Source organism: Bombina bombina, chromosome 2 (assembly GCF_027579735.1).
Source record: "Bombina bombina isolate aBomBom1 chromosome 2, aBomBom1.pri, whole genome shotgun sequence".
Taxonomy (NCBI): Eukaryota; Metazoa; Chordata; class Amphibia; order Anura; family Bombinatoridae; genus Bombina; species Bombina bombina.
In genome coordinates, this window is record NC_069500.1 from 341,857,982 (window position 1) to 342,002,160 (window position 144,179).

The 144,179-nt window shown below is 39.4% G+C and overlaps 2 protein-coding genes across 3 annotated transcripts in view; one reads left to right on the plus strand and one right to left on the minus strand.

Moving 5' to 3' along the window:
* TRAFD1 (TRAF-type zinc finger domain containing 1) overlaps positions 1-1,005 on the minus strand; it is a 216,276-nt gene extending 215,271 nt beyond the window's left edge. For both annotated transcript variants that reach the window (XM_053701701.1, XM_053701700.1), the window contains exon 1: positions 907-1,005. The gene's annotated coding sequence lies outside the window, so the exon portion shown is untranslated. The remainder of the gene's footprint in view (positions 1-906) is intronic.
* Positions 1,006-7,099: 6,094 nt separating this feature from the next.
* Positions 7,100-115,298, plus strand: NAA25 (N-alpha-acetyltransferase 25, NatB auxiliary subunit). The gene is made up of 24 exons (XM_053701702.1): positions 7,100-7,194; positions 10,600-10,685; positions 11,256-11,394; positions 13,072-13,190; positions 23,632-23,706; positions 24,010-24,117; positions 27,971-28,049; positions 28,227-28,338; positions 33,464-33,553; positions 33,670-33,839; positions 34,606-34,718; positions 34,840-35,047; positions 35,271-35,357; positions 35,444-35,624; positions 47,590-47,689; positions 54,483-54,634; positions 63,080-63,205; positions 80,389-80,632; positions 82,079-82,202; positions 82,792-82,857; positions 82,944-83,041; positions 84,590-84,697; positions 95,165-95,311; positions 113,796-115,298. Exons 1-24 carry the CDS (start codon positions 7,137-7,139, stop codon positions 113,916-113,918), a joined length of 2,913 nt encoding a protein of 970 aa, XP_053557677.1. The 5' UTR covers positions 7,100-7,136; the 3' UTR covers positions 113,919-115,298.
* Positions 115,299-144,179: the final 28,881 nt, after the last annotated feature.

Below are 144,179 nucleotides of genomic sequence, written 5' to 3' on the forward strand. Positions count from 1 at the left end.
ATACTTCTGGCCAAATAGCAACTAGCTCCTTTGCAGGTGTTAAATGTGTAATGACAATAAAAAGTTTATTTAAAAATAAAATGCTCAAACAACAAAGTATTTTCTTTTTACACTAAAATATCAATTTAACCTACTGGAATCACATTATCTGTACTTTGTATTTATTTACGATTGCATAGCAACTAAAATAATAAATATTGTCCCTAATCACACTGGAACGATAATGTGCCTTGTTACATAAATACATTGTTAGTCAGTCTCTCTTGGTGTCTCATGACTCTATAGTGACTGAATAATTTTATTTTATTTTAAATGGGGGGGGGGGGCAACAACAGTGAAAATAGAAAATATGACTGGAAGATCTGACATTTATATAAAACGAGGCACAAAGAAGCAAAATAACAGAGACGAGTGATTAGAAAAACATTCCAATGATAGATTAGATACGAGAAATATTGCAAAGAAAAAATGATAATCAGGCACCATGATTAGATCAACAGTACGGTCATCCCTTAGTTAAACTTTAGTTATCTGTATCTTTGACGGTATTCTGTATACTTCAGTTACACCACACTAAAGTGTCAAGACTATGTTCAACAGTGGTATAGCCCAACCATAATCCTGCTGTTCATAGAAACCTGAGCTATTCAATATGTAGAGACCTGAAGATAAAATGTTATCGTGACATACAAGTACGATCGGTTATATCACTTAACCTCTGTACTACAAATGTCTGATACCCAGTCTAAGGTTCGATACTGATGATCCCTTATATCATGGTACCCCGAAATAAACCCATGATGTCCCGGAGAGGCAAATCAACTCTACCATTCAAGTACATATATGTTGAAAACAGCTCCTTCGTTTACGACACTTATATTTATGTTTTATTATTTTCTAACTTACCCAGTCTCTTCTCTCTACAACCGTCTGTTACCGAACTAGCAACAACTGAAACCACACAGAAGGCAGACGGCTACTTCCTTGTACCGACCGAACCCAAACATTACTATTGGTCAAATATGCTGCCTATCAAAACAAAGCCTTCCTTGTCGCTACCAGTTACTGATTGGTTATTACTACGTAAGCACCCGCCTATTTTTTGTTAACTCTGCAGCTGCCGAAAACAAATTGTAAAAGGTTGAATGACACCTGTTAAAACATTATCAATAAATAAATAAGTAAACAATGTTTTTATGGTTCAACTCAAATAATACTATTTCAGCAAAGTTTGCTTAATAAAAAAAAGAGTAGTAATAATGGTTGAATGGTGTTTATTATAAAAGGGACATAAACGTGCAAAAAGCAAATTTTTGTGTTAGACTATTTTATTATTGCTCTATTGCTTGCATACAACTATGTGTTAAACACCTGCTCCTGGGCATACCTAGGTAGGCTTTTCAACAAACTATGTCAAGAGAACCAAGTAAATTTGATAATATAAGTAAACTGAAAAGTCTCTTAAATGTTCATGCTTTGTCTGAACCATGAAAAATAGGTCCTGTGTTGCGCTTGCTGATTGCTGGCTAAATGTAGCCACCAATGAGCAAGTACTATCCAGGGTGATGAACCTAAAATGGGCTCCTAAGCTTTACATTCCTGCTTTTCAAATAAAGATAGCAAGAAACAAAGAAAATTTGATAATAGGAGTAAATTAGAAAGTTGCTTAAAATTGCATGCTTTATCTAAATCATGAAAGAAAGAAAAAATGGGTTTAGTGTCCCTTTAATAAGCCTGCTGAAACAGTTGTGTGTAACTGAGAAACGTGTTGTTTGTATGATTGGGATTTTAAATAGCTGTTTTAATATTTTTTTATGGATATAAACTAAAGACCTGATTTTACTTTGCTCATCACAGGATTGTTATTACGGGTGGAGCAGCTTGCCCGGATGTTTCATTCATGCCTGGATACTGTGAGTAGGGTTGCCACCCGTCCCTTAAAATACAGAACACTTATAAGTTACACATGCTGCAGGGTGTGCAGGGAGGAATATGAATAGTGCTGTCCAGAAACACAATACATGTTCCTCCCTGCACACCCTGAAGCATGTGTAACTCATAAGTGTCCAGGAAAACATGGCTGAGGTGGCAACCCTAACTGTGAGGTACGGGCCTGCCATGAGAGCACCTGGGGGTGCACTACACTCATGCTATTGTATCTTTTGATTTCTCCATTGTTATTAAGGTTTCACACTATGCAGCTCCCTGATTTATTTTTATAATTTCAGAACTGGGTGTTCTGATGTGGGAATACAGTTCACATGAGCTTAAGGGACATCGGTCTGATATGGGTATATAACTACCAGGGGATGCAAGCAGTGGGGTCTGCTCATGTCCCACCTATCACTTTACTCCCCATCACCTGCTGGTAGTCCACTAGGCCATGAACTCCAGACTCTTTCACATAGACTATGAAAAAATAGAAAATATATATATTTACTGGAACATATTCCAAAATCCGGAATTCCAAAATCCAAACTTATTCTAAAATTCAAAGTTTTTCTTTAATATTTTTTTTTAAATACGCTTTTCAAAAATTACTATTTTCCCTACTTGTAAGTCACAAAAATATTTAAAAAATATATAAAACTACCTTAAGCTGCATGTATAAGCTGTATTATGACATTTAAATATTGCCTAAATGACATAAGATATTGTTGTTTACACTTGGTCCCATCCCCTCCCCCAACTGTCCCATTTTAAAGATGCAAGTATTCCAAAATCCAAACCTTTTCTGGTCCCAAACAGTTTGGATAAAGGGTTTTCTACCTGGATATGTGTGTAAATATATATATATATATATATATATATATATATATATATATATATATATATATATATATATATATATATATATATATATATATATATATATATATATATATATATATATATATATATATAGTCACGTTGATTGGAGTAGCCGTGTTAGTCCAGAGATTTAGATATCAAAAAAATAAGAGTATTGCATTGAGCAATGATACTTTTTTATTGGACTAACTATACATTTATAAGTTGACAAGCTTTCGGAAGAATTCCTTCCTTTCTCAAGTCAGTATTGCTTCAGATTTGAGAAAGGAATTCTTCCAAAAGCTTGTCAACTTATAAATGTATAGTTAGTGCAATGAAAAAGTACCATTGCTCAATGCAATATTCTTGTTATTTTGATATATTCTCACATTAAGAAATTATGTTGTACCATTGAGTGAGCTGTTTTTTATTTATTTAAACAATTTAATGTCCCTCCAAAATGGGACATTTGGTAATAATGATAAAAAAAGGTTTTCAGCACCTATCAAGATATTTCGTTTTGTAAAAAGGAGCATTGACCAACCTTTATATATAAAACTGTTCTCTACAGAAATACATTACAGTTGTACTGCAAATAGGCCTAATTTTATAACTGAAATTTAGCTGATCATGTTTAGCAGCCTCCAAATTATTAATATTTTGGTACAAAGTGACATATTTTATCAGTTAAAGGGATACTACACCCACATTTTTCTTTCATGATTCATATAGAGCATGCAGTTTTAAGCGACTTTCTAATTTACTCCTATTATCAATTTTTCTTCCTTCTCTTGCTATCTTTATTTGAAAAAGAAAGAATGCAAGGTTATGAGCCAGACAATTTTTGGTTCAGCACCTGTGTACAGCTTGCTGATTGGTTTGCTACATTTATCCACCAATCAGCAAGCGCTACCCAAGTAGTGAATCAAAATGGGCTGGCTCTTAAGCTTATATTTCTGCTTTTTCAAATAAAGATAACATGAGAACAAAGAAAAAATGATAATAGGAGTAAATTAGAAAGTTGCTTAAAATTGCATGCTGTATCTGACTCATGAAAGAAAAAAATGGGTTTAGTATCCCTTTAAGAAAGAAACAATTAGATTATTTGATATTAACACAGAGACGTGTTTTAAGGTGAAATTTCAAGAAGTCTTACATTACAGTCAACTCAAAATGTTTTATTGTTTATAAAGATAGACAATCCCTTTTATTAACCATTCCCCAGTTTTGCACAGCCAACATGGTTATATTATTACACTTTTTACCTCTATGACAGCCCCCTGATCACATGACTTTTTATTTATTATCTATTGACTTGCATTTTAGCTGTGTTGTGCAGAACTCATGGGCATGAGCACAATGTTATCTATATGGCCCACATGAACAAGCAGTATCATGTTGTGAAAAGCAAATAAAATAACATGTGACTAAAGGAATAGTCTAGCCAAAATTAATATGTCATGATTCAGATAGAGCAGGCAATTTTAAGCAACTTTCTAATTTACTCCTATTATCAATTTTTCTAAGTTCTCTTGGAATCTCTATTTGAAAAAGGAAGAATGGAAGCATAGGAGGCCCATTTTTGGGTAGTGCTTTCTGATTGGTGTCTAAATGTAGCTACCAATCAGCAAGTGCTACTCAGGTGCTGAACCAAAAATGGACCGGCTCCCAAGCTTACATTAAAATAAAGATACCAAGAGAACAAAGACAAATTGATAATAGGAGTAAATTAGAAAGTTGCTTAAAATTGCATGCTCTATCTAAATCTTGAAAGTTTAATTTTGACTTGACTAGTAGTTTAAGAGGCTGTCTATAATGGCTTAGAAACAGGCAGAAATTTAGAGGTTTAAATGTTATAAAGTATATTAATTTAACAATGTTGGTTGTGCAAATCTGGAATGGGTAGTAAAGCATTATCTAAACTTTTAAACAATAACAATTTTAGTGTTGATTGTCCCTTTAATTTTGCAAACAAAATTGAAATAATTAAAAATGTAAATGTTCTATTCATTGATAACACATAGTAACAAGGGCAAGAAGAGAAAATCTTTAAAGGGGTATTCTAATATAAAAATATTAATGGTTTACTTTGTGACATCATTTAGTTGTTAAGTTATACCAGGCACACTAATGTGTCTGCAAAAGGGATATGGCAGATGAACCAATCAGGAGAAGGCTATGTATGTAAATTCCAGTCACCAGGCCATATCCTTACCTTGAGCTGAACCAGAATTTTCTGGGAGTATGAGAGTATGCAGCTGTACTTAAAAGCACTGTTAAAGAGACACTGCACTGCATTTCTGTGTTTCTAGTAACTTGTTATAATACATCCAGAGTATTGCATGTAATGGATACTGCTTCTTTAATTGTTTATTTTTGCAATTTAAATAGTTGGGTGTGCTCACTTATTTTAGTCTATTTTAATGGATATATGCAATTTTAAATATAAAATAAGAACGATATCCTGGACATTTAATATTCTGTATCTTTCGACATCATCAGAAACATTTTTCTTATGTTTATTAGAAAGTCTATTCAGCTAAATTGACAAATTTCCGTACATAATTTTAGCTATTTCTTATGTGTTGTTACACCATATCCACCAGGCTTAGTGCTGTGGGAGTGGGACAACCCCTGTTAGGTGCTCTGACATACTAGAGTTCAGGCCAGACACACTGGGTGAAAATAACCATATTAAACAAAGCTAATAATTCATATTATTCTGAAGAGTTACAAGAGAAATACACCCGCAGTTTTTTTTATATAACGTAATGACTTATTTTTTAATAATATAAAGGAATGTATACAACATAGAAAATTAACCTTTTAACGCCATTATGATGATCTATTCAGTCCTTTCTGCGCTGGGCTTTGGTGCCCTTAAAACTAGGGTGACCATATTGCCGCTTTAAAAAGAGACACATATGAAAAATACATAAGTCAGGGGTGTTTTCAGGGCTGTTTAACCTTTTAATGCAGTTATGCAGTTCTATTCCGTCATAACACTGAGCTTTAGTGCTGTTCTGATGAAATAGAACAAAAATGAAAAAAATAAGGATGAAGCTCTCCAAAATGCCCAATTTTTCAACGCTTTATTGGAATAAGTGCAGAGACCACATGATTAAGGGGCATAGCTCCCCGAAACGTTGTGGCTGTTTGACTCTGCACTTATTCCAACAAAGCATTGAAAAATTGGGCATTTTGGAGAGCTTCATCCTTATTTTTTTCATTATTGTTGGAGAGTTTGGTAGTGACTCCTTGAAGCTCTATCCGCTGGTTTTGTTGCTGGATAAATTTGACATTGTGATCTGATGAAATAGAACGTCATAACCGTTGGCTGTCGTAAACCCAACGCCGCTTCCATGATGTGATCTCGGTCTGGAGGGCATGCCCTAGCGTCACAGAGAGGCCCCCTTAACCCGATCCCATCATTGAAATCTCGTGATTGCATGCAATTTGTTTACATCTGAACAACGTTCCAAATTAACCCGGTCATCAAAGGGTTAAAGAAATCTTTTGTATAAGAACCCTGACATATTTTTCATATGTGTCCCTTCTTAAAGCGGCAATATGGTCAGCCTACTTAGGATGGAATAGAACGTCCTAACTGTTTGGTTGTCCTGTAGCCAATTGCGCTTCCAGGATGCAAGCGCGGTCTGGAGGGCGTGCCTAACGTCATAGGGATGCCCCCCTGACCAGATCCCATTATTGAAATCTCAAAATCGCAGGATTTCAATTTGTTTACATCTGAACTTTTTTCCCGATATAAACAAATTAAGCTTGACATCAAAGGGTTAATGTATTTTAGGTGAACTAATAACAATAATAATAATAATAAAAACAACAGCAAAATGTATGCACACTTGAATTAAAGGGACAGTATACACCAATTTTCATATATCTGTTTGTAATAGACACTACTATAAAGAATAATATGCACAGATAATGAATTAAAATTCCAGTATAAAACCGTTTAAAAACTTACTTAGAAGCTCCCAGTTTAGCACTTTTAAAAAGGTTAGCTGTTAGCTGGTTAGGAGTCTGAAAATCAGCAATGTTATTTAAAAAATATATACTGTACATTTAAAAAAAAAAAAAATAAAGAAAAAACAACAACTTTATAGGTTATATAAATAGATCATCTATCTACAAAACATTTATGCAAATAAAAACCGAGTGTATAATGTCCCTTTAATGGCAGCTCCTGACTAAGGCTAAAAGTGTCAGGATAATAATAAAACTCCCTTGTCCTTGGGTGACAGCTTTATTGCTCAGCTGTGCTATCCCTTTAACGCCGCTGTCCGTTTCCTCTCGCGCATGCGCAATCAGCTTCTGCGCTTGTCATCATGGCGGCGCGGGGACATGTGCAGGATCCTAACGACAGGCGACTTAGACCCATCTACGGTGAGTTACCTGTGACTGACAGGCTAAGGAGACAGACGTCTCGGGTGCTCGGTGCATAGCAGGGAGTGCAGGTGTGGTGGGCTGGAGGAAGCGACTTCCAGGGATGTGGTTGTGAAATAGGCCGCGGTGCCAGCCTGAGCTAAGTGTGATGAAATGCTCGGATGAATGGCTTTTAGAGCAGGTGACGGAAAGTGCTGCTCGGGAGCCAGCGAGACCGGCTGATATGTCGTAGGCGGAAGTGTCTGCTATACGGCGTGTAACAGTATTGCCAGTCTGTGCATCCCACAATACTTTGATTCATTCTTTACACTGCTTCGTTTCATTTACCATAGAAAATCCGGCATTACTAAGCACGAGTAACTAATACAGTAACTGTCGTGATTGTACGTGACACCTGTCACTCATTTTTAGTACTTACAATTAATGGTTTGACTCACATTAACATAACCACAGCTAGGAGGTGTTGTTAGACCGGTGTTAAAATATTAACAGCATAGTATAAATTTACGCACACACACCTATACCAGATTAGCCAACTCTAAAAATGTCCATAGTGTGCAATATTTTCTGATCGTAGGATATCACACAATAGTCAGTCTCTTTATTTTTCCTTTGCATTATTTGCACTTTTATAAATTGTCAGGGGATTATCATCACAAACAGGGCTACTTTCTCTAATATAGATTGAGAAATATGCAACAAGTTTGCATTTGTCATATCAAACACATTGTGATACTGTCACATTAAAACACTAAAATGTTAAATAGCAACATCTACAAAAGCTAGATGTAAAACAAAAAAACAAAAACCAGATTCGTCATAGATGATTCCTATATTTCTAAAATGAAAGAACTTGAAAATGTCAAAAATATCTATCATCTCGCTCTCTTGCTGAGTACATAAGGTTATCTAACCAGTTTTCCACACAACCTTATTTTGATAAACTCTCTATTTTATTGTCTGATTTATATCTGTCTCTAATTATTATTCTCAGCAGAAGACAGATAAATAGAAAACTATTTCAAACATGGTGGTGCCTTTGCACTTATATCTTCAATAGTTAAATGAGATCTTAAAATTGCATGCTCTATTTTAGGTTCAGCACCTGGGCAGTGCTTGCTGATTGGTGGCTATATATATAGATGTGTGTGCTTCTTTTAGTTTACCATAAAAAATACGGCATTACTAAGTATGAGTAACTATTACAGTAGGTGTGTGTGTATGTACTGTATGTATTATACATACACACTCACCCACCCCTGGCTGTTTTTAAGCTAACATTAGTAATTATTAAAATTACATTGGAAAGTTTTTTTTTTAATTTTTTAAAACTTCTCTATCTGAATCCTGAAAGAAAAAAGTGTTTTATGTCCCATACTAGAACCAGCGCTTATTAAATGTAAAGAGATAAGGGGGAATCAGCAGGGGATTAGATACATAATCATAGAGGTAAGAAGTATATTAATATAACAGTGTTGGTTCTATAAACCTGGGAAATGGGTTATTAAGGGATTGTCTATATTTTTAAGTAATAACAATTGTCAAGTAAACTGTTCCTTTAAAGTGCCAGTACGAAGAGTGGTTGCTACAGGCCTTGTGACAGAGACTCCAGTAAAGAATATGACATTAAAGGGACATTCCAGCCAACATTGGATATGGATGCATTTCAGCTTTGAATAGAAGCATTTCTCTAATATACATGTATTAGCAAAAATGCTTCTTATAAACGTTATAGCTGTTTCAAAGGTATATTCAAGTATACACCATGTACCAGAAGTTTAAACACAGCAGTTAAAATACAGACAGAGAGAGCAATTCATTTTTCTACTGAGGAATGTCCCTTTAAAAGGGGATGATACTGTTCACATGCATATTCTATAATCGCCCATGTTAAAGGAATATTCCAGCTAAAATTGGAATCCACATGGGTGCATTTCAGTTTTGAATAGAAGCATTTTTGACGATACATGTAAATTGCAAATATGTTTCTATTCAAAGATTTGATTAATCTGCGCATTTACATTTTTACCGGAATACCCCTTTAACTTGGCAACCCAGTTTTTTCACTTTAGTATTCTTGCTCTGACCCATTCCTTTTTCCATTGTATGTGCAGTGTTTTCTGGCAACTTTACAATTAGTCATCCAGCTGAGGTGGGGTTCCTTTGTCAGCCTGTAAAGGATTGACAGTGCACCTGTCCTATACAGGGTGACCCACTCAAAACAGTGAATACTATGTTTCACTTCCAATTCTAGCTTAGATTTAAAGGGACGTGTAAGTCAAAATTGAACTTTCATGGATCAGAGACTTTTCGATTTACTTCTATTCTCAAATTTACTGCACTTGGTAGTATCCTTTGTTGAAAGCATACCTAGGTAGACTCAGGAACAACAATAGACTACTTGGAGCTAGCTGGTAATTGGAGGCTGCGGAATTTGGCGGTGCTATACAAATAAATGATAATACTAATATACCTCTTGCTATTGGCTTACCAAATTTGTTCCTAGCTATCAGTAGTGCATTTTTGATCTTTGTTTAATCCAACAACAGGATAATATAAAACACAAACACTTCCGATCATTTTATGTATGCACTTTTTATTTCCTTTGAAAGTGAGTGTGGATCTAGTTATCCTAGTATGTTTACAATCGTGTGAGCTTAGGTGATGGAAAGCCCTCTTTTTGCTTTTCTAAATTTTTCAATAAACCGAAGACTATTTTTTTAAAAGGGCATTAATCACCTCTGTTTTTTGTTTACAAATTGTGCTTGTCCCATGTTTCTAGAGGGGCCATAAAGCAAATTTTGTAACATAAGTTTTTAAAATGCCGAAATTGAATAAACCAACTATTTAATTGGCAGCACTTGTAGGTGAAAGAATTTGCTTTCTGGCCTCCTAGGGAGATTTGGAAAAGCACAAAAACAAGTGATGTACATTCTATTTGTTAGCAAATTAATGCAGAATGTGGCCGCAGCTAGCGGCTTTCAGCTATTTTATGAGCTTGATTTCTTCTTGTGAAAGCACAATACAATAAGATCTGAATTTGCACATATCTGATATTAGATGTTGTTGGTGCAGCAAAAATAATTTGTTTGGCATCAGATAAATTACCAAGCTTGATTTACTAGCTAACTTATATATTAAGTATATTTCCCCACTGCTCTAAACATCCATATTAGATTACGCTTAAAAGAACATTCAATTTTGCTGCTAAATCAGTTTGAATTACATTTTGGAAGTGGTATTTATTCAACAAATATTTACACTGATCATTGATTGTCATAGTGGATCAGGTCTAAATCTGTATTTCAATGTGTGAATGAGTAAACACTTAATCCATATGCAGTGATGCGCTTGCACATTACTTTTGTTATTTAATTTTAATTCCACTGTATCATTTTCTTGTAGATTTTCTGGACAATGGAAACAACAAGATGGCAATCCAACAGGCTGAAAAGCTGCTTAAAAAACACAAAGATTTGCACTGTGCCAAGGTGACTTTTTTTTTTTTTTTTCTTCATGGACTGTTTCTTTGGCTTGTATGCATGTCGCATTTTTTTTAACCTGTTGTATATGTTTAAACCCAACTCCTGTAACAATGTCATACATCTTAGTTTTCTCTACGGACAATTTTGCCAGGTGGGTGGCATTAGGAAGTAGACAGTTGGAGCCGTGTAAATTTACATTTTAGCTGGGTGGTCAATAAAATTAGCCATGCTGTGTGCCCATTAAATAGGTCCAGGGGAGAAAACTGCATCTTCATAGACTTATATTTTATAAATCTTAATGAATTTGTTTGTATGCACACTGATATCTACTCCTAAAGCCTTTGTTTTTGCCCCCCCTATAAAACATAGGAATAAATACCACAGGTATAAGCCAAAGGTTAATTTCGTAGAACGTTTTAAGTGTAGCTGCAAAACTTGACAGGGAAACAGTGCATGGTATTGGGAGTTTGCCTCCTCTTTCATCAGCCATTCAGGTCTGTTTTTCTCCCCAGGGTCCAAAATGAGAACCATTGCATCACATGTAGCTTTACTTGGCATCTGTTCTTTGTATTTTAGGTGCTTAAGGCTATTGGTTTACAAAGAACTGGGAAGCAGGATGAAGCATTTGCACTGGCACAGGAGGTAGCAGCTCTAGAGCCCACTGATGATAACTCTTTACAGGCCCTAACCATTCTTTTCAGGGAAATGCACAGACGTAAGTACTTGTAGGTGTTTTTTTTTTTCTGTTTTAAAACTGTTATATAATTGAATTTGCTTTTGTAGAAGATATTTTACTGACCGAATCCTACTGATTCATGCATTCTATCAGGGATTCACAAATCCTTTGAACCAAGGAGTCATGTCTCCTAGAATTGTATTTCTAGCTTTGCGCAGTTAGTGGTAGAATGTCCTAGAGTTTGTGCTTAAGGTTGGTGAAGAGCCTTCGGGTTTGTGTGTGAGAATGGGACAGCGTCTGGAAGTGTTTATAAGGGTGGTCTGGAAGTGTTTGCATAATGGTGGCATAGTGCAGTGGTGAGCAACTTATTTTGTGGGTTTGTAAAAGAATGATACAAAAACATTTTAAATAAAACTGAATGATATGGAAATATTATTTTATTTTAGTAAAATTGTGCTTTTTAAAAAAAATAAATAAATAAAAAAAAAATTGAAAGACCCCATCACACTAATTTACAGCAAGTCACTCTTTGTCCTTAGACAGATCCTAGGAGTAACCCTTGTTTCTAGCAGTAGTGGGGGGTACCACAGTGTGAGCAACCCCCATTTCCCAACCAGCATACGTGGCGCACTGATGGTCAGCGTTACACATCTTGCCAATATGATTGCTGACTGACAAGGTGGGGAGTTCTCTAGAGTCTCAGGTAACATCATTGTTCTTGTGCCCCCCCACAAGCGTTAGAGACCAGGGTGATCCCCAGAGTCCATCCTGGGACAGGGTTAGTACTAGGCATGTGCAATTTACAGTTTAATTAGCTGCCAAATGCGGAAGAAGGTAGCCACTTGCTGCATTCGGTTCTTTTCAGAGCCCGATTTCTTCTAGTGAAAGTGCAACACACTAAGTTCTGTGCAAATCCAGGCAAGTGACTGCCTTCTTCCTCATTTGGCAGCTAACGAAACAGAAGAATGCACATGCATAGTGCCCTGTGGGGCGATTTGCTGTAAAGAAGGGAAGGAGAGACCGAGATTATTTTACATTTTTATAAATTCTGCATTAAATAATAAAAAATTTTTTTTAAATAAAAACATTTTTTTTTAATAAAACTGAAGGGCATCGGACAATTGTCCCATCCTTTCACTAACCCCAGACAAAGGTGACCAATCACTTTTTCCTCCACTTTGGGGAGAGGTGATTAGCTGTATTGTAACATGCCCAGTTACAATGTGCTGTAAGGCTCCATAGGTTATTACACTTTACATATTTTTCTCTGCCTCTCCCATAATTAAAAAGTAAACCAGTCTTTTTAATCAAATCCTAAATGTCTGTGGCAAATGTTAGTTTAGGGTTGTTACACACAGTGTTTGTGAACCACTAATGTAAAATGAGCAATTTTTTTTTAAAAGGGGTCAATCACAATCCTTGAGAAAATGTTGTTTTTTTTCTGCCTATTATTCCATTAAAGTCTTTTGGGATTTGCCAGATAAATCATTTGATAACGGATACCTGCCATTAGTGTGTCCTGGTTTCATGGATATTTGTGTTTAATTCATAGATTACTTTGGTATTAACTTATTTTTGACTTTTGTATAAGAAGGAATGTTTGTGAATCTGACCTGAAGTTGATAGAAATACATTTTTAGTAGCGGCTACGATCCTCAAACTATACCTTATTTCCCGTCTCTGAATCCTTAATTTTCTATACGATTTTGTTTCTAGCGGAATTAGTCACTAAACTGTATGAAGCTGCTGTGAGAAAGGTCCCTACTAGTGAGGAGTACCATTCCCACCTTTTCATGGCATATGCCAGAGTAGGAGAGTACAAGAAAATGCAGCAGGTAAGGACACCATTTTCACAGTGCTACTTAAAGGGATATTAAAAACAACATACAAAATGATTGAGGAAGATAAATGTAATATACCTTTTGAAGAGTGTGCTTGTCCCACTTGTTTCAGAGAGGCTGAACTGTCTACATCTTAGTTAAAGGGACATAACTGTAAGAAATAAACATCCATAGTGCTCATGCACCCTTTACAATCCACATATTCATTATATCTTAAGTAGAGCACAGGTGAAATAATCATCTGAAGGGTGAGAGCAGGTTAGTAACCATGGTTACTGATTGGCTGATTATTTACCTGTTCTCTAGTTAAGCTATAATGAATATGTGGCCTGTTAAGGGTCCTGAGGAATGGAGTTGAGAGGCACTGAGCTAGAGCATGCAGTTTTAAGAGTTTTCACTATATCTGTTATCAAATGTACTTTGTTCTCTTGGTATTGTTTGTTAAAAAGCACGTCTAGTTAGGGTCAGGAGCAGCAAAGCACTAATAGGAACTAGCTGCTGATTGGTGGCTACATACATATGATTTTTGTCATTGGCTCACTTGATGTGATCATTTAGCACCCAGCAGTGCATTGCTGCTCTGGAGTTGACTTTAGTTGTTTAAACCCTTTGCAGCGGTAAAGCATTTTATTATTGCAATATTGCTTGCATACGACACATTATAGCATTTTATTTTTGCACTTTTATGTCCTATTAAGTTTGAGATCTATCTAAGCCTACAACCTTCAACACTGAGGCTAAAAATGTATTAACCAGCAACTAAAGTCAAAATTATAGTTTCACGATTTATATAAATCACATAATTTAAAAAATAATTTCCAATATACTTCCATTATAAAAATGTGCACATTCTTTTTATATGCTCCTTCTGAGCATGTGCAAAGTATATACGTATATGCATTTTATGATTGGCTGATGGCTGTCGCATGAAACAGGTGTAGGGAAAATTTGGATTAGTTTTGAAATTTGCCAGAAAATATTCTACTTCTCATTTCAAACTCAAGTAAGTGCTATTATGTTGTCTTTTAATTGTGCATTTGTCAGTTATTCAATTCCACTGTAGTGGTTCTTTAAATAGAGATGAAACCCACATTTTTTCTTTCATGATTCAGATAGAGCATTCAGTTTTAAACATCTTTCTAATTTTTTTTTTTTTTTAAATTAATTTTTATTGAGGAATTGGCATACACAACATGTTATACTAGTGAAGGTCACATACAATTACAGTAGAGTAGTTAAGGCAAATATCTTAAGAATAGAAGTAAAAAAAATACATATAATTGCCTGAAGTAATGTGATCTACATAATGATCCTCTTTTTCTATATTTGTCAAAGAATATTAGATGTACTTTTGTGAAATGTGTATAATGAGGTGTAGAAGAACAGCAGGCAAAAGCTGCTAATGTTTAAAGTTCGGGTTGGGGCGGGACATTTGTGGTGAATATAGATTATGGGAGCCGAGGCGACAGAATAAGCTATAACCTGAGCTAAGGTGTAAGGAAGACCTCATCCTACGATCGTTATAATTAGTTAAGCTAAATGTGCCCGATTAGTGGTTGAGGGGAAGAGAATGTGTTCTGACCAATATTTGAAAAACTTATTGAACTTTAGTAACTAAACTATGGGTAAATAAAAATATGTAACACTTAATGAAATACTGTAGCTTTTAGTTATATGAGGCACTGATCAGCAATAGTCTGCTATATTATGCCATCTTATGTCCCTGTTTGAGGGGACTAGATGAGATCAGGATATAAACTACTTTCGTGGCCGCTAACTTAGTGTAATCTAGCGGTATATGTTGGGGCTATCTAGCTAAGTTATCTATTCAGGATATGCAGATAGAGCCGATAATCATTGTCACTGGTTGCTATTGTATTTTCATTTCACTCCACCTACTGAGGAAGAGCGAGGGGCACATGTCTCCATATGTAAGCAGGAGGAAGCAAATTATTAAGCGTGCAATAGAGTAAATTGTACTTTTCTTGATAATATACACAACCATCTCAAATACAGGAACAAAGAGACAAGTATTAGGTACTTTTTTGCTAGTCAGAATACAGTTGTGACAAACCTCAAAAAGTGAAGAGCAAAGAGGATGAATTCTAGCTATACAGTATATTTATAAAGAAACTACTAATGCTAGGCATATGACTATATAATCCAGTAGCCCCGAGAGATACTGCCATGAGTCCCTCTACATTTAGGCATTTGTGAACCTCGTGGGATCGTGATTGTGACCGAGGTACTTAGCCAACTCCTTTCTTAAGTTTGTATCGCACTCCGGTCTTGTAGAAATGACCATTCAGGAGACTGTCATAATCAATATGAACATCGCATCTCCTCTGTAAGTCTGGGGTAGTAAGACTCACTAATGAACTGCCAGGACACATCTCATTGGAGCCGCGGTACAACCCTCTGTCTGTTGCTCCTCAAAGACTTGACAACCGCCCCGGCAGATATGTCGTTTTTTTGTTCGAGTAGGCAGGATGGGTACTTGATGTATAGAGTTCCATTCAGTTTTTGGGGTAGACATTCCGCTGTTCTCAGGCAAGTTTATGTCTGTCGTAGTTGAAGAATCATATATAGTCATCTGGTCAATTTGGAGGGTATCGCATAGGAATCTCTCAGCAATTTGGGGATCAGTTGCTGGTCCGATGTGGGTATGATCCAGAGGTATCAGAGCACTCTAACAGTCGAGCCACTGGTACATTGTGCTGCTTCTGAGTCGCCTACGCTATATCATTGCTCGCAGTAGTAGCAAGGTCAGGAGCAAATGCAGCCTCTATCTCCTTGATAAGGCTCCTTAAGTGATCTGCCAATTGAGTGCTCAAGCCTTTAAACAGCATATCAATTCTAGTCTCCATGTTCAGAGTCCCAAAGAAAAAAAAATACCAATCCGCTGGAAACAGATTTAGTGACTCTATTGAAGGCAGAAAATTAGCGGTTTGCCGGTCTTATTCAATCTGTTAGCTTCCACGTGGGCCAAAAATGGCGCTCTCAAAAGTTCTAGTTGGCAAGAAAGGTTTTAAGACCGTGAAGTGTTGTCTGTCTATTGTCTCACTCTTTATATTTAGATGTTTAGGTCGTCTGGGCTTCCAAATTTTCAATAGTGATAGAATATTTGGGCTTGAACGGTCGCCAAGCTTGTTTTTAATAGATAGTATAGCCGGAGCTGTTATGATGTGCGACCGTTCATCTCCAAAGTTAGCTCCGTCCCCCATCTTTCTAATTTTATTGTATTATGAAGTGTTGTTTGTTCTCTTGGTATATTTTGGTTATAAGCAGGGATGTAAGCTCAGTACCGTGCATGTGTCTGAACCACTATCTGGCAGCAGTTTTGCAAGAATGTTTTCCATTTGTAAGAACACTAGATGGCAGCACTTTTTTTTTGCCATGTAGTTCTCCAGACACCGAACTAGGTATCTCTTCAACAAAGAATACCATGGGAGCAAAGCAAAGTTAATAGGAAACTTTTTAAAACTGTATGCTCTGTCTGAATAACAAAATCCATTTTTTGTTTTTTTTGGGTTTCATATCCCTTCAAGTAAAATACACATGATTTGCACCTTTTACTGCCCTAAAATTGGGGCACAAATTAGATCTCATATTTATGAAAAGAGATTTCTCCAAAAAATTAATTGATAGGCTAGTAAGATCACATGTAAAACCTCACAATTTGTGCATAGATTGTATGGAATTTCCTATGCCTCCATTGACTTCAATAGAAATCCTGATTAGTTTGACTAGACATTAGGAGATCCATGCACAACACAGGTTTTCAGTCAGTTAAAATATGTATTTATTTAATTTCATGGTGTGTATGTTTTTTGCCAAAAAAGGGTCAACTATAATTTGTAAATATTTAAAATGTATTTTTTTCCCCTTTTTGTATGGATCTGAATTAAAGGGACAGTCAACACCAGCATTTTTTGTTGTTTTAAAAGATAGATAATTCCTTAACCCCTTGAGTGCTAACGACGGCTCTGAGTCGTTGCAGAGTTTCCCACTCTGGTGCTAACGACTGCTCAGAGCCGACGCTAGCACTCTCCCACCTTAAGGGAGATCTAGGGGCTCCCACCAGCTCCTATCTCGGCGATCAGGCCTGCATAGGGACAGGCATCGCCTGGGCTTCACGTCACGCAGCTTTATTTATAATTCACAATGTTGAGTATAGGAGCAGGGGGTATGCTGCTCAGAAGCCTGTATCTCATCTAACCTTTCCAACAGTGTAAGTCTTGGGGATCTGAAGAAAAAAAATAAAAAAAAATCATTAAAACAGCTTAGCACCCAGGTGGGAAAGTGCTTAGCACTTAAAGGGTTAATGACCAATTCCCAGTTTTGCATAACCAACACAGTTATCATTATACACATTTTACCTCTGTAATTACCTAGGCAGTCTGCTTAGGCCTCAGCAGACTGCCCCCTTATTTCAGTTCTTTTGACAGACTTGCATTTTAGCCAATCAGAGCTGACTCCACGGTAAATTCACGTGCATGAGGTCAATGTTTTCTATATGAAAACGCATGAACTAATAATTCAACTAAGAATACCAAGAGAACAAAGCAAAAATGGTGATAAAAGGAAATTGGAAAGTTGTTTAAAATTACATGCCCTATTTGATTCATGAAAGTTTTTTTGGACTTGACTGCCCCTTTAAATTAAGATTGGATCAAAAAGGGGCAATAGAAACAATATTCACACCATTGATAAATTTTACTTTGTAAGTAGGTTAGCTCAGAGAGCATAAGGTTATTCACACCTGTCCCTAATTGGCTACTGCAGTAGAAACTTGGAACCTTGTTTTACCAGCCTTTTCAAGAGGTATATCCCTGAACTATTCTTGGTTTGTAAAACCTTGTAAATCGTGCTTCCAAAATGATAGTAAAACCCTTATTTCCTTCTTAGTTGATGAGAATCCATAGCTTTATAACATGCGGGCTATATTCCAGCCTTATCAGGAGAAGGTTAAGAACATCACAGACCTTTTGTCCTTCCCACTCCCTCTCCAGTTTTATTCTTGGCCTCCACAACAAGAGAGGTTGAAAATTTCAAAGGTGCTCTACTATCAAGAGTTTATTATTTTTCCATATGATTTGTGGGCTCAGACCTGACTTAGGACCCAGTACCCCTAGGAAACTTCACTCCAAGAAGATTAAAAATAGACTCGGAGTGAAAAAGGGGTAAGGATTACCTCTGTTATGTGCTTTCTATTACACTAGTGGGTAATCTAACAGCCATAACTGCCCTCTGGCTTTGTGGGGACCTGTCCCTAGCCTCCACCTGAGGGGTTACAGGTATATCTGCAGAATCCTCTGCAGTATATTTACTTGCACTGGATGAATTCAGATAAGTGCAATGGGGCATGCATACAGTATATGTACCAAATCTGCAAATGTAAACATTTTGCAGACACGTTTTGTATTGTATTTATATAGTTTTTTTGTATTACCAGTACAAATGTTTCCACCTAAGCGTATTTTTTTTTTTTCCTTTCTATAATTTTCCTGTTAAACAACAGAGATACTGTTTTGATAGAACAGGGTACTTTTATGTACATTTTCTAATCCATGCACTTTTATGTATGCTTTGTTGTCTGGTTACTTCTGACCTCATTAATATAATGTACTTTATCTAATCACATTATTGTAAATAGTATATAGTCCGTTTTTGACAGACCATGCTAATTTGAATTTATCTCATACTAAATTGTTTGTTCAGCTGCATGCAAACATGGATCTATGAAAATATTTTAGTTCTTGCATCAACACACATTGCTAGTCTCCATACACAGTATCTATGTCAAGCTAAGTATTAACATACCTAGTTTCACAAATAAGGAATCTAGAGTTTGATTTAGACCTGTGGATCCTGTTTTCATAGAAATATTGATGGCAGATAAGAGCCACAGGCCCAGCAAGTCTGCCCGATATCACCTAACAGTATAAACTTATCTAGTTCATAGGATAGCCTTATGCTTGTCCCAGGCATTTTTAAAGTCTCCCACAGTATTTCATTACTACCTCCTTGAGGAAGTTTATTCCATAACTCAATCACTCTTTCTGTAAAGAAGTGCTTCCTAAAATTACTCCTGAATCTGCTACCCTTCAGCTTGAGATCATGACCTCTTGTTCTTGAATTTTCCATTTTATGTAAAATACCCACAGCCTCAGTTTTACTAAACCCTTTAATGTACTTGAAAGTTGCTATCATATCACCTCTTTCCCTTCTCTCCTCTAAGCTATACATATTTAGGTCATTGAGCCTATCCTGGTGAGGTGTGTGTGTGTGTGTGTGTGTGTGTGTGTTTTTTTGTTTTGTTTTTTTACCATGTACTAATTTGGTAGCCCTCCTTTGCATAGATTCAAGTTTGTTAATATCCTTCTGAAGATATGGCCTCAAGAACTGCACAAAATACTCAAGATGAGGTCTAACTAATGATTTATAAAGTGGCATAAGAACCTTACTATTTCTGCAGCAAATACCTCTACATTCAAGTGTTCTGCTAGCCTTACTCGCTGCAATACTAATTTGTTTACTAAATTTTAAATCATCTGAAATAATAATTCCCAAGTCCTGTTCGTCATCTGTAACAGTCAGTAAAGTGTCATTGAGTCTGTAATTAACATTTGGATTTTTCTTCCCTAAATGCATTATTTTACACTTTGCTGTGTTAAACTTTAGATCCCAGTCGTTTGTCCAATCCTCCAATTGTTATATATCACTTCTCATTTTGGGCCCGTGTTTCTGGCATGTCTTCAGACTCGCTAGAAACAGCAGTTATGAAGCAGCAGTCTAAAGACCGCTGCTCCATAACCCTGTCCGCCTGCTCTGATGAGGTGGACAGAGATTGTCACAATTCATCCCGATTGGGTTGATTGACACCCCCCTGCTGGCAGGCCGATTGGCCGCGAGTCTGCAGGGGGCGGTGTTTTACCCGCAGCTCACAAGAGCTGCTGGTGCAATGCTAAATACGGAGAGCATATTGCTCTCCGCATTCAGCGATGTCTGTCGGACCTGATCCGCACTGTCGGATCAAGTCCGACAGACATTTGATAAATAGGCCTCTTTGTCTCTACAGTTCTCTATTATATGTGTGTTTTAACATATTTTTAATTATACAGAAGGTGTCTAATGCAAGTTATTCCTCAGCCCTCCTGTGCTTCAAGGAGAAAGCAGAGTTTTTTCAGGCAGCTTTTACAGTGTCTTACCAGGTTCCTATTTTCCTTCATGCTCTATAGCATTTATGCTTCCATTTTGTTTTCCTTTGTTTTCATTACTCACATCAGCACTCGCCTGGGCTGGCGCAGCATCTGGAGGTCTCATGCAATGAGTTTGGTTCCCTATGGAGGAGAGGTTACACCTTAACGTTCTGCAACTCCAAGTGTTTCTTACAGCTCTTCAGGCCATGGTCCATTCTCAGTCAAGTCCCATCTCCATTTCTGATCAGACATCTTTACAGCGGTTGCTTAAAGTGATTGTAAACTTTAATGAATTAAAGCCCAGTATCAAAAAAAATAATCTTAAAACAGGGGTACTTTAATTCATTAAAGTTTACAAAGATGCTTATTTTTTTTAAATGCTTACCATTGCGTTATGGTAAACTTAAAACTGGTTTCCACGCGCATCTCCTGCTTTCTATAGCAGATCAATGATGAATCCGGTTTCCTCCAATCGTTGCATGCCCCTTTGGGATCCAGCTCGTAGGGCATGCAAAGATTGGAGGAAGCCACATTTGTCATCCATATGCTAAAGAAAGCAGGTGATGCGGGTGGAGGATCGACGTTATGGATAACGCAATGGTAAGTATTTTTAAAAAAGCATCTTTGTAAATTTTGAGTTAAGTGCCTCTATTTTAAAGATTATTTTTTGATACATTAAAAACAGTGTAAAACAAGCTTGTTTCATACTGTTTTTAATGTGCTCTTGAGAGAGGCTATGTAATAGCTGAATTGCGTTGTGATTTCTTTAAATAAATCCTTGAAGCTGTACCTTATCTATGTCCTGCTGATGATTCAACAATAAATGCACATTTTTACTTGAATCCTGTGAGTATATTCTAATGGCGCTGCCAACTTTGTTGAAGTTACTGCACTATTGTAGACCTTTATTTTGGAGGTGAGAATGGTTGGAAGATCTTGTCCAGCAGAGGACATGGACAGCTTTTATCCCCTGAGTGACACAGCGCTGCCAATCTTGCTACAAATTTTTTTATCATAACATCTGGAAAGCTTACTTTCTTTGTTCTTCTGGAGTTTTTTTTTTTTTTCTTGGAAAGCCTTTAAAATTCCTATAATACTTAATTCAGGATGGACTAGATAAGGGCCTATCAGCTAGTTTTCTAAAGGGTCAGATATCAATTAACTGTTTTGTTTCACTAAAAGTTGGCTAAGTTGCCAGATGTTCACATTTATGTTCTGGTGAGAATGTGTCCTGTTAGACCAATTTCTCCTCCTTGGAACTTAAATTTAGTTATCTCTGCTCTCCTTTTGAACCTATGCATATTTAAGACTGTAAGCTGCTGTTCTGGAAGGTTCTTTTCTTCCTGTTGACCAAATATGATTTTCTTCCGAAGGTGGTATCCTCAGAAAATATTAATCCGGAAATAGTTGTTCCTCCTTATCCAAAAGAAAGATTACTTTACAACCTAGATGTTGTCAGAGCTTTAAAGTTCTATATTCGGGCTACTAAAGAGATTAGACAAACTTCCAGTTTATTTGTCCACTACTCTTGTCCTTGAAAGGGTCAGAAAGCTATGTCTGTGGCCCTGGCATCCTATCTTAAGCAGATTATTTGTAAGACTTAATTGGATGCGGTTAATCTGCCACCGAAAAGACTAACTGCTCACTACAACACTGGTTTTCAAACCTGTCCTCAGGCCTCCCCTTCACACTTTTTCCAAATTTTATCATTTTGACATTTATGCTTCTTCTGATGTTGCTTTTGGCAGGAAAGTCCTTCAGGCCTCAGAGTCCGGCAAATAGGAACTGCCTTTTCTTTCCTACCCATTCTTAACATGGACTCTCAGCTTTGGTATTGTATCCCACATGTTATGAAGCTATGGACTCTCATCAGCTAAGAAGGAAAAGAGAAATTAAACTTGCTGAATAATTTTATTTCTTTTGGACCGATGAGAGTCCGTAGCCCCCGTTCTATTTTTGTATATGGACGACAGTTCTCTTTTGCACCTTGTAACCCTGCTTTCTGTCTCTCCTCTGCTTGACTATACGTAAATGGGAGAGGAGGAGGAGAAGGGGCTAAAGCTCTGTGAGGGTTCTTGACCTTCTCCTGATAGACTGGAATATATCCCACATGTTATGAAGCTGTGGACTCTCATGAGCCCGAAGGAAATAAATTTATCGGTAAGTATAAATTCTGTTTTTGCTGTGCAGCGCTTAATTGCTGATATCTACCATGATCTTAATGTTCCGTAATAGAAATAAAGAATACTTTGCCATTTTACTTTTGAAGAAAACATACCCATTGCTTCTGCAACCTGAAGTATATAATTAATAGCAATTGATAGTAATTTTTTTATTTTGTCTCTCAAAATGTAGAAAAAAAAATCTTTTAAAGAATTTTGTTTGAAATTTAAAAATATCTGTTGCTCAAAAACATTTTTTTTTATAAAGATAAATGTCATTAACCAACATATCAACATAGATCATAAAATATAACAAATGATTACACAGATCAAAGATCAGTGAAGTGAATGTGGAAATCCGTAAAAGTGGTTAATTTGAATATGTCAAATGTCAATAAAGCTATGTTTAGGATTTGGTTAGCACTTTCGTTTTGTATGATTTACTATATACTTTGTATCTTTTGAATCTAAATCTTCATTCCCACACGTTTCCTCTCAACTTGTCCCTTCAGGTTTTGTGTGTGTGTGTTTTTTTTTTTTTGTTTTTTTTTTGTGTGTGTGCACGTCTACACTTCCTCTCTTTTCAACCCCTTCTCTACATTCCCCTGCTGCACTTAGATATGTTGATGGTAGATGGTACTACAACCATAAATTGGTGTTGTATAGCATCCCCCGAAACCATTGCTGGAAATAATATTTTTGCCTCATGTAACCAGAGTTTCACTTCTCTGAAAAAAACCCATACTTTGTGTTTTCACCATAAAAGTATTTTAAGGATAGGTAGAATATAGTACAGATGTGTCCTGCATGTATGTTTGTTTTTTATTTTTATTTTTTTAAATCTATTCAAGATTGATAAATGATATAGTATCACCTCATTTTGAAGTAGTTGTTGCCTTAAGAAATTCTGTCTGTGTTAATGTTTTTCCTACGATATTGCTGGAGACATAACATAGATCATACAACATGCTTTCAAAAAATAAACTTTTTAATGTATTTTCTTTTGTGAGCTAAAGTTAACTTCATCAGATTAATGCTAAAGTTTAAATGTTACTATTTCTTGCTTTGTAGGCGGGAATGGCACTTTATAAAATTGTCCCCAAAAATCCCTATTATTTCTGGTCTGTAATGAGCCTGATAATGCAGGTAAGGAGAAAGCAACATAAGACAGTTGTGTTTACTGAGAAAAGTAAATTATGAGTGTGTTATTACAAAAATAAATATTTAATTCTGGTTTAACAAAATTAAATAAATAAAAAAACTAAAACAACCAAAAAAAAATTGTATGCTGAGAATGTGTTGTGTTTTTATTAGACTAGTTTGTCATATTGGTCTATATTTATGGGATTCTGAACACTGATTTACTATTAAATAACAAAATGACTAATGTAGGTTTGAAGTGGGAACCCATAACCATAAAATACATTTTGAATTTCATGTACCCTTTAGTCTATTTCAGCACATGATGAGAATCTTTCAAAAACAATGTTTTTACCACTGGCTGAAAGGATGGTTGCGAAAATGGTAAAAGAGGACAAGATTGAAGCTGAAGCTGAGGTAATCATTTGCTTCAAAATAGATTATTCAATTACTTGTACATTAAGGTACTAGGAGTTTTTGTGTTTATATTTGTGACACGTCTCACTGCTAGCTGTTAGAAATTCTGGGTCATCTTTGTGATTTTCTCCCCAATCATTTTAATCAGAAGAAAATATATAATAAGATTTGCTAGTTCTCGACTACCACATTGCTTTTCACTTTGGATGATGGCTCTTGGTGGTTGTGCATTATAATCGGTTTATAGTGTGGGCTTGTTCCTTTTCTAGCTGATGATTTTTTTCTGATGCCAGCCTTTTATGACTGGATATACTAGCTCGCTTCAAAAAGTCCAGACACTTTCCAATTTTGTTCATATTACAAGACAGTGTTTATTACCTTTATGGGATATTTTCACATCCAGACACTGATGTTGTTGCCTAGTCAGACAGTGGCACAACCATTACATATATAAACCATCAACGCAGCTCTGGTGAGAAACATTTTACTGAGTTTAAGATGTCAAAAGTTCAAAAAATATAGTTTTACCCAGGGCTATGGTAGTCTTTTGGTGCAATTAATGATTTAAAAAAAAAAATCTGATTTTTTTTTTTTTTTTTTTTTTTTTTTTTTTAAATAAAATGCTTTTTGAGGAAAAATCTTTCTAAAGATAGTTTCTATTTAAGATGCATTATAATCTAAAGGTTATTCATCCTGAAATATAGATTCCTCATGCTCCCCCAGAGATTTCTGTAAGATTATTTTGGGCAATTTTTCTATCTTGAAGATATCCTATATTTTTGGTTTTGTAGTTCTCAAAACTGTAAATTTGTGTGTGCAGAAATAACATGCCCCTTCTTTACAGCAAAATTTTTATAAAATGAACATACAGAGTTGATAAATAGGCCTTAAAGGGACTTAATCATGAAAAAAACCTTTGGGTTTTAGATAGAGCATACAATTTTCAGATTTACTTCTATTATCATATTTGCTTCATTCTCTTGGCATCCTTTGTTGAAGGAGAGCAATGCTCTACTGGGTGAGACAGTGACAAGCAGCTATATCACAGTAGTGCATTGCTTCTGAGCTTACTTATGCAGGCTTTTCAACAATGGATACCAAGACAACAAAGAAAATTAAAAAATTTAAGTAAATCAGAAAATGTGTTCAAAAATTGAAAGTTTTAATTTTGATTTTATTGTCCCTTTAATGCCATTGCTCCCATGCAAATCTGTTTCAAGAAGTTCCATGAATAGAAGATTGTTTGGAGTGGAATAAATCTGCCCAAGGACCTAAGTGGGAGTAGGGAGGGCAAGCATTATCAATTAAATGTTATTTTAGTTAAATAAAACTATTTCAATTGATATTATTAAAGTAATTCTATGTTTTTCTCCTTCCATTAAAGTACAGGTGAAAAGTTGATCAAATATGAATAATTAACCAATTAAACTGGAGATAGTTCACCTCCAAATAATTTCATTCCATCTAGTGATATATAACCAAATCAGTAATGGTCTGAAATAAATGGAAAATGTATTATTCTAAAAATGAAAATCATGATTTAAATGTATTTACTTTGGCTATTGTACCGCACCAAGTATATATACGACCTAGCTTCAGGAAGCTCTAGCACTCCCAGCTGTTAAGTTACAGCCGAAAGCTGGAGCTCCTGAAGCTTCAGGCATCTGCCGCATATGGAGCCGGAGTGCGATCGGTGCTCCGCGCAGCTGTAATTAGCGGCCTTCTGATTTAGGGCAGATGCCTGATCGTTACAGATGGTGACACTGTGTGTGTCACTGTCTGTAACGATCTTCTTCTGGTGTGGGTGGGAGGCGGGTAGCAGGTGGGCGGTCCAGCAGGGGAGGTGGGAGGGCCCTACGCTGCAGTAAAAAATTAAAGGGACAGGGAGGGATGGGGCAGCTACGCTACAGAAAAGGGGATCTGTGGGTGTGGAAACCCCCCTAACTAAAGATTGCGGGAGGGGAGGACACTACGCTACAGAAATATTAAATAAAAAAATAAAATTAAAAAATATATATTTATTAAAAATAGAGCAGTTTATAGGTACTGGCACTAGTTCCTAAGATGTCACCTAACAGTTAGAGGGAGGAGGTTTAAAGAGCTGTTGGGGGGTATATAGGGATCCTACACTACAGAAAATATAATAATAACAAATATTTTTATAACAAAAATAAAAAAAGCCTTATTTTCATACTGGCAGACTGTCTGCCAGTACCTATGATGGGGCTTACTAGTGTGTGTGTGGGTGTGGGGGGGATTAAGAGAGCTGTTTGGGAGGGATCTACACTAAAACAAAGCTGCCTAATTAACCCCTTCACTGCCGGGAATAATAGAAGTGTGGTGCGCAGCTGCAATTAGCGGCCTTCTTATTACCAAAAAGCAATGTCAAAGCCATATACGTCTACTATTTCTGAACAAAGGGGATCCCAGAGAAACTTTTACAAACATTTGTGCCATGATTGCGCAAGCAGTATGTAAATAATTTCAGTGAGAAACCTAAAGTTTGTGAAAAAAAGTTCCTTTTTTCTTTTTATTTGATTGCATTTGCTGGTTAAATGGTGGCATGAAATATACCAAAATGGGCCTAGATCAATACCTTAGGTTGTCTACTTAAAAAAAAAACCAACATAGTTTTGACAGGTAAATTAAAAAAAACAAGGCTCTGTTTCTGTTTAAATGAGTGATAGCAAAAATGAATAAAATTTCTCTGGTATTTTGGGCTGAAAGTTCCGGTAGTGAAGGGATTAAATCACTCTTACTGACTAGTGATTTAAATAATGATTTAAATCAATTTGATTTAAATGAACAGTCTTGTCAAAATTGTACTTTATGATACATATAGGGCATATAATTTTAAACTACTCTCCAGTTTACTTTATAATCATTAAATAAATAAAAAAATTAAATTAAAAAAAAAAATATATTTTTTAAAAATAGAGCAGTTTATAGGTACTGGCAGACAGCTGCCAGTTCCGAAGATGGCACCTAACAGAGGGGGGAGGTTTAGAGAGCTGTTGGGGGTATATAGGGATCCTACACTTTAGAAAATATAATATAATTATTTTAATATAATATAATAAAAAATAAAAAAAAAGCCTTATTTTCATACTGGCAGACTGTCTGCCAGTACCTAAGATGGGGGTTACCAGTGTGTGTGTCAATTTGATTTAAACGAACAGTCTTGTCAAAATTAAACTTCATGATACAGATAGGACAAATAATTTTAAACCACTCTCCAATTTACTTTATAATCAACTTTTTTTGTTCTCTTGGTATTCTTAGTTGAAAGCTAAACCTAGGTAGGCTAGGCTCATATGCTAATTTCTAAGCCCTTGAAAGCCGCCTCTTATCTGAATGCATTTGATAGCTTTTCTCAACTAGAGAGCGTTAGTTCATCTGTGCCATATAGATAACATTGTGCTCACGCTCGTGGAGTTACTTAAGAGAAGGCACTGATTGGCTAAAATGCAAGTCTGTCAAAAGAACTGAAATAAGAGGGCAGTCTGCAGAGGCTTAGATAAAAGGTAATCACAGAGGTAAAAAGTATATTAATATAACAGTGCTGGTTATGGAAACCTGGGGAATGGGTAATAAAGGGATTATCTTTTTAAACAATAAAATTTCTGGAGTAGACTGTCCCTTTAAATCAAATCCACCCTTGTAGTTATCCATCCATGTTCACCAATCATGAATTTACTAGGTACTTCTTGCAAGTACCTAGTGAGCTTCATGTTTTGTGCCTTTATCTGTCCCTTGGGGTTTATCTTGCACCCTGACATTTATGCCTTTATAATCTCTTAAAGAAAAGTGAACATTTTTTCTAAACTCAATTTACATGTGATCTTGCTTGTAGGTGGAATTATATTACATGATTCTGGAGCGTTTGGGTAAATACGAGGAGGCCTTGGAGGTCATAAGAGGCAAATTAGGAGGTAAAAGAATATTGCTAATGAAAACAAATCTGATTATAATCAATAGAGAGGAAAACGGATTATGCTAAAGTGTATTTAAATATTTCCACACAAATATTTTTTCTAAATATATGAAGTTTAGATGTGCAGTTGTAATAACTCAACTAATTACATTTTAAATTTTGTGTTTTTACTCAGAGAAGTTGACCAGTGAGCTGCAGAGTCGTGAAAATAAATGTATGGCCATGTACAAGAAGTTAAGCAAATGGCCAGAATGCAACGCTCTTTCCAAAAGGCTGCTACTGCAGAAGTGAGTCTGTGCTTCACATGCACTGAGCCTGTGCTTATTTGAATGATTAAATATTTAGGGCTGGCAGAGCTAAATGTGTACTGTTGCTTCTTCCCTTCTAGACCTAAGATGTTCTGCAATAGTTTATTACTCCATAAAGCTTAGAATGTAAAAGAACCATGTGAACAAGGGCGCCTCCTAGTGTAACACTGATGATATGTGAGATTGGTATATACTTCTCAAAACATACAAGCGTGGCAGCACCCAATTGTGCTTAGTGGGGCGTACTGGGAACTCTGTGTCCCAGCTCACTGATCCAAAGAGCAGGGGAAATCCTCTTGACTGCTCCTATTGCTGTGAGCTGGATATTTAAAGCTCAGACTTCCAAAAATCTCAAAAAATAAGATTTTATTTTACAAATTCGTTTTAAAAAACAAAAGAGCACAAGCTGTACCCTAGCGTGTGGGGAAAAAAGAGGGGCGCCTCATGTGCGGGATCATCCAACATATGTATAAACTCAACACAATATGAGCCAAATGGATACTCACATGTTAATAAAGAAACCTAATGTGCAGGTAGATGCAGGCTGTAGATTGATAGGGTGTAACAGCTGACCCACAGCTGGAAGTTCTTGTGTGCTGTAGTAAATATGAAGCATAGACAACAAGCACTACATGTGCAAATCAATCAGAGTATAACCATATGTAATTAGTGCCAAATGGGTACTCACATGCTGACCAAGCACACCAATGTGCTGGTAGAGGCAGGCTGACAGATTTATACAAGGTGTGTCAGCTCACCCCACTAAGGTTCTCCCAATGGTCCAGATTCAGGTGCAGGAAAATGCTAGTGATTGTACTCCAGTATGTAGTCAGTAAACACAAGCAGGTAAGGTGTTTCCACTCAACTTGAATTTTTTAAAAATTGTATTTATTATTTTTTTTAAAAAACAAGTACAAAAAGTGGAATAGGGGTATCCAAATATCCCCCTATCAATGCAACGCGTTTGTCGGCGCTATACGGCAGTTTCCTCAGGCATAATATTCACCTCACCAATAAACCTGCTTTTTTATAGCTCCTACCTAACACAAATGAACCAAGTCCTCCCTTTTAGGGGGCGTGTTCTCTAATTAATTTGATACACCTGCACACTCAAAGTCTACCTGTATAAACATCCAAAGTTGTCCATACTGCATCAAACCATATATACATATATTAGGCAGCAATCATAGAGAACAATGTATACCCCATAACATCAAAAATAAACAAACATTTCATTTAATTTTACATCTAATCAGCTTCTTCATTAACAATTTTAACAATAAAACACGGAAGTGTACAATGCTCAGTGTAGAAACAATCCAGAGTGTGTGCAGACAACCGGACCCATATCTATAATATTCGGTCCTTATAAAAGGAGAATCGATGGGTGTTAAATGACAACTCAACAAATAAATAAAGGTAGGATTTGTGTAGACAAACATAAGCCAGTTAAGAGAACTTAAAAAGGACTGAAAATAACAATAAACTATATATATATATATATATATATATATATATATATATATATATATATATATATATATATATATATATATATAAATAAAAAATAGATGGAATGTTTTGTTTGTACACACACACAGGGATAATGTTATACATTTTGAGCTATATCTCACATAGAGATCAGACAAAGACTTATAAAGAGGGAGGACCCCATTATTTATTGAAAGATAGGATGGAAATATTTGTGAAACAGAAATGGGTGCTAATTTAATCTCTTAAATAGTTAATGAAGAAGCTGATGAGATGTAAAATTAAATGTTTATTTTTGATGTTATGGGGTATACATTGTTCTCTATGATTGCTGCCTAATATATGTATATATGGTTTAATGCAGTATGGACAACTTTGGATGTTTATACAGGTAGACTTTGAGTGTGCAGGTGTATCAAATTAATTAGAGAACACGCCCCCTAAAAGGGAGGACTTGGTTCATTTGTGTTAGGTAGGAGCTATAAAAAGCAGGTTTATTGGTGAGGTGAATATTATGCCTGAGGAAATGGCCGTATAGCACAGAGAAACGTGTTGCATTGATAGGGGAATATTTGAATACCCCTATTCCACTTTTTGTACTTGGGTTTTTTTTTTTGTTTTTTTTTAATAAATACAACCTTACCTGCTTGTGTTTACTGACTACCTACTGGAGTACAATCACTAGCATTTTCCTGCACCTGAATCTGGACCATTGGGAGAACCTTAGTGGGGTGAGCTAACACACCTTGTATAAATCTGTCAGCCTGCCTCTACCAGCACATTGGTGTGCTTGGTCAGCATGCAAGTACCCATTTGGCACTAATTACATATGGTTATACTCTGATTGATTTGCACATGTAGTGCTTGTTGTCTATGCTTCATATATTTACTGCAGCACACAAGAACTTCCAACTGTGGGTGAGCTGTTACACCCTATCAATCTACAGCCTGCATCTACCAGCTCATTAGGGTACTTTATTTACATGTGAGTATCCATTTGGCTCATATTGTGTTGAGTTTATACATATGTTGGATGATCCTGTACATGAGGCGCCCCTCTGTTTTTTTTCACACTCTGCAGTTTACCCTGATCAGTCAGTGAGGAGTAGGCAGCCAACATTTGATAATCCAATTTGAGTAGAATTTTGTGATACCAAAGAAGTGCATCCTATGTACTTTGGGACTTTTTTTGATTTCTTGAAATTTGTATGTATGCCTAACATAGTTATTTGTATATTGTATATGGTACACTATTAACCACTAATATCTCTATCTTCTCATAAGTGCCCCCTTAAATTTCATTATATCACAACATGTACCCTATGTATATTAAACAGTAGTGCAACGCGTTTCTCAGCTCTCCTGGCTGTTTCCTCAGGCTTTGTTTGTTTGTTTCAGGTTTTGTGTATTTTTTGTTTTTGTTTTTTGTTTAATTATTAATAGTATTTTAATTTATTATAATTTTTATAGATTGTTGATTTTTACTATATTATCTTTATCACTTCACTTTGTGCAGGAGACAATTGAGTCTCATAATCAAACCAGGTGATTAGTTAAAAGCGCCCCCTAGAGTTGTAGCATTTTTGTTGTTGTCAACAGTTGAGTAACTTAAAGGGACATTAAACACTTTGAGATGGTAATATAAAATTATAAATTGTGTATATATAAAACAACTCTGCAATATACTTTCATTATTTATTTTGTCCTCTTTGCCTGTAATTCCATTCTGAAATTGTGAGCTTTTCAGTTCCTGTTAGAAATGGAAGTGCAGAACACTGTTAAATCCAGCACAACCATTGGCTGCACACTCTAGTGACCTTTTTATAACTGTCCCTAATTGGCCACAGCAGAGAAGGTAACACAAGTTACAACATGGCAGCTCCCAGTGTTTTATAGACACTAAAACTTTACACTTATTTTGTCACTTTTTAAACAACTAATGAAACTTTAAAAAATACATCTACGTGTTACTCATGGACTAATCTTTTCTTTGAATGCATCATTCTATCTAGCATGTATTTAGTGTTTAATGTCCCTTTAATATATGCCTGTAGGTAGCACATTTATACTTCAAATCATTTTTAAAACACTCTTATTTTGTTATTATATTCAGTTTATTTTATTTAAATAATAAATAAGAGGGATTTAACTCCACCTAAATCAGGGTACAACTTAGATTCAGCTCAAACCCTTGTAAAATTTGCAGTTAATAGAATGGTTGTAATCACAATCTGCCAAATCTTAGTCTTTACTTTCTGTGGTTTTGAATTGGACACGTGAGAGTGCTGCTGTTTGATATAACTGAATTGTGTGAGATCAGTTTGTACTACAACAAATTACAATTATTTAAAATATGTAATGTGACCCATTTCAGGTATTCTCTCACTGTTCTATTTCCAAAAAAAAAACTGTTGCCCTCCTTGTCCTAAACTCTTTTCAGTATATTGGGTCTACTAAAATTAAAAAAGCAGCTTACTCTGGTAGGCTGAGAAAACCTTGTCATTTGATTCCCAACCGAATAACTGAAATATCCAGACATAGAAATTAGTGAATATTTTTAGGTTTAGAATTGAAGCCCTTTGAAGCTAATATAGCTGCTTTTGGAAGGCACTTAGGGCTAGATTTATCAAAGGCTAGGTGAACTCTGTATGTTCTTCGCCTGTAACTGTGCCCCAGCTCGCCTCCGGAGAGGCGCATGTGTGCCTAAATTTATTAAAAAAATAGACTTAACTTTGTGCAGGCGAGCTGGGGCGTAATAATGATAAATTGCGCCTGTCGGAAAAAGCATTTACTCCCTATTTGTCACAGTACATCCCTATAAATACTTGCGCCGCCAAACGTTTTTTAGGTAACTATTTAGCTAATATTTATATTATATAATGTTTCTGTGCTGTTTGTGCCATATGTTGACACAAAAATAAAATATATCAATATATTGATACATATATATAAAACTTTTGGTACCATATGCGCCTGTGGAAGCGCAAATTACTGGGAATAACATTATCTTCTTTGCGCTGAACTTTTGAAAAATTAGTTAAAACAGTAAAGTACTGCATCACAAGATGTAAAAGCATGTATTAAAATGGTGTTCGACTCAGTCTGTATGGCGAAATATACAACACGCAATTACAGCCGGAATTATCGGCGCAAAGCAATGATGAATAAGCAACTGGGCGTATTTGTTAAATTACGCCTATTACTAATGTATATTGGTGCACTCTGGAGCGCGCCTGTGCGCCTAGGCGAATGCAAGTGGAGTGCGAAGAAGTTTCTTTTAGATTTGCGCAATTATAGGCGCAGAGTGCTTTGATAAATATGAGGATCCGTTTGTATGCGTTATTTTGGACGATATTACAGGAGAATGGCTTTGATAAATCTAGCCCTTAGTGGCAATCGGTCTGAATCTTCTAGATGTTCAATAATAAACACACAGAGATGTAAGAATCTGGATATCTAGAATGGAACATTGTGCTAACGGCCCTTAGGATGTACAGCCAAGTTCTAAAGGTTAAAGTTAATTTGATGCTGTTGCTTTAACTTCATGTCAGCAATTGAAGTAGAGCTATTAGTTTGCTTTACCTTGTTGACTGTTTATTTCCCTTTGCTGTAGCTCAGATGATTGGCAGTTTTATCTCTCCTACTTTGACTCAGTATTTCACCTTATTGATGAGTCTTGGACTTCACCAGCAGAAGGGCAGATGTAAGTAACAAAGTGTTATATGGAGTGGTTTGTGTAATTGTTTGTGTTTAAATACAGAACAAGCCTCTAATGCTTTCCTATTTGTTTAATTAACTCTTGAATATCCTTCCTTTCAGGTCCCTAGAGGGAGACTTGGACTACACTGTAGAGCAGACAGTGAGATTTATTGAAGAGCAGGTAACTGGTGCATCTAAAAGCTCTCGACTGCTTCGTGGGCCATATCTGGCCAAACTAGAACTAATTCAGCGACTAAGACAGCGAGGTTGTAATGATGAGCACAAGCTGGGTAAGTGAGAGCAGCCTTAGGGGACTTGGTATCTGCTGCTATATAGTGGTTGATTATAAAGAAAATAAGGTCAAATTCCTAGTACATAGGAGTAGAGTATTTTCTTGACATGCTGTTTCCTAGTGCCAATTTTATTTTCATATAATGTGGATTTTGTCTGAAATACTATGTTAGTGTAGCAATAATCTGACAAGACTGGTAATGGGTGCAAGAGCTAAACTACAGCTACTTCATGGCAGTGTTGTATATTCTGACCAAGTGAGAATTTCTAACGAGAGATTTGTGATTGATGCAGATTGATAGTGATTAAAGGGGGACATGAGACAATTTTTCTTTCTTTCTGGTACATTTTAACATTTTAAACAAATTTACTTCTATTATCAAATTTGCTTACTTTTCTTGGTATCCTTTGTTGAAAGAGCAGCAATGCACTACTGGGAGCAAGCTGAACACATTAGGTCAGCCAATGATGAGGCATATATGTGCAGCCACCAATCGGCTGCTAGCTCCGAACTGTACATTGCTGCTTCTGTGCCTACCTAGATATGCTTTCTAACAAATGATACCAAGAAAATTAACCAAATTAGATAATATAAGTAAATTGGAAAGTTGCTAAAAATTGTATGCTCTTGTCTGAATCATTAAATGTTTATTTTGACTTTGACTATCCCTTTAGACATGAGGTGTTTTGCACCCTGTATTTTATCATATAATGGTTTGAATCTTGGTGTACTTTATTCCTGAGACTGTCTGCTAATGATTACAGGTGAACCAGAAGATCTGATGTTCCAGTACTTTATTAAATTTGGTGATAAGCCATGCTGCTTCACTGATCTTAAAGTCTTTGTGGACCTCCTTTTTCCCAGCCAATACACCAGTGTAAGTTTCTTAGAATGTAGATGTCCCCTCCTAGTTCTGGGGTCTGTTATGCTTTCTAATATGACTAAAATTACCCGTGGCATTGTCTGCCATCACTACAGATAGATTCTTTGTTCTTCAGTTTATAAACAGATTACTTGGGTCATTACCTTTGACTCCTCCAGAAGATAGTGAATTTGCTCTGCCAGCTGACATCAAGGCTCTGCAGAGGCATTTGTGTGTGGTGCAGCTGACCAGGCTGCTTGGCCTTTACCATAAGATGGACAAGTCCCAGAAGCAGAGCGCGGTGCGGGAGATGACTATGAGATACAGACATGGGTTACGGTTTGGTGAGAACTTAAAATAATCTTTTGCTTGTAGTAAAATATGAGAGGCTCAGTCCTTCTCTGTTATGAACTTTTTAACATCTGTTATTTTTTTGTGTGTGTTTTGGTTCGGTTTTAAATTATTATTTTCTTTCAGCTTTTTATTAAAAGAAGCAATTGATTATTATAACCTAAACCGGTTCCAAATTGACACTCTCTGAATAATCTGACTATTTTTTTCTTACAGGAAAGTCCTGCTTGAAAACAGAATTGCAGTTCTCTGACTACTACTGTCTTATAGGAGCTCACATGCTTCTGGATTTGTGGGACAATGGCAAGTGCATAATTCAATTATATTGTAGTTATTCTCCACTAAATACATTTTGATTTGTTACTTTTATAACTTTTTTTATTCTTCAGGGGAGGAATGGGCTGTATGGCATTGTCTGACTTTGTTAGAAGAAGGATTAAGTAATAGCACATCTAATGCCCAGTTTAAACTGCTGCTTATTCGCATTTACTGTGTGCTTGGAGCATTTGAACCTGCCATGGAACTTTATTCCAGCCTAGATGCTAAACATATCCAACACGACACAATTGGGTGAGTTGTAAAACCTCTTATTTTACAGTGTACAATGATTCTGCTTGACTCTAAGTGCGCATATTAATACCAAATCGCACATTCTCTCATGCTTTTAAAATTGACAGCGCTCTTGGGGGACAAAGTTCTTTCTTTCCTATGACATGGAGAGTCCACAACGTCATTCCAATTACTAGTGGGATATTTAACTCCTGGCCAGCTGGAGGAGGCAAAGAGCACCCCAGCAAAGCTGTTAAGTGTAACTTCCCTTACCCATAATCCCCAGTCGTTCTCTTGCCTCTGTCAATGGAGGTTGTGCGAAGTCGGTGTCTGAAGATAATAATTATGGGTACTTTTCCTGCAAGCAAGGATTGGTGTCTAGCTGTGTCCATGTTAATCTTTTGAGTAAAAGTAGTGGTGGGTTTTAGCAGTTAGAAGGCGGCGAGGAAGTATTTGCTTTACTTCTAACATTTTTCTACCCCTTTGTAGAAAGCCAGGGTTGGTTACTCTGTTCTTTCTTTTACTACAGGTTCCTGGCATGGAGTACCGTTCACACCTAAGTAGCTGTTACCTGCCCTGCAGCGGGATCCACAGGTAAGTGCATTTTTGTTCTAGGTTCGGAAGGATAACATTTTAGAGGTAAAACCTCTAGTGGATCTAATTTGGGACATAGATTATCTAAGTTGTCTTAGATACTTTTTTGGGGCAGATTTGCAGGCACATTGTATGTTTACTTTAGGCATGTAGAGAGACTAAAGGGTTAATATTAAGCTGTGTGCTTAAGACTTAATTTTATTTGACAAAATGTGTTGGATGTCCTTTTAAGCGTTTGTTAAATACATCTGGCAAGGGGCAGATCTGTTTTGATTTGGAGTCCGGAAAAATATATAGGCTGTTACGGCTACGATATGGTATTTACAATTGAGCCGTTTGTAATACGTGCCTTTTTAACTGTGACTTGTGGCGCAGTTTCTTCTTTACTCTCAGCCCGCTCACGTGACTCTCCGCTCTTCCGTGTATATGAGGAGCGGAGTTTGTCAGTCATTGAGCCTGACTGATGCAGCTATCTTTTCTGATGATTGGATTGCCTTTCTGAACTTGTGAATCTCTCTTCTCATCTGGAGAGTTTCCTTGCTAGTGGGTTATTCGACTCCCGGTACGGTAGGAGCCCCAGACACACTGAGTCTTTTTTGTTAAAGTGACAGGTGCTGTTTTTTTGATCAAAGTTTTTTTCAGTTAATTTATTAGTTCTGAATATACTATACATTTTATTTTTGTGGGAACTGATATCTGCAATGGAATCTGAAAAAGATTCTTTATTTAATATGGATAAATGTTTACTTTGCTTGGAAGTCCCAATTGTACTACTAATGCAATTTTGTTCCAATTAAAATATATAATGTCTCTCAGGATATTGTTTTTCTGGATATGCCTCGGCTTTCTCCTCAAACGTCCCAAGCCTTATCAGTTTCACATACAGTGCCTTGCGTGTCCTCTCAACATCCTGGTGGTGTTTATTTGCCAGGGGATTTTGCAGCGCAGATGACTTCTGCGGTGTCGACAGCTTTGTCTGCTTTACCTACTTTGGGTAAACGTAAGAGGAAATCTAAACATTTGTTTGCTAGTAAGGCTTCTGACCCCTCTAATTCTGTGCTGGTCAGCCTTTCTCATTTGTCTGACGAGGAGCATACTTCAGTAGCTTCTGAAGATGAAATCTCAGACTCTGACACTTTGGAAGTAAAATCTTCAGAATCTGAAGAGGTAAATTTTAGATTTAAGCTTGAACACCTCCGGTTATTACTGAAGGAGGTCCTAGCTACTTTAGACGACTCTGAACTTGATAGTTTGATTCTTCATCTTCTGAGGAGGTTTTTCCTGTTCCAAGGAAGATGTCTGAAATTATAGTTTAGGAATGGGATAAGCCAGGGGTTCCTTTTTCCCCTTCCCTGTTTTCAAAAAAATGTTTCCTGTTGCTGACTCTATTGGTGAATCTTGGCGCACTGTGCCTAAAGTAGAAGGAGCTATTTCTACTCTTGCTAAGAGAACTACCGTTCCTATAGAGGATAGTTGCTTTTTTAAGGATCCCATGGATAAGAAGCTAGAGGCTTACTTAAAAAAGATGTATATCATCAAGGATTACAGTGGCAACCTGCAGCGAGTATTGCCACTGTTGCGGGAGCAGCATCTTATTGGTGCGATGCCTTGTCTGATCTTATTACAGAGGAAACTACAATAGAGGAGATCCAAGATAGGATCAAAACTCTCAAGTTGGCAAATACCTTTTTCTCTGATGCCAACATGCAGATAATTAGACTGGGAGCTAAGATGTCTAGCTTCACTGTACTAGCACGCAAGGCTCTGTTGTTAAAGTCCTGGTTGGCTGATGTTTCTTCAAAGGCCAAGCTTTAGGCTTTTACCTTTATAAGGGTAAAACTCTGTGTGGAAAGGGTTCTTTCTTGCCTCATGACAAGAAGAATAGACCTAGGGGTCGGCAGACTTCTAATTTTCGTTCCTTTCGCAACTTTAAGGGACAGAAGTCTTCCTCTTCCAATCCAGACCATTTCAGGTTCACTTGGAAATCTAGCCAGCCCTGGAATAAGGGAAAGCAGAACAAGAAGCCTTCCGCTGACTCTAAATCCGCCTGAAGGTTCTGCCCCCGATTCAGGTGGAGGGCAGGCTTTATCTTTTTCGGCAATCCTGGATACACAATGTCCCAGATCCATGGGCTGTGGACATAGTATCCCAGGGTTACAGAATGGGATTCAAGTCTTGCCCTCCAAGGGGCAGATTTCTCCTGTCAAGACTATCCTCAAACCAGGTAAAGAAGGAGGCCGTCTTAAATTGCTTAAAGGGACACTCAGGTTTTATTAAATTTTAATGATTCAGATACAGCATGTAATTTTAAATAACTTTACAATATACTTCCATTAAATAAAATGTGCACATTCTTTTATATTTACACTTTTTTGAGTCACCAGCTCCTACTGAGCATGTGCAAGAACTCAGACTACGTATATGCATTTGTGATTGGCTGATTGCTATCACATGGTACAGGGGGAGTGGAAATAGACATAACTTTGAAATGTGTTAGAAAATAATCTACTACTTATTTGAAATTCAGAGTAAATGCTATTGTATTGTCTTGTTATCTTGCATTTGTTGATTATGCACATCTACTGTGTTTACTGGTCCTTTAAAGGACCTATCCTACCTGGGAGTTATTGTACCAGTCCCTATAAGGGAACAAGGTCTAGGATTCTATTCAAATCCATTTGTGGTCCCCAAAAAGGAGGGAACTTTTCATCCAATGCTAGATCTCAAGTGTCTCAACAAATTCCTCAGGGTTCCGTCCTTCAAGATGGAAACTATTTGTTCCATTCTTCCTTTAGTACAGGAAGGTCAGGTTATGACAACCATAGACCTGAAGGACACATACCTTCATGTTCCCATTCACAGGGAACATGACCAGTTTTTGAGGTTTGCCTTTCTGGGCAAACATTTCCAGTTTGTTGCACTTCTGCTTGGTCTGGCCACGGCTCCCAGAATATCACAAAGGTTCTGGGGGCTCTATTGGCAGTGATCATATCCCAGGGAATTGCTGTAGCGCCTTATCTAGATGACATCTTGGTTCAGGCATCATCTTTTCAACTAGCTCAATCTCATACAAAGATGCTGTTGTCTTTTCTACGTTCCCATGGGTGCAAGGTGAATTTGGAAAAGAGTTCTCTAATTCCATTTACCTGGAGCCAGGTGAGGATTTCCCCGGATTTTGTCTTTTCTTCAGGATGGCCTGGAGAAGGGTTTGTCGGTCAGTACTCTAAAGGGTCAGATTTCTGCGTTATCCTTTTGCACAAACTTCTGGCTGGCTTGCCAGATGTTCAATCTTTTGTTCAGGCTCTGGTTAGAATCATTTGAATTTCAAATGAGTAGTAGATATTTTTTTTTCTTCTAACAAACTTCAAAGTTAGTTAAAAGGTTTTGAAACCCCAAAAATGTATTTTATGATTCAGATAGAGAATACAGTTGTATTCAACTTTTGTATTTACTTCTATCATCTAATTAGTTTCATTCTCTCAGTATCCTTTGTTGGGGAAGCAGCAATGCACTACAGGGAGCTAGTTTTCAAACTGGGTGAGGCAATAGCATGAAGCATATATGTGCATTGCAGGAACCAATCAGCAGCTCCTGGGCCTACCTAGGTATCCTTTTCAACAAATAATACCCAGAGAACAAAACAGATTAGAAAATAGAAGTAAATTGCAAAATTGTTTAAAATCGCAAGCTCTATCTGAATCATGTAAGAAAAAAATGTTTCATGTCCCTTTTTTAAATTCTCCTTCCCCCTGCATCATGTGACAGCACATTTGGATAATGGAAGTGAATTGGAAAGTTGTTTAAAATTGCATGCTCTTTCATGAAAGTTTCACTTTGACATTTATTTTTACTTAAAAAAATATTGTAATGTTTAAAACCCAGTCATATATCTGTCCCTAACTGGCTGTACTAGTTGTTATAAGAAGCTGCAAAACTATAAAACGTTTGCTAACACATTGACCATGGCTAGCTTTGTCTATCCAGTAACAAGTTCTGATGGGTTCCTCCAAATAAGGCAAGTGGTGAGGGGAATTTAGCTATTGAAAAACATTTTCCAGTAACCCCACTCTGTTAATGTATTGCAAGACTACAGATAAATCTTGCAAGGTTTTAAGCTTCTATAGATTGCATGATGCATGATATGAAAAAATACTAATATAGAACACTTTATTTGTTTACTTTTCAGGGCCTTTTACTGTATAATTGTTTTCCCCTTAATGTGTTTCCAATGAGCTTGTTATATACCAGCTGCAGGGTATAAAAATGTATGAGAAATTGTTTTTTTATTTTTTGTGTGAAATAGCTGGCTTTGTTCTTTTTGAAGCACAATCCTTTCAAATTGTTTGAGCTTGCAGGGAAATAAGATCTCCTCCTTATTTTATTACTTTCTGTAAACACCCATGCTTTATATTATCTGTATATCAAAACCCAATACTTGGCACAATTTAAAATTAACATTTTATTACTTATCTGTCCTAACCCCCACTGGGAGTGTAAGTTCTTCTGCTGGCTATGTGTACACAGCTTTTTCTAAAAATGAATCTTTTATAATTTGAGATAGACCATGCAGTTTTAAAACTTTTCAGTTTAACTAATTTTGCTTCATTTTCTTGGTATCCTTTGTTGAAAGCATAGCTAGGTAGGTTCAGAAGCATCAATGCACTACTGGGAGCTAGCTATTGATCGGTGGCTGCACATATATTTGCTTCTTGCTACTGGTTCACCCATTGGGCTCCATTTATTAAAGATATTAAAAGTAGAAGTGAACCTGTATGAAACTCTTTACATCAATTTGAGTGCCTCGAATTACAGTCTGACCTCAAGATTTATCAAAAATAGAGTCTGATGTATTGGCGTCAATGGACGATAAGACACGATGATTGATAAACTAGATTAGAAGCCAATCTAGATGTGGATAGGTGCAATGCAATATCTGTGCAGTTTATTGCCCCTAACACATTTGTGACACAAGCAATACCAAATAAAATGTATTTTACTAATTGCCATTACGCTGCAGTTTCTGGCAGACAAACATGACACTTAAAAAAAAATAGTGTGCATTGCATCTAAAACTGTTGTAGGTGCCTGGAGAACTTTGGTTGACTTGTACTGACCACAACACTGGACAAAGATTGAAAAGACCCGGTTGCCATGAAATGCAGGACAGCTAATAATTTAAGAAAACCAGAATAGCATAGCCCAAACCCTTGCTTGCAGGGAAAATTACCCATAAAAGGATTCATCTCTTCAGACACCATCTTCGCACATCCTCCCGTGATAGAGGCAAAGAGAATGACTGGGGATTATGGGTAAAGGAAGTGACACTTAACAGCTCTGCTGGGGTGCTCTTTGCCTCCTCCTGCTGACCAGGAGTTGAATTCCCACTAGTAATTGGAATGAAATCGTAGACTCTCCATGCCATAGGAAAGAACTATAATTTTACTAATTGCCATTACGCTGCGGTTTCTGGCAGACAAACATGACACTTTAAAAAAAAATAAAAAATAAAAATAGTGTGCATTGCATCTAAAACCGTTGTAGGTGCCTGGAGAACGTTGGTTGACTTGTACTGACCACAACACTGGACAAAGATTGAAAAGACCCAGTTGCCATGAAATGCTGGACAGCTAACACTTTAAGAGAACCAGGAATAGCACTTGTTCTGAAGGTGACTGGCTTCAAATAGTCCAATCATCATGATTGATTGACTTGACAGTATGAACCACTGCAATCAGTCTGTAGGAGTTTCCAGACCACAACGGGGCAAAAATATTTGCGCACTGTCTGACGAATAACTTCTTGCCTCTTCTGTAGAGCAAGATGTTGTTTACGATGCCTTCGTAGTAGTAAGATTGCTGCAACTGTAAATACTTCCATTCTCAAAGGTATAAAGGTTTTGTGAATTATTTTTCTGGTCCCATTTATATACATAGCTATCTATGGTAATCGAAAGAAAACTGGTGCCGAATACACATACATTAGTTATGTGACTTTTTGATCTAGGACGACTCTAAATGGTCAAAACTGAAATGCACATAGATGAATTACACATTTTTGAATAGAAACATGTTTGCAAGATACGTGTAATGGCAAAAATGCTTCTAGTAAAAATTTACCGCTGTTAGGCCTAGATTTGGAGTTCGGCGGTAGCCGTCAAAACCAGCGTTAGAGGCTCCTAACGCTGGTTTTGGCCGCCCGCTGGTATTTGGAGTCAGTGATTAAAGGGTCTAACGCTCACTTTTCAGCCGCGACTTTTCCATACCGCAGATCCCCCTACGCCATTTGCATAGCCTATCTTTTCAATGGGATCTTTCTAACGCTGGTATTTAGAGTCGTTTCTGAAGTGAGCGTTAGAGCTCTAACGACAAGATTCCAGCCGCCTGAAAATAGCAGGAGTTAAGAGCTTTCTGGCTAACGCCGGTTCATAAAGCTCTTAACTACTGTACCCTAAAGTACACTAACACCCATAAACTACCTATGTACCCCTAAACCGAGGCCCCCCCACATCGCCGACACTCGATTTAAATTTTTAACCCCTAATCTGCCGACCGCCACCTACGTTATATTTATGTACCCCTAATCTGCTGCCCCTAACCCCGCCGACCCCTGTATTATATTTATTAACCCCTAACCTGCCCCCCACAACATCGCCGCCAGCTACCTAAAATAATTAACCCCTAATCTTCCGACCGCAAAGCGCCGCCACCTACGTTATCCCTATGTACCCCTAATCTGCTACCCCTAACACCGCCGACCCCTATATTATATTTATTAACCCCTAATCTGCCCCCCACAACGTCGCCGACACCTGCCTACACTTATTAACTCCTAATCTGCCGAGCGGACCTGAGCGCTACTATAATAAAGTTATTAACCCCTAATCCGCCTCACTAACCCTATCATAAATAGTATTAACCCCTAATCTGCCCTCCCTAACATCGCCGACACCTACCTTCAATTATTAACCCCTAATCTTCCGATCGGAGCTCACCGCTATTCTAATAAATGGATTAACCCCTAAAGCTAAGTCTAACCCTAACACTAACACCCCCCTAAGTTAAATATAATTTACATCTAACGAAATAAATTAACTCTTATTAAATAAATGATTCCTATTTAAAGCTAAATACTTACCTGTAAAATAAATCCTAATATAGCTACAATATAAATTATAATTATATTATAGCTATTTTAGGATTAATATTTATTTTACAGGCAACTTTGTAATTATTTTAACCAGGTACAATAGCTATTAAATAGTTAAGAACTATTTAATAGTTACCTAGTTAAAATAATAACAAATTTACCTGTAAAATAAATCCTAACCTAAGATATAATTAAACCTAACACTACCCTATAAATAAAATAATTAAATAAACTACCTACAATTAACCTAACACTACACTATCAATAAATTAATTAAACACAATTGCTAAAAAAAAATACAATTAAATAAACTAGCTAAAGTACAAAAAATAAAAAAGAACTAAGTTACAGAAAATAAAAAAATATTTACAAACATAAGAAAAATATTACAACAATTTTAAACTAATTACACCTACTCTAAGCCCCCTAATAAAATAACAAAGCCCCCCAAAATAAAAAATTCCCTACCCTATTCTAAATTAAAAAAGTTACAAGCTCTTTTACCTTACCAGCCCTGAACAGGGCCCTTTGCGGGGCATGCCCCAAGGATTTCAGCTCTTTTGCCTGTAAAAAAAAAACATACCATACCCCCCCCCAACATTACAACCCACCACCCACATACCCCTAATCTAACCCAAACCCCCCTTAAATAAACCTAACACTAATCCCCTAAAGATCTTCCTACCTTGTCTTCACCATCCAGGTATCACCGATCCGTCCTGGCTCCAAGATCTTCATCCAACCCAAGCGGGGGTTGGCGATCCATCATCCGGTGCTGAAGAGGTCCAGAAGAGGCTCCAAAGTCTTCCTCCTATCCGGCAAGAAGAGGACATCCGGACCGGCAAACATCTTCTCCAAGCGGCATCTTCGATCTTCTTCCATCCGGAGCGAAGCGGCAGGATCCTGAAGACCTCCAGCGCGGAACATCCATCCGGACCGACGACTGAACGACGAATGACTGTTCCTTTAAGGGACGTCATCCAAGATGGCGTCCCTCGAATTCCGATTGGCTGATAGGATTCTATCAGCCAATCGGAATTAAGGTAGGAATTTTCTGATTGGCTGATGGAATCAGCCAATCAGAATCTAGTTCAATCCGATTGGCCGATCCAATCAGCCAATCAGATTGAGCTTGCATTCTATTGGCTGATCGGAACAGCCAATAGAATGCGAGCTCAATCTGATTGGCTGATTGGATCAGCCAATCGGATTGAACTTGATTCTGATTGGCTGATTCCATCAGCCAATCAGAAAATTCCTACCTTAATTCCGATTGGCTGATAGAATCCTATCAGCCAATCGGAATTCGAGGGACGCCATCTTGGATGACGTCCCTTAAAGGAACAGTCATTCGTCGTTCAGTCGTCGGTCCGGATGGATGTTCCGCGCTGGAGGTCTTCAGGATCCTGCCGCTTCGCTCCGGATGGAAGAAGATCGAAGATGCCGCTTGGAGAAGATGTTTGCCGGTCCGGATGTCCTCTTCTTGCCGGATAGGAGGAAGACTTTGGAGCCTCTTCTGGACCTCTTCAGCACCGGATTATGGATCGCCAACCCCCGCTTGGGTTGGATGAAGATCTTGGAGCCAGGACGGATCGGTGATACCTGGATGGTGAAGACAAGGTAGGAAGATCTTCAGGGGATTAGTGTTAGGTTTATTTAAGGATGGTTTGGGTTAGATTAGGGGTATGTGGGTGGTGGGTTGTAATGTTGGGGGAGGGGTATTGTATGTTTTTTTTTACAGGCAAAAGAGCTGAACTTCTTGGGGCATGCCCCGCAAAGGGCCCTGTTCAGGGCTGGTAAGGTAAAAGAGCTTGTAACTTTTTTAATTTAGAATAGGGTAGGGAATTTTTTATTTTGGGGGGCTTTGTTATTTTATTAGGGGGCTTAGAGTAGGTGTAATTAGTTTAAAATTGTTGTAATATTTTTCTTATGTTTGTAAATATTTTTTTATTTTCTGTAACTTAGTTCTTTTTTATTTTTTGTACTTTAGCTAGTTTATTTAATTGTATTTATTTGTAGGAATTGTGTTTAATTAATTTATTGATAGTGTAGTGTTAGGTTAATTGTAGGTAGTTTATTTAATTATTTTATTTATAGGGTAGTGTTAGGTTTAATTATATCTTAGGTTAGGATTTATTTTACAGGTAAATTTGTTATTATTTTAACTAGGTAACTATTAAATAGTTCTTAACTATTTAATAGCTATTGTACCTGGTTAAAATAATTACCAAGTTGCCTGTAAAATAAATATTAATCCTAAAATAGCTATAATATAATTATAATTTATATTGTAGCTATATTAGGATTTATTTTACAGGTAAGTATTTAGCTTTAAATAGGAATCATTTATTTAATAAGAGTTAATTTATTTCGTTAGATAAAAATTATATTTAACTTAGGGGGGTGTTAGTGTTAGGGTTAGACTTAGCTTTAGGGGTTAATCCATTTATTAGAATAGCGGTGAGCTCCGTTCGGAAGATTAGGGGTTAATAATTGAAGGTAGGTGTCGGCGATGTTAGGGAGGGCAGATTAGGGGTTAATACTATTTATGATAGGGTTAGTGAGGCGGATTAGGGGTTAATAACTTTATTATAGTAGCGCTCAGGTCCGCTCGGCAGATTAGGAGTTAATAAGTGTAGGCAGGTGTCGGCGACGTTGAGGGGGGCAGATTAGGGGTTAATAAATATAATATAGGGGTCGGCTATGTTAGGGCAGCAGATTAGGGGTACATAGGGATAACGTAGGTTGCGGCGGTTTACGGAGCGGCAGATTAGGGGTTAAAAAAAATATGCAGGGGTCAGCGATAGCGGGTGCGGCAGATTAGGGGTTAATAAGTGTAAGGTTAGGGGTGTTTAGACTCGGGGTACATGTTAGGGTGTTAGGTGCAGGCGTAGGAAGTGTTTCCCCATAGGAAACAATGGGGCTGCGTTAGGAGCTGAACGCTGCTTTTTTGCAGGTGTTAGGTTTTTTTTCAGCTCAAACAGCCCCATTGTTTCCTATGGGAGAATCGTGCACGAGCACGTTTTTGAGGCCGGCCGCGTCCGTAAGCAACTCTGGTATCGAGAGTTGCATTTGCGGTAAAAATGCTCTACGCTCCTTTTTTGGAGCCTAACGCAGCATTTGATTAAACTCTCGATACCAGAGTTAAATTTATGGTGCGGCCAGAAAAAAGCCTGCGGAGCGTTAACAGCCCTTTTACCGCCGAACTCCAAATCTAGGCCTTAGTGTTTTTAAATATTTTTCTCTGCACGTAAAGCAAAGCTAGATATTCTCAGTGCACTAACATTTTAAATACTGCAGTTGCTCAGAGCACCAATAGGGCTTGTATCATGTCAGCAATTAACAAATTGAGTCATTACCAGACGGTACAAGCACCTTAGGCCCTCTGAGCAAGTGCTGTGTTTAAAATGATGGTGCATACTTAAAAACACATTTGAAACAGTTATAGCTTTTATTAGCAGCATTTTTGCTAATGCATGAATATTACAAAAATGCTTATATTCAAAACTGAAATGTGTCAATGTAGATTCCAATTTTGGCTGGAATATCCCTTTAAGACAGTCTCCCAGACTACTGTGGGTATGGTTTTCGCAAGAAAGGTGCAGAATACACTTGCTATACGGGCAGATTGTAACTTTGAGAACTTGAATGGATTTAGCTTTGTACGGGTGGAAAATAGGATAAATCGGTCTGTTGCGAATCCAGATCGTAATTGAAACCAGCACCAAGGAAAAGACAATGTTTTGAATAGGGTACATAGCTTTATAAATATGAGGGCTTGAAAATGCATAGTTTGACGCATGAACACAAGCGGATTTCTAATTAAAGCTTTGATAAATGGTGGAGCCCATTGGGTTCAACTAGCTCCCAGTAATGTATTGCTGCTCATTTAGCAAAGTACACCTAGAGAATGAAGCACATTTTTAACCAAACTAAATTGGAAAGTTTAAAATCGTATGCTGTATCTGAATCATAAAATAAACGTTTTTGGTTTTATGTCCCTTTAACACAAGAGTAGTTTGTCAGTAGCCGATGTTTCCTGCCAAGATAAGAACTTTTCATGGGTAAGAAAACGACCAGAACCTTCCCATGGTCGGGGTTGTCTCAGAAACCAATCTTGGACTAGTCTGCTTTTGCATGATATAATTCTCCTTGATCATGGGCCATTAGCCCATGTGCAATAAACTATAAAACATATAAGGAAGAAATGATTGTCAATAAATCTTTTTTTTTTTTTTTCTTCCAGTTATCTGCTGACGCGTTTTGCAGGTTCCTTGGGTCAATATGCAGCAGCATCACAAGCCTGCAATGCTGCTCTTAGGTTTTTCCACTCCAACCAGAAAGATGTGAGTATGTTGTATGTTTCAACAAAATGATGTATATCTGCAATTTGTAGAATAGATGAGACCATATTGAAATGATTGTAAAGTTAAATGAATTACTGCCCAGTATCTAAAAATCTTAAAAACACGGGCACCTTGATTCAGTAAACTTTACAATGACGCTTCTTTTTTAAAATATTTACTATTGCGTTTTGGTAAACATACCGCCGATCCTCCGCCTGCATCTCCTACTGTATTTAGCAGAGCAATGGCAAATCTGGCTTCCTCCAATCGTTGTGTGCCCCACGAGCTTGATGCCAAAGGGGCATGCAAATGTGTGCAGGCACCACTCAGTATCTAGCTCCCACTAGTGTAGGATATGTGTGTGTATTCTTTTTCAACAAGGGATACCAATAGAATTGAGCTTATTTGAAAACAGCAGTAAATTTAAAAGTGTCTTAAAATTACATGCTCTATCTGAATCATGATGGTTTAGTTTGACTTTCCTATCCCTTTAAGACTTTTTTTGGTGTTTGTTATTGGGATAGAAAGGTCAAAATTGAAATGTACATGGATGCATTCTAATTTTTTAAATGGAAGCATTTTTGCAATATACTATTGATGATTCAAACACCATCAGAGAGCTGCCAGTGGTGTGCATTGCATCAGCAAGACTTAAAGGGATAGTCTACATCAGAATTTGTATTGGTTAAAATATAGATAAAACCTTTCTTACCCATTTCCAAGTTTTGCATAACCAACACCATTATATTAATACACTTTTTACCTCTGTGATTACCTTGTATCTAAGCCTCTGCAGACTGCCCCATTATTTCACTTCTTTTGACAGACTTGCATTTTAGCCAATCAGTGCCCCCTCATAAGTAACTCCACGGGCGTGAGCACAATGTTATCTATATGGCTTACATGATCTAATGCCCTCTTGCTGTGAAAAACTGTCAAATGCATTCAGATAAGAGGCTTAAGAGCTTAAAGGGACAGTCTACACCAGAATATCTTTTTTAAAAGATAGATAATCCCTTTATTACCCATTCCTCAGTTTTGCGTAACCAACACAGTTATATTAATACACTTTTCTTTTACCTCTGTGATTATCTTGTATCTAAGCATCGGTTCTTTAGTCAGACTTGTATTTTAGCCAATCAGTGCTGGCTCCTAGAAACGCCACATGCGTTAGCACAGTGTTATCTATATGAAACACATGAACTAACACCCTCTAGTGGTGAAAAGCTGTCAAAATGCCCTGAGATGAGATGCGGCCTTCAAGGGCTTAGAAATTAGCATATGAACCTCCTAGGTTTAGCTTTCAACTAAGAATACCAAAAGAACAAAGCAAAATTGGTGATAGATGTAAATTTGAAAATTGTTTAAAATTAGTGGTTTAAAATGGTATTCTCTATCTGAATCGTGAAAGAAAAAAATTGGGTTTAATGTCCCTTTAAAGGATGTTACTGTAAATGATAATGTGAGTAGTGCTTTTCTTTTTACAGAGGAAGAGGTTTCAAGGGCTTTATCAAAAATAAGTAAATAAGTTAAGTGGGTAGAATGCTGGCTTAAAGATAGACGACAGATGGTTTCCATAAATGGAGTACATTCAAAAGAGGTGTCAGTTACTAGAGGTATTCCCCAAGGGTCAGTTCTTGGGCCTGTTTTGTATAACATGTTCATAAGTGATATTGGAAGTTGGCTTAAGGGGAAGGTTTGCTTGTTTGCTGATGATACAAACATTTGTAATGGAGTTGATGTTCCAGGAGGGGTTGATCAAATGAACAGTGATATTAAAAAAAAAAACAAAAAAAAAACTAGAGGACTGGTCAAATAAATGGGATCTGAAATTGAATATTACCAAGAGCAAAATTATGCAAATAGGATCCAAAAACCCAAAGGCCAATTGTAGTCTCAATGGTACATTACTAACTGTAACTAAAGAAGAAAGGTACTTGGGAATTATTATTTCAGATGATTTAAAATTTGGTACACAATGCAGTAGTGCAGCCAGTAAGGCCAGTCGAATACTTGGTTGCATTGGGAGAGGTATTAGTAGCAGAAATAGCAAAGTTCTTATGCCACTTTACAGATCATTAGTTAGGCCAAATCTGGAATACTGTGTACAGTTCTGGAGACCATATCTTCAGAAAGATATAAATAAACTAGAAGCTGTCCAAAAGAGGGCTACTAAAATGGTACATGGTCTAAAATATAAAACGTACAAAGAAAGACTCTATGATCTAAATATGTATAGTTTAGAGGATAGAAGGGAAAGAGGTGACATAATAGAAACCTTCAAATATATGAAGGAACTTAACAAAGTAGAAGCTGAAAGCATTTTCCAAAAATAAATAAATGCCAAAACAAGGGGTCACAATCTAAAGTTAGAGGGTAGCAGATTCAGGAGAAATTTGAGGAAGCATTTTTTTTTTTTTTAACAGAAATTCATGGAATTTCTACAGGTGGATTCATGGAATAAACTTCCATCTGAGGTGGTAAACACAAAGACTGTAAAATAATAAAAAAATGCCTGGGATGGGGGCGTGGCTGGATGGTGGCCATGATCAGCAGCAATTTCATGGAGCTCCTCAAGTTCATCTGAATATATATTGAATTTCTCCTTTCAAATTTGACTTTTTACATTGGAAATTAACAGGTTCACACTGGAGTAGAAAAGGAGCTGATAGATAATTTAATATACAGGATATCTTATGCTGGGTTCATACGGAAAGGACCTGGAAGGTAGGCCGTGTCTCCATGACACGCAAACATCACCCCCCCCCTCGGGTACACAAATTACTCGAGTAGAGCAGTATTCATCTGCTAATATTTGCTATATTAACCAGAACAATACATAAAGTTGTCAATATGGAGGACTTCCGTGTTACAATACTAACTAAACTAGAAGCTTTAGACTGACTAATAGATTGTAGGTTTATGGATCTGAGAGCTATTTGTCAAGCGTCACGAGCTGTGAGTTTACCATCTAAGACACAAGGATACACTTTGGTGAACGTGGTAGCTGAATGGACTGATAAATCTACAGACCCACGCCTGAGTACGACACCACATGCTGTGTTGCACAGCACTAGCCTAACGCCTCAACTTCAGGCTCTGAAAGGCCCCATGCCTAAGAAAGTACATACAGACTGCTCATTGCTATCCTCGGCTCCCCTGGGAGGGGATGCGGCCGGTCCCTGCGGGGGTAATGAGGACGTCACCACTTTGCAAGAAAGGAGTCTTTCAGTGATTACTAGGCATTCCGAAGCGCTGAAAATATTGGCCAGCAGTGTGCAGTGGAGCGATAGTGTGGGGATACTGCTGAGAAAGCAGATGCGGTTTTGGTCAGCTACGTTACTTGCCGGTGCTTATACCTCTGGGTGTACAATGCTCCGATCGTTGCTCTATTTACCCCTTAGTTGCTACATCAGAGTGGGTGTTGGATAACGCTGGACGTTGTGCAGCTGAGGCCATGCTCTCCCATTCCTGCATCAGGCTTCTAGATATTTGGGACTTGTGGATACTATAATGTGATTTATGCTTTCAGATATATAGTTCCCTTTAGCTTCATACATAGTCATATTACTTTTTATTCCCTTCACACAACTCTATGTATGGCAATTGTCGTATGTAAGTACTGGGTAATTTTTAATATTGGTCCCTTTAACTATACAAATAGCTGAGTCACTTGCTATCCTATATGTAATCTTATATTTAGTGTTTACAAGCTGCAAGCAAGGGGCAATATCGTGTATGGGACTGGGTTCGCCTTTAATAATGTTTATAGATTTTCCTTCGCTACAGAACATGTACTTTTATGTGTAAGTGCTGAACCAGGTTGCATTTCATGGCCTATGGAAGTAGGTAGTCTGCCTCTAGGATCTAAGAACTACACAGCTCCTATATCAAGTATACTAAGCCTCTATAGTCGTTCTATTTGGAATATATATATAGCTAAAGATGTATAATTAGCCAGACACAGAGTCAGTGTCAATCAGATTAGAAAGAGTTGCGGGGACACTATTGCATCTTATATAATAATATTTCAGGTTTGCCTACTATATACTGCATATTTGATATAGGGTGCCTAAAATAATTTTGTGTATATGACAGCTCTCTAATAAACTCTCATATGGTGATGTGCCACAAATAGTTAGTGTTAACATGGTGCAAGCAATGAGTGACGCTAGAAATGAGGTTTGGATTGGCATTAATGTGACATGCAGATCTTACCTAGTATGCTGAAGGGGTGTTATTATTGATCATGGGGGTCACAGAGACAGACTGCAGTTACTGGTCTCTGGTGATATATAATAGACTAACCCCCACTTTGTATGATATCCTGCCACAGGGTTTATTAGTTCTGCTTACTTGTATTTTACCCTAGTTGGAGCTGGCCTGTTCCCAATTATTCCTGTACAAGGTATGGTCATTTTAAATTTACCAAATAGGTTACCACCTAGGCATATAGAAACGGAGTAAAACTCCCAACGTCATCTGTGTATTTTAGTAGTTCCTCCTCACATATTTGAAAAGAAATGATTCATTATTTTTATGTAGCATCATTAGTTAATCTTAATAATTATACAAACATTGTTTGGGTCCAAGAGAGACCATGTATATTAGTTGAGACCCTCCCCAGTTTAAGGTTTTATTAACAGGGTACAAAAGTGACCCGGTTTAGGTTGGGAGGTGTTACATTATATTACATTATAGCCTTCTTCTTGTTTTAAAAATGTACCTCTCCTCTCTCATTATATGGTATTATACTAAATATTTTAATTGTAAATATCATTCTAGGGGACAGCTTAACTAAATAAAGAGGTACCACAGTTATCTCAAAATATAAAAGAAAATCTATGGTATCATGAAAATAGTTGGAATAGATAATATGTAAGACATAATTGAATTTTGGGCTTGTCATATTACAACCCTCTGCAGTATTATACATGTAATTAGACATATTAGTTACGAGGGGGTTATTGTTTTGTAGCTCTTCTTTTTTTTCTTTTCTACTGCATAAGCAGCTTATGTTACTGTGCTGATTTATACGATGTTATGTATTGCCAAATACCTTAATAAAAAACTTTGATTTAAAAATAAAAAAAAATGCATGGGATATACATAAGGCTATCCTAGGAAAAAAAGTAATATGTAATATGGGTAGACTTGATGGGCCTTTTTGGTTCTTATCTACCATCAAATTCTATGTTTCTATGTTTTAGACATTTGCATAGGAGCCTACCTAAGTTTAGCTTTCAACTAAGAATACCAAGAGAACAAAGCAAATTTGATGCGAAAAGTAAATTGGAAAGTTGTTTAAAATCACATGCCCTATCTGAATCATGAAAGTTTAATTTTGTGTGAATATATGAGAGCGCCACTCGTTATAAGATACAAATATATACGTGTTGGTATTTTGGTATAAGCATTGTTGTTGGTAATTTGTGATAAGCAGCTGTTATAAAGACAAATGACAAAATTACAAAAACACTTGGCGCTAATTAGAATCAAGGAAAATAAAAAATTAATATGGCATAAAAATTTGAGTCTTAAGTAAAACCATTTTATTTTATAAAACAGAATATAGGTTTGTTGCAGAAAACGCACTAGGGCCTAATTCACACCAAACAATTTAAGGTGTCTTATCTGTCTTACAGCTTTAGGCAGAATGTTGATACAAACTGAATGCAATATAGGATCTTGTAACCATATAGTTCGAGTGTATGGCAGTATTCAATCCCAGAGAGAATTTAAATATAACTTCAGTTAAAAGCTGTTTACAATCAACACAGTTAAAATAGAATAAAAGCTAAATAATAGCGTCAAACCGTAGCTCACTGCTAATACAACGCGTTTCTGGGTCACGCCCCTTCACTAAATGGTTACAAGATTCTATATTGCATTCAGGTTGTATCAACATTCTGCCTAAAGCTGTAAGACAGTTAAGACACCTTAAATTGTTTGATGTGAATTACGCCCTAGTGCGCTTTCTGTAACAAACTTTTATATTCTGCTGTTTTATAAAATAAAATGTTTTACTTTAGACTCAAATTTTTGTCATAATTTTTTCTTTTCCTTTATTGTAGTTAGCGCTTTTAAGTGTTTTTGTAAAGTTTATTTTTGACTAGACTGTCCCTTTTTAAATTCTCTTGCTGAAGTAGGTGAAATTACTCAAGTCGTGTGCTTGTTTTTTTTTTTGTTTTTTTGTAGTATTTTAAGTACTGCAATGCAGTTCTTACACCTCTAAATGTGTTAAAGGGACAGTCTACACCAGAATTTTTATTGTTTAAAAATATAGATAATCCCTTTATTACACATTCCCTAATTTTGCATTACTAACAGTTATATAAATACACTTTTTACCTCTGTCATTACCTTGTATCTAAGCCTCTGCAAACTGCCCCCTTATTTAAGTTCTTTTGACAGACATCCATTTTAGCCAATCAGAGCTTGCTCACTGGAACTCCACGTGCGTGAGCCCAGTGTTATCTATATGACAAATGTGAACTAACACCCTCTAGCGGTGAAAAACTGTCAAAATGCCCTGAGAGAAGAGGCAGCCTTCAAGGGCTTAGAAATTGGCATATGAACCTCCTAGGTTTAGCTTTTAACTAAGAATACCAAGAGAATAAAGCAAAATTGGTGATTAAAGTAAATTGGAAAATTGTTTAAAATTACATTCTCTATCTGAATCATGAAAGTTTATTTTGGACTAGACTGTCCCTTTAAGACAAAATGTTGTTATTCAAATAACTTTCTTAATTTAGTATTTTGTATGCTTTTTTTTTTTCTTTGTTTTTCTCAGACCTCAGAATATATTATACAAGCTTACAAGTATGGAGCTTTTGAGAAAATACCAGAGTTCATTGCTTTTAGAAACCGGTTAAACAACTCCCTTCATTTCGCACAAGTTCGCACTGAACGAATGTTGCTTGATCTCTTACTTGAAGCTGATCTGTAAGTAGGATTATGTTTAATTTTGTCCCATGCATAATATGTCACAATTTATACAAAAAAATTGTTGCTTATAACAAGAAAATGCTTCAAATCAACATATTCAACATATTTCTAGAAGTATAAATAAAATCTAATCTATTTTTGCTGGTTTAAAAGTAATGGTTATGCTAATAAAACAATGTACACAAACTTATGGTGTATAGCTGGCCGGGTAGAAGCAGATCTAAAAAGGGGCATTACAGAAAACAACAAACACAATTCTCAAATTTTAGGAATGTGTTGTTTTAAATAGCAAATTTTTGTCCACAATGACGATTGTAGCTTAAAAAAAATATGGTTTAAATATTAAGAATTTTTTTCTGTGAAAAACATAATTTATGTAAGAACTTACCTGATAAATTCATTTCTTTCATATTAGCAAGAGTCCATGAGCTAGTGACGTATGAGATATACATTCCTACCAGGAGGGGCAAAGTTTCCCAAACCTCAAAATGCCTATAAATACACCCCTCACCACACCCACAAATCAGTTTAACGAATAGCCAAGAAGTGGGGTGATAAGAAAAAAGAGTGAAAGCATAAAAAATAAGGAATTTGAATAATTGTGCTTTATACAAAAAAATCATAACCACCTCAAAAAGGGTGGGCCTCATGGACTCTTGCTAATATGAAAGAAATGAATTTATCAGGTAAGTTCTTACATAAATTATGCTTTCTTTCATGTAATTAGCAAGAGTCCATGAGCTAGTGACGTATGGGATAATGAATACCCAAGATGTGGATCTTCCATGCAAGAGTCACTAGAGAGGGAGGGATAAAATAAAGACAGCCAATTCCGCTGAAAAATAATCCACACCCCAAAACAAAGTTTAAATCTTATAATGAAAAAAACTGAAATTATAAGCAGAAGAATCAAACTGAAACAGCTGCCTGAAGTACTTTTCTACCAAAGACTGCTTCAGAAGAAGAAAACACATCAAAATGGTAGAATTTAGTAAAAGTGTGCAAAGAAGACCAAGTTGCTGCTTTGCAAATATGATCAACCGAAGCTTCATTCCTAAATGCCCAGGAAGTAGAGACTGACCTAGTCGAATGAGCTGTAATCCTTTGAGGCGGAGTTCTACCTGACTCAACATAAGCATGATGAATCAAATACTTTAACCAAGATGCCAAAGAAATGGCAGAAGCCTTCTGACCTTTCCTAGAACCAGAAAAGATAACAAATAGACTAGAAGTCTTTCGGAAATCTTTAGTAGCTTCAACATAATATTTCAAAGCTCTAACTACATCCAAAGAATGCAACAATCTTTCCTTAGAGTTCTTAGGATTAGGACACAATGAAGGAACCACAATTTCTCTACTAATGTTGTTAGAATTCACAACCTTAGGTAAAAATTTAAAAGAAGTTCGCAACACCGCCTTATCCTGATGAAAAATCAGAAAAGGAGACTCACAAGAAAGAGCAGATAATTCAGGAACTCTTCTAGCAGAAGAGATGGCCAAAAGAAACAAAACTTTCCAAGAAAGTAATTTAATATCCAGCGAATGCATAGGTTCAAACGGAGGAGCTTGAAGAGCCCCCAGAACCAAATTCAAACTCCAAGGAGGAGAAATTGACTTAATGACAGGTTTTATACGAAAGCCTGTACAAAACAATGAATATCAGGAAGATTAGCAATCTTTCTGTGAAAAAGAACAGAAAGAGCAGAGATTTGTCCTATCAAGGAACTTGCAGACAAACCTTTATCCAAACCATCCTGAAGAAACTGTAAAATTCTAGGAATTCTAAAAGAATGCCAAGAAAAATGATGAGAAGAACACCAAGAAATGTAAGCCTTCCAGACTCGATAATATATCTTCCTAGATACAGATTTACGAGCCTGTAACATAGTATTAATTACGGAGTCAGAGAAACCTCTATGACTGAGAATCAAGCGTTCAATCTCCATACCTTCAAATTTAAGGATTTGAGATCCTGATGGAAAAAAGGACCTTGCGATAGAAGGTCTGGTCTTAACGGAAGAGTCCACGGTTGGCAAGTAGCGATCCGGACAAGATCCGCATACCAAAACCTTTGAGGCCATGCTGGAGCCACCAGCAGAACAAACGAACGCTCCTTTAGAATCTTGGAAATCACTCTTGGAAGAAGAACTAGAGGCGGAAAGATATAGGCAGGATGATACTTCCAAGGAAGTGACAATGCATCCACTGCTTCCGCCTGAGGATCCCTGGATCTGGACAGATACCTGGGAAGCTTCTTGTTTAGATTAGAAGCCATCAGATCTATTTCTGGAAGTCCCCACATTTGAACAATCTGAAGAAATACCTCTGGGTGAAGAGACCATTCGCCCGGATGTAATGTTTGGCGACTGAGATAATCCGCTTCCCAATTGTCTATACCTGGGATATGAACCACAGAAATTAGACAGGAGCTGTATTCCGCCCATACAAGTATTCGAGATACTTCTTTCATAGCCAGAGGACTGTGAGTCCCTCCTTGATGATTGACATATGCCACGGTTGTGACATTGTCCGTCTGAAAACAAATGAACGACTCTCTCTTTAGAAGAGGCCACGACTGAAGAGCTCTGAAAATCGCACGGAGTTCCAAAATGTTGATTGGTAATCTCGCCTCCTGAGATTCCCAAACCCCTTGTGCTGTCAGAGACCCCCATACAGCTCCCCAACCTGTCAGACTTTCATCTGTTGAGATCACAGTCCAGGTCGGAAGAACAAAAGAAGCCCCCTGAACTAAACGATGGTGATCTGTCCACCACGTCAGAGAGTGTCGTACAATCGGTTTTAAAGATATTAATTGTGATATCTTTGTATAATCCCTGCACCACTGGTTCAGCATACAGAGCTGAAGAGGTCGCATGTGAAAATGAGCAAAGGGGATCGCGTCCGATGCAGCAGTCATAAGACCTAGAATTTCCATGCATAAGGCTACCGAAGGGAATGATTGAGACTGAAGGTTTCTACAAGCTGAAACCAATTTCAGACGTCTCTTGTCCGTCAGCGACAGAGTCATGGACACTGAATCTATCTGGAAACCTAAAAAGGTTACCCTTGTCTGAGGAATCCACAAACTCTTTGGTAAATTGATCCTCCAACCATGTTCTTGAAGAAACGATACAAGTCGATTCGTATGAGATTCTGCTAAATGTGAAGACTGAGCAAGTACCAAGATATCGTCCAAATAAGGAAATACCACAATTCCCTGTTCTCTGATTACAGATAGAAGGGCACCGAGCACCTTTGTAGAAATCCTTGGAACTGTTGCTAGGCCAAACGGCAGAGCCACAAACTGGTAATGCTTGTCTAGAAAAGAGAATCTCAGAAACTGATAGTGATCTGGATGAATCGGAATATGCAGATATGCATCTTGTAAATCTATTGTGGACATATAATGCCCTTGCTGAACAAAAGGCAGAATAGTCCTTATAGTTACCATTTTGAATGTTGGTATCCTTACATAACGATTCAATATTTTTAAATCCAGAACTGGTCTGAAGGAATTCTCCTTCTTTGGTACAATGAAGAGATTTGAGTAAAACCCCAGCCCCTATTCCAAAACTGGAACTGGCACAATTACTCCAGCCAACTCTAGATCTGAAACACATTTCAGAAATGCTTGAGCCTTCACTGGATTTATTGGGACACGGGAAAGAAAAAATCTTCTTGCAGGAGGCCTTATCTTGAAGCCTATTCTGTACCCTTGTGAAACAATATTCTGAATCCAAAGATTGTGAATCGAATTGATCCAAATTTCTTTGAAAAATCGTAATCTGCCCCCTACCAGCTGGGCTGGAATGAGGGCCGCACCTTCATGTGGACTTGGGAGCTGGCTTTGGCTTTCTAAAAGGCTTGGATTTATTCCAGACTGGAGATGGTTTCCAAACTGATACCGCTCCTGTAGGGGAAGGATCAGGTTTTTGTTCCTTATTGTGACGAAAGGAACGAAAACGATTAGCAGACTTAAATTTACCTTTAGATTTTTTATCCTGAGGTAAAAAAGTTCCTTTCCCCCCAGTAACAGTTGAAATAATAGAATCCACCTGTGAACCAAACAATTTATTACCCTGGAAAGAAAGGGAAAGCAAAGTTGACTTAGAAGACATATCAGCATTCCAAGTTTTAAGCCATAAAGCTCTTCTAGCTAAAATAGCTAAAGACATATACCTGACATCAACCCTAATGATATCAAAGATGGCATCACAAATAAAGTTATTAGCATGTTGAAGAAGATTAACAATGCTATGAGTATTATGATCTGTTACTTGTTGTGCTAAAGCTTCCAACCAGAAAGTTGAAGCTGCAGCAACATCCGCCAAAGATATAGCAGGTCTAAGAAGATTACCTGAACATAAGTAAGCTTTTCTTAGAAAGGATTCAATTTTCCTATCTAAAGGATCCTTAAAGGAAGTACTATCTGCCGTAGGAATAGTAGTACGTTTAGCAAGAGTAGAGATAGCCCCATCAACCTTAGGGATTTTGTCCCAAAACTCTAATCTGTCAGATGGCACAGGATATAATTGCTTAAACCGTTTAGAAGGAGTAAATGGATTACCCAAATTATTCCATTCCCTGGAAATTACTTCAGAAATAGCATCAGGGACGGGAAAAACCTCCGGAATAACTACAGGAGGTTTAAAAACCGTATTCAAACGTTTAGATTTAGTATCAAGAGGACCAGATTCCTCTATTTCTAATGCAATTAAGACTTCTTTAAGTAAAGAACGAATAAATTCCATTTTAAATAAATATGAAGATTTATCAGTATCAACCTCTGAAACAGAATCCTCTGAACCAGAAAAATCATTATCAGAAGCAGAATCAGAATGATGATGTTCATTTAAAAATTCATCTGAAAAATGAGAAGTTTTAAAAGACCTTTACGTTTACTGGAAGGAGGAATAACAGACATAGCCTTCTTAATAGATTTAGAAACAAAATCTCTTATGTTAACAGGAACACCCTGAATATTAGATGTTGATGGAACAGCAACAAGTAATGGAACATTACTAAAGGAAATATTATCTGCATTAACAAGTTTGTCATGACATTCATTACAAACAACAGCTGGAGGAACAGATACCACAAGTTTACAGCAAATACACTTAACTTTGGTAGATCCAGCACCAGGCAGCAATTTTCCAGACATATCTTCTGATTCAGGGTCAATCTGAGACATCTTGCAATATGTAATAGAAAAAACAACATATAAAGCAAAATTGATCAAATTCCTTAAATGACAGTTTCAGGAATGGGAAAAAATGCCAATGAACAAGCTTCTAGCAACCAGAAGCAAATAAACAATGAGACTTAAATAATGTGGAGACAATAATGACGCCCATATTTTTTAGCGCCAAAAAAAGACACCCACATTATTTGGCGCCTAAATGCTTTAAGCGCCAAAAATGACGCCACATCCGGTGACGCCGACATTTTTGGAGCAAAAACGTCAAAAAAATGACGCAACTTCCGGCAACAAGTATGACGCCGGAAATGACAAAGAAAATTTTTGCGCCAAAAAAGTCAGCGCCAAAAATGATGCAATAAAAAGAAACATTTTCAGCCCCCGCGAGCCTAACAGCCCACAGGGAAAAAAGTCAAATTTTAAGGTAAGAAAAATTGATTATTCATATGCATTATCCCAAATAATGAAACTGACTGTCTGAAATAAGGATTATTGAACATCCTGAATCAAGGCAAATAAATGTTTAAACACATATATTTAGAACTTTATATAAAAGTGCCCAACCATAGCTTAGAGTGTCACAAAAATAAGACTTACTTACCCCAGGACACTCATCTACATGTAGTAGAAAGCCAAACCAGTACTGAAACAAGAATCAGTAGAGGTAATGGTATATACAAGAGTATATCGTCGATCTGAAAAGGGAGGTAAGAGATGAATCTCTACGACCAATAACAGAGAACCTATGAAATAGACCCCGTAGAAGGAGATCATTGAATTCAAATAGGCAATACTCTCTTCACATCCCTCTGACATTCATTGCACACTGAGAGGAAAACCGGGCTCCAGCCTGCTGCAAAGCGCATATCAACGAAGAATCTAGCACAAACTTACTTCACCACCTCCATGGGAGGCAAAGTTTGTAAAACTGATTTGTGGGTGTGGTGAGGGGTGTATTTATAGGCATTTTGAGGTTTGGGAAACTTTGCCCCTCCTGGTAGGAATGTATATCCCATACGTCACTAGCTCATGGACTCTTGCTAATTACATGAAAGAAAACAAGTGGCCTATGAATGTGTCTCATCTAAATCATTTTTTTTTGTCAACTTCCTTTGTCCATTCAAACTCTGTTTGCTCCATAGTCCTACAGTAATATGAATTGTCCTGTTGAAGAAGTAACATGTTTAGCTTACTAAAATTTGGCAATGAATTTTGCATTTTTTATCTGTCTGTAATTGGAAATTCTGATGTTTTAATATTGTCTGCAATTAAGAATTCTTGCCAAGTTTATGTATACGTATTACAATATTGTAAATGCCTATTATGTTATTTATAATGTTTATCTTAATATTTATAAAATGGTTACAAAAAATGGAAATGAAATCAGTTATTTTCTTAGTGATGGTAAATCTGAACGTTTAAAAAAACGCTAGGATTTACCATCACTAACAATAAACTGTAGTTAAATTAATCATTTAGTAAAAAAAGGGTGCTAAACTCACCCAGTCTATGCCGAGGCAGCTTGCTAATTTCAGAGCCTCCGGCCACCACAACACAGTGCTCTTCTTTAAATAAGGTGACATTTCCACCTCTAAACCAATAGCTATACTAGCATTCAGAACACTGTCAGATGACACGCACGGCTATTTTTTTAGAGGTGGAAACGTCACCTCATTAAGAGGAAAGCGCTGTGTGGTTGGCCGGAGGCTCTGAATTTTGCGAGCTGCAATGGCACAGACTTAGTGAGTTTATCACCAACTTTTTTTTTTTTTTTTTTTTTACTTTTTTTTTTTTTTGAGTGATGGTAAATCCTAGCGTGTGCTTTTTTGTTTTTGTTTAACGCTCAAATTTATTTTATAGTGTTAAGATAAACATAAATTAAATAGGCATTTACATTATTGTAATACGTATACGGATTTACCATCACTTTAAGCTCTCAGAACTTATTGTATAGCCATTGCATTGTACAGGCATGTGTATTCGGAGATTTCGGATGCCTCTGAATGTGGAAGAAGGCAGCCGCTCGCGGCTTTCAACTCTTTTCTGAGCCAGATTCTTGTGGAAGTACAACACACTAAGATCTGTGCAAATCCAGATCTTGGTGTGTTGCACTTTATCAAGCAGAAATTCAACTCCAAAAGGAGTTAAGTCACAAGTGTCTGCCGCATTTCACATTCAGTGGCATCTGAAACCTCTAAATGCACAGACCCTAATATCCATTGTTACCAATGTACCAGAGAGCTCTGGGTAGAATATGCAAATGTGTTACATATTCTACGGTACTGTGTTTAATTACAGCAATCCCCTTATGGGGTGGGTACAGCAAAATAAAAAACACTTCTGGAACGCCTTCTAGTGCTCATTAGCTCTCATTAGCAAAGATAGATTTGGTTTGTTGCTAAGTGAAGCTTATTTTTAGTGCAAAAGAAATAATTATTTAAGTTATGGTGTAGAGAAAAGCGTGAAATTTAAAATCCAGATTGCTGTGATTAAACACAGCACTAGAAGAAAAAAGCATGAGGTATTGTGTAGCTCGTTACCCAGAGTTCTCAGGTGTATGGGTAACAATTTATACAGAATACTTCTGGGTAAAAAGCAAGCGGGGATTCTTGCCTAGATGTGCTAACTGGCTATAAAATACTTTTTTGTGGCTCTTACTTTTGAAATTGAGGATTTTATTCTTTAGTGTTTGGTTATGGAAAATTGGGGAATGGTAAATAAAGGGATTATCTATCTTTTTAAACAATAATATTTTTGTTGTTTACTATCCCTTTTAACCCAACAATTGTGTGCTTTCCAATTCTAAAGACTAGAAGTACATAGTACAAATTTCAGAAGATTAACCCTGCAACATATCTGTCCCTAATTGGCCTCAGCAGAGGTTAGCTGATAACCTCAACTGCAAAACTATATATATTTTGGTGTATTGACAACACATATGTCTTCTAATTACAAGGTCCCTTAAAGTGCCACAAATTACCCAGGATCATTTGAAAGAGAATTGCCTATTTTTTTCAATTTAATATTAAAAGTATGTATATTTTTTGGGGTGGTGGGATCTCTAAGGGAATGGAACAGCTTATCAAAAAATTACATGGTTGCTTCAGAACATTTACTAAACCCTTTTCAAATACTTGTACTTCTAGGGAATTCTAAGAGAATTTCTTGAGTTTTAAAACAACTGCTAACAAAGGCATCCTATTTCATATTGATTTCATTACATTTTTTTCCTTCTTTTTGAAAAGCTCCACTAGTCTAGAAGAAAGTGTAAAATCCATGAGCCTGAGGCCAGAGGAGGATGACATTCCATGGAAAGACTTACGTGATAATCGGGACCTCACTGTCCTCTTTAATTGGGATCCAAAGGACAGGTGAATGTGAACATCAAGATCCTTTCTCGTTCCCAGCAAACGCCAACTGTTTTTTCCCCCCCAGATATATAGATATATATTATATGACTGCAGTTTTATAATAGAATCTGTTGATGACACACCTATCTACAATACCAAGTGCATGCTAAAGTGGTTTACTTAGTGCTAATTAGTAGACATTTCTTTTCAACTGTCGCTACAGGGCATCATTGTACAGTAACATTTTCTCAATTTCTTTCCAATGGCATGGAGAGTCCACGCATCCGTTCAATTACTGTTGGGAAATTCACCGCCTGGCCACCAGGAAGAGGCAAAGAACACCACAGCCAGAGCTTAACTGTCCTCCCATTACCCATACTCCCCCAGTCATTCTTTGCCTCTGTAACTAGGAGGAAGTGAAGATGGTGCCCTGAAGAAAATGTGAGGCCTTTAAGGGGTAGTTTCCCTTTCAAGATAGGACTGGGGTTAATGCCGTGTCTATGTAAACCTCTTAGTAAGAGTATTGTTAGTTGCTAGATGTTGCAGGGAACGTCTCTGTCCTCACTCTAGCAATCTTTGCGAACATCCTCAACTGGCAACCAGTGTTAAGCTTACACTGCTTTCCTTTCTAACTCAGGTCCCTGTCAGAAGTTTGGATGAAGCTGTCAGACCTGGAAGTGCTGTGACTGCTCCAGAGCAGGACCCTGTAGGGCAAGTCCTTTTTTACGTACTAAATCCTTTCCCTTGCGAGTAACAACTCAGGGAGAGAGGGACTGTTATAGGTGACGAACTAGCACCTCCATGTCCAACAGACACCTGCATTGCCCTCATAAAAGTGGTTAACTGTCGTTAGTAATATCCTCTCCTTGGGATATCATTTTATTTTAGAGCAGCCTGGAGCTCCACTTTGAATTTGAGGCACAATGCACATATTAATCCTGGAGGATTAATCTCTCTATGTGGCCCTGATCGTTTTCCTATGCCTGTACGTATCCCTATTCTGCAGCGGCTTCTTAGTTTAAATTAGATAACAGGAGGATACCGTGGGCTGGGTAGTAGTTTTTTTTTATCATATTTTGTTTATGTGGCGATAGCAATTTTTTTTTTTTTTACATTTTTAACTACATCTGTGGTGTTGCACATCTAAAAACTGCGCTTCCCGCCAAAGGCAGTGGTTGGCACCCTCCTTTTGCTTGTACCATGGGGGTCCTTATTTTAACTCTGGTGCGATGTCCTAGCGTCCCTGTCAATGTTTATTTCAGGGTAACTTTAAAACAATAGCATGAAAAATAAAAAGGACATTTTTATACACATTCCTTATGGGACTCCTTGATGTTTGCTGCCATCTACTGACAGTTAAATGTATTATACATCTGGTATATAAATGATGTCTTAGGATATTAATTTTCATGCTCATGTAAATTCTTTATTTGATGTAGGGTTTTAATTCCTCTTTGGGATATAAAATATATTGATATATGTTCATGCTAATATTTCACAACATAGTGTTCACTGTTTCTGCATTTTTTTGTATGATATAAATAATTTTTGCATATTTTATGTATATGTGGGCAATATTACAATCTCTCTCATAGTGAGGAGATTTCAGCTCTGTCTGTTACAGCAATCTGTTTGTATTATGTAAAATACATATTTTTCTTAGTGATTTTTAAGACACGATTATTTTCATACTCAAATATTTTTTTTTATGTATATGTGGGCAATATTACAATCTTTCTCATATTGAGCAGATTTACAATTCTGATATTTGCAACATCTATGTGTAGTATGTAAAATTCATATTTATCTTAGTGATTCTCTGAACACTAATATGATTAATTTTTTATGTATATATGTGAAATTTTACATTCTCTTTCATATTGAGGAGATTCACAACTCTGTTGCAGTATCTATTTATATTATGTAAAATTCATATTTATCTTAGTGTTTCTTTGACCACTAAGATGATTAATTTTATTTGTATATGTTTTATGAATATGTGTGCTATATTAAATCTCTTATAGTGAGGAGATTTACAACTTTGCTTATTGTAGCACCTATTGTATAAAGTGAAATACATATTTCTTTCTAATGACAGAGTCCACGGATCATCAGTAATTACTGTTGGGAATATCACTCCTGGCCAGCAGGAGGAGGCAAAGAGCACCACAGCAAAGCTGCTAAATATCACCTCCCTTCCCACAAACCCCAGTCATTCACTTTGCCTGCGTTGCAAGGAGGTGGTAAAGTTTTCGGTGTCTGATAAGTTCTACAATCAAATTTTTATTATTTCTCCAACATTGGTGTGTCCGGTCCACGGCGTCATCCTTACTTGTGGGATATTCTCCTCCCCAACAGGAAATGGCAAAGAGTCCCAGCAAAGCTGGTCACATGATCCCTCCTAGGCTCCGCCCACCCCAGTCATTCTCTTTGCCGTTGCACAGGCAACATCTCCACGGAGATGGTTAAGAGTTTTTTGGTGTTTAAATGTAGTTTTTATTCTTCTATCAAGTGTTTGTTATTTTAAAATAGTGCTGGTATGTACTATTTACTCTGAAACAGAAAAGGATGAAGATTTCTGTTTGTAAGAGGAAGATGATTTTAGCAGACAGTAACTAAAATCGATTGCTGTTTCCACATAGGACTGTTGAGATGAAGTAACTTCAGTTGGGGGAAACAGTTAGCAGACTTTTCTGCTTAAGGTATGACTAGCCAAATTTCTAACAAGACTGTGTAATGCTGGAAGGCTGTCATTTCCCCTCATGGGGACCGGTAAGCCATTTTCTTAGTCAAAAACAAACAGAATAAAGGGCTTATTATGGGCTAAAAAAAACTGGTAGACATTTTTATGGGCTAAATCGATTGCTTTATTTGTGCATATTATTCAAATTTAGGCTAACAATTGACATTTATAATCTTGGGGAACGTTTATAAAACGGCAGGCACTGTATTGGACACCTTTTTCAGTCAGGGGGCCTTTCTGGTCATAGACTGAGCCTCATTTTCGCGCCATTAATGCGCAGTTGTTTTTTGAGAGCAGGGCATGCAGATGCATGTGTGAGGATCTAAGAATCTCTGAAAAAGCTTTTAGAAGGCGTCATTTGGTATCGTATTCCCCTCAGGGCTTGGTTGGGTCTTAGCAAAGACTGTATCTGGGACTGTATAGGGGTTAAATTGAAAAACGGCTCCGGTTATTTTAAGGGTTAAAGCTCTGAAATTTGGTGTGCAATACTTTTAAGGCTTTAAGACACTGTGGTGAAAATTTGGTAATTTTTGAACAATTCCTTCATACTTTTTCACATATTCAGTAATAAAGTGTTTTCTGTTTGAAATTTAAAGTGACAGTAACGGTTTTATTTTAAAACGTTTTTTGTGCTTTGTTGATAAGTTTAAGCCTGTTTAACATGTCTGTACCTTCAGATAAGCTATGTTCTATATGTATGAAAGCCAATGTGTCTCCCCATTTAAATTTGTGATAATTGTGCCATAGCGTCCAAATAAAGTAAGGACAGTACTGCCACAAATAATGATATTGCCCAAGATGATTCCTCAAATGAGGGGAGTAAACATGATACTACATCATCTCCTACTGTGTCTACACCAGTTTTGCCCATGCAGGAGGCCCCTAGTACATCTAGTGCGCCAATACTTATTACCATGCAACAATTAACGGCTGTAATGGATAACTCCATAGCAAATCTTTTATCCAAAATGCCTACTTATCAGAGAAAGCGCAATTGCTCTGTTTTAAACACTGAAGAGCAAGAGGACGCTGATGATAATTGTTCTGTCATACCCTCACACCAATCTGAAGGGGCCATGAGGGAGGTTTTGTCTGAGGGAGAAATTTCAGATTCAGGAAAAATTTCTCATCAAGCTGAACCTGATGTTGTGACATTTAAATTTAAATTAGAACATCTCCACGCACTGCTTAAGGAGGTATTATCTACTCTGGATGATTGTGACAATTTGGTCATTCCAGAGAAATTATGCAAGATGGACAGGTTCCTAGAGGTTCCGGTGCCCCCCGACGCTTTTCCTATACCCAAGCGGGTGGCGGACATAGTAAATAAAGAGTGGGGAAAGCCCGGCATACCTTTTTGTTCCTCCCCCTATATTTAAGAAATTATTTCCTATGGTCGACCCCAGAAAGGACTTATGGCAGACAGTCCCCAAGGTCGAGGGGGCAGTTTCTACTCTAAACAAACGCACTACTATTCCTATCGAAGATAGTTGTGCTTTCAAAGATCCTATGGATAAAAAATTGGAGGGTTTGCTTAAAAAGATTTTTGTACAGCAAGGCTACCTTCTACAACCAATTTCATGCATTGTTCCTGTCACTACGGCAGCGTGGTTCTGGTTCGAGGAACTAGAAAAGTCGCTCAGTAGAGAAACTCCATATGAGGAGGTTATGGACAGAGTTCACGCACTTAAATTGGCTAACTCTTTTATTTTAGATGCCGCTTTGCAATTAGAAAAATTAGCTGCGAAAAATTCAGGGTTTGCTATCGTGGCGCGCAGAGCGCTTTGGCTAAAGTCTTGGTCAGCGGATGTGTCATCCAAGACAAAATTGCTTAACATTCCTTTCAAAGGTAAAACTTTATTTGGACCTGATTTGAAAGAGATTATTTCAGACATCACTGGGGGAAAGGGCCACGCCCTTCCACAGGATAGGTCTTTTAAGGCTAAAAATAAGCCTAATTTTCGTCCCTTTCGCAGAAATGGACCAGCCTCTAATTCTGCATCCTCTAAGCAAGAGGGTAATGCCTCACAACCCAAACCAGCCTGGAAACCAATGCAAGGCTGGAACAAGGGTAAGCAGGCCAAGAAGCCTGCCACTGCTAACAAAACAGCATGAAGGAGTAGCCCCCGATCCGGGACCGGATCTGGTGGGGGGCAGACTCTCTCTCTTTGCTCAGGCTTGGGCAAGAGATGTTCAGGATCCTTGGGCGCTAGAAATAGTTTCTCAAGGTTATCTCCTGGAATTCAAGCAACTACCCCCAAGGGGAAGGTTCCACAAGTCTCACTTATCCTCAAACCAAATAAAGAGACAGGCATTCTTACATTGTGTAGAAGACCTGTTAAAGATGGGAGTGATACACCCAGTTCCAATAAAGGAACAAGGAATGGGATTTTATTCCAATCTGTTCGTAGTTCCCAAAAAAGAGGGAACGTTCAGAACAATTCTTGATTTGAAGATCCTAAACAAATTTCTCAGGGTACCATCGGTCAAAATGGAAACTATTCGAACGATTCTACCCACCATCCAGGAAGGTCAATTTATGACTACCGTGGATCTAAAGGATGCGTACCTACATATCCCTATCCACAAGGAACATCATCAGTTCCTAAGGTTCGCTTTTCTGGACAAACATTACCAGTTTGTGGCTCTTCCATTCGGATTAGCCACTGCTCCAAGGATTTTCACAAAGGTGCTAGGGTCCCTTCTAGCGGTTCTAAGACCAAGGGGCATTGCAGTAGTACCTTACTTGGATGACATTCTAATACAAGCGTCGTCCCTGTCAAAGGCAAAGGCTCATACGGACATCGTTCTAGCCTTTCTCACATCTCACGGATGGAAGGTGAACAAAGAAAAGAGTTCTCTGTCCCCGTCAACAAGAGTTCCCTTCTTGGGAACAATAATAGATTCCTTAGAAATGAGGATTTTTCTGACAGAGGTCAGAAAATCAAAACTTCTAAGCTCTTGTCAAGTACTTCATTCTGTTCCTCGTCCTTCCATAGCGCAGTGCATGGAAGTAATAGGATTGATGGTTGCAACAATGGACATAGTTCCTTTTGCACGAATTCATCTAAGACCATTACAACTGTGCATGCTCAAACAGTGGAATGGGGATTATACAGACTTGTCTCCAATGATTCAAGTAGATCAAAAGACCAGAGATTCACTCCGTTGGTGGCTGACCCTGGACCATCTGTCCCAGGGAATGAGCTTCCGCAGGCCAGAGTGGGTCATTGTCACGACCGACGCCAGTCTAGTGGGCTGGGGTGCGGTCTGGGAATCCCTGAAAGCTCAGGGTCTATGGTCTCGGGAAGAGTCTCTTCTCCCGATAAACATTCTGGAACTGAGAGCGATATTCAATGCTCTCAGAGCTTGGCCTCAACTAGCAAAGGCCAAATTCATAAGGTTCCAATCAGACAACATGACGACTGTTGCTTATATCAATCATCAAGGGGGAACAAAGAGTTCCCTGGCGATGAAAGAAGTGACCAAAATAATTCAATGGGCGGAGGATCACTCCTGCCACTTGTCTGCGATCCACATCCCAGGAGTGGAAAATTGGGAAGCGGATTTTCTGAGTCGTCAGACATTCCATCCGGGGGAGTGGGAACTCCATCCGGAAATCTTTGCCCAAATAACTCAATTACGGGGCATTCCAGACATGGATCTGATGGCGTCTCGTCAGAACTTCAAGGTTCCTTGCTACGGGTCCAGATCCAGGGATCCCAAGGCGACTCTAGTAGATGCACTAGTAGCACCTTGGACTTTCAACCTAGCTTACGTATTCCCACCGTTTCCTCTCATTCCCAGGCTGGTAGCCAGGATCAATCAGGAGAGGGCCTCGGTGATCTTGATAGCTCCTGCATGGCCACGCAGGACTTGGTATGCAGACCTGGTGAATATGTCATCGGCTCCACCATGGAAGCTACCTTTGAGACAGGACCTTCTTGTTCAAGGTCCATTCGAACACCCAAATCTGGTCTCCCTCCAACTGACGGCTTGGAGATTGAACGCTTGATTCTATCAAAGCGTGGGTTTTCAGATTCGGTGATAGATACTCTGGTTCAGGCCAGAAAACCTGTAACTAGTAAAATTTACCATAAAATATGGAAAAAATATATCTGTTGGTGTGAATCCAAAGGATTCCCATGGAATAAGATAAAAATTCCTAAGATTCTCTCCTTTCTTCAAGAAGGTTTGGAGAAAGGTTTATCTGCAAGTTCTCTAAAGGGACAGATCTCTGCTTTATCTGTCTTACTACACAAAAGACTGGCAGCTGTGCCAGATGTTCAAGCATTTGTTCAGGCTCTGGTTAGGATCAAGCCTGTTTACAGACCTTTGACTCCTCCCTGGAGTCTAAATCTAGTTCTTTCAGTTCTTCAAGGGGTTCCGTTTGAATCCTTACATTCCGTAGATATTAAGTTACTATCTTGGAAAGTTTTGTTTTTGGTCGCAATTTCTTCTGCTAGAAGAGTTTCAGAGTTATCTGCTCTGCAGTGTTCTCCTCCTTATCTGGAGTTCCATGCAGATAAGGTGGTTTTTGCGTACTAAGCCTGGTTTTCTTCCTAAAGTTGTTTCTAACAAAAATATTAACCAGGAGATAGTTGTACCTTCTTTGTGTCCGAATCCAGTTTCAAAGAAGGAACGTTTGTTACACAATTTGGACGTTGTCCGTGCTCTAAAGTTCTATTTAGAGGCTACTAAAGCTTTCAGACAAACATCTTCCTTGTTTGTTGTTTGTTCTGGTAAAAGGAGAGGTCAAAAAGCGACTTCTACCTCTCTTTCCTTTTGGCTTAAAAGCATTATCCGTTTGGCTTATGAGACTGCCGGACGGCAGCCTCCTGAAAGAATCACAGCTCACTCCACTAGGGCTGTGGCTTCCACATGGGCCTTCAAGAACGAGGCTTCTGTTGACCAGATATGTAAGGCAGCGACTTGGTCTTCACTGCACACTTTTGCCAAATTTTACAAATTTGATACTTTTGCTTCTTCGGAGGCTATTTTTGGGAGAAAGGTTTAGCAAGCTGTGGTGCCTTCCGTTTAGGTGACCTGATTTGCTCCCTCCCTTCATCCGTGTCCTAAAGCTTTGGTATTGGTTCCCACAAGTAAGGATGACTCCGTGGACCGGACACACCAATGTTGGAGAAAACAGAATTTATGCTTACCTGATAAATTACTTTCTCCAACGGTGTGTCCGGTCCACGGCCCGCCCTGGTTTTTTAATCAGGTCTGATGAATTATTTTCTCTAACTACAGTCACCACGGTATCATATGGTTTCTCCTATATATATTTCCTCCTGTCCGTCGGTCGAATGACTGGGGTGGGCGGAGCCTAGGAGGGATCATGTGACCAGCTTTGCTGGGACTCTTTGCCATTTCCTGTTGGGGAGGATAATATCCCACAAGTAAGGATGACGCCGTGGACCGGACACACCGTTGGAGAAAGTAATTTATCAGGTAAGCATAAATTCTGTTTTTAAAAGCAGAGAAGTTTTGCTCTGATCTTTTTGGGGTCTACTCTGGTCCACGTCTCTTCATTAGGGCAGTGGTTTGCTTTTAAGCAATTGGGAACTTGTGAGGTACAATCCTCACTGCGCTTTCTCAATCATCTTTGCTGCCCTAATCTGAAAGCCTGAGTAAGTTAACTCGGTTCTTTCCTTTTAAACAGGTCCATGTGAGGAGAATCAACCTCTCAAACCAGATGAGCTGTCCTGCTGCCGGACAGACTGATTTTCAGGTAAGTGCCATGTTTAATTTTTTCTTTCAGGATAAGAAAAATTCTGGCACTTGAGCAGCTAGCTCCATTTTAAAAATAAAGGGGACATTTTATTGTAATCCTATTAAGGGTTAATAATGGCAGTTTGCAGGCACTATGGGACTTGGTGTTACGACTTTTGGTGGCTCAGTTTGTGTCCTTAGCTCCGGTTGTGATCCGGGTAGGACTTTTGTGTGTGATGTGTGTAATGTTTTGAGATACAGAATTTTTATTAGGGGAGAACGTTTCAGTGGAATTGTGCATCGGAACTTTTCTTCCGACTGCCGGGACGGCCCCAGATTAGAATAGGGATGGGTCCTTCCAGAGGAGGCAGTTGTTCGACGCGCTTTCCTTTCTCTCTTAGGAGAAAGTTTCAATGCTGTCAGTTCCGGGTTGTGGCGTAGTTGTCGGCTGCTCCGCTATCGTCGAGTTCAGTTGGTTCATCAGTAAAGCTACCGTTGAGTGGAGAAATTATTTCCAGGCAGCAGGACAGGTAGGCACCTCAGTAAAGTTGCTGAGGTGTAGAGGGTTGCCTGTGAAATTTGCAGTATATCGGCTACTTTCTTGAATTAAATATTTAAAGGCACAGTAACAATTTGTGTCCAGTTTAACTTTTATGTTAAAATAAAAGCTTTTTATTTTTATCCTTTGGGGTTTTTGTTTTTGTTACAAGATGGAGTAAGAGGCTTTGCAGATTGTTGCATGCAAGTTATGTTTTGATTCCCAGGTGGAACCAACAGTACCATTTTGCTCTTCTTGTATTGAGAGAACTTTGGGTTTATATAGAGAGAGACTTTTTGAACATGAGCCACTATTAGATAAGGCGGATGCTGTTCAGGGGTCTCCTGTACCAGATATGCCGCATCTGTCCCCCTAAGCGTCCCAATCTTTTTCAACACATGCAGTGCCCTGCATTTCCTCTCATAATCCAATAGGATTTTCTTTGCAAGACATTGCTACTCCGGTATCTTCTGTGGTATCTGAGGTGCTGTCTGCTTTTCCCAAACAGGACGTTTAAGAAATCAGCGAGTAAGGTTTCTGATCAGGTTGTGGCTAGCCAAGTTTCCCTTGCTCAAAAATCTGAGGAGGAAAACACTTCGGTGGCGTCTGAGGGTGAAATCTCAGATTCTGACAGTATAATTCTTGCTTCTGATGTTGAACTTGTAACCTTCAGGTTTAAGCTGGAACACCTCCGCCTGTTGCTTAAGGAGGTTTTAGTTACCTTGGACAATTCTGATACGACTGTCGTAGTCAATCCTAAGAAGTCTAGTAAACTAAACAAGTACTTTGATATTCCCTCCACGTTGGAGGTTTTCCCTGTACCAGACCGTGCTACAGAGATTATTGCACGGTAGTGGGAGAGGCCTGGAATTCCCTTTTCTCCATCTCCAATTTTCAAGAAAATGTTTTCAATAGATGATTCTTTTAAGGAGTCTTGGCAAATGGTCCCCAAGGTGGAAGGGGCAATTTCCACTTTGGCTAAGAGAACCACTATTCCCATAGAGAATAGCTGTTCCTTTAAGGATCCTATTGATGAGAAGTTGGAGGCATTGTTAAAGAAAATGTATGTTCACCAGGGTCTACAATGGCAGCCTGCGGTGTGCATTGCCACTGTCACCCGCACGGCAGCCTACTGGTTTGATGCTTTGTCTGATTCTATTCAGACAGATACTCCTCTTGAGGAGATCCAAGATAGGATTAAGGCTCTTAAGTTGACCAATTCCTTTATCACGGATGCTTCCTTACAAGTCATTAAGTTGGGAGCAAAAATATCTGGTTTATGTTTGAAATCCTGGTCTGCGGATGTTTCATCTAAGTCAGAACTTTTGGCGATCCCCTTTAAGGGTAAGACCTTGTTTGGACTGAGCTTGGCTGAAATAATTTCTGATATTACAGGAGGAAAAGGACATTTCCTCCCACAGGATAAGAGAAATTAACAGCGTGTAAGAGTAATTTTCGTTCCTTTCTAAACTTTAGAGGTAAACCTCCCCCCCCCTCTTCCAAACAGGAACAGTCCAAGTCTTCCTGGAAGCCCAATCAGTCTTGGAACAAGGGGAAGTAATCTAAGAAGCCTGCAAATGAATGAAGGGCCTGCCCCCAATTCGGGAGCGGATCTTGTAGGGGGCAGACTTTCTCACTTTGCTCAAGCCTGGGTTTGGGATATTCCGGATCCCTGGGCGGTAGATATCGTGCCCCAGGGGGTACAAACTAGAGTTCAAGGCCTCCCAGGGGCAGGTTCCTCGGGATCTTTCTGCCCTGGGAGTGATAGTTCCAGTTCCAATGCAGGAACAGGGTCTGGGATTCTACTCCAATCTGTTCGTGGTTCCCAAGAAAGATGGATCTTTCAGACCAATTTTAGACCTCAAAAGTCTAAACAAGTTTCTCAGAGTACCGTCCTTCAAGATGGAAACTATTCGTTCCATTCTTCCCTTGGTTCAAGAGGGTCAGTTCATGACAACCATAGACCTAAAGGATGCGTACCTTCATGTTCCCATCCACAGGGATCATCACAAGTTACTGAGGTTCGCTTTTCTAGACAAGCACTTCCAATTTGTGGCTCTTCCATTTGGCCCTGGCACAGCTCCCACACTTTTCTCAAAGGTCCTGGGGGCTCTGTTGGCTGTGCTCCGGTCTCGGGGCATTGCAGTGGCGCCATATCTGGACAACCTTCTTTTCAACAGGCAAACTCTCATATGGAGATATTGTCTCTTCTTCGCTCCCACTGATGGAAGGTGAATTTAGGAAAAAGTTTCTTGGTCCCAGCTACAAGGGTAGTGTTCTTGGGGACCATAATAGACTCCGTATCGATGAAAATATTTCTAACAGAGGTCAGAAAAACAAGGATCTTCGACTCTTGCCTTTCCCTTCAGTCCTCTCCTCGGCCGTCAGTGGCTCAATGTATGGAGGTAATTGGTCTGATGGTAGCTGCCATGGACATCATTCCTTTTGCTCGGTTCCATCTCAGACCTCTGCAGTCATGCATGCTCAGGCAATGGAACAGGGACTATGCAGATCTGTCTCCGCAAATAGAAATGGATCATGCAACAAGAAAATCTCTTCCGTGGGGGTTGTCACAGGAACATCTCTCCCAAGGAACCTGCTTCTGCAGACCTACTTTGGTGATTGTGACCATGGATGCCAGCCTGCTGGGATGGGGAGCAGTCTGTGGCTTGTTAAAGGCTCAGGGTCTATGGACTCGGGAGGAGTCAGTTCTCCCCATAAACATCCTAGAGCTGAGGGCAATCTTCAATGCTCTACTGGCCTGGCCTCAGCTTCAGCCCGGTTTATCAGGTTCAAGACGGACAACATAACTTCAGTGGCTTACGTCCACCATCAGGGAGGAACTCTGAGTTCCTTGGCCATGAAAGAGGTAGCCAAAATTATTCAGTGGGTGGAGACCCATAACTGCTGTCTATCTGCGATCCACATTCCAGGAGTGGACAATTGGGAAGCAGATTTTCTGAGCAGACAGACCTTTCACACAGGGGAGTGGGAACTCCATCCGGAGGTGTTTTCCAGTTTGATCCTCAAATGGGGGCAGCCGAAGCTAGATCTCATGGCTTCTTGGCAGAATGCCAAGCTCCCGAGGTACAGTTCGAGGTCAAGGGATCTACATGCAGTCCTGATAGATGTGCTGGCGGTGCCGTGGAATTTCAGTCTAGCATACTTGTTTCCTCCGTTCGCTCTCCTTTCACGGGTCATTGCTCTTATCAAGCAGGAGAGGGCGTTGGGCCCTTCCTTCATGCAAATTTTGTTTCTCTGAAGCTGACTTCGTGGAGATTTAATGCTTAATTTTACCTAAGCGTGGGTTTTCGGACTTGGTCATTGAGATCTTGAGCCAGGCTTGTAAGCCTGTGACTTGAAGGATTTACCATAAAATATCTGTACTGGTGTGAGGCCAAGGGGTTCTCGTGGAGTAGAGTCAGGATTCTGTCTTTCTTCTTCAGGACGGTCTGGAGAGGTTTTTCAGCAAGTACTTTGAGGGGTCAATTATCTGCTTTGTCTATTTTGTTGCATAACCGTTTGGCAGATGTGCCAGATGTGCAATCCTTTTGTCAGGCCTTGGTCAGAATCAGGCCTGTGTTTAAACCTGTTACTCCTACCTGGAGTCTTAACCTTGTTCTAAAAGTTCTTCAGCAGGCTACGTTTGAGCCTATGCATTCCTTAGATTTTAAGTTGTTATCTTGGAAAGTTTAGTTTCTTGTTGACATTTCTTCTGCTCTGAGAGTTTTGGAACTCTCATCGTTGCAGTGTGATTCCCCTTATCTTATCTTTCATTCTGATAAGGTGGTTCTGCGTACGAAGTTAGGTTTCCTTCCTAAAGTGGTTTTGGATAGGAATATTAATCGGGAAATCGTTGTTCCTTCTTTGTTCCTTCGTTGTGTACTAATCCTTCTCCTCAAGGAGCGTTTGCTGCACAACCTAGATGTGGTACGTTGAAATTCTATTTGCAGGCGTCTAGGGATTTTCGCCAGTCTTCTGCTTTGTTTGTCGTTATCCCTGGGAAACGCAAGGGTCAGAAAGCTACGGCTACTTCTTTCTTTCTGGCTGAAGAGTATAATTCGCTTGGCCTATGAAACTGCTGGACAGCAGCCTCCTGAGGAAATCACGGCTCATTCCACAAGGGCTGTTTCTTCTTCCTGGGCTTTCAAAAATGAAGCTTCTGTGGAACAGATTTGCAAGGCTGCAACTTGGTCCTCTCTACACACTTTTTAAAAAAAATTTAATTTGATACTTTAACCTCGGCTGAGGCTGCTTTTTGGAGAAAGGTTCTTCAAGCAGTGGTGACTTCAGTTTATCATCTGTGTCCTCTAGCTTGGGTATTAATTCCCAGCAGTAATTACTGATGATCCGTGGACTCACCCTGTCATTAGATAGAAAACCAAATTTATGCTTACCTGATAAATGTATTTCTTTCTTGACACAGTGAGTCCACGCCCCCCCCCTGTATTTTTCAGACGTTGATTTTTTACAAACCTCAGGCACCCCTGCACCTTGTGTTGCTTCCTTTCTCTCCTTTTCCTTCGATCGAATGACTGGGGTTTGTGGGAAGGAAGGTGATATTTAACAGCTTTGCTGCCTCCTGCTGGCCAGGAGTGATATTCCCAACAGTAATAACTGATGATCCGTGGACTCGCTGTGTCAAGAAACAAACATTTATCAGGTAAGCATACATTTTTGTTTTTTTCTTAGTGATTTTCTGGTCACTAATATGATTTAATTTCATTCTTATATATTTCTTGTATAGGGATGCAATATTACAATCTCTCTCATAGTAAAGAGATTTACAGCATCTTTTGTTTTTATGTATAATTAATATTTATAATTGGTGATTCTTTGGACACTAATATGATTTATTCATTCTTATATATTTATGTATATGATGATTGCAATAATTCAATCTTCCTCATAGGAGGAGTTTTTTCATTTAATGATGATGCAACATGTATTTGTAAGATACATATTTTTCTTTTTTTGATAATAAATTTTTTAATATCTTGCTCTATACTTAATCTTTTCAAGTGAGGAGATTTTCATCTAAGGATGTTGCAGCATATTTCTTTTTCTCTCTGTAAAATACATTTTATATGTCTGATTCTCCTTACATATATTATGTATAGGGGCTCAATTTTGAGATCTCCCTCTTAGTGAGCAGATTTTCAGCTAATATTTATTTCAATATTTATATAGGTGTCTCTTTAGAACCCAATATGTTGTTTTCATGCTTATATTATTTATGCGCATGGATGGTATATCTTGATCTCTCTCTCTTTCAGTTTTTGATTTGTTGCAGCTTATATTTATTCTATGTAAAATACAGCTTTGTGTTTGATTACATTTTTTACATTCATGTACAGGTAGACAGTTTTCTAATCTCTCTCTTTCTGAGAGGATTTTCAGCTAATACTTTTTGCTGCATGCATCTTTTTTATGAGGAATACATTTTATGTGGGTGATTTTTAAAACCCTTATAGCTTTATTTTTATGCTAATATATTGTATATTCAATGGGTGTTTTTCCTTTTGAAGATTTCTCCTATAAGCTGGAAATTTTTATCTTGTACTCTTATTTATGATATTGCGGCTGATAACTTAGTTGATTATCATTCTCTACTGCTTGGCTCTATTCAATATCATTTATTCCTCTATGGAATCCTCAATACATCCATTCCTGTTCTCTACTGTATTACAGACATCCTGCCTAAATCAATGTGTTAGATGTTGCTGTTTTTAACACTCTCTATGATTATTCTTCTGTGTTCAATATCCTTCAGTACTTTTTCTTTTAGTGTCCTCAATTTACCATGTCTGTTATAGACTAGCTTGTGACTTAGACCATTGACGTTATTCCTTTTGCTCGATTCCATCTGATTTTTTTTTTTTTTTTTTTTTTTCTATGTATGTTTAGATTTTTCTATTTGAATCGCCATGAACAACAACACGAGATAATCTCTCTCTTGGTAGTTGTCAGGGGTATGTGCTTTTTGAGACTATGGATGCCAGCCTCTCACACTGGGGTGCAGTTTGGTGTTCCTTGAGAGCTCAGGGATCCTAGTTGCTGTTGGAATCAATTCCGATAAATTTTCTATTTTCAATGTCCTGATAGAGTAGTTTTATTTGAGTTCTCTCCGGTTATCAGATTTCAATCGGACAACATCATTTCTATGGTTTATATCAACCATCAGGAATGAACAAGGAGTTCCCTGGCTATGAAGAAAGTTCTTTGCATCCTTCAGTGAGCAGAGGCCCTCAATTGTCTCTTTTTGGATATTCATATTCCGGAAATAGATATTTGGAAGCGGTTTATCTGAACAGACAGAAGTTCCACCCAGGGGAGTGGGTTCTTCATCCAAATTAATTCTTCTAAGATTTCCCTAAGGGGGGGCTTTTCAGAAACAGGCCTCAGGGCCTCTCGCCTAAATTCCAAGTTGTCCACATTCGGATCCAGATTGAGGGATCCTCAGTCTGTACTGGTGGACGCGTTAGCGGTTCTGTAGGTGTTCAGTATAATATATCCTCCATTTGCTCTTCTTCCAGGGTCATAGCACGCATCAAACTGAAGTGGGCCTCTGCGATCCTAATTGCTGTAGCTTGGCCTCGCAGGACTTGATTTGCGGATCTGGTGAAGATGTCATGCTCTCCTCCGTGGAGGTTACCTCTGAGGGCAGACCTTCTACTTCAAGGCTCGTTTCTATATTATAAGGATGTTCATATCTCTCCTGGTGCGAATATCTAGGATTTCCTTGGCACAAAGTGAGAATTCCTCATATTCTGTTGTTTTTCCAAGAGCGTTTGGAGAAGGGTTTGTCGGCTAGTTCCTTAAAGGGACAGATCTCTGCCCTTTCGGTTTTACTTCACAAGAAGTTATCTAATTTTTCCAGATGTTCAATCTATTTTGTTCAGGCCCTGGTCAGAATCAGGCCTGTGTTTAAATCTGTTGCTCCTCCTCTAGTTCTTTGTGTGCTGCAACAGGCGCCATTTGAGCCTATGCAATCTGTTGATATAAAACTTTTATCTTGGAAAGTTTTTTGTGTTTGTTGGCCATTTCATGCAGATAAAGATGTTCTAAATATCGAATTGGTATTTCTTCCTAAGGTTGTCTCTGATTGCAATATCAATCAGGAGATCATAGTTCCTTTTGTCCTAATCCATCTTCTCAGAAGGAACGGTTGTTACACAACTACCTTTTAGGCTACTAAGAATTTTAGACCGTCTCCTGCTTTGTTCGTAGTGTACTCTGGTAAACGCAAGGGTCAAAAAGCCACTGCAGCCACTCTTTCCTTTTGGTTGAGGAGTGTTATTCGTTTGGCTTATGAGGAAGCTGGTCAGCAATCTCCTGAGAAGATTACGGCTCACTCTACCCGTGCTGTGTCTTCTTCTTGGACTTTTAAGAATGAAGCATTAATGGAACAAATCTATAAGGCGGCTACTTGGTCCTCTTTACATTTTCTAAATTTAAGTTTTATGTTTTTGCCTCAGCTGAGGCTTCTTTTGGGAGAAAGGTCCCTCGAGCTGTGGTGCCTTCAGTTTAGGTCCACATGCCTTTTAGTTCTCCCTCCCTGTCCATTATGTGTCTTCTCTGTCATGGGCATTGGTTTCCCAACAGTAATTGAATGGATTTGTGGACACTCCATGCCATTGGAAAGAAAACAAAATGTATGCTACCTGATAAATTATTTTCTTTCCTGGCATGGAGAGTCCACGACCCGCCCTATTTATTTTTTTGGTGACTTTTAATTTTTATTCTAAACTTTAGACATCTATATATGTCTGGTTCTCCTACTTTTCCTTTATTCCCTCGGCTGAATCACTTGAGGAGTATGGGTAATGGGAGGACAGTTAAGCTCTACCTAACAGTAATTGAATGGATTTGTGGACTCTCCATGCCAGGAAAGAAAAGACTTTATCAGGTAAGCATACATTTTGTTTTCATATTTGTACCTCTGACTGTCAGGTTGTTTTGCCTTTCAAACTTCTTTTTGTTCAGTGTCAGAACTGATTCTGTTTGTGTTGCTAGCTTGTCACTTCGGTTTAGCATACACCTATTTACTTCTAGGAGACTCTACAAAGACCAACATGTATTTAACAAACTTATTACTATATCAATATAAATAGATTCATGTTACTTTGCTTCTGTGTTTACTGATAAACTCCTATACCAAGGGCCAATATACCTTATGTATTCATTGGCAGCTCCTCACTCTTGCAGGAACATTTCAGAAGACCATCGTCTGCTTTCTCTTGAGGAAGAACGCATCTGGTTGCATATCCGATCTCTAACTCTAAGACTGATTAGTGGACTGACCACTCTTGGCCACACGGCTCAGCTAAAGAATTCTGAGAAGAGAGCGGAGAATGGAGTTTCATCAAGGATAGACTCTGTCCGGGTCTTGATGCGCCAGTTTGAAGAGAATATGGATTCTGGCAAGCTGTTTATTGAAAAACAAATCAGGGTATGGTTACCTTTTAGAGAAATAAAAAAAAGTAACGTTTTACACCACACAAAGCTACTGTCATGTGCTCATAGGTTGTCATGAATTTAAAGCTGTGTATGTTATATGTCTATATGTGTTTTCTATCTGTGTCCTTTTTTTATGTGGAAAAAGATATATGCACATTTATTTATCATATTCTCTTTATCATATTTTGTTCACTGTTGGGTTTATAGCCTCATACAACTAGGGATAAATTACTTCCAGAAACTTACTCCTCTGTCCTGCATGTATCATTCACATTCCTGCTGCAGAATTCTTTCTCTAACCATTTTAATAATAGTAGCATACACTGCTGCTGTGCCCCAGGCAAGTTTTATGTTTTGTACAGCTGAAGATTTACTTCTGTCATTATGGTCTACTGACACTACAAAGTTCTGGTTTCTTTGTGACCACAAGGTTATTTTGTGACTTTAACCCTTAGGATTGCTATGCTGCCTTGCTCTCATTTTCTTTGGCCAATGTGAGGCCTCTTTGACACACTCTCCCTTGTAAGGGTCGATAGACTGTTTCTGGTGTTAAAGTTCTTTATCGTCATTGTATTTTCTGTTACGCTGTAAAAATGATTTCATTCTCTGCAGTTGTGTTCCTGTGCTTATACTAAACCTGTTCTTCTCCTGCACATTTTTACTATAATAATGAAACCCGTAATTTAAAATGAAAGCGTAAAAAGACCAAATCAGCAATAGTAACAAGAGGAAGAATATTTGTGTATCTTCTTTTTCTTTTCTATATATAGTCTCTGCCTAAGCTACCATTCATTATACTATACCATTTTATCTCCACTTTAGGCAACAAGCGTTCCAGTAGTGTTGTGTGATTCAGTTGCTTGAGCGTTACAGCTACTGGTTGTATCTTACCTGCTTACTAAATGCTAGCTTGGCCCTCTAAAGGTTGCTATTTCCAAGTAACCTACTTTTAAATTATACAAAAATAGGAGTCAGGTACTTTAAACAAAAACAATGTTAACTTTTAAAAGTTTGAATGGAAGAGATCATTTAAAGGGTATAGCAGTAGAAGAAAACATCCACTTAAATTGCTTTTTTTTATAATTAGAATAGAAAACCTATTAAAATAGTATAATGGTAACTACAATAAGTCAATTTAAACTTTTCAATGTAATTAATCTTGGCCCTTCTAGCAAACGCCGCATTACTTACATATGCATCTAAAAAGAGTACAGTTCTTGCTGCTTTGGCATCTAATAGACAATGACGTTGATCCTCTTGCACCTAGAGTGAACTTGCTGTAATTATAGGCAAAGCTTTGTGTGTGTAATGCACTTATAGGTCATGCCAATTGTAGGAGTAGGTTGTAATGATACTACACTATTAGACAAACCTAAGATACATTGTGGTGTTATGGTAAGTTGTCCTTGAAGTCACCTTGTATATTCTACCTTCCCAGTATCCTTTCCTTGGTCCTCCAGCATCTCGACTCAAAGGATTCTTGAGAAGTGGAACCTGTCAGTGTCAGAAAGGAGCTTTTCAGCTTGTGAACGACATCTATGAATTGGATACAAATGGAATAGGTAAATCATCTGCATTCTTTATTATTATTTTCCAGTTACAGGAAGATAGCAAACAATGTCTGTTAATGTCACCATTGTATAAGACTTCCCCTGGACACTTTGTCAACTATCATTAACACTAGAATTATTTCTTTAAAATATGCAGTTTTAACATTTAAACCCCTTCCTGTTTTCTTTTATCAAGAATCGAGCCAGTGCTGACACTTTTTTTTTTTAATTGTAATTACTTTTGTCATTTGTTCTGTGGTTTTAAAGTAAGTAAATTTGAAAAATACACAAATGTGAATGGAAGAGGTCATATCCTTTCAGGAAAACAGCAATACAGACATATCAAAGTTTATATATAGTACTGTAGTATTACATTTTTTAGTACAGATGTTTTTTTCTCCATAGGCAAAATGGTTATTTCAAATAACAAAATAAAGGCAAAGTATCTGTTTGTAAACAACATAATGCAATCCAGCAGGGAAAATGTATTTCTGGGAACACATTAGGGAAAGAAATAAATTGTTATAGCACAGTTACCCTTTAGCTTATATGCATCTTATCAGAAACCATGTTTAATGTAGTATTTTATTTTTTATCTCAGATGATACCTGTGATGTGCAAGAAAAAATAGGGAACAGATTAAATTCCTCTGTTGAACAGTTAAGAGGTACGTTCTAAGTACACACGGATTTGGAAAAACAAAGCTGTCTGCATTTTTTAGATGTTTCAGTGGTTATTTTCATTTCCTCCTAGATCTTTTCAATCAGTGTAAAGGGGACCTAATGGATGTTCAAGGTGGACACTGCAGAACATTCCCACATATAATAGAGAACTTGGTGTTCTTCATTGAGGTCAGTTTGTAATATATAGGGGTCCCCCTTAATTAGTATTGTCACAAATATTACCAATACTATTCACTCTTACATCCATAATTTTAAGATATTATTATTATTATTATATGTTTATGAATGTGTATTGTTACCGATCCATTAAAATGTTAGTGTCACACAAATCTGCCTTTTTAAAATTATATGATTGATTGAAATCGCCCTATGTTTTTTAATTGTTGTGGAAAATATTTCCTTTTGTTAAAATAAAAGAACAAGATTGTTACTTCTTGACTCAGTTTAGGAAGAGTGTGCTTTACCTAACGGCAGCAGGGAACAAACCTTGCAAACAAAAACCTATATAACCTATATAATGAATTTAGGTTAGTAAAGGGAATCCTCAAAACGGGTTTCCAATAAGCCTTGGTAAATTTTCCAGATAATTTAAAATAACACTGGTTTCTTTCATTCTTATTGTAAGAGTTATATTTTTGAAGCTATTGTGACAATTGATCCAAGCAGGTGAAATATGTATTTAAAAGCAAAAAAACCCTGGTACTCTGAGCTGCAATTTATTCGTTGTGAGTACTCGTTTCTAGTGCCCAGTCTGTTCAGTCTGCTTCATGTTTATCTATGTAATGTATATTAGTGAAATTGTAATCTATGTATTCTTATTTATCGAGTATAATGTAGTAGAGCAACTTTCATCACCTGTTGTGTAAAAATTGTGCTCGTCCCACCCTCCCTACTAGAGAGACCAAAAAGCAAATTCTCTAAAAGCTTCAAATTGAAAAGCTTTATGCTGAATAAACCTAATTCTTTGGTGTGCGTTGTCCCTTTCAGCTAGTGAGCAGCAGTCATAGGAATTAGCTGTACGCAGTAATACACTAACTGTTGTTTTTTCATTTAAGTCAAACAGCCTATAATATTACTGTTGCTCTTTCATATACATGATTTAAAGGGACATTCCAGTCAAAATTTAAATGCACATAGATGAATTACATCTTTGAATAGAAACACATTTGTAATATATATGTATTGGCAAAAAGGCTTCTGGTAAAAGTTATCACTGTTTTAGTGTGAGCATTTTTCTCTGCACGTGCATGTGAAGCATAGCTAGATATTGTCAGTGCACCAGCATTTTAAATACTGCAACTGCTCAGAACACCAGTGAGGCTTGTATCATGTGAGCAATTAACAAATTGAGTCATTACCAGATGATAAAAGCAACTTAGGCTCTCTGAGCAAGTGTTGTGTTTAAAATGCTGGTGCAAGGAGCATACTTAAATACACGTTTAAAAAAAAAAAAAACAATATAGATGCACGCTACATACATTTGAATGTACCCGATTAGTATTTGTTTTCTTTGCTCATACTCAGAAATTCAGGCTTAGTGCTTAGTATATTAAGAAAATGCTAAATATTTACAAGTTCAAGTAGGTTTAGGTGCACAACATTCCAATGGGATCATTAAAACATTATCCAATAGACTGTAAACATTAATTTTAAAAAACAATGCTAGAATATTCTCCCTGTGCAAATGTGTGTTGTTTTTTCCCCCCTTCTCCTCAGACAGTCTCTGTTTTGCTGTGGGTGTCGAGTTATTGTGCTAGTGTCTTGAGGCCGCTCAAATCAAATCTACAAAAGAAGAAAAAGAAGAAAAAGGACAGTGGTACTTTGGTGAGTATAGAGAATTGAGCCAATTAACCCCTTCACTACCGGGACTTTCAGATAAAAACTTGCCCAACATACCAGAGAATTTTTAGCATTTTTGCTATCACTCCATTTAAAGAGAAATAGAGCCTTGTTGTTTTTATTTACTTATCAAAACTATATCTATATTTTTTAAGTAGAACAACCCAAGGTATTGATCTAGGCTTGTTTTGGTATATTCCATGCCACCATTTCACCGCCAAATGCAATCAAATAAAAAAAAAAAATGGGTACTTTTTCACAAACTTTGGTTTTCTCACAGAAATTATTTACATACTGCTTGTGCAAACATGGCACAAATGTTTGTAAACGTTTCTCTGGAATCCCCTTTGTTCAGAAATAGCAAACATATATGGCTTTGCCATTGCTTTTTGGCAATTAGAAGGCTGCTAATTGCAGCTGCACACCACACTTCTACTATTCCGGGCAGTGAAGTGGTTAATTTTAGCTTTAGTGTAGAGATTAGCCTCTCACCTGACCCTTCCCACTCCCTGATCCCTATCTGATCCCTCCCAAACATCTCTTTTCCCTCCCCCACCCCTCACTGGTAACCCCTATCTTGGGTATTGGCATACAATCTGCCAGTATGAAAATATAAGACTTTTTTTTTTCTTTCTTTTTTTTTTCTTTTTTTTTTTTATAAAATATTTTTTTGATTAATTTTTATATATTTTTTTTGCAGTGTAGGATCCCCCCCTCTAACTATTAAGTGTCGTCTTAGGTACTGGCAGCTGTCTGCCAGTACCTATAAAGTGCCTTTTTTGTAGTGTAGCTGTCCCATCCCTCCCTGTCCCTTTATTTTTGTATGTAGCTTAGGGCTCTTCCTCCCGCCGGCACCAACACACACACAGTGTCACCGTCTGTAATGACCAGGCATCTGCCCTCATATGGAGCCGGAGTACCGATAGTGCTCCGGCTGCATATGCAGAAGATACCTGAAGCTTCAGGAGCTCCACTTCTTTGCTGCAACTGAACAGCCGAGAGTGCTGGAGTTTCCTGAAGCGAATACGTATATATACGTCTTTTTGGGTGAAGGGGTTAAAGGGAGAGTGTACAGTGAAATTGCTTTCCCCTTAATGTGTTTCCGATGACTTGTTTGCCAGTAGCAATGTATTTGAAATTGTTCCTTTAGGTTTATTTTTGTATGTGGAATAGCTGGTTTTATCATTTGAGACCTCAACCTGTTAAAATGGCTGGGAAATCAGATCTGATTTTTAATCCTTTATACACACAATGCTTCATTTTTGTATCTCTGTATACCAAAGCCCAATGTCTAGAGAGAACAATTCAAAATTAACATTAAAAATTAATTTCTTCTGTTATGTGTGATCAGTCCACGGGTCATCATTACTTCTGGGATATAACTCCTCCCCAACAGGAAATGCAAGAGGATTCACCCAGCAGAGCTGCATATAGCTCCTCCCCTCTACGTCACTCCCAGTCATTCTCTTGCACCCAACGACTAGATAGGATGTGTGAGAGGACTATGGTGATTATACTTAGTTTTTATAACTTCAATCAAAAGTTTGTTATTTTACGATAGCACCGGAGCGTGTTATTGCCTCTCTGGCAGAGTTTGAAGAAGAATCTACCAGAGTTTTTACTATGATTTTAACCGGAGTAGTTAAGATCATATTGCTGTTTCTCGGCCATCTGAGGGAGGTAAAAGCTTCAGATCAGGGGACAGCGGGCAGATGAATCTGCATTGAGGTATGTAGCAGTTTTTATTTTCTGAATGGAATTGATGAGAAAATCCTGCCATACCGTTATAATAACATGTATGTATACTCTACACTTCAGTATTCTGGGGATGGTACTTCACTGGAATTACTCTGTAAAAAGTACATTAAACCTTTTAATAGGTATTTATTATGTTAAACGTTTTTGCTGGAATGTAGAATCGTTTGCATTTTCTGAGGTACTGAGTGAATAAATGTTTGGGCATTATTTTTCCACTTGGCAGCTGCTTGTTTTAATTGTGACAGTTTTGTTTCTCTCTCACTGCTGTGTGTGAGGGGGAGGGGCCGTGTTTGGCGCTCTTTGCTACGCATCAAAAATTTCCAGTCAGTTACTCTTGTATTTCCTGCATGATCCGGTTCATATCTAACAGAACTCAGGGGTCTTCAAACTTCTTTGAAGGGAGGTAGATTCTCTCAGCAGAGCTGTGAGACTTATATATTGACTGTGATTAAAAACGTTGCTCTGTAATTTTTACGTTTCAAATTTAATTATTGTTACTTTACTAATGGGAACAAACCTTTGCTAAAAGTTAAGGATTGATGCTATAACAGTTTTTCAGTTCATTATTTCAACTGTCATTTAATCGTTTAGTGCTTCTTTGAGGCACAGTACGTTTTTGTTAAATAAGATTGTAACCAAGTTGCAAGTTTATTTGCTAGTGTGTTAAACATGTCTGATTCAGAGGAAGATACCTGTGTCATTTGTTCCAATGCCAAGGTGGAGCCCAATAGAAATTTATGTACTAACTGTATTGATGCTACTTTAAATAAAAGCCAATCTGTACAAATTGAACAAATTTCACCAAACAGCGAGGGGAGAGTTATGCCGACTAACTCGCCTCACGTGTCAGTACCTGCATCTCCCGCCCGGGAGGTGCGTGATATTGTGACGCCTAGTACATCTGGGCGGCCATTACAGATAACATTACAAGATATGGCTACTGTTATGACTGAAGTTTTGGCTAAATTACCAGAACTAAGGGGCAAGCGTGATCACTCTGGGGTGAGAACAGAGTGCGCTGATAATACTAGAGCCATGTCTGATACTGCGTCACAGCTTGCAGAGCATGAGGACGGAGAGCTTCATTCTGTGGGTGACGGTTCTGATCCAAACAGATTGGATTCAGATATTTCAAATTTTAAATTTAAATTGGAGAACCTCCGTGTATTACTAGGGGAGGTTTTAGCGGCTCTTAATGATTGTAACACTGTTGCAATACCAGAGAAATTGTGTAGGTTGGATAAATACTTTGCGGTACCGGCGAGTACTGACGTTTTTCCTATACCTAAGAGACTAACTGAAATTGTTACTAAGGAGTGGGATAGACCCGGTGTGCCGTTCTCACCCCCTCCAATATTTAGAAAGATGTTTCCAATAGACGCCACCACACGGGACTTATGGCAAACGGTCCCTAAGGTGGAGGGAGCAGTTTCTACTTTAGCTAAGCGTACCACTATCCCGGTGGAGGATAGCTGTGCTTTTTCAGATCCAATGGATAAAAAATTAGAGGGTTACCTTAAGAAAATGTTTGTTCAACAAGGTTTTATATTGCAACCCCTTGCATGCATCGCGCCGATTACGGCTGCGGCAGCATTTTGGATGGAGTCTCTGGAAGAGAACCTTAGTTCAGCTACGCTGGACGACATTACGGACAGGCTTAGAGTCCTTAAACTAGCTAATTCATTCATTTCGGAGGCCGTAGTACATTTAACCAAACTTACGGCTAAGAACTCAGGATTCGCCATTCAGGCACGTAGGGCGCTGTGGCTAAAATCCTGGTCAGCTGATGTAACTTCTAAGTCCAAATTACTTAATATACCTTTCAAAGGGCAAACTTTATTTGGGCCCGGTTTGAAAGAAATTATCGCTGACATTACAGGAGGTAAGGGCCACGCCCTGCCTCAAGACAAAGCCAAAGCTAAGGCTAGACAGTCTAATTTTCGTCCCTTTCGGAATTTCAAAGCAGGAGCAGCACCAACTTCCACTGCACCAAAACAGGAAGGAGCCGTTGCTCGTTACAGACAAGGCTGGAAACCTAACCAGTCCTGGAACAAGGGCAAGCAGGCCAGGAAACCTGCTGCTGCCCCTAAGACAGCATGAATCGAGGGCCCCCGATCCGGGACCGGATCTAGTGGGGGGCAGACTCTCTCTCTTCGCCCAGGCTTGGGCAAGAGATGTTCAGGATCCCTGGGCGCTAGAGATCATATCTCAGGGATACCTTCTAGACTTCAAATTCTCTCCCCCAAGAGGGAGATTTCATCTGTCAAGGTTGTCAACAAACCAGATAAAGAAAGAAGCGTTTCTACGCTGTGTACAAGATCTGTTATTAATGGGAGTGATCCATCCGGTTCCGCGGTCGGAACAAGGACAAGGGTTTTACTCAAACCTGTTTGTGGTTCCCAAAAAAGAGGGAACTTTCAGGCCAATCTTGGATTTAAAGATCCTAAACAAATTCCTAAGAGTTCCATCGTTCAAAATGGAAACTATTCGGACAATCTTACCCATGATCCAAAAGGGTCAGTACATGACCACAGTGGATTTAAAGGATGCTTATCTTCACATACCGATTCACAAAGATCATTACCGGTATCTAAGGTTTGCCTTCTTAGACAGGCATTACCAGTTTGTAGCTCTTCCATTCGGATTGGCTACGGCTCCAAGAATCTTCACAAAGGTTCTGGGTGCCCTTCTGGCGGTACTAAGACCGCGAGGAATTTCGGTAGCTCCGTACCTAGACGACATTCTGATACAAGCTTCAAGCTTTCAAACTGCCAAGTCTCATACAGAGTTAGTTCTGGCATTTCTAAGGTCGCATGGATGGAAAGTGAACGAAAAGAAGAGTTCTCTCTTTCCTCTCACAAGAGTTCCATTCTTGGGGACTCTTATAGATTCTGTAGAAATGAAGATTTATCTGACAGAAGACAGATTAACAAAGCTTCTAAATGCATGCCGTGTCCTTCATTCCATTCAACTCCCGTCAGTAGCTCAATGCATGGAGGTGATCGGCTTAATGGTAGCAGCAATGGACATAGTACCCTTTGCACGTCTACATCTCAGACCGCTGCAATTGTGCATGCTGAGTCAGTGGAATGGGGATTACTCAGACTTGTCCCCTACTCTGAATCTGGATCAAGAGACCAGAAACTCTCTTCTATGGTGGCTTTCTCGGCCACATCTGTCCAGGGGGATGCCATTCAGCAGGCCGGACTGGACAATTGTAACAACAGACGCCAGCCTACTAGGTTGGGGCGCTGTCTGGAATTCTCTGAAGACTCAGGGACAATGGAATCAGGAGGAAAGTCTCCTACCAATAAACATTCTGGAATTGAGAGCAGTTCTCAATGCCCTTCTGGCTTGGCCCCAGTTAAAAACTCGGGGGTTCATCAGGTTTCAGTCGGACAACATCACGACTGTAGCTTACATCAACCATCAAGGAGGGACAAGAAGCTCCCTAGCAATGATGGAAGTATCAAAGATAATTCGCTGGGCAGAGTCTCACTCTTGCCACCTGTCAGCAATCCACATCCCGGGAGTGGAGAACTGGGAGGCGGATTTCTTGAGTCGCCAGACTTTTCATCCGGGGGAGTGGGAACTTCATCCGGAGGTCTTTGCCCAAATACTTCGACGTTGGGGCAAACCAGAGATAGATCTCATGGCGTCTCGCCAGAACGCCAAACTTCCTCGCTACGGGTCCAGATCCAGGGATCCGGGAGCGGTTCTGATAGATGCTTTGACAGCACCTTGGAACTTCGGGATGGCTTATGTGTTTCCACCCTTCCCGCTGCTTCCTCGATTGATTGCCAAAATCAAACAGGAGAGAGCATCAGTGATTCTAATAGCGCCTGCATGGCCACGCAGGACTTGGTATGCAGATCTAGTGGACATGTCATCCTGTCCGCCTTGGTCTCTACCTCTAAGACAGGACCTTCTGATACAGGGTCCATTCAAACATCAAAATCTAACTTCTCTGAAGCTGACTGCTTGGAAATTGAACGCTTGATTTTATCAAAACGTGGTTTTTCTGAGTCGGTTATTGATACCCTGATACAGGCTAGGAAGCCTGTTACCAGAAGGATTTACCATAAGATATGGCGTAAATACCTATACTGGTGCGAATCCAAAGGTTACTCCTGGAGTAAGGTTAGGATTCCTAAGATATTGTCCTTTCTACAAGAAGGTTTAGAAAAGGGTTTATCGGCTAGTTCATTAAAGGGACAGATCTCAGCTCTGTCCATCTTGTTGCACAGGCGTCTGTCAGAAAATCCAGACGTCCAGGCCTTTTGTCAGGCTTTAGCTAGAATCAAGCCTGTGTTTAAAACTGTTGCTCCGCCATGGAGTTTAAACCTTGTTCTTAACGTTCTACAAGGAGTTCCGTTTGAACCCCTTCATTCCATTGATATAAAGTTGTTATCTTGGAAAGTGTTATTTTTAATGGCTATTTCTTCGGCTCGGAGAGTCTCTGAGTTATCAGCTTTACATTGTGATTCTCCTTATTTGATTTTTCATTCAGATAAGGTAGTTCTGCGTACTAAACCTGGGTTCTTACCTAAGGTAGTCACTAACAGGAACATCAATCAAGAGATCGTGGTTCCTTCTCTGTGCCCGAATCCTTCTTCAAAGAAGGAACGTCTTCTACACAATCTGGATGTAGTTCGTGCCCTCAAGTTCTACTTGCAGGCAACTAAGGATTTTCGACAAACGTCTTCCCTGTTTGTCGTGTACTCTGGTCAGAGGAGAGGTCATAAGGCTTCGGCTACCTCTCTCTCCTTCTGGCTTCGTAGCATAATTCGTTTAGCCTATGAGACTGCTGGACAGCAGCCTCCTGAAAGAATTACAGCTCATTCTACTAGAGCTGTGGCTTCCACTTGGGCCTTTAAGAATGAGGCCTCTGTTGAACAGATTTGCAAGGCTGCAACTTGGTCTTCGCTTCATACTTTTTCCAAATTTTACAAATTTGACACTTTTGCTTCTTCGGAGGCTATTTTTGGGAGAAAGGTTCTTCAGGCAGTGGTTCCTTCTGTATAATGAGCCTGCCTATCCCTCCCGTCATCCGTGTACTTTTGCTTTGGTATTGGTATCCCAGAAGTAATGATGACCCGTGGACTGATCACACATAACAGAAGAAAACATAATTTATGCTTACCTGATAAATTCCTTTCTTCTGTTGTGTGATCAGTCCACGGCCCGCCCTGTTTTTTTAAGGCAGGTAGATATTTTTTAAATTATACTCCAGTCACCACTTCACCCTTGGTTTCTCCTTTCTCGTTGATTCTTGGTCGAATGACTGGGAGTGACGTAGAGGGGAGGAGCTATATGCAGCTCTGCTGGGTGAATCCTCTTGCATTTCCTGTTGGGGAGGAGTTATATCCCAGAAGTAATGATGACCCGTGGACTGATCACACAACAGAAGAAAGGAATTTATCAGGTAAGCATAAATTATGTTTTCTTCTGCGGGCTATGTTTACATAACTTTTCTATAGCTAAAACCTTTTTAGTATAGGTGGATATACCACATGTAAAATCAGCTATTTCAAACACCACATTAAATGAGCTGTTTGTAAACAATTTTATACGTTCTAGCAGGTAAAATAGATAGTTGGGAACTAATTAAAGGAGAATTTTTCAGTGCACTGTCTCTTTTAATATCATATGGCTCATTTAAGAGAATTAGGGGATAAACTGCTTTAATTTAATGGCACATGAAACCCTACATTTTCTTTCCTGATTTAGACAGAATATAATTTAATTTTTTTTAATCTTTATTTACAACCAACAATGTGTACAAAATGTCAACATGAAATTAAACGCCGCACAGGGTACAATAAAGAAATACAGAGTATATATACATAAATCAACTACATGTTCAATTAAGATGAAGTATGTATCTTTCCCATTTTAACTGCATATTTTGTTGGAATTTTATATTTTATATTGAAAAGAAAAAAAAAACATAATAAAAATAAATAAATACATTAAAAAATGAATAAAAAAAAAGATCCAATTTACCACAGACCTAGCAAAACCAAGTCAGAGTTTCTAAAAGGATATATTAAATATTCAATCTCACTAAAGGGAAGGGCTTTTATGAATGCAGACCATTTAAGAAAAAAACTCCTGACATCCTGGTGACTATCTAGGTTGGTATTAATCTGTTGAAGGATACATTGCTTCTTTAAACAATTCTTAATTTCTAGAATACTGGGGACTGTTCACATTTTCAATTTTTTAAAAATTAAATATCTAGCGGCCAATATAGCCATATTAATGATTTTAGCATTAACTTGCTTGTTCCCTAAATTAGGTAAACAAAAGACTATATTTGTTGGTGAGAAGGTCAAAAGAGGGACAGCCAGTATTTTATTAAGCCAGAATTACAATTTGAGCCAAAAATGTCTAATTTTTGGGCAAGTCCATATCATGTGCAGAAGATTCGCCAAGGGGAAAGAGCATTTGGAGCAAGCACTGAAACTACTATTTCCACATTTAAATCCCTTTTCTGGAGTAAAATAAGACATATGAAGTAACTTCAAATGAGACTCCCTCCAAGTGGAGGAGAGAGTTACTCAAGCAACATCTTGAATTGAAAGATAAGGTAATTTAGAATCTAGCTCTTGCCTTAACATTACAGCCCACTTAACGCAGATCTTATCGAGATTAACTATACCCTTATCAGAAACCAAGATAGTATAACAAGGGGAGATTGACATATGTCCATTTTTAACTAGAGAAAGCCAATTCTCAATAAACCCTAAAGACCAATTCCAGCCATAATCATTCGTAAGTTTTAACACATAATGTCTCGTTTGCAAGTATGCAAAGAAGTTTCTGTGTGGAAGGTTAAATTCTGTTCTGAGGGAATCAAATGATTTAACACAGCTTCTCTCCAAATCTAACATCTGATAAACATTAGATAAGCCTACAGATTTCCACTGTAGGAAAAGTATTGAATGTAACCCTGCTTGAAACTTAGGGTTTCCACAAATGGAATATATCTTGAAACACGATATTCTATAGCTAACGTATTACAAATCCTTTTCCAGGCCAGAATTGGATTATATATAGTTCTGAGCTTTTTAATTTCAGATGGAATAAAACTAGCATCAAGATAAGTGAAACAGAAGAGAAAGGGTTCACTATACTTTTCTCAAGATCGTTATTCGTGACATAATTCCTAGAAAATAACCAATCGGTTTCTATGCGAGCTAAAAAAACTTGATTATACACCCTAAGATCAGGAAGAGCCAAACTCCCATGTATCACAGGAAGAAAGAGTTTTTAAAGTGATATTCTAGCCCGCCTATTTTGCCATATGATGGATCTCAGGCAGGAATTGAAAAAAGTAATATCCTTTCTCTTTAAGAGCAAAGGAATGTTCTGTAAAATATAAAGCAACTTGGGAAGGAGAATCATCTTATATGCTGCTATGCGCCCGGATAAGGAGAGAGGTAAATTGTGCCAATTTTTGAGAGTATCTTTAATTTTATTTAAAATTGGAGTAATATTAAGAGAATACCAAGTGGATTAGAGGATATAATTATACCTAAATATCTAAAAGAGTCTCGAACTACAATAAAGGGCACATTTCCGCAAGAATCCCTTGTCTGCTTAATCCAAAGAAGCTCAGATTTTGTGGTATTGACCTTATACCCCGAGAAGGATCCAAACTGCTGTATAATTGAGAGGAGCCTGGGTATATTTGTATGAGTGTTAGCCATGTATACAAGATCATCCTCATAAAGTGCGATCTTTAGCTCCTTCTTACCTATCTTGATTCCCTCAAGTTGCTGCCTAACTAGTATAGCGAGTGGTTCAATAGAAATGTCAGAGAAGCAGAGAGAGAGTACAGCCCTGCCTGGTTCCTCTATGCAAAATTACATCCTGAGATAATAGCCCATTTACCACTATCCTCGTGGAGGCCTTTCGGTATAGTTTTTCAACAAAATGAGTAAAATTTCCTCTTAGTCCAAACTGCTCCAAAGAAAATAAAAGATGATTGTGGTAAACCGAATCAAAGGCCTTTGCCGCATCTATGGATATAATTGCCAGGTCAGAGGTGGCCCCCCTCTCCGGATGGTGTAGACCCCCACCTGTCTTGAAGTTATCTATAGTAAGAAGAAGCTCCCTTATTTTAGCAGCGGAATTTCTATTCTTTGAAGAAGCCGGCTTAACAGAATATAATTTTAAACAACTTTCCAATTTGCTTCTGTAATCTAAGTTGTTTCATTCTCTTTGTATCCTTTGAAGAAGCAGCAATGCACTACTTGGAGCAAGCAGAACACATTGGGTGCGGCCACCATTCAGCTCCTGAGCCGATCTAGGTATCCTTTTCAACAAAAGATGCCAAGAGAGCAACAAATTTAGATAATAGAAAAACATGAGAGAAGAAAATGTAGGTTTCATTTATCTTTAATTAAAGAAAATGATGATTATTCATATTTGTCCAAGAGTAATTAAAGATAAATGAAACCCACATTTTTTTTTCTTCAAAGAAAAATTTGTATTACTCTTATTGGGCCAAGAGTGAATTTTATGTTTTAAGTATTGTAGGTATATATAATATATATGATTTTCATTAGGAATCTATTGGTCTCCGACTTCTTGTTTGCTTAAAATATTAGGATGGTTGATTCAAATGTTTTTGATTGCACCAAAAAGATTCATTTTGTGTATCCATAATCTCCCATTTCACCACAGCCTCCAGTATTCACTAGTTTCTTGGATTATGTTACTGCGCTGCAAACTTTATTATCTAGCATGATGGATCACATAAGAGGCCTTGAGATCTCCCTCACTGCACTGAAACTTGAAGAACTTTCCTTGGACAATATAACTTTTTCAGAGGTAATAATAATGCTGTGTTTTGTATGCCTATAGCCAAACTCTCTCTTGTTGTCATTTATAAATGTTACTTAAGCTATATGTATAATTTAACATATATTGATTAAATGATCTGAGCAACAAACATTGAACATATTTAGTATTAACTAATTATAACTAATAATTTGCTTACATTTTACCTGGGTGGTCAGTAAAATCAGCTGGGTGGTGCACCCAGTAAAAAGGCTTACAACTGGATAAATATAAAATGTCCTACACTTTAAAAACATATTTATCATTTTTGATTGTGCATTAATACTTTTTTGGGGGAAATTAGATTTTCAAAGAAATTACAAACTTCTTAATGAGGGCATCTCAGGGACTTGATAGCTTGTAATTATATTCCCTATTAGCTAGACATTAGACATATCAAAGTTGCTTTTGGCATTTTGTTGTAAAAGTATTTTTGCAACCCCCTTCTGGGTAAAGCTTTAATACCAATGTACTGCTCTGGTGCTGTGTGCTAAGACCACTCTAACTCCGCTGCAGACATCGGTTCAACTGGATACTTCCCCTTCTCATTTGCATCACATACCCTATACGATTTAAAGCACCATAAGGCTTTCATTAAGGTGCTTGTGAATATTTTACCTTCTGCATTTGGAGTACCATGGGAAGTTATACATTTTTAAGGGGTGGACCCATAAAATCTAACTATTAGACTATTTTTTATTTTCCACGTTATTTTAGCAAATGTAGCCACTATTACACTTGCAGATGATGCTTTATTTCAGGACCCAGAAGACCCCTCCTTATGCAAGCTTTTTGGAATGCTTGGTTCTTCCTGTCTCTTGGTGGATGTGCCTGGTTGTTGACAGGACCATTAATGTCTGTCAGGATTTAGTTTGAGAGATGCTCTAACAGCAGTCCTTTTGCCATACGTATATACTGCCAGAGTTTAGTCTATTCTACTCAGCCAATATCTTTATATCCGATGCTTCCATTGACGCATTATATTTGTCAGCGAGAGGTTTAATGTTTGCAAATGCTATGGGTAAAAACTTGGTATGGGGAAGTTACCTCTAAATTACACCTGCTTACCTTACTGTTTGATGACTGAATGTTGCTTTGTTCTAATCTACACCTCATAATGAAGCCCACTTTCATTGTCCTCACAGACTTTAGGAAAACAAAAAGGACCTTTTCGTGACTTTATCCAAAAATTCCCTTGAAGCTCTTTCAGATAAATCCTAAGAAGGATTAGTTCTGCTGTTATTCACTTCCAAGGGTCACATGCATTTTTTCTGTTCTAGACATGTTGATTGTTTCCTTCTCCTACAAAGTATAGTTTCCCTGATCACCCCCTCCAACTTTTTTTCTTCCCAATGCCATGGAGAGTCCATGAATCCATTCTAATTACTAGTGGCAATTCAACTCCTTGCTACCAGGAGGAGGCAAAGAACACCCCAGCAGAGCTGTTAAGTGTCACTCCTATTTCCCATAATCCCCAGTCATTCTTTGCCTTGTACATCGGGAGGATGTGCGAAGATGGTGCAAGCAAAGATTGGGGTCAAACTGTGTCCATGTAATTCTCTTTAGTAAGAGTAATGATGGCTGTTAGCAGTTAGAAGATCGCAAGGTAGTCCTTGCTTAACTTCTAATATTGAATGCTACACCTCTATAGAAAATCAGGGTTGGTTAGTCTGTTTTTCTTTTCCCGCAGGTCCCTGTCAGAGGTTGGCTGAATCTGTCATATCTGAGGAGCTGTTCCTGCCCTACAACTGGATCCACAGGTAAGTGCTTTTGCCTTCTAGAGTTGGAAGGACCCAGCACTTTAGAGGTTAACCCTCTCTGGACATCGTATGGGACAAATGAATCCTCTTATATAGGGATATATATACCTGGGCAGTACTGCTAGGGCACTGAGATGGCTTAAGCGGTTAATATTCCCCTGTTTTTCTGAGGCCGGCACTGAGAGGGATAGGTTAATCTTTATTAAAGTTATATGGAGTCTAGAGCTTATAGGACTCGTATCTTATATTACCCTTGATAGATGTGTGTAACCTGTACATGTTATATATATATTTTTTGTCTGCTTTTCCATTCTGAGTGAGTAATGTAGTTTCTGGTCTTGTAACTTAGTTTGCGGTATTCACATGCTTTTATTTTATTGAGCAGCTAGTTTTCCTCTGGTGCGATCACGTGATCGCTCTCCGCTCTTCTGTTTTCAGCTTAGCTTATCATTGCTGGCTTGGAGAGCGGAGCGTTGCTGGAGAGTCCATATCTAGTTTTTGCGTTTATAGCTCGCAGAACTCTGTGGTTAAAGTCTTGGTCTGTGGATGTAACATACAAGTCCAAACTTTTGTCTTTACCCTTTAAGGGCAAGACTTTATTTGGTCCTGGTCTGGCCGAGATCATTTCCGAAGTTACTGGACAAGAAGGCTAGACCTAAGGGTCGCCAGAATTCTAATTTTCGTTCCTTTCGTAACTTTAAGGGACAAAAGTCTTCCTCCTCTTCTTCCAAGCCGGCCCAATCTAGGGCTTTATGGAGATCCAGTCAACCTTGGAAAAACAATCCAAAAAATAAAACAATCCAAGAAACCTTCCTCTGACTAAGTCAGCATGAAGGGACCTCCCCCGATCCAGTTTTGGATCAAGTAGGGGCAGGCTTTCCTTCTTTCGGCAGGCTTGGATCGGTGATGTCCCAGATCCTTGGACTGTGGAAGTAGTTTCCCAGGGATACAGGATAGGGTTAAAGTCCTGTCCCCCCAGGGGCAGATTTTTTCCTGTCAAGGTTATCTGCAATTCAGGTGAAGAGAGAGACCTTCTTAAACTGTGTAAAGGGCCTATCCTCTCTGGGAGTGATTGTCCCAGTTCCTGTAGTGGAACAGGGTCAAGGATTTTATTTAAACCTTTTTGTGGTTACCAAAAAGGAAGGAACTTTCCTACCCATATTAGACCTCAAGTGCCTCAACAAATTTCTCAAGGTTCCATCATTCAAGATGGAGACTATACACTCCATTCTACCTTTTGATTCAGGAGGGTCAGTTTATGTCTATCATAGACCTGAAGGACGCGTATCTTCATGTCCCTATTCACAGGAAACATCACCAATTTCTGCGATTTGCCTTTTTAGACAAACACTTCCAATTTGTTACTCTTCCCTTCGGCCTTGCCACAGCTCCTCGGATCTTTACAAAGGTTCTAGGGGCCCTTTTGAGGGTGGTCAGATCTCAGGGGATATGCCATACCTGGACGATATCTTGGTTCAGGCGCCATCTTTTAATTAGCAAAATCTCATACAGACACTCTGTTGTCTATTCTTCGTACCCACGGATGGAAAGTAAATCTGGAAAAAGAGTTCCCTGGTTCCAGACACCAGGGTATGCTTTTTGGGAACAATCATAGACTCTCTGTCCATGAAGATTTTTCTGACGGATGTCAGAAAATCCAAAATTCTTGCTTCTTGTCATTCACTTTCGTCCTCTATCCGTCATCAGTGGCTCAGTGTATGGAGGTAATTGGTCTTATGGTTGCTTCCATGGACATTATTCCTTTTGCTGGTTTCCATCTGAGACCTCTACAGTTATGCATGCTCAGACAATGGAACGGAGACCACTCTGATCTCTCGCAGAGGATAGTTCTAGATCCCCTAACAAGAGACTCTCTCTATCTTGGTGGATTTCGCAGGACCATCTGTCTGAGGATACATGCTTCCTGAGACCATCCTGGGTGATTGTAACCACAGATGCCAGCCTGTCGGGCTAGGGAGCAGTTTGGGGTTCTTTAAATGCTCAGAGTCTTTGTTCTCTAGAGGAGTCTTCTCTCCCCATAAACATCCTAGAGTTGAGAACAATCTTCAATGCTCTAACAGCCTGGCCTCAACTAAGTTTGGTCTGGCTTATTTAGATTCCAATCGGACATCACCACCTCAGTGGCATACATCAACCACCATGGAGGAACTTTGAGTTTTTTTAGCTATGAAGGAGGTGACTCGCATTCTCCAGTGGGCAGAGTCTCACGATTGTCTCCTCTCTGCCATCCACATCCCAGAGGTGGACAACTGGGAAGCAGATTTTCTGAGCAGGCAGACCTTTCATCCTAGGGAGTGGGCTTTCCATCCGGAAGTATTCAAAATTATAACCTTCAGGTAGGGGTGATCTGGAGTTGGATCTGATGGTGTCTTCTCTAAACAACAAACTTCCAGGGTACTGGTCAAGATCAAGAGATCCACAAGCAGCGCTGATCAACGTTCTGGTGGTTCCTTGGAACTTCGGTCTTGTGTACCTGTTCCCTCAGTTTGTTCTCCATCCATGAGTCATTGCTCGTATTAAGCAGGAGAGGGCATCGATTTTTCTAATAGCTCCTGTCTGGCCTCGCAGGATATAGTTCGCGGATCTGGTGAAGATGTCATCTCTTCCCCCTTGGAGGTTGCTTTTGATGAAGGACCTTCTACTTCAGGGTCCCTTCCTCCACCCAAATCTAGATTCTCTGAAGCTGACTGCTTGGAGATTGAGCGCCTAATCTTGGCTTGGCGTGGTTTTTCTGAGAAGGTTATTGATTCCATGCTTCAGGCTCGTAAACCTGTTATTCGCAAGATTTACCATAAGGTATGGCATAAATACATTTTATGGGTGCGAATCGAAGGGTTTCTTTTGGAGTCGGGTTAGGGTTCCTCGCATTCTGTCTTTTCTTTAGGATGGCCTGGAGAAAGGTTTGTCAGTCAGTACTCTGAAAGGTCAGATTCCTGCTCTATCTATTCTTTTACACAAACGTCTGGCAGATAACTTGGATGTTGTGCGTGGTCTCAAATCTTATCTACAAGCTACTAAAGATTTTTGGCAATCTACTGCCCTGTTCGTTGTTTTCTTTGATAAGCGTAAGGGTCAGAAGGCCACTTCTACTCTTTCTCTCTCTGGTTGAGAAGTGTTATCCGGTTGGCTTACGAGACAGCTGGACAACAGCCTCCTGAGAAAATTACGGCTAATTCCACTAGGGCTGTCTCTTCTTCCTGGGCTTTCAAAAATGAAGCTTCTACGGAACAAATCTGCAAATCTGCAAGGCTGCCACTTGGTGTCCTCTGCATACTTTTTTCCAAAATCTACAAATTTGATACTTTTGCCTTGGAGAAAAGTTTGTCAAGCGGTGGTGCCTTCTGTTTAGGTCCGCCTGTCTTGTTCTCCCTCCCTTCCATTCTGTGTCCTCTAGCTTGGGTATTGGTTCCCACTAGTAATTAGAATGGATTTGTCTACTCTCCATGCCATTGGAAAGAAAACAAAATTTATGCTTACCTGATAAATTATTTTCTTTCCTGGCATGGAGAGTCCACGACCCACCCTTAATTTGAGTTAAGATGGCTTTTTTTGTATAAACCTCAGGCACCTCTATACCCTTGTGTCATCTTCTTTTTCCATTTTCCTTTGGCCGAATGAAGGATTAATCTCTTCAGACACCATCTTCGCACATCCTCCCGTGATAGAGCCAAAGAGAGTGACTGGGGATTATGGGAAATGGGAGTGAGAATTAACAGCTCTGCTGGGGTGTTGTTTGCCTCCTCCTGGTGGCCAGGAGTTGAATTCCCACTAGTAATTAGAATGGATTTGTGGACTCTCCATGCCAGGAAAGAAAATAATTTATCAGGTAAGTATTCATTTAGTTTTTTTTCTATCTCTCTCCATTCCTTTTCATTATTATTATTTTTTTGTCACAATGGAGGCGCTCCTCGCAAGAGTAATTCACACTTTTCCTTACAACTTTTAATCCTGGAGCTTTTCTTCTACAGGATAAAAAAAATCTAAGGGTAAGCTTAGATCTGCAGGGCATTTTTTCATATCCTTTCGGCAATCTAAGGTTCAGAATGATTCCCCCTCTACCCAGAGGTTTGACTCCTCCATATCCTCCTTGAAGTGTGTCGTCTGGTGCAAAAACAGTCCAAGAAGGTCTATCCCAGCTCCCAAGACCACATGAAGGTGCAGCCCCCATACCAGATCAGTCTCTGGCGGGGGGCAGGTTGAGTTTCTTTTGGGAGGCTCTGGAGAGAACTGTCCAAGGGATATCAAATTAGTTTTCATTCAAGGCCTCCTCAGGGAAGATTCTGTCTTGAGTGCCTCGAGACCCTTTAAAGGCCCAAGCTTTCTTGGCTTGTGTGAGAGATCTGGAATTAATGGCAGTGATTGCTCCCCTTCCAATTCAATAATTAAACCAAAGGGTAGTTATTGTTTTGGATCTCAAAATATTCAACAAATTCCTGAAATAAATCTTCCAAAATGCTAATTAAAGGGACAGTCTACACCAGAATATTTGTTTTAAAATATACATAATCCCTTTATTACCCATTCCCTAGCTTTGCATAACCAACACAGTTATATTAATACACTTTTTACTTCTGTGATTATCTTGTATCTAAGCCTCTGCAAACTGCCCCTTATTTCAGTTCTTTAGACAGACTTGCATTTTAGCCAATCAGTGCTGGCTCCTAGGAACTCCACTTGTGTGAGCACAGTGTTCTCTATATGAAACACATGAACTAACACCCTCTTGTGGTGAAAAACTGTAAAAATGCCCTGAGCTAAGAGGCAGCCTTCGAGGGCTTAGAAATTTGCAAATGAATCTCCTATATTTAGCTTTCAACTAAGAATACCAAGAGTACAAAGCAAAATTGATGATAGAAGTAAATTGGAAAATTGTTTAAAATTACATGCCCTATCTGAATAATGAAAGTTTGTTTTGTACTAGACTGTCCCTTTTAACTCATCTAACCTATCTTTTTTTTTTTTTCTGCGGTTCCGTGACTATTTTTGTCTCTGATAGATCAGTGCAGACTGAAGCTGCAACAGGCATGTGCCCATTTGCACCTTAATTCTCCCACTTCGATTGCTCAGATCATGGAAGTGACTCACAAGTCCTTGGTACAAGGAGCCTCCTTTCTTCAATCAGTGTGGATTGTAATCTCTCAGATGCCTGCTTCTTAGGTTGGGTGCAGTCTGTTTGTCTGGGAAATTGCAGGAGGCAAGGGTATCAATAAATATTTTAGACTTTTGTGCAGTTTTCGGAGATACAAATCAGAAGTGGCTTATGTCAATCATAGGGATGATGATTGACATAAGGGAAAGGCATCATCAGTTAGGCAGAGAACCATCATTGCAGGATTTTTGGCATCCACACTCCGGGTGTGAACAGTTGAGAGGCAGACTTTCTCAGTCACCAGTCTCTTCACCCAGGAGAATAGTCTCTGAATCAGGAAGATTCTGACCAAATTGTGAGACATTGAGGTCTTGCCAGAAAGAGAACTCATGGCTTCTTACTTGAATCACAAACTACCTCTGTATTGTGCCAGGTCTCGGGACCCTCTGGAGAGTCTTATAGATGCCCTAGTGGTCCCTTGGTCATTCAACCTGATTTACACTTTGTTCAGGCTCTGATCCGAAACCAGTTATTCATCCAGTTTATCCTCCTTAGAATCATAACCTGGTTCTTCAAACTCCTCTTTTTGAGTGGATGCATGGTTTAGACCATCAGCTTTGATCCTGGATGGTTCTTTTTCCTCTAGCTTTTTTTTGGCTAGAAGAGGTTTCAGCTTTGTCATGCAAACTTCCTTTACCTTCTTAATACAGGAAGAGTCCACAGCTGCATTCCTTACCTCCCCCACTTCCCTCATCCTCCAGGCATTCTTTGCCTTTCGTCACAGGAGGTTGGCAGAGAAGTGTCAGACGATTTCAGAGTAGTTCCTTAGGAAGGGTATCTACCATTCGATATGGGACTGGAGTTTTAAGTAGTGTTGTCAGCCTCTCAGTGAGAGCATTGAGCTCCTAAGCATTCATTGAGCTCCTAAGCAATCAGTGTTGACGAGTTTCACTGCCTGCTTTTCATCACTCAAGTCCATGTCAGAAGTGATGCTAAAGTCTGTCACACTTGAAGGACGGTGTTTCTGTTCCACGGCATAGATTCTGGTAAGATTGTTTCATTTTGTACACATATTAACGCTAGAAGACAGGGTCACAGTGAGACTCCTTTTATCTTTATAGAAACATAGAAACATAGAAACATAGAATTTGACGGTAGATAAGAACCAAAAAGGCCCATCAAGTCTACCCATATTACATGTTACTTTTTCCTTAGGATAGCCTTATGCATGTCCCAGGCATTTTTAAATTCCTTTACAGTCTTTGTGTTTACCACCTCAAATGGAAGTTTATTCCATGAATCCACCACCCTTTCTGTAAAAAAATGCTTCCTCAAATTTCTCCTGAATCTACTACCCTCTAACTTTAGATTGTGACCCCTTGTTTTGGCATTTATTTTTTTGTGAAAAATGCTTTCAGCTTCTATTTTATTAAGTCCCTTCATATATTTGAAGGTTTCTATCATGTCACCTCTTTCCCTTCTATCCTCTAAACTATACATATTTAGATCATAGAGTCTTTCTTTGTATGTTTTATATTTTAGACCATGTACCATTTTAGTAGCCCTCCTTTGGACAGCTTCTAGTTTATTTATATCTGTCTTAAGATATGGTCTCCAGAACTGTACACAGTATTCCATATTTGGTCTAACTAATGATCTGTAAAGTGGCATAAGAACCTTGCTATTTCTGCTAATAAAACCTCTTCCAATGCAACCAAGCATTTGACTGGCCTTGCTGGCTGCACTGCGGCATTGTGTACCAAATTTTAAATCATCTGAAATAATAATTCCCAAATCCCTTTCTTCTTTAATTACAGTCAGTAATGTACCATTGAGACTATAATTGGCCTTTGGGTTTTTGGATCCTGTATGCATAATTTTGCTCTTGGTAATATTAAATTTCAGATCCCATTTATTTGACCAGTCCTCTAGTTTATTAATATCACAGTTCATTTGATCAACTCCTCCTAGAATCAAGGGTTAATATCTTCTGAGGGGGATTGTTGAACAGTGGGGTGTTAATCATATTTATTTATGGGATTTATGCTGCTTATATGTGTGAGAGATGTTTTGGGCTCATAGACTGATATGGAACATCATACAGGTTGTTCTTTTAGAGAGCTGCACAGTTTTATTAAGCTTGGTGCGCTTTTCCTTTAGCAGGGGCGGTCCTGCATTGTGCACTGTGTGACCGGGAGTGGTCACGGTTTCCATTTCCTATTCCTGACTGAGTGACTACAGAGAGGAGCGAGTTTTCTCTATACTGTCTGGGTCATAGGAGGGGGTGAGTTTTTCTTTGATTTATTCCTTTTTTTTTTTTTTTATTAGTTTTTTTTTATAGATGAAACATAATTATTGGAATAACACAAACTCAGGGATTATATATTTGATTTAAATAAGGTTACCTAGTTAATGGAGGATTCTGATTTTTTTTTTTTTTTTTTTTAAGAGGGTGATCCCTCTACGTCAGAATTCGATACCTGTGTACTGTATATTGTGAGGAGGCCCGGGTAGTCACATTCTCTCAATTATGTTCCATATGCCGCAGCGGGTGTTTTCATCACCCAATGTTGAGATATTAGATGCCACTGAGCCTTCTGCCTCTGAGGACTGTGAGGTGTGTCCCCTACAGTTATCTGATCCTACAAATGCAGCTTCCCTTTGCACCACTAATCCTCCTCCTGGAGGGGGCTTTTTCCACCAGATGTTACTGTGCAGTTCAGTATGGCGATGTCTGCGGTCTTAGCCGGTTTGTCTCGTACTGCTACACGCAAACAAAGGGTTAATCCATGCACTCCTGCCCAGGGAGCATCATGTAAATTGACGGTGGTATCCGATCAGTCATCTGAGGATGCGGTTCTCTCTGAGGCTTCAGAGTACGGACCTTCTGGGTCGGATGTTGCTTTTTACCAAGACAGCATGAAGGGGCAGCCCCCGATCCGGGACCTGATTTAGTAGGGGGCAGACTTTCTCTCTTTGCTCAGGCTTGGACAAGAGATGTTCAGGATCCCTGGGCATTGGAAATTGTGACCCAGGGGTATCAGCTGGAATTCAAGTAATTTCTCCCAAGAGGGAGATTTCATCTTTCACGGTTGTCTGTAGACCAGACAAAAAGAGAGGCGTTCTTACGCTGTGTAAAAGACCTCTCTACCATGGGAGTAATTTGCCCAGTTCCAAAACTAGAGCAGGGACAAGGGTTTTACTCCAATCTGTTCGTGGTTCCCAAAAAAGAGGGAACTTTCAGACCAATTTTAGATCTCAAATGTCTAAACAAGTTTCTCAGAGTCCCATCATTCAAGATGGAGACTATATGTACAATTTTGCCAATGATCCAGGAGGGTCAATATATAACTACCGTGGACTTGAAGGATGCATACCTTCATATTCCTATTCACAAGGATCATCATCAGTTCCTAAGGTTTGCCTTCCTGGACAAACATTTTCAGTTAGTGGCTCTTCCCTTCGGGTTGGCCACAGCACCCAGGATCTTCACAAAGGTTCTAGGGTCCCTTCTGGCGATTCTCAGGCCGTGGGGCATAGCAGTGGTGCCCTATCTGGATGATATTTTGATCCAGGCGTCAACTTATCATCTGACCAAATCTCACACGGACATAGTGTTGGCATTTCTAAGAACTCACGGTTGGAAAGTGAATATAGAAAAGAGTTCACTAGTTCCACTAACAAGAGTTCCATTCCTGGGAACTCTGATAGACTCGATAGACATGAAAATATTTCTGACGGAGGTCAGAAAGTCAAAGATTCTAAATACTTGCCGAGCACTTCAGTCCATTCCTCGGCCATCAGTGGCTCAGTGTATGGAGGTCGTTGGATTAATGGTAGCAGCAATGGACATCGTTCCGTTTGCTCACTTTCATCTCAGACCACTGCAGCTGTGCATGCTCAGACAGTGGAATGGGGATTATGCGAACTTATCTCCTCAGATAAATCTGGATCAAGAGACCAGAGAGACTCTTCTTTGGTGGTTGTCACAGGATCATCTGTCCCAGGAAATGTGCTTCCGCAGGCCAGCATGGGTAATAGTGACGACGGACGCCAGCCTCTTGGGGTGCAGTCTGGAATTCCCTGAAGGCTCAGGGTGTTTGGACTCAGGAGGAGTCTCTACTACCAATCAATATTCTGGAACTGAGAGCAATATTCAACGCATTTCAGGCGTGGCCTCAGTTGGCTTTGGCCAAATTCATAAGATTCCAGTCGGACAATATCACGACTGTGGCATATATCAATCATCAAGGGGGGGACAAGGAGTTCTCTAGCGATGATAGAGGTTTCAGAGATAATCCGATGGGCGGAGGCTCACTCTTGCCATCTATCGGCAATCTATATCCCAGGAGTAGAGAACTGGGAAGCGGATTTTCTAAGTCGTCAGACTTTTCATCCGGGGGAGTGGGAACGCCATCCGGAGGTGTTCGCATCATTGATCGGTCAATGGGGCACACCGGAATTGGATCTGATGGCATCTCGTCAGAATGCCAAACTTCCTTGTTACGGGTCCAGGTCAAGGGATCCCCAAGCTGTACTGATAGATGCTCTAGCAGTACCTTAGTTGTTCAACCTGGCTTATGTGTTTCCTCCTTTTCCTCTCCTGCCTCGTCTGATTGCAAGAATCAAACAGGAGAGAGCTTCATTAATCCTAATAGCGCATGCGTGGCCACGCAGGACTTGGTATACAGATCTAGTGGACATGTCATCTCTGCCACCGTTGAAACTGCCATTGAGACAGGACCTTCTCATTCAAGGTCCGTTCCAACATCCTAATCTAAATTCTCTGCAGCTGACTTCTTGGAGATTGAACGCTTAGTCTTATCTAAGCGGGGATTCTCTGACTCGGTCATTGATACTTTGATTCAGGCTCGCAAGCCTGTCACGAGAAAGATTTACCATAAGATATGGCGTAAATATCTTTGTTGGTGCGAATCCAAGGGCTACTCGTGGAGTAGGGTTAAGATTCCTAGGATTTTGTCCTTTCTCCAAGAAGGATTAGAGAAGGGATTATCAGCTAGTTCCTTAAAGGGACAAATTTCTGCTTTGTCAATTTTACTACACAAGCGTCTGGCAGATGTCCCAGACATTCAGTCTTTTTGTCAGGCTTTAATCAGAATCAAGCCGGTGTTTAAACCTATTGCTCCACCATGGAGTTTGAATTTAGTTCTCAATGTTCTTCAAGGGGTTCCGTTTGAACCCATGCATTCCATAGATATTAAACTATTATCTTGGAAAGTTTTGTTTTTAGTTGCTATCTCTTCGGCTCAAAGAGTTTCTGAGCTTTCTGCGTTACAATGTGACTCACCTTATCTTATATTCCATTCTGATAAGGTGGTTTTGCGTACTAAACCTGGATTTCTTCCTAAGGTTGTTTCTAATAAGAATATTAATCAGGAAATTGTTGTTCCTTCCTTATGTCCTAATCCTTCTTCTAAGAAGATACGTCTCTTACATAACTTGGACGTGGTTCGGGCTTTGAAGTTTTACTTACAAGTGACCAAGGATTTCCGTCAAACATCTTCTCTATTCGTTGTTTATTCTGGAAGACGTAGAGGTCAAAAAGTTACGGCTACCTCTCTTTCTTTTTGGCTGAAAAGCATCATCCGCCTGGCATACAAGACTGCTGGACAGCAGCCCCCTGAAAAGATTGCGGCTCATTCTACTAGAGCTGTGGCTTCCACATGGGCTTTTAAAAACGATGCTTCTGTTGAACAGATTTGTAAGGCTGCTACTTGGTCCTCCCTTCATACTTTTTCAAAATTTTACAAATTTGATACTTTTGCTTCTTCTGAGGATATTTTTGGGAGAAAAGTTCTTCAAGCAGTGGTGCCTTCCGTTTAGGTATCTGTCTTGTCCCTCCCGTTTATCCGTGTCCTGTTGCTTTGGTATTGTATCCCACAAGTAATGGATGAATCCGTGGACTCGTATCTAGTAGAAGAAAAGGAAATTTATGCTTACCTGATAAATTGATTTCTTCTATGATACGACGAGTCCACGGCCCTCCTGTCATTTTAGACAAATTATATTTTTGTTTTTCAAAACTTCAGTCACCTCTGCACCTTTTAGTTTTTCTTTTCTCTTCCTCCTATACCTTCGGTCGAATGACTGGGGGTGGAGAGAAGGGAGTAGCTATATATACAGCTCTGCTGTGGTGCTCTTTGCCCCACTTCCTGTTAGCAGGAGGATAATATCCCACAAGTAATGGATGAATCCGTGGACTCATCGTATCGTAGAAGAAATAAATTTATCAGGTAAGCATAAATTTCCTTTTTTGCTTCGGCAGAAGCAGCTTTTGGGAGAGAGGTTCTACAGGCTGTGGTGCCCTCTGTATAGGGTCCACCTTCTTTAACCTCCCGTTTCTTTTCATTCAGTGTCCTCTAGAGCTTGGGTATTTGTTCCCACAAGTGATGAATGAAGCAGTGGACTCTCCTCCCATTAAGATGGTAAACGTAAATTATGCTTACCTGATAATTTAATTTCCATCTGTGGGAGGAGAGTCCACGGCACCTGCCTGTTCTCCGGTGGGCGGATCTACATTTATTTTTTGATCTTTTGGCACCATTTATACCCTGATATTTCTCCTACTGTTCCTTGTTCCCTTGGCAGAATGACTGGGGGATGAGGGGAGTGGGGGAGGTATTTAAGCCTTTGGCTGGGGTGTCTTTGCCTCCTCCTGGTGGCCAGGTTTTTATTTCCCACAAGTGATGAATGAAGCAGTGTGCTCTCCTCCCACAGATGGAAATGAAATTATCAGGTAAGCATAGTTTTTCCTAGGCTGGGAAAACGCAAGAGGTAAATTAGACATTCAGATAGTAATATTCTATTTCACCTACTGCTACGCAGGTTGCCCTCCCTCATAAGTCTGATGAGGAGGATACGTCGGTAGCCTCCGAGGGTAAAGTCTCAGGTTTGGGCAGTATTATTCCTTCATCTGATACTGAAGAAGTAAACTTCAGATTTAAGCTTGATCACCTTTGTGTACTTTTAAAGGAGGTATTGGCTACTTTGGACAACTACGATACTTCTGTCATTGTCAACCCTAAGAAGTCTAGTAAACTTAATAAATACTATAATGTTCCTTCCTCTGTGGAAGTTTTTTCTGTCCCAGACCGTGTGACAGAGGTTATTTCACAGGATTTGGAGAAGCCAGGGATTCCTTTCTCCCGGTCTCCAGTATTTAAAAAGATGTTTCCTGTTGCTGACTCCATTTAAGATTCTTGGTGCACGGTGCCTAAAGTAGAAGGGGCTATTTCTACTCTGGCTAAGGGAACTACGATCCCTATAGAGCAGTGATTTGCAACCTTTTTTTTGCCGTGGCACACTTTTTTTTACATTAAAAAATCCTGTGGCACACCACCATCCCAAAATTTTACAAAATCACACATTGTAGCCTAATACAGGATATATATATATATATATATATATATATATACACACACTGTACTGTGCTGTCATGTCATGCCTCCTACAAACTATACATGACATACTGACATTCATTCACAATCATAATGATTGTCTGTGAATGAATGTCAATGTCATTGTTGTAAATGATGCCTGATGAGCCTGTCACATACCTCCCAATATTTCAAAATTTGAAAGAGGGACACCCCTGCACTGTTGTCAGTCTGCCACGGCACACTGGTTGAAAAACACTGCTATAGAGGATAGCTGCTCCTTTAAGGATCCCATGGATAAAAAGATGGAAGCTTATTTGAAGAAGATGTATGTTCATCAAGGTCTTCAATGGCAACCTGCAGTTTGTATTGCCACAGTAGCAAGTGTGGCATCTTATTGGTGTGACGCCTTGTCTGAATCAATTTTAGTAGAGACTCCGTTGGAGGAGATACAAGATAGAATTAAGGCTTTCAAACTAACCAATTCCTTTATTTCTGATGCGAACATGCCAGTTATTAGACTGGGAGCCAAGATTTCTGGCTTCACTGTGCTAGCCCGCAGGGCATTGTGGCTAAAATCTTGGTCAGCTGATGTTACCTCTAAGTCCAAGCTTCTGGTGCTTCCTTACAAGGGTAAGATCTTGTTCGGACCTGGTCTGGCAGAAATAATTTCTGATATTATGTGTGGAAAAGGGTCTTTTCTACCGCAAGACAAGAAAAACAGCCAGAAAAAAAGGACATCAAATAAATTTTTGTTCCTTTCGTAACTTCAGAGGTCAAAGTCTTCCTCTCCCTCTTCCAAGCAGGAGCAGTCCAAGTCTTCTTGGAAGCCCTATCAGCCTTGGAGTAAGGGGAAGCAATCGAAGAAACCCTCAGCTGCGTTTAAGTCAGCATGAAGGGTCGGCCCCGGTCTGGGATTGGATCAAGTGGGGGGCAGACTTTCCCTGTTTTGTCAAGCTTGGAGACGAGATGTCCCAGATCCTTGGGCTGTGGACATAGTATCTCAGGGTTACAAAATAGAATTCAAAACTTCCACCTCTCAAGATTATCTGCAGACCAGGTAAAAAGAGAGGCCTTCTTGAACTGCGTGCAGGACCTTTCCTAAAGTGCCTCAACAAGTTTCTCATGGTACCGTCCTTCAAAATGGAAACCGTTCATTCCATTCTTCCTGTGGTCCAAGAGGGTCAGCTCATGTCGACCATAGACCTGAAGGACGCAAATCTCCATGTTCCCATCCACAGGGATCATCACAAATTCCTGAGATTCGCCTTTCTAGACAAACACTTTCAGTTTGTGGCTCTTCCGTTTGGCCTTGTCACAGCTCCCAAAATTTTCTCAAAGGTTCTGGGTGCTCACTTGGCAGTGATCAGGTCTCGGGGAATTGCAGTGGACAACATATTGGTTCAGGCGCCATGATTTCAATAAGAAAACTCTCATACAGAGATCTTGTTGTCTTTTCTACGTTCCAAACGGTTGGAAAGTGAATCTGGAAAAGAGTTCCCTTGTTCCAGCTACAAGAGTGGTTTTCTTAGGGACCATAATAGGGTCAGAAAATCCAAAATTCTCTCCTCTTGCCTCTCTCTTCATTCTACTGTTCGGCCATCAGTGGCTCAATGTATGGAGGTAATTGTTCTGATAGTCGCTTCCATGGACTTCATTCCCTTTGCTCTATTTTGAGAGCTCTGCAATTATGCATGCTCAGACAATGGAACGGAGACCATTAGGATCTGTCCTCAGAGGATAGATCTAGACCAGTCGACAAAGAGACTCCCATTGTGGCTTTCTCTGGACCATCTATCTCGGGGCTTATTCTTCCCAAGAGCTTCCTGGGTGATTGTGACCATGGACGCCAGCCTGCTAGGCTGGGGAGCAGTCTGGGACTTGTTAAAGGCGCAGGCACTATGGACACGGGAGGAGTCTGCTCTCCCCATAAACATCTTGGAGTTGAGAGCGATTTACAATGCTCTGATGGCTTGGCCTCAGTTGTCCTTAGCCCGGTTTATCAGGTTTCAGTCGGACCACATCACCTCAGTGGCTTACATCAACCACCAGGGAGAAACTCAGAGTTCCTTAGCTATGAAGGAGGTGGCACAGATTATTCAGTGGGCAGAAGCTCACAATTGTTGTCTATCTGCCATCCACATTCCTGGAATGGACAACTGGGAAGCTGATTTCCTGAGCAGACAGACATTTCATCCCGGGGAGTGGGCTCTCCACCAGGAGGTGTTCTCCAGGTTAACCCTTTAAATGGGGGGTGCCGGAGTTGGATCTGATGGCGTCTCTGCAGAACACCAAGCTTCCAAGGTACGGTTCAAGGTCAAGAAATCCTCAGGCAACTCTGATAGATGCTCTGGCAGTTCCTTGGGATTTCGGTCTAGCATACCGGTTTCCTCCATTTGCGCTCCTTCCACGAGTTATTGCTTGTATCAAACAGGAGAGAGCATCTGTAATTCTAATAGCTCCTGCATGGCCTTGCAGGATCTGGTATGCAGAAATAGTGAAGTGTAAGGGTCAAAAGGCTACTGCTACTTCTCTTTCCCTCTGGTTGAGAATTATAATTCAATTTGCTTATGAGACTGCTGGACAGCATCCTCCTGAGATAATTACAGCTCATTCCACTAGGGCTGTCTCCTCTTCTTGGGCTTTCAAAAATGAAACTTCTGTAGAACAGATTTGCAAGGCTGCAACTTGGTCCTCTGTGAATACTTTTTCCAAATTTTCCAAATTTGATACTTTTGCCTTAGCTGAGGCCTCTTTTGGGAGAAAGGTTATTCAAGTGGTGGTACCTTCTGTTTAGGTCTGCCTGTCTTGTTCTCCCTCCCTGTTCATTCTGTGTCCTCTAGCTTGGGTATTGGTTCCTACTATTGAATGACGCTGTTGACTCTCCATAGCTTAGGAAAGAAAACAAAATGTATGCTTACCTGATAAATGTATTTATTTCCTGATATGGAGAGTCCACGACCCCACCCTTTATTAAGACAGATATTTTTTACTAAATCTCAGGGCACCTCTACACTTTTGTGTTATTCCTTATTCCATTTTCCTTCTGTCGAATGACTGGGGATTATGGGCTCTTTGCCTCCTCCTGCTGGCCAGGAGTTATATTCCCACTAGTAATTGAATGACATTGTGGACTCTCCATATCCAGAAATAATTTTATCAGGTAAGCATAAATTTTGTTCTAGAGCATACAATTTTAACCACTTTTCTAATTTACTCAATATTTTTTTTTAGTTCTCTTGCTATCTTTATTTAAACATTTAGCCACCAATAAGCAAGCATAACCCAGGTTGTGAACCAAAAAAGACTCCTCTTTATCCACTGAATCTTATAATTCAATTTAAGGTGGTATGTATGTTAAGGGGGTATAACAATCAAAATACAGTAAAGAACATAAGTTAAAATAATGCAAATAATCCTTTGTACGCAATTTATTTTGTGCATTTCAATAAAATAAAAATAAAGGATATTAGTTTTGATGTTTTAACAGACAGACCTCAAATAGTCTTTAGAAGGGCTCAATATTTTAAATTTATTTAAGATCCAGTTTTGTAAAGGAAAATACAAATAATACAACATGGCTGTCCTATAATAAGGTTGGCATCTTTTGATGTGGAAATTGTAATGGTTGGAGAAAGATGGGTAAACACGTTTTGGGAAAAACTTAAAGCTATATATTAGAATCAACTATATTATATGAATGAGTCCTTTCAATCGATTGCTCACAAGCTCAATGCCTGCTGATTGAGTCTGTGTGTGTTAACCATTAACCACACACAACATTAAAGTCTATGGGGATTTTTGTAGTTAAATAATTTGATACATTTTTCTAAAGGATTCTGTTCAGCCCCATAATGTTTTGACTATACAGTATTTACTTTTTAAGCACAAGATTCATCATATACAGAATGTAAGTTTTCATTATGTGACTTTTGGATATGAATACACCATTGGAAGTATAATTGATTTATCATTTGGAGTGTATAATTTATTACCTTATCTATTATTATTATTATTATTATTATTTTATTATAACGTTAGTAGAAGTAGTATCCTCTTTTGTATGAAAATTTTACTTTTGCTCCCTACAGAAGCTGAAAAGCAATTTCCGATACTTTGCCTAAATCAACTGTCAATTTGCAGCATTTGAACGAAAAACCAGCTTAATTATCAGTATTGTTTAAAAAAATATCTTCTTTTTTTGTCAGGATGAAAAGAAGTTTACAAAGCTGGCCCTAGACAAGGTTCACAACAGTTACCTGCACTCACTTCAGGAGATTGGAGAGCTCATTAGAAAAAGACTTGAAACCATCAAGAAACTAAAAATATAGAATTTAATCCTGCACTGGACTTCTGATTATACTGAAATATGGATGAGCTTGTGGCAGCCATCTTTACTTTAATCCAGAACTTCCTCAAAAATGCATGAAGGACTTTAAACATCAAGTCTTTTTTTTTTTTAGGTGTTGAAAATTGAAATATATACAGTTGCTTTAAATTATTGTACATAAACTAGAAGCTGGACACACCCTGGGCTTGACCACTTTTTATACATGTTCATACACCTAATGCAGCAGCAGCAGCAAAGAACTTTCATGCTTATGACTTTTGAAAATCTGTAGATGCAGCAATAGACTCCAGCTTCATCTCAAAGGGCGATTTTGTTCAGAACTACAAATTTTTATTTATTTAATTTTTGTAAGGTTCATTTAGAACATTTGTCATTGACTATCTTTTACTTTAAGTCCTCACAGATTTTTTTTCCCCCAGTTACCGGTCTTATTCTTTTTCTTTGACTGGTTTTTCTTTTCTTTAGGACTTCAGTTTCTAAATAGGGCTTTGCATCTATAGTTACAAATGTTAAAAACCACCCACTGTCTATAATTTAAGAGATGGACTAGAGACAGCATACAATCTCTATATTGAAAGTTGCTTGGAATTTGAAGAATGTCAGTCTGTCCAGGAGGACATCATATTTGGCTCATGTAATATCAACTGAAATACTAAACTTAGGATCTTATTCATGATTATTATGTCTGCCCTTTTCAGCCATGCCAATTGATCTTCAGCTAGTTTTTGAACTTTTAACTAGTGTCCCGGTGCTTTAACATGGAGTATCTTTGTTCTTGTGCTCATGTTTCTAGAAGAAAAATCCTATCTTTTGGGTCTGAAAAGGCTGGCAAAATGTAGTTCATATGGTTTGATGCTAAAAACATTACATTCTTTGTATGCTTGTTTATGCAAACCTGTCCGTTTTGGTATTTATAGATCAATACAAATAATAACAAGCCAAGCTGATTAAAAAAAAAAAAAAAAAACACCTGCTCGATGTGCAGCTGAATTAACCAGCAAAAAAAAACAAAAAACTTTTTAGACCTAGGATTGCCTGCGGTATATTCAGACTTTTACAAATCCATTATTTCCTGTAACATCTCTAAAAGCTGTACTTGAGGTCTCAGAAATTCTGACAATCGAAAACATTGTCTCATACTATGGATACATTTTGTTAGTTATGCTAGGTGGTTGATGAGAGTATTTTTAAAATAAATCCCTATGTAATAAAAATAAAGGTTTTCTTTTTTCCCTATCTCACCTTCTGTTAAAACAAAAAACACTTTTAGATATTGTCCGAAGGTTCTGGATATTTTAAAATTTAGGCTGGTACCAGGAAAATGAACATATCTTTCATTTAAAATAAATATGCAAATAGGTGTGTGTGCTTTAATTATACATGCATTTCATTCTGTACGGGTGTTTTTTTGCTGTAGTTGTATAAGGCAGAAGCTACAGATAAGACTTTGGACTTGGCTTCTTTGGTTCTTTTTCTTTCTATAGTGTACTATTTTAGTATGGACAGTAGCTCTACTCCATATTTCTTTTGTAAAATAATGATGGTCCATAGGGCTCCATAACATATGGGATATTTCTTTCATGTAATTAGCAAGAGTCCATGAGCTAGTGACGTATGGGATATACATTCCTACCAGGAGGGGCAAAGTTTCCCAAACCTTAAAATGCCTATAAATACACCCCTCACCACACCCACAATTCAGTTTTACAAACTTTGCCTCCCATGGAGGTGGTGAAGTAAGTTTGTGCTAGATTTCTGCGTTGATATGCGCTTCGCAGCAGGCTGAAGCCCGGTTTTCCTCTCAGAGTGCAGTGAATGTCAGAGGGATGTGAAGAGAGTATTGCCTATTTGAATACCATGGTCTTCCTCTAGGGGATCTATTTCATAGGTTCTCTGTTATCGGTCGTAGAGATTTCTTCTCCTACCTCCCTTTTCAGATCGACGATATACTCTTATATACCATTACCTCTACTGATTCTCGTTTCAGTACTGGTTTGGCTATCTACTATATGTAGATGAGTGTCTTAGGGTAAGTAAGTCTTATTTTATTTATGACACTCTAAGCTATGGTTGGGCACTTTATATGTAAAGTTCTAAATATATGTTTTAAACTTATATTTGCCATGATTCAGGATAATCAGTATTCCTTCTTTCAGACTGTCAGTTTAATTTTTTTGGGAAAATGCATATGAATAAATATTTTTTCTTACCTTAAAATTTCAATTTGACTTTTTTGCGGGCTGTTAGGCTCGCGGGTGCAGAAAATGCTTCAATTTATTGCGTCATTTTTGGCGCAACCTTTTTTGGCGCAAAATTTCGTCATTTCTGGCGTCATAGTTGACGCCGGAAGTTTTCACGTAGTTGCGTCATTTTTTTGATGCATGTGTGTTACAGACGTTTTTTGCGCCAAAAAATGTGGGCGTCCTTTTTGGCGCCAAAAAAAATATGGGCGTCGTACTTGGTGCCAAAATATGTGGGCGTCATACTTGGCGCCAAAAAATGTGGGCGTCATACTTGGCGCCAGTTTTTTTCACATTATTTCAGTCTCACTTTTTTGTTGCTTCTGGTTGCTAGAGGCTTGTTTGTTTTGCATTTTTCCCATTCCTGAAACTGTCATTTAAGGAATTTGATAATTTTGCTTTATATGTTGTTTTTTTCTATTACATATTGCAAGATATTTCAAAAACTGTTCCTGTATCAGAAAATACTGAGGGATTCCTGATGACTGATATCAGTCCTACCAAAGCTAAGTTAATTTATTTTAATGTTATGAATGTTTATCTTTAGCTATGGTTTGTAATAAGTTTTTATGATAAACTTTTACATGCAGAGTCCATTAGTATTTATGCATTATCTATTGCTATTCTTTTTACATCTTATGTACAAGATATACTTAGGAATTTATAAGAATATTTTTCTGATTCTATTATAAAGGCTTTGTCTGCTATCCCGCCTTCTAATAAAATCTTTAGGTCTTTTTTAAACTTCTCATTTAGTTGATGAAGTTTTAAATGACCAACAACATACTGAATTATCCTTCTCTGATGGTGTTTTTTCTCATTCAGAATATTCTTCATCAGATATTGACACTAACAAATCTACTTTTCTATTTTTAAATAGAGTACATAAGTTCTTTGTTGAAAAGGTGTTGATTATTTTGGATATTGAAGTAACTAGTTCTTTTGATTTTAAGACTAGCTAACATTTAAATTCTGCTTATTAACCTTCTGTGGTTTCTTCAGAGGTTTTTTTCCAGTTCCTGATACTAGGGAATGGAATAGGCCGGGAATTTCTTTTATTCCTTCTTTAAGGTTTTTAAATTGTATCCTTTGCCGGCAGTTAGTTTTAAGTTTTTAGGAAGATCCCCCAAGTTAATGGGGCTATCTCTACTCTTGCTAAACATACTACTATTCCTATAGCAAATAGTATTTATTTTTTCCCTTGGGAAACTTGTATCTTATTTAAGGAAAATTATTTATTTTCTGGTACTTTTCTTAGACCTGTAATTTATTTGGCTGATGTTGCAACTGCTTCAACTTTCTGGTTGGATACTTTTGTGCAACAAGTATCGGATTATGATTTGTTTAGCATTGTTAAGTTGATCAACATGCTAATAATTTCATTTGTGTTATCATTTTTTTGATATTTTCGCAAATGAGGTTTAATCTATGTCTTTAGCTATTTTAGCTAGAAGAACTTTGTGATTTCAATCTTGGAATGCTAATTTGATTTCTAAATTCCATATTTCTTTTTTTCCAAGGTAATCAATTATTTGGTTCACAATTGGATTCAATTCTTCAACTGTTACTCTGGGCTTCAAGATTGAGTTCTAAGGCTAAATTTTAAGCTTTTATTAGTTTTTGTTCTTACTAAGGAACGGAATTCTAAATTCTTCCCCAAGTAACATGTTTATAATTGGAAGTTTTCCTCATTCAATTTAAGCCATTTAAAAAATCAAAGTCAGCTCCCCAAATTTGCATGTAGGTGCAGTTCTTATTCCAGCTTAGCTGGTAAGGGGCAGGTTAAGACTTTTTTAAAAATTTGTTTGGTTCAATTCGGTCCAAACTTCTTAGATTTGGATACAGAATAGGATTCAGAGTAAAATCGTCTGTGAGAAGTATTTTTTTCTCTAACATATTCCAGCTATTCCAGTAAGGCTCACACTTTCCTGAAGTGTGTTTCAGTCCTGTATGTATTGGGTACTTGTGAAGCGCGGCTGGTCACCCGTTGGGGCTCAAGGCGCTGCTCAGACCTGGAGTTTTCTGGGGTATTTATACCAGTTCCTTTTTAGGAACAGGGTTTGGGGGTTTTATTCAAAACTATTCATTATCCCAAAGATAGAAAATCTTTTTGAATTGTCATATAAGTATACCATCTTTTAGAATGGTGTTAATATGGTCTATTCTGCCTTTTTGGTCAGTGATGGCATTATTTGTTTACAATAGATACAATAGATGCATATCTTCATTTTCTGTTTTCATTCAGATTATTTTCATTTTCTGAGATTCTCTTTTTTTGACAAGCATTACCAATTTGTTGCTTTTCCTTCTGGTCTAGCGACAGCTCTAAGAATCTTTTCAAGGTTCTCAGTGTTTCCTTATTTGGACGGTCTCGTGGTACTGGCTCAGTCTTTTCGTTCTGCGGAATCTCATATGATTCAACTTTTGTTGTTTCTTCAAGACATGGTTAGAGGATCTTTTTATCAAAAGCTCCTTGATTCCTCGGACAAGGGTCACCTTTTTTTAGGTTTCCAGATAGATTGTGTCAATGTCTTTGTCTCTAGCAGACAAGTGACAATTTTATTGAGTTTCGTTTGTCGGAACCTTCAGTCTCTATTATTTCCTTCAGTTGCTATATGCATAGAAGTTTTTGGTATTATGGCTGCAGCATTGGATTTGATTCCCTTTGCTCATTTTCATAAGAAATCTTTCCAGTTTTTTATACTGAATTAATGGTGCAGGGATTCTAGGATATCACTTTTTATATCTTTGAATCCCAATGTTCAACTATCTTTGATTTGGTGGTTAGATCACCATCATATAGTTCTACGGGTCTCTTCGGTTCATTCAACCTGGACCATGATCACTACAGATGCAAGTCTTTTAGGTTGGGAGGCTGTCTGGGGATCTCTGTCAGCACAAGGGGTTTGGAAATCTCAGGAGGCGAGATTACCAATCGATATTTTGGAACTCCGTGCATTTTTCAGAGTTCTTCAGTTTTGGCTTCTTTTTGAAGAAAGAGACGTTTATTGTTTTTCAGACAGACAATGTCACAATTGTGGCGTATGTCAATCATCAGGGTGGGACTCTCAGTCCTTAGGCTGTGGAAGAAGTATCTCGGATACTTGTTTGGGCTAAATCCAGCTCCTGTCTAATTTCTGCGGTCCATTTCCCAGGTATAGACAATTGGGAAGCAGTTTATCTCTGTCAATCAAGCTTTACATCCGGGAGAATGGTCTCTTTACCCAGATGTGTTTTTTCAAATTGTTCAGATGTGAGGGCTTTCAGAAATAGATCTGATGGCATCTCATCTAAACAAGGAACTTCCCAGGGGCCTATTCAGGTCCGGGGATCCTCTGGCGGAAGCAGTGTATGCATTGACACTTCTTTGGAGTTATCAATCTGCCTATATTTTTTCGCCTCTGGTTCTTCTTTTTAGAGTGATTTTCAAAATCATCAGGGAGCAATCTTTTGTGTTGCTGGTGGCTCCAGCATGGCCGCACAGGTTTTGGTATATGGTTCTTGTTCGGATGTCAAGTTGCCAATCTTGGTCACTTCCATTAAGACCAGACCTTATATCTTAACATTCATTTCTATCAGGAACTCAAATTATTAATTTGATGGTATGGAGATTTAACGCTTAGTACTTAGTCATAGAAGTTTCTCTGACTCAGTGATTAATACTATGTGGCAGGCTCGTAAATCTGTGTCTAGTAAGATTTATTATCGAGTTTGAAAGATTTACATCTCTTGATGCTCTTTTCATAAATTCTCTTGGCATTCTTTTAGAATTCCTAGGATTTTATAGTTTCTTCAGGATAGTTTAGATAAGGGTTTTTGTCTGCAAGTTCCTTGCAAGGACAAATCTCTGCTTTTTCTGTGCTGTTTTCACAGAAAAAATTGCTTATCTTTCTGTTATTCATTGTTTTGTTCAGGCTTTGGTTCGTATCAAGTCTGTCATTTAAGCCAATTTCTCCTCCTTGGAGTCTTAATTTGGTTCTGAGGGCTTTACAGGCTCTTCTTTCTTTGGACATTTAAATTACTTTCATGGAAAGTATTGTTCCTTTTTAGACATCTCTTCAGCCAGAACAGTTTTTGAATTATCTGCTCTTTCTTGTGAGTCTCCTTTTTCTGATTTTTCATCAGGATAAGGTGGTTTTGCTGTCTTCTTTTCAATTTTTACCTAATGTTTTGAATTTTAACAACATTAGTAGAGGAATTATTGTCCCTTCCTTGTGTCCTAATACTAAGAATTCTTTGGAGAGATTTTTACATTCTTTGGATGTGGTAAGAGTTTTGAAATGATGTTGAAGCTACTCAGATTTCAGAAAGACTTCTAGTCTATTTGTTATCTTTTCTGGTTTTAGGAAAGGTCAGAAGGCTTCTGCCATTTCTCTGGCATCTTGGTTAAAGCTTTTTGATTCATCTTGCGTATTTGGAGTCGGGTTAATCCCCGCCTCAGAGGATTACGGCTCATTTTACTAGGTCAGTTTCTACTTCCTGGACTTTTATCTGATATCAAGAAGTTTAACAATGCTATAAGCATTATGGTCTGATACTTGTTGCGCTAAAGCCTCCAACCAGAAAGTTGAAGCTGCAGCAACATCAGCCAAAGAAATAGTAGGTCTAAGAAGATTACCTGAACATAAATAAGCTCTCCTTAGAAAGGATTCAAGCTTCCTGTCTAAAGGATCCTTAAAATAAGTACTATCCGCCGTAGGAATAGTAGTACGTTTAGCAAGAGTAGAAATAGCCCCATCAACTTTAGGGATTTTATCCCAAAATTCTAATCTATCAGATGGCACAGGGTACAATTTCCTAAACCTTTGAGAAGGAGTGAATGAAGAACCCAGACTATTCCATTCCCTAGAAATTACTTCTGAAATAGCATCAGGAACTGGAAAAACTTCAGGAATAACTAAATGAGGTTTGAAAACCGAATTTAAACGCTTAGTAGATTTAGTATCAAGAGGACTAGACTCCTCCATATCTAATGCAACTAACACTTCTTTAAGTAAAGAACGAATAAACTCCATCTTAAACAAATATGAAGATTTATCAGTGTCAATATCTGAGGCAGAATCATCTGAGCCAGATAGATCCTCATCAGAAACAGATAAGTCAGAATGATGACGGTCACTTAAAAATTCATCTGAAATATGAGAAGTTTTAAAAGACCTTTTACGTTTACTGGAAGGTGGGATAACAGACAGAGCCTTCCTAATAGATTTAGAAACAAATTCTTTTACATTAACAGGGACATCCTGAACATTAGATGTTGAAGGAACAACAACAGGTAATGGATTATTACTAATGGAAATACAATCTGCATTACAAAGTTTATCATGACAGTTATCACAAACAACAGCTGGAGGAACAGTGTTACGGTTACCCTTAGTCTCGCTGAGAGATGGACCGCTTAGTAGCCTGGATCCCTATTGCTAAAGAGGGGAGAAGCTGCTTTCCATAGTATTCTATATGAGTCTCGCAAATATAGAATAATCTCCCTTAGCTGCAGTACAGCTAGGATACCCTTCTGCCCACAAAAACGAGTCAACGCTGCGATTGAGGGTCAAACAAGAACTCAGGACTGGGATGCCCAGCCTGCTTTTTATTAAGGTTACATGCACACAGGGCACTCCCAGGGGGAGAGGGGGGGAAGCACAAAATCCCCCATCACACATTTAGATAGAGAGCACTGTCCTTTGACAGGCCACAATAGGATTACAGTACTTAAGATAACAAGTTTACAAGTTCATCTTATCAATTAGCAGTCTGGCTCCAGAGGTGATTAGACAATAGTTTCTAAAAGCTGAAAAAAAAGAGTTAACTCTTTATGAAATGATACTTGTTACGGTTTTCTTGGAGCCCTTCTTAGGCGCTGGCTTGCTGGTTCAGGCATTGCTGCTGGGAAATAAGCTCTTCAGAACAAAATAACTAATGCTTCTGTAACAGTGCTCCCTTTCTGTGGAACACTCTGGCAGACACGGTCTGACCCCTTTTCGGGGCAGACTAAGGCTGTCCAGACCGCTGGTTATGCGGGGCTGAGGTCGGTTTGTCTGGACAACCCGTCGGCGTTGCCATTCTGTTTCCCAGGTCTGTAAGTAATGGTGAAATTGAAGGGTTGCAACGATAAGCTCCAACGTAATAGCCTGCCGTTATCTCCAGAGACCCGGTTCAGCCACACCAACGGGTTATGGTCGGTGACCAGAGTGAACTCCTGACCATATAAATAGGGAGTCAATTTCTTTAATGCCCACACCAAAGCCAAACACTCCTTTTCGACCGCTGCATAGCTGACTTCGCGGGGCAGGAGCTTCCGGCTGATGTAGGCAACTGGATGCTCCCCTCCATCTTCGCCTACTTGGCTGAGGACGGCTCCCAGCCCGAACATGGAAGCATCTGTATGGACGATAAAACGTTTGTTAAGGGCTGGGGCCGCCAAGACAGGAGCGTTAATTAGAGCATTTTTGAGAGCCTGGAAAGCCGTTTCACAGTGGGGAGACCACAGGACCTGTCGAGGTAAGTTCTTCTTGGTCAAGTCAGTCAGGGGTTTGGCAAGTGTGCTGTAGTCTGGTACGAACCGTCTATAGTACCCTGCCGTGCCCAGGAAGGCTAGGACCTTAGTGATGGGGGTGGGCCAATTGGCGACAGCTTCTATTTTGGCCGGCTCTGGTCGCTGCTTTCCACACCCCACCCGGTGACCCAGGTACTGTACCTCGGCCATCCCAAAGTGGCATTTTTCTGGCTTCAGAGTCAGGCCAGCAGCCCGGATCTGATCCAGAACCATTCCCACATGAGCTAAGTGGTCCTCCCAGGACTCACTGTGGATCGCTATGTCGTCCAGGTAGGCGCAAGCAAAACTCTGGAAGCCATCCAGGAGCCTATCCACCAAGCGCTGGAATGTAGCTGGGGCATTCTTCATCCCAAACGGCATTACCCTAAACTGATATAAGCCGAATGGAGTGACGAATGCCGACTTGGGGATAGCCTCCGGGGCCAGGGGAATCTGCCAGTAACCTTTGCAGAGGTCAATAGTGGTCAGGTAATTTCCCCTGGCTATACGATCAAGTAGCTCGTCTACCCTGGGCATAGGGTAAGCGTCCGTCACGGTCTTTTCATTGAGCCTCCGATAGTCTATGCAGAACCGGGTGGTCCCATCTTTCTTGGGCACCAAGACAACTGGGGAGGCCCAGGGACTATCGGAGGGCTCAATTACCCTGAGCTGGAGCATCTCATCGATCTCCTTCTTCATTCCTGTCCTAACTGCTTCGGGGATTCGGTACGGAGCCTGGCGCAAGGGAGCTTGTCCCGGAGTATCTACCTGGTGGGTGGTTAAAGTAGTGTACCCTGGCTTCGGGGAGAAGGTGAGGTGTTTGGACTGGAGGAGTTGGTTGAGCTGCTCCCTTTCAGTGGGGCTAAGTCGGTCCCCTATCTGAACCTGCGCCACTATACCTGTGGGGAGGCTCTTTTCTAATAGGTCTGGAATGGGTAAACTGTCGGGGTCTTCCTGAGGGGAACAACATACGGCCGTCACGTTCTCTGGTCGCTCAAAATATTCCTTGAGCATGTTTACATGGAATGTCTTTCTAAGATTGTTGTCGTGGCAGCTAGCTATCACATAAGTGGTGTCTCCCCTTTTCTCTACGATCTGGTAGGGACCCTGCCAGGACGCCTGCAATTTGTCTGTCTTCACCGGCTTAAGTACTAACACCTTTTGTCCTATGGTGAAGATTCTCTTTCGGGCCCCCCGATCGTACCATACTTTCTGTCTTCTCTGGGCCAACTGGAGATTAGCCCGCACGGATTTGGCTAATTGCTCCATTCGGTCCCTGAGTTCCAGCACGTATGGCACAATTGGGACACCGTCAGCCTCCATCTCTCCCTCCCAGTGCTCCCGGATCAGGTTTAGGGGTCCCCGTACCTTTCTTCCGTAGAGCAACTCGAAGGGAGAGAACCCTGTCGTTTCCTGGGGCACCTCCCGATAAGCAAATAGGAGGTGCGGCAGGAAGCGTTCCCAGTCTCGGTATTCCTGAGTGAACGTCTTGAGCATTTGCTTGAGGGTCCCATTGAACCTCTCACACAGCCCGTTCGTCTGGGGGTGGTATGGGGAGCTCAGGAGGGACTTAATTTTGCAAACCTGCCAGAGTTGTTGGGTCAATTCAGCCGTAAATTGGGTGCCTCGGTCGGATAGGATTTCTTTTGGAAATCCTACCCGGGAGAACACCTGTACTAGTGCATTCGCTACCGTATCCGCTTGTATGTTGGATAGGGCGACAGCCTCTGGGTACCTGGTAGCGTAGTCCACTACGGTAAGAATGTATCGCTTACCGGAGGGACTAGGGGTAGCCAGTGGTCCCACTAGGTCAATAGCAACCCGGCTGAAGGGTTCCTCTACAATGGGCATATTTACTAGCTGGGCTTTAGGGTGATCGCCTCGCCTTCCTACTCGTTGACACACATCGCAGGTGTTACAGTAAGTTCTAACGTCAGCGTGCACCCCTGGCCAAAAGAACGTGTGAGTAATGCGGTGTAGGGTACGGGTAACGGCTAGGTGGCCTGCTAAGGGGATGTCGTGGCCTATTTTGAGGATTTCTTGACGGTATTTGTGGGGCACTACCAGCTGTCGCCTACGCTGTCCCCTTTTCTCTGTCCAGCGGTATAGTTTCCCTTTTTCCCATAAGAATGTTTCGTTATCTGCCCCGCCCCCTCCGGTCTCTGCTCGTTCCCGGTACTTTTGTAAGGTCGGGTCAGTCTTAGACTCTGCCTCGAAAGCATCTGGGGTGTCCCAGGGTATGGGGCCTAACCTGTCAGGCAAGGTCGGGGTAGGTCTTACCTGTGTCTCCCGCACTGGTGAGAGCTCTCGCTCCGTCCGGGCTTGGGCCCGTGTAGTCACTGGGTCCGCCTCGTTGTTGCATACTGGAGCATAGGCAGAAGTCATGGGGCCCAAATCGTTGCCCAGTAGTACTTCGGCAGGTAAATTATCCATTAGGCCCACGTTCACAGCCCCCTTTCCCGCTCCCCAATCAAGATGCACTTTAGCTGTTGGAATTTTGTACACATCCCCCCCCGCCACTCTAATGGCCACAGTCTGTCCGGATCGCTTGTGCTCTGGCACCAAATGACTCTGTACCAGCGTGATAGTAGCCCCTGTGTCTCGCAATCCCTCGGTAGATCGCCCCTCGAGCCATACCCTCTGCCGATGGTGCTGGCGGTTATCTGAGGCAGCATATACAGGGTCTGCCTCGTGAAGCGGCCCCACATATCCCTCCATAGGGGCCTCTTGGTTAACACAGAGGGCCCGGGCCGGACGATAGGACCCAGAGGGGTAATTGTAATTCCTGGGTGTCTGGTGCGTATTAAGGGGGCAGCTAGCCATGAAATGCCCTGGTTGCTTGCATCGGTGGCAAGTCGGTCTGGGACGCTCAGAGCTGTTATTAGGTGGTCCTGAGTGTCGGACGGGCCCTGTGGGCACCGGGGCTCGGAATTCAGCACGAGGGGGTGCACGGTAAACCTCTCTGGGTTCGACCCGTGCTGGAGCTCGGTAGTTCATGGGTTCGTGAAGACGGGAGTCATAATGTTCATCGGCCAATTTGGCTGCTTCTTCTAAGGTAGAAGGCCGCCTGTCTCGCAGCCATTCCTTCCCTTGCTGTTCCATGCCATTATAAAAATGTTCTAAGAGAAACAATTGTAAAATTTCCTCCCCAGTCACCGCTTTACTTCCGCTCAGCCAGTGATTTGCCGCTCTCCGCATTCGGTGCGCCCATTCCATATGGGTATCGTTAGGCTTCTTTTCCGTGCCCCGAAACTGTCGGCGATACGTGTCCGGAGTTACAGCGTACCGTCGCAACAGTGTCTCCTTAACTAGCTCATACTGTGTCACTTCCTCAGCACCCAGAGTACGAAAGGCTTCCAGGGCTCGCCCGGATAGTTTCCCAGACAATATCGTGGGCCACTCTCTGTTGGGAATCTGGTGCAGGGCACATTGCCTTTCGAAGTCCGCCAAATATTCATCAATCCCTGTCTCGCTCTCTAGGAAGGGTCGAAATGCCGCATAGGGTATCTTGGGCCTCCCAGCATTTTCGACAGGGATGATTACCTGCGGGGCTTCAGCATTGCGGTGTGCGTTCGCTAGGTTGAGTTCGTGGGCTCGAGTCTCTCGTATATCCTCGTCCGCCTCCGCCATCAACTGCTGTACCAATTCCATGGAGGGGTTCGGCCCGTATAATGAGAGCCTTTCCCGAACAATCCTGTTTTTTTCGTCACTAATCGTGGTCGGTGTTTCCGCCATTGTGAAGCTCTGATCCAGTTCGGTCAATTCTGCGATCAGCTCTCTCCTCGGCCGGTTGCTGGCGTACCCCCCTCTGCTTTCAAGTAAATCTTTTAGGGTTGTACGCTTCAATTTTTCGTAAGCGCTCTCCATCCGTTCTGTACCTCTCCTAGGAAATCCAGGAAAATCCCGCCGCTGCCGCCAAATGTTACGGTTACCCTTAGTCTCGCTGAGAGATGGACCGCTTAGTAGCCTGGATCCCTATTGCTAAAGAGGGGAGAAGCTGCTTTCCATAGTATTCTATATGAGTCTCGCAAATATAGAATAATCTCCCTTAGCTGCAGTACAGCTAGGATACCCTTCTGCCCACAAAAACGAGTCAACGCTGCGATTGAGGGTCAAACAAGAACTCAGGACTGGGATGCCCAGCCTGCTTTTTATTAAGGTTACATGCACACAGGGCACTCCCAGGGGGAGAGGGGGGGAAGCACAAAATCCCCCATCACACATTTAGATAGAGAGCACTGTCCTTTGACAGGCCACAATAGGATTACAGTACTTAAGATAACAAGTTTACAAGTTCATCTTATCAATTAGCAGTCTGGCTCCAGAGGTGATTAGACAATAGTTTCTAAAAGCTGAAAAAAAAGAGTTAACTCTTTATGAAATGATACTTGTTACGGTTTTCTTGGAGCCCTTCTTAGGCGCTGGCTTGCTGGTTCAGGCATTGCTGCTGGGAAATAAGCTCTTCAGAACAAAATAACTAATGCTTCTGTAACAAACAGTTACCAAAAGTTTACAGATGCACTTAACTTTGGTAGAAGCAGCATCAGGCAGCGTCTTTCCAGAAGTAGAGTCTGATCCAGGGTCATGTTGAGACATCTTGCAATATGTAATAGAAAAAACAACATATAAAGCAAAATTATCAAATTCCTTAAATGACAGTTTCAGGAATGGGAAAAAATGACAAATGAACAAGCCTCTAGCAACCAGAAGCAATGAAAAATGAGACTGAAATAATGTGAAAAAAAAGGTGGAGACAAAAAAGACGCCCACATTTTTTTGGCGCCAAAAATAACGCCCATATTATTGGCGCCAAGTAAAACGGCCATATTTTTTGGCGCCAAGAATGACGCCACATCCTGTGACGCCGAAAAAACGACGCCCACAATTTTGGCGCAAAAAAAGTCTGAACGTCAAATATGACGCAACCATACGCAAACTTCCGGCGACAATTAAGGTGCCGGAAATGACAAAAATTTTGCGCCAAAAAAGTCTGCGCCAAAAAATGACGCAATAAATTGAAGCATTTTCAGCCCCCGCGAGCCTAACAGCCCACAGGGAAAAAAAGTCAATTGAAAAAAATTCTTAAGGTAAGAAAAAAATATTTCATATGCATTATCCCAAATAATGAAACTGACTGTCTGAAATAAGGAATACTGATTATCCTGAATCAAGGCAAATATAAGTTTAAACACATATATTTAGAACTTTACATATAAAGTGCCCAATCATAGCTTTGAGTGTCATAAATAGAAATAAGATTTACTTACCCCAAGACACTCATCTACATATAGTAGATAGCCAAACCAGTACTGAAACGAGAATCAGTAGAGGTAATGGTATATAAGAGTATATCGTCGATCTGAAAAAGGGAGGTAAGAGATGAATCTCTACGACCGATTAACGTTTAAACTCCCTCCTTGTTTAATCAGTTCTGTTCTTGGCCTCGTAGGAGTTGGATTCTGGAGTGAGCAGAGACCCACATCTGTTTGCTGTCAGCGATCAACATCCCGGGTGTGGACAACTGGGAAGCAAATTTTCTCAGCACACAATCCTTTCATCCGGGGGAATGGTCTCTCCATGTTTGCGGAGATTTTCAAAAGTAGATTTTATGATTATCCCATCTAACTACCAAGCTACCCAGATATGGGTCGAGGTACAGGGATCCTCAGGCGGAGCTAACAGATGCATTAGTGGTGCCTTGGAGGTTAAATCCCATTTTCTTCTTAAACGAGGAGAGGCCACAGTTGCATTCATTACTTTTGGGAAATACAGAACCTGGCGACCAGGAGGAGGCAAAGACACCCCAGCCAAAGGCTTAAATACCTCCCCCACTTCCCTCATCCCACAGTCATTCTTTGCCTTTTGTCACAGGAGGTTGGCAGAGAAGTTTTGGAAGATTGGAAGTAGTCTCTTATGGAAGGTAGTACTCTTTGAGATGGGACTGGAGTTTTAAGTAGTCCTGTCAGCCTCTCAGTGAGAGCTTGGATGAAAGTTAGTCAGGAGATGCAGGTAGAGTCTTTCTGCGAAACCATCCTGACTCATATTAACAGCTCCATAAGCAATCAGCCTTGACAAATTTTGCTGCCTGCTTTCTTCACTCAAGTCCACGTCCGAAGCAATGCTACTATCTGTCACACTTGAAGGACCGTGTTACTTTTCGCCGGCATAGATTCTGGTAAGATTGTTTCATTTTTTTATACATGTATGATAACGCAAGAAGACAGGGTCACAGTGTGGCTCCTTTTATCTGTATAGTATCAAGGGTTAATATCTCCTGATGGGGATTATTGAACAGGGGGGAATCATTTTATATGTTTATTTGATTTTATGCTGCTTTTATGTGTGAGATGTTATGGGCTCATAGGCTGTTATGGTATATACAGGTTTTACTTTGAGAGCCATGAATCTTATAAGCATAGCAAGGATGGTTCTGAATTGTGGACCATGTGATTCTTTCCTGACCGGGTGTCTATCAGAGAGGAGTCCTAAATATCTGTACTGTCTGGATCATGGGAGGTGGTGAGTGCCCCAGCCATTAGGATATAAAGGTGCAGTTCTTTTGAATAAAATAAGATGTTCTATTTCTATAATTCTCTGGTTATTGCACTAGCGATGGAGGATTCTGTTACTTAGAGGGCACTCCCTCTATTCCTATAGAGTAATTCCTGTTTATATTGTGAGGAGGCCTTAGTTCCACCCCCTCAATTATGTTCCATATGCCTTGATGATCTGATATCAAACATGTTTGATACTACTGAGCCATCCACCTCTGAGGAGTTGTCGTCCAGTGAGGTGCGTACCCTACATTCTTATCTCTCAACACATGCAGTTTTCCGTAGCATTGCTGATCTTCCATCTGGAGGGGGCCATTTTTCACCAGACTTTACTGCGCAGTTCAGACAGCGGTGTTTGCTGCCTTTAATGCTTTACCTCGCCTTGCTAAGCACAAGTGAAAGGTTACATATTGCTCTCTTTCCCAGAGTACATCAGATAATTTTTTGGATTTAACTGAAAGGGTTATCCGAGGATGAAGTTCCTTCTGAGACTTCAGAGTATGAACATTCTGGGTCAGAGTCTGCTGCCTCTAAACCTCCAGCTGTGGAGGAACCAGACTTTAGTTTTAGGAATTTGCGCTTTCTTCTAAAGGAAGTTTTTGGCGAATTCAGAAGTTCCAGAGGCCAAATTGCCTGATGAACCGTTGATTCCTAAATTGGATAGCGTTTGAGGACAGGGTGGTACCTTATCCTTCCCTGCTCCTGTTAGATGGCGAATGTTATAGAGAATGAATGGGACAGGATTGGATTCCTTTTTCCCCGCTTCTCCCTTTAACAAAATGTTCCCTGTCCTGGACTCTCAATGGAGTTATGAGGTTCCGTCCCTAAAATGGACAGCACTATCTTCAACCTTGCTAAACGTTCTACTATCCCTTTTGGGGATAGCTCTTTGCATAAAGAGCCCATGGATAAAAGATGAAAACTCTGTTAAGAAAGATGTTTCAACATACAGGATATTTGTTTCAACTGGCAGCAGCTTTTGCTACGGTTGCTAGAGCAGCTACCTACGGGTGTAACTCCTTACGGGATTTGATTGAGGGGGAGGGTCCCCTCAACTTTATTGAGGAAAGTATTAAGGCCTTGAGGGTTGCTAATTATTTTATCTGTAATGCTAATAAGCAGATTATTCACCTGAATGCTATGGCTTCAGCTTTTTCTGTTCAGGCCCATCGGGCTCTGGCTGAAGTCATGGTCTGCGGATATGACTTCTAAGTCTACACTTCTTTCCCTCCCCTTTAAGGGAATGATTTTGTTTGGTCCAGGCCTGGACTTAATTATCTCCACGGTCTCAGGGGCAGGGGTGAACTAGTCTAAGGGACAAATTTCATTCTTTTCGTTCTGATAAAGCCCATGTCAGCAGTCCTCCGCTAAGACAGAGCAAAACAAGAGCTCTTGGAAGCCGGAGGGAAGCCTTTCTGTGGTGCGTACGGGATCTGTCCTCTTAGGAGTTATTGTCCCGGTGCCTATCGCAGTGAGTGGTTTGGGATACTATTCAAACTTTTTTGTGGTCCCAAAGAAGGAGGGAACTTCCGTCCGATTCTGGACCTAAAGTGCTTAAACAAGTTTTTATATGTCCCTTTATTCAAGATGGAGACAATAAGGTCCATCCTTCCCCTCGTTCTAAAAGGGCAGTTCATGACCACAATAGATTTGAAGGATGCTCCCTTCACATACCAATCCTCAAGGACCACTTCCATTTCCTAAGGTTTGCGTTCCTTGACCAGCAATTCCAGTTTATTGCGCTTCCGTTTGGTCTAGCTATGGCTCCAAGAAATTTTTTGAAGAGTGGACCATTCAGAATCCCTCCTCTGTTAATTCTAGAGAGAGTTCTCTTGTATCAAGTACCAGGGTAGAATTCTCGGGTACTATAATAGACTCCATAGACATGAGAATATTTTTAACAGACCAGAGACGTTGCAAGCTAGCTTCTAAATGTCTTGCCCTCCTGACCTCCTTAAGGCCATCTGTGGCTCGGTGTATGGAGGTGATTGGTCTCATGGTGTCCAGCAAGGAAATCTCGGACTCGCTCCGCACTGCCGGCACAAAGATAGAAGGTGCTTCCTGGATGAAGACTTCGACACCAGTATGAAGATCGTTCAAGCAGGACTTCAAAAACTGTAAGTGGATCGTCGGGGGTTAATGTTAAGCTTTTTCTTCTACAAGATATGACGAGTCTACGGATTTCATCCTTACTTGTGGGATTTATCCTCCTGCTAACAGGAAGTGGCAAAGAGCACCACAGCAGAGCTGTATATATAGCTCCTCCCTTCCCTCCACCCCCAGTCATTCTCTTTGCCTGTGTTAGTAATAGTAAGAGGTAAAGTGAGGTGTTAGTTTTAGTTTCTTCAATCAAGATATTTTTTGTTTTAAAATGGTACCGGTGTGTACTATTTTTTCCTCAGGGAGAAATTATCAGTCTGGATTCCCAAGAGGAATGAAAATATCCTTTTTTCTCCCATGAGGTTGATGATCTTAGCAGATGTTACTAAGATCCATTCTGGTTCCCACAGAGTTCTGAAGGTAGTGCAAGAGAAATCTTCAGTGTGGAGACCGGTGTCATGCTACAAGCAGCATTGAGGTATGTTCAGTGTTTTATTTTCTGAGGAGACAGATTATATCAGAAATGGCTGACATTATTCCCTGTAGGGGAAGAGGAAAGCAGTAGACATATAGGGACTATGGGTTACTGATCTTACTGGTGCATACATAATAATCATTTTGGTATGAAAGTTTATTAAGGGCTTGACGCTGGGAGAGGCTGCTGTGTTTTTACTATGCAAGGCAGCAGGCAGGCATATTGACTGTGTTTTTAAAAGTACACTTGGGGACCACATGGCTATGTAAACCGCTTTCCATTCGGTTAGGGAGACTGTGAACACGACGCCCATGGAGGGCGGAGCCTATTTCTCACGCTCAGACGTGCAGTTTCTCCTGACTAGAAGGCAGCAGACATTAGCTCCGGTGGGGCCAAAAGTGGATAATTCATCACCGGATCATTGTTGATTCAATCTGCAGTACCCGGGGGGCAGGTAGGTGCAGGGGCTGTTATCTTTGTTAAAGTTTTTTGCCATATATAAAAAGTTTTTTTTCAGGGTGATTTAGCTTTGCTCCATTGCTGCAATAATTTTTGGAAAATTCGAACTGATTTGTTTGATTATTTAGTACAAAAAAATCATTTTTTAGTGCTGCACAGTAAAATTGTTGCGCTTTTAATATTTAACCCCTTAATGACCACAGCACTTTTCCATTTTCTGTCCGTTTGGGACCAAGGCTATTTTTAAATTTTTGAGGTGTTTGTGTTTAGCTGTAATTTTCCTCTTACTCATTTACTGTACCCACACATATTATATACCGTTTTTCTCGCCATTAAATGGACTTTCTAAAGATACCATTATTTTCATCATATCTTATAATTTACTATAAAAAAAATTATAAAATATGAGGAAAAAATTGAAAAAAACACACTTTTTCTAACTTTGACCCCCAAAATCTGTTACACATCTACAACCACCAAAAAACACCCATGCTAAATAGTTTCTAAATGTTGTCCTGAGTTTAGAAATACCCAATGTTTACATGTTCTTTGCTTTTTTTGTAAACTATAGGGCCATAAATACAAGTAGCACTTTGCTATTTCCAAACCATTTCTTTTCAAAATTAGCGATAGTTACATTAGAGCACTGATATCTTTCAGGAATCTCTGAATATCCATTGACATGTATATATTTTTTTTTAGTAGACAACCCAAAGTATTGATCTAGGCCCATTTTGGTATATTTCATGCCACCATTTCACCGCCAAATGCAATCAAATAGAAAAAATCGTTCACTTTTCACAAATTTTTTCACAAACTTTTGGTTTCTAACTTAAATTATTTACAAACAGCTTGTGCAATTATGGCATAAATGGTTGTAAATTCTTCTCTGGGATCCCCTTTGTTCATAAATAGCAGACATATATGACTTTGGTGTTGCTTTTTGGTAATTAGAAGGCCGCTAAATGCCACTGCGCACCACACGTGTATTATGCCCAGCAGTGAAGGGCTAAATTAGGGAGCATGTAGGGAGCTTTTTGGGGTAGTTTTAGCTTTAGTGTAGTGTAGTAGACAACCCCAAGTATTGAACTAGGCCAATTTTGGTATATTTCATGCCACCATTTCACCGCTAAATGCGATCAAATTAAAAAAAACGTTAATTTTTTCTCAATTTTAGGTTTCTCACTGAAATTATTTACAAACACCTTCTGCAATTATGGCACAAATGGTTGTAAATGCTTCTCTGGGATCCCCTTTGTTCAGAAATAGCAGACATATATGGCTTTGGCATTGCTTTTTGGTAATTAGAAGGCCTCTAAATGCCGCTGCGCATCACACGTGTATTATGGCTAGCAGTGAAGGGGTTAATTATGTAGCTTGTAGGGAGCTTGCAGGGTTAATTTTAGCTTTAGTGTAGAGCTCAGCCTCCCACCTGAAACATCAGACCCCCTGATCCCTCCCAAACAGCTCTCTTCCCTCCCCCACCCCACAATTGTCCCCGCCATCTTAAGTACTGGCAGAAACTCTGCCAGTACTAAAATAAAAGGTATTTGGCCCTTTTTAAAAAAAAAAAAAAAAAAAGCATATTTACATATGCTGATGTGTAGGATCCCCCCTTAGACCCCAACCTCACTGATCCCCCACCAAAATGCTCTCTAACCCTTCCCCTCTGCAATAATGGGCGCCATCTTGGGTACTGGCAGCTGTCTGCCAGTACCCAGTTTTGTAACAAAATGTGCCTTTTTTTTTTTTTAAATTCCCTTTTCTGTAGTGTAGCTTTCCCCCCCCACCGAGACCAACCCCCAACCCCTTCCAGGACCCTTAGATTGCATTTTAGTGGGGGGTTTTTTTCAACTTTTCAACTTTTTTTTTTTGTAGTGTAGCGGTTCCCACCCGCTCCCGCCCCGTGCACGCGCCCGCCCACCACCCCCGTGCGCGCCCCCGTAGCTCACGCCCCCGATCCCGCCCCCCTCCACTCCACATAGCGCACCGATGGCCGCCTCCCACGTAAGCTCCCACCCACCAACGATACCGGCCATCGATGTCCGGTACAGAGTGGCTCTCTCTGCATCGGATGGCCAAGGGGGGTTATTGCAGGATGCCTCCATATCGAGGCATCACTGCAATAACCGGAAAGCAGCTGGAAGCGAGCAGGATCGCTTCCAGCTGCTTTCCAGACCAAGGACGTACGCCACACGTCCTCGGTCATTAACTGACTTTTTTTTGAGGACGTGTGGCGTACGTCCTTGGTCGTTAAGGGGTTAAAGGCGCAGTAAATATTTTTTTGAAATTTGTTTAATTCACTATTAAAGGTTAATTACGACTATTGTGGCTATTGCTAGTCTGTTTAACATGTCTGAACTTGAGGAAACTCCTTGTTCTATGTGTTTAGAAGCCATTGTGGAACCCCCTCTTACTTTGTGTACCTCTTGTACTAAAAGGGCCTTACAATGTAAAAAGCATATTTTATGTAAGGAAAGTATGCCTAAGGATGATTCTCAGTCTGAAGAGAATCAGGATATGCCGTCTAATTCTCCCCAAGTTTCACAACCATTAACACCCACCCAAGCAACGCCGAGTTCCTCAAATGCGTCTAATTCTTTTACTCTGCAGGATATGGCTGCAGTTATGTCAACTACCCTTACAGAGGTATTATCTAAATTACCAGTGTTACAGGGTAAACGCAGTAGGACAGAAATCAATGTAAATAATGAGTCCTCTGATGCTTTGTTGGCTATTTCCGATGTGCCCTCACAGTGATCTGAGTTGGGGTCAGGGAAATTTTGTCTGAGGGAGAACTTTCAGAACCAGGTAGTTTTTTACCTCAGACAGATTCGGACGCTTGGGCCTAGATTTAGAGTTGGGCGGTAGCCGTGAAAACCAGCGTTAGAGGCTCCTAATGCTGGTTTTGGGCTACCGCCGGTATTTGGAGTCAGTCAGGAAAGGGTCTAACGCTCACTTTCCAGCCGCAACTTTTCCATACCGCAGATCCCCTTACGTCAATTGCGTATCCTATCTTTTCAATGGGATCTTTCTAACGCCGGTATTTAGAGTCGTGGCTGAAGTGAGCGTTAGAAATCTAACGACCAAACTCCAGCCGCAGAAAAAAGTCAGTAGTTAAGAGCTTTTTGGGCTAACGCCGGTTCATAAAGCTCTTAACTACTGTGCTCCACAGTACACTAACACCCATAAACTACCTATGTACCCCTAAACCGAGGCCCCCCCCACATCGCCGCCACTCGATTAAATTTTTTTAACCCCTAATCTTCCGACCGCCACCTACGTTATACTTATGTACCCCTAATCTGCTGCCCCTAACACCGCCGACCCCTATATTATATTTATTAACCTCTAATCTGCCCCCCACAACGTCGCCGCCAGCTACCTACAATAATTAACCCCTAATCTGCCGACCGCAAAGCGCCGCCACCTACGTTATCCTTATGTACCCCTAATCTGCTGCCCCTAACACCGCCGACCCCTATATTATATTTATTAACCCCTAATCTGCCCCCCACAACGTCGCCGCCACCTACCTACACTTATTAACCCCTAATCTGCCGAGCGGACCGCACCGCTACTATAATAAAGTTATTAACCCCTAATCCGCCTCACTCCCGCCTCAATAACCCTATAATAAATCGCCGACACCTAACTTCAAACATTAACCCCTAATCTGCCGACCGGAGCTCACCGCTATTCTAATAAATTTTTTAACCCCTAAAGCTAATTCTAACCCTAACACCCCCCTAAATTAAATATAATTTTATTCTAACAAAATAAATTAACTCTTATTAAATAAATTATTCCTATTTAAAGCTAAATACTTACCTGTAAAATAAATCCTAATATAGCTACAATATAAATTATAATTATATTGTAGCTATTTTAGGATTAATATTTATTTTACAGGTAACTTTGTAATTATTTTAACCAGGTACAATAGCTATTAAATAGTTAAGAACTAAAGTACAAAAAATAAAAAAGAACTAAGTTACAAAAAATAAAAAAATATTTACAAACATTAGAAAAAAATTACAACAATTTTAAACTAATTACACCTACTCTAAGCCCCCTAATAAAATTACAAAGACCCCCAAAATAAAAAAATGCCCTACCCTATTCTAAATGACAAAAGTTCAAAGCTCTTTTACCTTACCAGCCCTTAAAAGGACCTTTTGTGGGGCATGCCCCAAAGAATTCAGCTCTTTTGCCTGTAAAAAAAAAACATACAATACCCCCCCCAACATTACAACCCACCACCCACATACCCCTAATCTAACCCAAACCCCCCTTAAATAAACCTAACACTAAGCCCCTGAAGATCTTCCTACCTTGTCTTCACCATGCCAGGTATCACTGATCGTTCCAGGCTCCGAAATCTTCATCCAAGCCCAAGCGAGGGCTAGACATCCATCATCCGGCGGCTGAAGAGGTCCAGAAGAGGGTCCAAAGTCTTCATCCTATCCGGGAAGAAGAGGCGATCCGGACCGGCAACCATCTTGATCCAAGCGGCATCTTCTATCTTCATCCGATGACGACCGGCTCCATCTTGAAGACCTCCACCGCGGACCCATCTTCTTCTTCCGACGACTTCCGGACGAATGACGGTTCCTTTAAGGGACGTCATCCAAGATGGCGTCCCTCGAATTCCGATTGGCTGATAGGATTCTATCAGCCAATCAGATTTAAGGTAGGAAAATTCTGATTGGCTGATGGAATCAGCCAATCAGAGTCAAGTTCAATCCAATTGGCTGATCCGATAAGCCAATCAGATTGAGCTCGCATTCTATTGGCTGATCGGAACAGCCAATAGAATGTGAGCTCAATCTGATTGGCTGATTGAATCAGCCAATCGGATTGAACTTGATTCTGATTGGCTGATTCCATCAGCCAATCAGAATTTTCCTACCTTAATTCCGGTTGGCTGATAGAATCCTATCAGCCAATCGGAATTCGAGGGACGCCATCTTAGTTCTTTTTTATTTTTTGTACTTTAGTTAGTTTATTTAATTGTATTTATTTGTAGGAATTGTATTTAATTTATTTATTGATAGTGTAGTGTTAGGTTTAATTGTAGATAATTGTAGGTAGTTTATTTAATTTATTTATTGATAGTGTAGTGTTAGGTTTAATTGTAACTTAGGTTAGGATTTATTTTACAGGTAATTTTGTAATTATTTTAACTAGGTAACTATTAAATAGTTATTAACTATTTAATAGCTATTGTACCTGGTTAAAATAATTACAAAGTTGCCTGTAAAATAAATATTAATCCTAAAATAGCTACAATATAATTATAATTTATATTGTAGCTATATTAGGGTTTATTTTACAGGTAAGTATTTAGCTTTAAATAGGAATAATTTATTTAATAAGAGTTAATTTATTTCGGTAGATTTAAATTATATTTAATTTAGGGGGGTGTTAGGGTTAAAGTTAGACTTAGCTTTAGGGGTTAATAAATTTATTAGAGTAGCGGTGAGCTCCTGTCGGCAGATTAAGGGTTAATACTTGAAGTTAGGTGTCGGCAATGTTAGGGAGGGCAGATTACAGGTTAATACTATTTATTATAGGGTTATTGAGGCGGGAGTGAGGCGGATTAGGGGTTAATACATTTATTATAGTAGCGCTCAGGTCCGGTCGGCAGATTAGGGGTTAATAAGTGTAGTTAGGTGGAGGCGACGTTGGGGGCGGCAGATTAGGGGTTAATAAATATAATATAGGGGTCGGCGATGTTAGGGCAGCAGATTAGGGGTACATAGGGATAATGTAGGTGGCGGGGGTGTACGGAGCGGCAGATTAGGGGTTAAAAATAATATGCAGGGGTCAGCGATAGCGGGGCGGCAGAATAGGGGTTAATAAGTGCAAGGTTAGGGGTGTTTAGACTCGGGGTACATGTTAGAGTGTTAGGTGCAGACTTAGGAAGTGTTTCCCCATAGAAAACAATGGGGCTGCGTTAGGAGCTGAACGCGGCTTTTTTGCAGGTGTTAGGTTTTTTTCAGCTCAAACAGCCCCATTGTTTTCTATGGGGGAATCGTGCACGAGCACGTTTTTGAAGCTGGCCGCGCCCGTAAGCACCGCTGGTATCGAAAGTTGAAGTTGCGGTAAATATGCTCTACGCTCCTTTTTTGGAGCCTAACGCAGCCATTCTGTGAACTCTAAATACCAGCGGTATTTAAAAGGTGCGGCCAGAAAAAAGCACACGTAGCTAACGCACCCCTTTGGCAGCAAAACTCTAAATCTAGGCGTTGGTCTTTTAAATTTAAGCTAGAACACCTCTGCCTGTTACTTCAGGAGGTCTTAGCGACTCTGGATGACTGTGACCCTATTATGGTACCACCAGAGAAATTGTGTAAAATGGACAAATATCTAGAAGTACCCGCTTACACTGATGTTTTTCCGGTTCCTAAGAGAATTTCGGAGATTATTAAGAAAGAGTGGGATAGACCGGGTATACCGTTCTCTCCCCCTCTTAATTTTAGGAAAATGTATCCCATATCAGACACCATTTGGGACTCTTGGCAGACTGTACCTAAGGTGGAAGGAGCTATATCTACCCTGGCTAAGCGTACAACTATTCATATTGAGGAAAGCTGTGCTTTCAAAGACCCTATGGATAAAAAATTAGAGGGTCTTTTAAAGAAGTTATTTATTCATCAGGGTTTCCTTTTACAACCAACAGCCTGCATTGTTCCAGTGACTACTGCAGCGGCTTTCTGGTTTGATGCTCTAGAAGAGTCTCCTAAGGTTGAGACACCTTTAGAGGATATTTTAGATAGCATTAAGGCTCTCAAGCTAGCTAATTCTTTTATTACAGATGCCGCCTTTCAAATTGCTAAGTGCGCGTAGAGCGTTATGGTTAAAATCGTGGTCTGCTGATGAATCATCTAAGTCCAAGCTCTTGGCTATTCCTTTCAAGGGTAAGACCCACTGATTCTCCGATGGGGCAAACCGGACTTGGATCTGATAGCGTCTCGACAGAATGCCAAGCTCCCAAGATACGGATCCAGGTCGAGGGATCCTCAGGCTGTACTAGTAGATGCCTTGGCAGTGCCTTGGTCGTTCAACCTAGCTTATGTGTTTCCACCATTTCCTCTCCTTCCCCGGGTGATTGCTCGGATCAAACAGGAGAGAGCTTCGGTAATTCTAATCACACCTGCGTGGCCATGCAGGACTTGGTATGCAGATCTAGTGGACATGTCCTCTCTGCCTCCGTGGAAACTCCCAGTGAGACAGGACCTTCTCATTCAGGGTCCTTTTCAACATCCAAATCTAATTTCTCTGCAGCTGACTTGGAGATTGAATGCTTGATTTTATCTAAGTGGGGATTCTCTGATGCGGTCATTGATACTTTGATTCAGGCACGTAAGCCTGTCACTAGAAATATCTATCATAAGATATGGCGTAAATATCTTTTTTGGTGTGAATCCAAGGGCTACTCATGGAGTAAAGTTAGGATTCCCAAGATTCTGACTTTTCTCCAAGAAGGATTGGAGAAAGGATTATCAGCAAGTTCCTTAAAGCGACAGATCTCTGCTTTGTCAATTTTACTGCACAAACGTTTGGCAGATGTTCCAGATGTTCAGTCTTTTTGTCAGGCTTTAACCAGAATTAAGCCTGTGTTTAGACCAATTGCTCCGCCCTGGAGTTTGAATTTAGTTCTTAATGTTCTTCAAGGGGTTCCGTTTGAACCTATGCATTCAATAGATATTAAACTGTTATCTTGGAAAGTTTTGTTTTTGGTTGCTATTTCTTCTGCTCGTAGAGTTTCTGAGCTTTCAGCATTACAATGTGATTCACCTTATCTTATCTTCCATTCGGATAAGGTGGTTTTACGTACCAAACCTGGTTTCCTTCCTAAGGTTGTTTCTAATAAGAATATTAATCAGGAAATTGTTGTTCCTTCATTATGTCCTAATCCTTCTTCTAAGAAGGAGTGTAAGTTGCATAACCTGGACGTGGTCCGTGCCTTGAAGTTTTACTTGCAGGCGACTAAGGATTTCCGTCAATCATCTTCATTATTCATTGTTTATTCTGGAAAGCGTAGGGGTCAGAAAACTACGGCTACCTCTCTTTCTTTTTGGCTGAAGAGTATCATCTGAAAGAATTACGGCTCATTCTACTAGGGCTGTGGCTTCCTCATGGGCATTTAAAAACAATGCTTCTGTTGAACAGATTTGCAAGGCTGCAACTTGGTCGTCTCTTCACACTTTTTCCAAATTTTACAAATTTTATACTTTTGCTTCTTCTGAGGCTGGTTTTGGGAGAAAGGTTCTTCAAGCAGTGGTGCCTTCCGTTTAGGTTCCTGTCTTGTCCCTACCTTTCATCCGTGTCCTGTAGCTTTGGTATTGTATCCCACAAGTAAGGATGAAATCTGTGGACTCGTCATATCTTGTAGAAGAAAAGGAAATTTATGCTTACCTGATAAATTAATTTCTTCTACGATATGACGAGTCCACGGCCCACCCTGTTATTTTTAAGACAGGATTAGATTATTTTTTATAACTTCAAAAATAATGATATAGCTGCACCACCAACTGTATTAAAACATCATGATTTTATTGTGCCACTTAAAACGTTTCGGACCCATGTCCTTATTCATGTCTCCCAGACATGAATAAGGACATGGGTCCGAAACATTGTCTGTTTTAAGTGGCACAATAAAATCATGATGTTTTAATACAGTTGGTGGTGCAGCTATATCATTATTTTTTAACTGACTTCTTGGGACCTTGGTGCAGGTCCAATAGTTGGCACACCTGCAAACAAGTTTTGTTATACCCTTGGTGCTTGGGCAATTGTTTGCTTTCTACATTTTTTATAACTTCAATCACCTCTGCACCTTTAGCTTTTCCTTTCTCTTCCTAACCTTCGGTCGAATGACTGGGGGTGGAGGGAAGGGAGGAGCTATATATACAGCTCTGCTGTGGTGCTCTTTGCCACTTCCTGTTAGCAGGAGGATAAATCCCACAAGTAAGGATGAAATCTGTGGACTCGTCATATCGTAGAAGAAATTAATTTATCAGGTAAGCATAAATTTCCTTTTTAAGGGTTTTTTGGGTGGGTTTTTATTTTAGATTAGGGTTTGGGCTTGTAAAAGTGCTAAATGCCCTTTTAAGGGCAATGCCCATCCAAATGCCCTTTTCAGGGCAATGGGTAGCTTAGGTTTTATAGATGTGTTTTGTTTTTTTTTAGTTTGGGGGGGTGGGGGTTTGTTTTTGTTAGTGGGTGTTTTGTAAAAAAAAAAAAAAATCGAAAAAGAGCTGATATCTTTTGGGGTGTTTTTTCTCCAACATTGGTGTGTCCGGTCCACGGCGTCATCCTTACTTGTGGGATATTCTCTTCCCCAACAGGAAATGGCAAAGAGTCCCAGCAAAGCTGGTCACATGATCCCTCCTAGGCTCCGCCCACCCCAGTCATTCTCTTTGCCGTTGCACAGGCAACATCTCCACGGAGATGGTTAAGAGTTTTTTGTAGTTTTATTCTTCTATCAAGTGTTTGTTATTTTAAAATAGTGCTGGTATGTACTATTTACTCTGAAACAGAAAAGGATGAAGATTTCTGTTTGTAAGAGGAAGATGATTTTTAGCAGACAGTAACTAAAATCGATTGCTGTTTCCACACAGGACTGTTGAGATGAAGTAACTTCAGTTGGGGGAAACAGTTAGCAGTCTTTTCTGCTTAAGGTATGACTAGCCATATTTCTAACAAGACCATGTAATGCTGGAAGGCTGTCATTTCCCCTCATGGGGACCGGTAAGCCATTTTCTTAGTTAAAGATAAAAGAATAAAGGGCTTCAAAAAGGGCTTAAAAACTGGTAGACATTTTTCTGGGCTAAAACAATTGCTTTACTAGGCATATTATGCAGATTCGAACTAATTATTGGTATTATAATCTTGGGGAACGTTTAGAAAAACGGCAGGCACTGTGTTGGACACCTTTTTCAGATGGGGGCCTTTCTAGTTATAGACAGAGCCTCATTCTGGGACTGTATAGGGGTTAAATGTAAAAATGGCTCCGGTTCCGTTAATTTAAGGGTTAAAGCTCTGAAATTTGGTGTGCAATACTTTTAATGCTTTAAGACACTGTGGTGAAATTTTGGTGAATTTTGAACAATTCCTTCATACTTTTTCACATATTCAGTAATAAAGTGTTTTCAGTTTGAAATTTAAAGTGACAGTAACGGTTTTATTTTAAAACGTTTTTTGTGCTTTGTTGACAAGTTTAAGCCTGTTTAACATGTCTGTACCATCAGATAAGCTATGTTCTATATGTATGAAAGCCAATGTGTCTCCCCATTTAAATTTATGTGATAATTGTGCCATAGTGTCCAAACAAAGTAAGGACAGTAATGCAACAGATAATGATATTGCCCAAGATGATTCCTCAAATGAGGGGAGTAAACATGATACTACATCATCCCCTACTGTGTCTACACCAGTTATGCCCACACAGGAGGCCCCTAGTACATCTAGTGCGCCAATACTTATTACCATGCAACAATTAACGGCTGTAATGGATAACTCCATAGCAAATCTTTTATCCAAAATGCCTACTTATCAGAGAAAGCGCGATTGCTCTGTTTTAAACACTGAAGAGCAAGAGGACGCTGATGATAACTGTTCTGACATACCCTCACACCAATCTCAAGGGGCCATGAGGGAGGTTTTGTCTGATGGAGAAATTTCAGATTCAGGAAAAATTTCTCATCAAGCTGAACCTGATGTTGTGACATTTAAATTAGAACATCTCCGCGCACTGCTTAAGGAGGTGTTATCTACTCTGGATGATTGTGACAATTTGGTCATTCCAGAGAAATTATGTAAGATGGACAAGTTCCTAGAGGTTCCGGTGCCCCCCGACGCTTTTCCTATACCCAAGCGGGTGGCGGACATAGTAAATAAAGAGTGGGAAAGGCCCGGCATACCTTTTGTTCCCCCCCCTATATTTAAGAAATTATTTCCTATAGTCGACCCCAGAAAGGACTTATGGCAGACAGTCCCCAAGGTCGAGGGGGCGGTTTCTACTCTAAACAAACGCACTACTATTCCTATCGAAGATAGTTGTGCTTTCAAAGATCCTATGGATAAGAAATTAGAGGGTTTGCTTAAAAAGATTTTTGTACAGCAAGGTTACCTTCTACAACCAATTTCATGCATTGTTCCTGTCACTACGGCAGCGTGTTTCTGGTTCGAGGAACTAGAAAAATCGCTCAGTAAAGAATCTTCGTATGAGGAGGTTATGGACAGAGTTCAAGCACTTAAATTGGCTAACTCTTTTGTTTTAGATGCCGCTTTGCAATTAGCTAGATTGGCCGCGAAAAATTCAGGGTTTGCTGTCGTGGCGCGCAGAGTGCTTTGGCTAAAGTCTTGGTCAGCGGATGTGTCTTCCAAGACAAAATTGCTTAACATTCCTTTCAAAGGTAAAACATTATTTGGACCTGATTTGAAAGAGATTATTTCAGACATCACTGGGGGAAAGGGCCACGCCCTCCCACAGGATAGGTCTTTTAAGGCTAATAATAAGCCTAATTTTCGTCCCTTTTGCAGAAATGGACCAGTCTCTAATGCTGTATCCTCTAAGCAAGAGGGTAATACTTCACAACCCAAACCAGCCTGGAAACCAATGCAAGGCTGGAACAAGGGTAAGCAGGCCAAGAAGCCTACCACTGCTACCAAAACAGCATGAAGGGATAGCCCCCGATCCAGGACCGGATCTAGTGGGGGGCAGACTTTCTCTCTTTGCTCAGGCTTGGGCAAGAGATGTTCAGGATCCTTGGGCGCTAGAAATAGTTTCTCAAGGTTATCTCCTGGAATTCAAGGAACTACCCCCAAGGGGAAGGTTCCACAGGTCTCAATTATCTTCAAACCAAAT

Bases quoted from the DNA above. Each gene is read 5' to 3' on its own strand.
- NAA25 (XM_053701702.1), top strand. From the start codon at position 7,137: ATGGCGGCGCGGGGACATGTGCAGGATCCTAACGACAGGCGACTTAGA. The intron at 34,719-34,839 runs GTAAGTTTCTTA...TTTGTTCTTCAG, and splicing joins TTCCCAGCCAATACACCAGT to TTTATAAACAGATTACTTGG. The intron at 83,042-84,589 runs GTCAGTTTGTAA...CCTTCTCCTCAG, and splicing joins ACTTGGTGTTCTTCATTGAG to ACAGTCTCTGTTTTGCTGTG.